Source organism: Girardinichthys multiradiatus, chromosome 5, assembly GCF_021462225.1.
Source record: "Girardinichthys multiradiatus isolate DD_20200921_A chromosome 5, DD_fGirMul_XY1, whole genome shotgun sequence".
Lineage (NCBI taxonomy): Eukaryota > Metazoa > Chordata > Actinopteri > Cyprinodontiformes > Goodeidae > Girardinichthys > Girardinichthys multiradiatus.
Genome location: NC_061798.1, coordinates 35,716,930 through 35,836,864, shown reverse-complemented (window position 1 = coordinate 35,836,864; position 119,935 = coordinate 35,716,930). Strand labels below are relative to the sequence as shown.

Genomic DNA, 119,935 nt, shown 5'->3' with positions numbered 1-119,935 from the left:
CAGAGAAAAATGTTAACCTAATGTCAACTATGGGTGTGAAGAAATTACTTAATCTGCCTTTGTTGACATGATTTGTATCAGCACAATACTCCTGCTTTGGACTTTGGGGAGCATTATTCTAAAGAGCCTAGGTTGGGTCTCTTTAATTCCCTAAGCTTTAGGGACCATTGCCAATGTTGCTTCTTCCAGTCTGGAGCATCTTTTTAACCATTTTAAGTAGTTCCTTCAATTTGGTGCCAGATAGTTATTTTCTATTCTGACGGCCCCATAATGATCTCATGAAAGTGAAACAAGAAAGTCGGACACCCACTACTGCTCATAGGTGAGCACAGGAATATGTGTTTGTAGTCCCACCAAAGCTCCTTCTACAGGTTTCCTGGGTTTTTGTAATCACTCCAGCATTTGAAAGGTGCTGTTCCATTTAGTTTCAAGCTATCGTGTCAGTTTTTGTTTGTTTCTTTTCTTATCTGTTTTTGTTGAGGTCCATCTTTTCATTTAAAGATAGAAACTGACTTTGGCCCTGCTGTTTTTGAACGTTGTACCCTACTGGGCTCAATTTAAGAGGTGTTTTAATAACTAGGTTCAGAAGGTAAACAATGTACCGCATGACGCAGCAGCAGCTTTTCACCATGTTACCTTTTATTTTATTCTCCGTGTTTACATAAAGGAAGATTTCACATTGGCCAGAATTTCAACTGTATGTGCCTGAAGGGATTTCAATACACTGAGTATTGTTGACTTGACATATGAGTTGTCATCTACAAAATGTCAGGCTAGAGCCAAGTCCATCCATTTTAGAAGACGTCCATATATATGGAGTAACCCTTAATGCTAGTGCAATGTACGGCTACTTTATTGGTAAATGTGCACAGTGAGTTGGTTCTTCTTGGTTTACAGCAAGAACCCAGGATGGCACTAGGAGGAGAGGTTACTATTTAAAACTGAAGGGGTTTAAGAATGTGTTGTAAAAGGAGTGGAGATGGTTTCTTAGTGGTGCAGAAGAGGTGAGTATATCCACAGATGCTGAGGTTGGCAGGAAATTGGTGAATAGTGGAGTTAGTGATTGTATCCTTTTGTCCCGGTTGTAGTAGTGGTTCAGTGAAATGCTGAAGGGTGGACAGACTGCTGAGTGAGCGATGAGTTACAGAGAACTTGAAACAGGAGAGCAGCTGGAAAAGAAGAGAGGAGATTCTTGAGAAGAATCCTCCACGAACAACAAGAAAGCAGTTTGAGCATCAACAAAGTAAATACGTTTCTGTTGAGTAGAAACAGCAAAGGTAAGTGCAAGAATGCCAGGAATGTTAGACACAGAGAAGAAGAGAACTTGATTAACAAGGATGTGAGCAGAACAAGCTGCCATCTACCTCAGGAAACTTGCTCTTCCTAATGAGCCCTAATGAACACAAAATATTAGCATATTGTGATAAAGTTCATTATTTTCCATAATGTCATGATGAAAATTTAACATTCATATATTTTATATTCATTGCACACTAACTGAAATATTTCAGGTCTTTTATTGTCTTAATACGGATGATTTTGGCATACAGCTCATGAAAACCCAAAATTCCTATCTCACAAAATTAGCATATTTCATCCGACCAATAAAAGAAAAGTGTTTTTAATACAAAAAACGTCAACCTTCAAATAATCATGTACAGTTATGCACTCAATACTTGGTCAGGAATCCTTTTGCAGAAATGACTGCTTCAATGCGGCATGGCATGGAGGCAATCAGCCTGTGGCACTGCTGAGGTCTTATGGAGGCCCAGGATGCTTCGATAGCGGCCTTTAGCTCATCCAGAGTGTTGGGTCTTGAGTCTCTCAACGTTCTCTTCACAATATCCCACAGATTCTCTATGGGGTTCAGGTCAGGAGAGTTGGCAGGCCAATTGAGCACAGTGATACCATGGTCAGTAAACCATTTACCAGTGGTTTTGGCACTGTGAGCAGGTGCCAGGTCGTGCTGAAAAATGAAATCTTCATCTCCATAAAGCTTTTCAGCAGATGAAAGCATGAAGTGCTCCAAAATCTCCTGATAGCTAGCTGCATTGAGCCTGCCCTTGATAAAACACAGTGGACCAACACCAGCAGCTGACACGGCACCCCAGACCATCACTGACTGTGGGTACTTGACACTGGACTTCTGGCATTTTGGCATTTCCTTCTCCCCAGTCTTCCTCCAGACTCTGGCACCTTGATTTCCGAATGACATGCAGAATTTGCTTTCATCCGAAAAAAGTACTTTGGACCACTGAGCAACAGTCCAGTGCTGCTTCTCTGTAGCCCAGGTCAGGCGCTTCTGCCGCTGTTTCTGGTTCAAAAGTGGCTTGACCTGGGGAATGCGGCACCTGTAGCCCATTTCCTGTACACACCTGTGCACGGTGGCTCTGGATGTTTCTACTCCAGACTCAGTCCACTGCTTCCGTAGGTCCCCCAAGGTCTGGAATTGGCCCTTCTCCACAACCTTCCTCAGGGTCCGGTCACCTCTTCTCGTTGTGCAGCGTTTTCTGCCACACTTTTTCCTTCCCACAGACTTCCCACTGAGGTGCCTTGATACAGCACTCTGGGAACAGCCTATTCGTTCAGAAATTTCTTTCTGTGTCTTACCCTCTTGCTTGAGGGTGTCAATAGTGGCCTTCTGGACAGCAGTCAGGTCGGCAGTCTTACCCATGATTGGGGTTTTGAGTGATGAACCAGGCTGGGAGTTTTAAAGGCCTCAGGAATCTTTTGCAGGTGTTTAGAGTTAACTCGTTGATTCAGATGATTAGGTTCATAGCTCGTTTAGAGACCCTTTTAATGATATGCTAATTTTGTGAGATAGGAATTTCGGGTTTTCATGAGCTGTATGCCAAAATCATCCGTATTAAGACAATAAAAGACCTGAAATATTTCAGTTAGTGTGCAATGAATCTAAAATATATGAATGTTAAATTTTCATCTTGACATTATGGAAAATAATGAACTTTATCACAATATGCTAATATTTTGAGAAGGACCTGTACTAGCTGTGCTGTAAGGACCTCCCCTGCTGGTAAGTACGGGAATTGCAAGGAGCCCTCCTTTGCCCACAGGTCTACGGCAGCGCTGCACACCCAAAACAGGTGCCTCACCGACTAAAGCATGTCACAACCAGGTTGGGGGCATGTATATATCTATGACATAACCCGAGTGCATGACGGAACTGACTGGTAGAAATCCATGAGCCACCATTCTGTTTGGAAAAATAGGATTATTCATGTTGCGCAAAACAATTGAGGGGTCTCCAAATGAGAGGCTGCGCACTGGAGTCACTGGTTCCCGCTCCTGCACAAAAAATCTGAGAAAGCAATGTTTGTTTTTTAAATCTTTAATTATTATCTTTCAAAATAAAATTAGCTTAAAAATCTTGTGTTCAAAGACAGGGTGAGACAGATTAAAATACACATCCAGCACTCATTAAGTGAGAGATGGGGTACACCCTGGAGAAGTTGCCAATCCACTACAAAGATAATCTACTATTATTTAGGTACTTCAGATAGACAGGTTAATGCAAGCTTTTAGCCTAGCATTGTTTTAATGAATTGCTTTGGTCCACATATTAAAGTAGGTCACTGGACACAGAACATCTAAAGTTCTGACCAACAGCAATGGTCAAAGTGATGTTTAAGAAAAAAAATAATAATTAAGAAAGCAAAAGAAAAAATGTGAGTTTAAAGCTTGCCTTGTTGCGTGGCATGCTGGGAGTTGCAGGAAGGAAGAGGTGAGACTTTGCCTCTCCCTCAGTTTTTTATGTCCTTGGCAGCCAATCACAAGCTTTATGAAGCTCATTGCTTTCTTTAGTAATCTCAGAAAGATGGTATATCATCAATCCGTCCATCCATTGTCTACATGTGCTTAACTTTAGAGGCTCATGTGGGGCTGGAGGCCATCATAGGCAGTCATTGGGTGAGAAGTGGTGTACATCCTGGCTAGCTTTTCCTAGGTACCTCAGACTGACATGTTATCATAAGCACGTTTCATTTAGCAATCTCAGAAAGATGGGTAAACATCCATCCATCCATTGTCTAGATGTGCTCATCTTTAGAGCGTCACATGGGGCTGGAGGCAATGTTAGGCAGTCATTGGGTGTGGGGTACATCCTGGAGAGGTGTTGAGTCCATCACAGAGGTAATCAGCTTTTTTTTTAAGTACCTCTGACAGAACTGAGGGTTAATGAAAATAATAATCAGAATAAACAAAACAAAAGATCAGTCCAAAGGACAGCTTGGCATGCTGGGGGTTATAGGAAGGAGGAGGTTGGATTTAGCTTGTCCTTTTTTTTTCATCCATCCATCCATCCATTGTTCACACCCATTTATCTTAAGAGGGTCACGTTGAGGCAATATCAAGCAATCATTGGGAGAGAGGTGGGGTACAACCTGGAGAGGTTGTGAGTACATCACAGAGATAAGCCTTTTTTTTGTTCAAGTACTTTTGTCAGACAGGTAATTTTAAGCTTTTAGCTTAGCACTGTGTTAAATTAATCGTGTGGTCCACATATTTAGGGGGCTCACTGGACACAGAATATATAAAGTTCTGACCAATAGCAATGGTTGTCATCAGCTTTTTATCCAATTACCTGCAACAAATAAAACAAAGAAAAATAAGAGAAGATGGGTCCAAACCAGGGCTTGGTGTGTGGAATGATGGCATCTTTGGTTTAGTTAGTGGAAACTAACTAAAGGTATACAACTGAACAGAAAGTAAGACTTTAGCTCTTGGTGATCCCAAAAACGTTTTGTTTAAACTTGACAAAGACTAGATGATGATTGGAAGGATCAACCTCCGGTGACAAGGGGGGTGAAAAATCCTCCACCTCAAAAGACCGATCTGTGGCGAAACTACCAGCGTTGCTCTGGTCACTCTCTATGTTTCAATATGTCAATAAATCAAGCTAGCTGTCACTTTCCCTTGTCCTGACTACAACCCCATATAAACCCCTTCACTTATCCACACGCTTGGCTGTGGCTCTCAGTGTCTCTTGGCACTGCCCACTTTGGTGGAATTTTTCCAAATATGCCTGGGTGCGGGATTATGCTTTTACATCGGCTTTAGTTACACTTTAAGGAGCCCCTGCATCACATGGGCACAAGGAGGTTACCAGCAATGACATTGCATCAATCACAACTACACCCACTGACCAAAAAACTCAGCACCCAATTGAAATGGTCAAAGTTAGTTTTAATTTGCTCCACAGGTAGACCATTGATGGGTGTCCAAATTAATCATATGCAAGAAGCCACTACGTCTAGATCAGACACCAGAGGGCATAAGTGATGACAACATGAGTGAAGCAGTGGTGTCACAGGTAGCCACCGGTGTCTCCGACAGTCAGTTGGAACAGTGAGGGAAGGTCAGCAGACATGGAGAATGTCTCGTAGACGCATCAGACAGCACCACCAGCAGAAGATGGAGTTTGATGGGGTTGTACTGCAGGTTTGTATGGAGCAGGTTGTACAGATCCATTAACCTGGCTTATGGGGCATACAGATGTCACAGTGACCAATGAAGGGACCAGACATCTATATGCTCCACATCCTAGGTAAAGACACAAAACGCTCACCCATGCTCACTAAATGGCATGTGGGGCATTCAGTTGTCATGGTGATCAATGTTGGAACCAGACATCTGTATGCCCCACATGCTAGCTAATGGCACGACACGCCCAGACAGTCTCATTGCCTGGCATGTGGGGCATACAGATGTCTGTTTCCAACATTGATCACCATGACAACTGTAGATACCACATGCCAGGCAATGGCACAAAACTCCCCCCTAGGTTCATTGGCTGCCATGTGGGGATTACAGATATTTGGTACCAACACTGGGCCACAATAACATCTGTATGCCCGTATATGCCAGGCAATGACACGAAACGCCAACCCAGGGTCATTGTGCCATGTGGGGCATACAGATATCTGGTTCCTATATTGGTAATCATGACAACTGTATGCCCCACATGCCAGGCAATGGTGCAAAACGCCCACCTAGGCTCATTATTGCACATGTGGGGTATACAAATATCATGGTGACCAATGTAGGAACCAGACATCTGTATGCCCTACATACCCAGCAACAGCACTAAATATCCACCCAGTATCATTGCCTGGGATGTGGGGTGTACAGATGTCTGGTTCCAACATTGGTAACCATGACAACTGTACGCCCCACATGCCAGGTAAAACCACGAAATGCCCACCCAGGTTCATTGGCCAACATGTGGGCAGCACAGGTGTAGCGTTCCAACATTGGGCGACATTAACATCTGTACACCCCACATGCCAGGCAATGGCATAAAATGCCCATCCAGTCTCATTCCCTGGGATGTAGGGTGTATAGATGTCTGGTCCCAACATTGGTAACCATGACAACTATACGCCCCACATGCCAGGTAATGCCTCAAAATGCCCACCCATGATCATTGGCCAGCAAGTGGAATGTATAGATGTGGGGTTCCAACATTTGGCCACATTAACATCTGTATACCCCACATACCAGGCAATGGCATGAAATGCCCACCCAGTGTCATTGCCTGGGATGTAAGGCGTACAGATGTCTGGTTCCAACTCAGTTCACCATGAGAGCTGTACACCCCACATGCCAGGCAATGGCATGAAACGCCCACCCAGTGTCATTGCCTGGGATGTAGGGCGCACAGATGTCTGGTTCCAACTCTGGTCACCATGAGAGCTGTACACCCCAAATGCCAGGCAATGGCATGAAATGCCCACCCTGTCTAATTGCCTGGGATGTGGGGTGTATAGATGTCAGGTTCCTACTTTGCTCACCATGACAGCTGTACACACCACATGCTAGGCATGGTACGAAATGCCCATCCAGGCTCATTGGCCAGCATGTAGGGTGCACAAATGTGAGGTTCCAACATTGGGCCACATTAACATCTGTACACCCCACATGCCAGGCAATGGCATGAAACACCCACCCAGTGTCATTTCATGGGATGTGGGGTGTACAGATGTCTGGTTCCAACTGCGGTCACAATGACAGCTGTACGTGCCATATGCCAGATAATGCCACAAAATGCCCACCCAGGCTCATTGGCCAGCATGTGGGGTGTACAGAAGTGGGGTTCCAACATTGGGCCACATTAACATCTGTACACCCCATATGCCAGGCAACAGAACGAAACGCCCACCAAGTCTCATTGCCTGGAATGTAGGGCATACAGATGTCTGGTTCCTACATGTGCTCACCAAGACAACTGCACACCCTACATGCCAGGCAATGCTGCGAAACCCCCTCCCAGGCCCCTCCTTTGCCGTGCATGTGGGGCATACAGATGTCTGGTTCCAAATGGGTCCACTGTAACATCTATATACCTCACATGTCCGTTAAATGCACAAAACTCCCAACCATCCTAAATACGTGGCATGTGGGGTGTACAGATGTCTGGTTCCAGCATCAGCCAGTATGACATCTGTATGGCCCACGAGCCAGGTTAATGGATGTGTACAACCCACCCTCACAAAAACCCACAACAAAAGCCTACCCAACTCCATCAAGTGCTGAAGATGCTGTCTAATGAGCCTGCGAGCCAGACTCTGTGTTCACTGACCTTCACCTGCTGCTCCGATTGACTGACGGACACTCCCGTAGCTGCCTGTGACACCACTGCTTCACTCGTGATGCCACCACTCACGCCCTCTGGTGCTTGTTTCTGACGTAGCGGCCTCCTGCAAGTCAACATTTATGACACCCATCACATGTATCTGCCTGTGGATAAAATGTTGTCTAATTCAGACCATTATTAATGGGTGCTGACTTGGTGATGAACTTTTGTCAGTGAGTGTAGTTGTGTATTGATTAATTTCCCAACTTCTTGCCGGTAGCCGGCAGGGTCTCTATTTTTCAGGTAGTACAGGGAATCCCGTGTTTTAACCAGATAACTTGCTCCTCAGAACTTTCCCCCTTGTTGTCCCTCAGAATTTGCCTCCTTGTTGCCCCTCAGAACTTCTCCCCTTGTTGCCCCTCAGAACTTCCCCCCTTGTTGCCCCTCAGAACGTCCCCCCTTGTTGCCCCTCAGAACTTTTTAAAGGGCTTGAGGAAGGCTTTCCCAACAGAGGAGAAGAAACTTTTGATGATGTTAGGTTCCTTGGCTGGCTTCAATATTTCCTTTTTGCACACAGAAACGATCACCTCATCCACGTTTGAGTCGTTTCAACCCAAAAATAAAAGAACATTTGTTGGTGAGCAGCCAATGTTTTTAGAGGCCATTATCAATATGTTAGTGCTGAGTTTATTCAGACGATTTTGGATGTTCTGAAAGTCTTGTTCCTCCACCTCAGCATAGATTTTCTCAGACAGCCTTTTGGTGATGGCTTGAAACAGTTTGTGGTGGCAGCTTATATTTGACTTTGTAACAGCCTGCATAACAAGTGCATTAACAAGCAGGATGATGGATGACTGCTGCTCCTCCTTCTGTGAGCCTGAACCCAGTGATAGCGGCTCAACAACCTCTGTGGTAGCCTCTTGAGCCTGCTCCTTTACTTGAGGAATCTGCTCCTCAGACACAGATTTTTCCACCTCTGAATCTTTCTCCTCATCAATGACTTTTAGCCCTGTTGAGAAGTTTTGCACCGCTGTAACTTCTGTCTCATGATCTCCCTGTTCCTCTTGAATGACAGATAACAGTATTGGCGCAACTCTGTTGCGTCGTCCCTCACTGTATTTTTGAAGGAATTTCTTAATTCTGTCTCCAACTCTTTTGTTTTTCTGTTTTGCAATGGATATTGGGGCAGCTCTATCCCCTAACCCACAATTTTCAATGGGTTGAATCATATCAACTGAAATCCCTGGGATCTCGAAACGCTGCTTTTCAGAGATCTCTTTCTCTTCTGTGACCTCTGACAGTTCCTCAGAGATAAATTCCTCCATTATAGTCAACTCTGACTCCTTTTCCTTAGAGATAAAACATTTAATTTAGCCACTTCTGAAATATTTTCATAGATCAATTAATTCACCATCTTAAAATCTAACTCCTTCTCTTTAGATATAAAAATCATTTACCTTCATTATCTCTGAAAGCTCTTCAGAGACAAATTTGTCCACCATCTTCAGCTCTGACTCCCTTTCCTTAGAGATAAAACATTTAACAGTCATTTCTGAAATCTTATCATAGATAATTAATTCACCATCTTAAGATATAAGTCCTTCTCATTAGAGATAAAATCACTTACCTTGGTCATTTTTGATATATCATCAGAGATTAATTCATCGACCATCTTAAGCACTGATTCCTGATTCACAAGAATAAAAGTCTTCTCATCTGTGCCCTCAGCTGTGGACTCCTCAAGTTCTGGTTCTTCTGGGATGACCGGTAACAGCCTGTACCGTCCATGGTGGTACTTACGAGAAGACTTCCCAAATCTGCGTTTCCTTCCTTCCTTCTGTGGATTTTGGATGGCTTTTTGCTCCACGGTCTGGCGATCTTCTTTACATTTCCAGACTAGCAATTCCTTCATCATTTTGATTGCGTGTGGAAGCATTGAATCCACTGTGTTCACCGCAACAATTTGCAGGACAAAAGAAGCTTCTTGATCATCCATGCAGCAGATTGAAGATCTCACCTTTTCTTTAATCTGTTTTACAAATAACTCGTGGAAACACTCAAAGCTCTTAGGGTGAGTCTTTCCATTAATCTCAAGGACATCCGCTAATGATTTTAGCAGCGAATCGCCCACAACAGCCGCCAGATCTCATGCGTCTTTTGCGGATGTTGTACAGAACAAAGGTGCTATATTCCTCCACGAGGTTCAACAGCAACTCCTTTAACTTGGATTTGGTGTCACCATTTGGTTGTCCTAAGGCCAAATCCATGCTCTGATCCAATGAGATGGACAACGAAAAGTTTTCGATCAATGGTTTGATCTTGTCCACAGAAATAACTGGGACTGCTTGAGCCTTTGAACTGATGGAGGCGTTCATGGCTTCTTTAGTTTGCACTACTACCTGTAGGATTTCTGATCAAGTTAATATTTCCTTTTTCTAAAACAATAATTTGTTTAATTACCATATCATACACAGGTATATCATCTCAAGTTAACTGAATTCAAAATGCTCTTCAGTGCTCACACACCATTCATCTAAGTCACCTCTGTTTTGTTTGTGTCTGTTCATAGAATTTATAAGATTAGAGCTTATTTCTATAAATTTACACATTTGTGTTAACAGAAAATGATCAAATTTCTTATGAAATTAAACGATGAATAGTAAACAGAATTCTAAGAAATAAAAATATCCGTCCAGGAGTTTTGTATTATTTAATTCATCTTACAGAGACAAGGGAATAAAACAACTGCTGCTGCTGCGTTCAACTGCCACTATTTACAACAGCTGCTGCTCTCATTTATTTTTAACATATTTAACTCTCCTTTATAGTTGTCAATAAAAGTACAATAAAGTGAATGAAATAGAAGAAAACACGTGAGGCCTGTAGTTCGACCGTCTCCAGCATTTCAACGGTTTATTCTACGGTATTAGAAAGGTCTTCGTCTGCCCTCTAGTCGTAAGATCTGAAATAACTATACATTATTCAAAGACAGTAATAAGTAATATTCAAAAGAAAAAAAAGAGATCCACAAAAAAAACAAAAAAACACTTAAAACATTTTAATTTATAACCAACACAAGTAGTCAAACATTAGTGTCATAAAAACATAAAGGCAACATATTAGTTGTTGATGCCTTTTGTTTTTATTGTAACCATGTTTAATTAACTTAGTAGAAACTCTAGTATCCCCAATTGATCATGAGCCTGTCTTGCTGTTATTTTGTGGGTTGGAAGGTGAAAATTTGGAAACCACTGTTAAAAGTTTGTGTTTCCAGTTCAGTGCAGTGAGGAAGGCCCAAACCTCTATGAATGTTCAAACAATGAAAACATGTCCCTAACCCAGAAATACCTGAATAAATAAACATATTTCTTTTGTGAAATAACAGATACAATGGTAAAAATATAATACTGATCTGTATGGTTTCAACAAAAGAAATAAAGTGTGTTCATGGCAAGGTTACATTAGTACAAGGTTATATTGAGTGAAGGAGGTTTCATAAACACTCGTTAGAAAAACCAAACAAAACCTCTGAAGATCTGCACACTCAAGCTGGTAGCTGCTTACATCTGAAAGGACGTCTCTCTGCAAATAAATACCTGCTTACTAATTAATGTCTGGTGAACAGTTAGCACACTTAGCTTATGCCAATAAAAAAGTAGGTCAAAACTGTCTTTATGTACACAGAGAAATGTGTGAACCAGAGCCATACATCATACAGAACATTACTTCCTTTTTTTTGCATGTTTTGATTAGAAACAGCCATCTGGCTGTTAGTGTGGATCCCATCAGTGATGAAGCTGCTGATGGTTTGTTATGGCATCTGAATAAAGAGAACCAGGACAACACCAACAGTCAAAGAATGAACTTTACCATCATCAGTTATATTGCACAGTCTACACCCCTGATTAATACTCTGTAAGGATTTAGTTGACTGATAATCACTCTTACATAAAATAAACACAAACACTGTCTCTTTATCTGTGTGAAAATGTATTAGACCAATAGTCTCCCTCACAATCAACTATTCTGGTCCAAAAACTTTCACCTAATAAAGCATGCACTATTCTACTAAAGGAGTAAATTAATAACCAAAAATAGGGATGTGGACTGAGGCCAGATGAAGATCAAACCAGCACTTTATGGACCGAAGTGGGAATAAAACAACACTTTTAAATTACTTTGAAAATTAACAAAATTAATAAACGGTGAAGCTTGTTTCTGTCCAGTAATGCGTTTTGATGGCAGCTATCAGCTGACAGAATGGTAGAACTGGGTCACTTCAACATTATACAGCAAGGAGAAGCTTGGTTCTGAGCTCAGTTTGCGAACTGGTCTAAAAAAATGGGGGGTAATAAACTTCCAGGCGGGAACCAGTGTGAGAACAAAGGCAATAAACCACTGAGACACTGGGATAGTTGAGGGGTGTGAGCCGAGGTACACCTCACAGCCTCGTGTTTGTTTCCAGGTGAAATGTCAATAGTCCAACTTTAAACTCCTGACTGATTTAGGATCAGCCAGTCAACACACAGTGAAACACCGACATTCAACTTTGCTATGCCCAGCCACACTTCACAGTCCACAGTATTAGAACGGCAAGCAGGACAGTTCAACCACATTCAAGTTAATACAAGTTAATACATTGGGTTAACTGGTGGTGATCATAGGCCAGTGTGGAGAACAAATGTAAACTCGCCCGCAAGCTTCTATTTCTCCAGGGATTGCCTCCTCACATAGAATCGGCCCACTACGTCTGGAAATGGCTCTTAGCGTAAGTTTAGTTCATTTACCTCATAAAATGGACGATGACCCAACAACTTAATCATTCAGTTTGCAATAATTTTAATTTGGAATAGCTGGTCTGGAGTTTTTTTACATACTGCAATTGTAAATGTGTATTAAGCTGCTAAACTGAGACTCATTTGAACCAAATGATCGACACATTTCTCCTGACTGCAGAGGATCCAGGGAAACTCTTGTGGCCAAGTTAAAAAGTAATTTTAGTTGTTTACCTTTTTGTCATTGCTCATTATTTGTTCCAATCACACCAGTTTACATGTTTATTTTTACGTTTATTTATTCATAGGTCATTTGGCCAGTTGAATGTAGTTGTATTAATCTTTTAAACAAAAGCAGACTGTTGCTTCTTATTATGAAGTGGTTTACTAAACATCATGGAAACTGTAAGAGAACAACAGAATCTGATTGGGCCAATTAGAGGTAAACACTGTGACTGACTTGGTGCAAAGCTTCATAGCAAGACATTTAAAAAAGGCCAAATAAATAAAATAAAATGTCATACCTTTTTTTAATTAGCCTGACAGAACAACTGCTGTAGAAATTTAACTTGTCCCAACAAAGTGTTAGGTTGCTCCCAGTTTTATGAGCCCTGTTTTAAATATCTTTTGAGGCTTTTTTTGAGAAAAAAAAAAACATTATTATTACAGAAAAAGTTGAGATGTACCATTCTTTCTTGGTTTGTTGATTTTGCTTTACAAAGGAGCTGAATCCTCTGCAACATCCTGGCTTTTAGACTGAGCTCTGCAGAATTGGCTTTATTGTTAAGAGAGATATTACACCGAAACAATCAGAGTAATTTAATGACTGGAATGAAAACAAAGAGGTTTTTTAGCCTTAAATATGGTGTAAAGATCGTCTCACCTTGGAGCAGCTGTGGCTCTATCGAAGTTAACAGAGGCATACTCTACCATCTCTTCCTGTCTGTTCTTCATGTGTCTCCTGGACTGAGCTGATCTGATGTTGGAGTAAAGTTGATCGTCATGTTTCTTTGTAAAGTGGACGGCAGCATAGACAACATTTCCTCTGTTGCTTTCATCTGTGGACACAAATCACAATAAATCTGTAGGGGACCCCTTTGAAAGAGCTTTAGAGTACTGTTACTAACACAGACACAACATACAGCAGAACCAGATCAGGTAAATCAGGAGCTAAAAAATAAGTGAAACAAATCATTTTTGTTTATTTCTGGTAATTATTTGGATTGATTAATTGTTCCACAAAGCAGCACCAACCACATGTTGAAAGAAGATCCAATTGCTTTAAAGTAGAAGCTTAAGGAAAATGTTCTAAGACTGCTAAAGACTCAGCGGACATCTGACATGTGTCTTGGCAAAGTAGACATTAGTAACTTTTTTTCTCTGACCTGCTCTCTGGGGACTTGTCGTGCTTCAGGTCTGGGCTGCTTCTTCCACACTTTGTTTTTCCTGCTGGGAAGAAATTAGCTTCGAAGGTGAAACTGAGGATTCAAACAAAATCATTGGCAAACAGCTCTTTGTTGTAACAGAACTGCTCACATGATCCACACAAAGATGGAGATAAGTGTCAGAGCCCGGAGAACAGTAGGAACTGCAGCAGCAGTGATTCGTTTCCATGACTCTAACAGGGACAACATGGAGAAAATAACAGTTAAGTACGGTATGCAAAAATAGACTTTAGCAATGACTATTCTTAAAGGCACATTGATCCCCAACAATGAACAACCATCAAGTATTGTTTCCTGTTCAGGCATACAGTTAGTTGATCTTTTTCTGGTTCTGGTTCTGTTTAACAAAGTGAGCTCATCTAATGAAATGTTGGTATCTCCAGCTTTCTTAACATATGTAATGTCAGTGGTTGAACATTAGCCTAAGTCAGGTCAAGTCAAGTTTATTTATATAGCGCTTTTCAGCAACAAGACACTCAAAGTGCTGTACATGAAGAAAAACATCACAATGATACAGAAAATCAAACACAGAAAATCAAATCAAATGACATTAATAATCCTTGGGGGTTTACTGGTAAGAGCTGGTTCTAATCCAATCTTTCTAATAGAAGTTATTAGCTCATTAAGTCCTCTGTGATAAGGAATTCATCCTGTGCTAGAAGAAAAATTATAATATTAATCCTTGAAGTCACTGGTATGAGGCAGTTGTGGTCCCATCATTCAGATAAGCTGGGTCACTGGTATAAAACAGTGATTTTAAATACTAATGTTTGGCTGTCACTGGTATGATATAGTTATTATACAATCCCGGGAGGGGCTCGGAGTAGAGCCGCTGCTCCTCCACGTCGAGAGGAGCCAGTTGAGGTGGCTCGGGCATCTATACCGGATGCCTCCTGGACGCCTTCCTCGGGAGGTGTTCCAGGCACGTCCCACCGGGAGGAGGCCCAGGGGACGGCCCAGGACACGCTGGAGGGACTATGTCTCTCGGCTGGCCTGGGAACGCCTTGGGCTCCCCCTGGAGGAACTGGAGGAGGTGTCTGGAGAGAGGGACGTCTGGGCGTCTCTGCTGAGTCTGCTGCCCCCGCGACCCGGTTCCGGATAAGCGGAAGACGACGAGTACGAGTACAATCCTTTTAAGAAATCTAAAATTCTCTGCTTAAGTCCAAATTTGCAAATACTAATAATATTTGGCTTTCGCTGGTAATCCTTCTGAGAAATCTGAAAATCTATGAAAAGTAATAAAATCACACATTTAGGTAGATGAGAAAAGAGACCACATTAGGTAAGAAGAGGGAAAAAAAAATCATATTTCACACTTTATGCAGTTTGAGATTGCAAAAAAAAAACTCAGCACAAAGAAGCAACACATATACGAAACAACATCATGCAGGGGATCCGGTGAAGGCGTTTGTGAAGGGGTGCATATGTTTATCTTGAGCATGTGTGTGTGTGTGAAAGCTCCACTTTCAAAAGCCAAAACTGAGATTAGCAGAACACCAACAATTTAACAACATCAGTGCTCACACTTAAAGAGCTGAAATTGTAAGATATATTGTAACAAATACCTCAACTTATTTGAATTACATGTAGTATTTAATGGTAAATGTTTAACAGAGAAAGTAGATGACTCATTCTGGGATAAGAAAAACCACATAGAGCATTAGGTTAGGACAAATTTAATAATTTTGAGATCTAAAAAAATATCTGTATAATGGTGTAGTGTAGGTGACTGAATGTATTTGTAAATATAGAGAAACATCACTGGATGTTTTGCTGGATTTGTTCACAGCCCACTGCTGCAAATAAGTTCACTGAATGAGTTAATTTACGAGTGCAACAGCTTTCACATATCTGATCATTCAGATTACATTTTAATGCCAAGTGTGAAGCTTTTTTACTTGGATTTCTTACACACTATACCCATACACTTAAGCCATGGGAGATCAGTTTAGCTTTCATTGTAGTTCAGTATTTGCATAACTATAAAGGTTTTTATAAAAATGCTCAAGCCTTACTTTGAATTAAACTGCATCTAAAAGCTCAATTTATTTGGTTTCTGATCCTGGCCAGTCGGCACTTATAAAATAAAAATAACTAGACGCCTGATCAGGGGAGATTTTAGTATTTGACCTTTAGAGATGCTCAGCCCCCGGTGAGCTGGAATAGGTTTCCTAAAGCAATCACTGCTTCATGTGGTTCCATCTCGCAGAACCCCACGAGGTTGTCACGCCCCTCGTGGAGTGGCACTGACGTCAGTAGACAGGCCAATTCTGCAAGGCATAAACCGCAGCGATCATATCAACAATACAATGTGAGAGCCACTGTTTAGAGAGTGCCAGACCTTTCTGTGAGCCGGCATAGCAAACGAACAGGGAATCTGTCCGTCGCAGGTGCTCAGACGAGGCCCTGTTGTTAAAACGGGCAAGCTGTAATGGCTTGAGTATGGCCTGCAGCCGAAGGCAAATTAGGAATAAAGGAGTCATCCTACCACAGTGTGACACCTGACCCATCCAGGATCCACCGGCAACATCTCTCACTCACAGACAAGGTGTGCAGTTCCCCCACCCATTTGGCAGAAGCCATCGCCAAAAGGATACTTAAAGCCCACCCCTGCCAAGGGCTCAAATGGGGGGGACCAAAGGGCGCCTTGCACCCTTCAGGAACAGGGAAACATCCTTATCCCATCCCATGGAACAACCATTAAGCCCATGATACCAATGAGAGATGGCAGCCACATAGACTTCCATTGTGGACCGGGACTGATCCAGATCCAACAAACGCCGAAGGAAGGCAAATATGTCAGCGACTGGACAATGTATGGGGTCCAGCGCCACCACGGAACCAATCCTCGAAGACCACCAACTAATTCGTATAGACGGCACGTGTGGATGGTGCCTACGCACTAGCCATAGTGCGGCCTACCTCCTCCCTGTATTGGGAAAAGGGATTGGCCCTGTAGGGGTAAAAAACCTTAGCTGGAGGCGACTCGGCTCTGAGTGGAGAACCCAACCCCCAAGCTGGGACAGGAGGTCCCTCCTGGAGGAAAGGCAAATCGGTGAGCCGGAGCAAAGCCTGTGCAGCAGATGAAACCAAGTCCTCGCTGGCCAGAAGGGGGCTGCCAAGAGGACCTTCCTGAATAACCTTCAGGAGAGTTTGAAAGATAAGCCCGAACGAGGGAAAAGCATAAAGGAAAGCCTGGGGCCAATGATGTGCCAGTGCATTGTGGCCTGGAGGACTGGTGCAGTCTGTCAGGTAGAACCAAAGGGGACAGTGAACTGCCTCTCTGGAAGCTAAGAGGTCAAAGGTCCGCCAGATGCAACTTACAGCCTCCAGGTGAAGCATCCATTCTGGTTCTTTCTGCGGGCCTGGAATGCATGCCACCCTCAGGCTGGCAAAGCGCAGGGCCTCCCAGGTCAGGAGCCGGTGAGTCAAGGACAACAACTTCCATGACCTTGTCCCGCCTTGATGATTGACATAACAGACAACCGAGGTGCTGTCTAACCTCACCAGGACATGCCTGCCTCACAACCAAAGAAGGAAGCTCCAAAGAGCCAGGACCGCTGCCAGGAACCCCAGGACACTGACGTGCTTCCTGCCTTGTTGGGGAGACCACATCCCCTGTCCTATTCGGTCCTGCCAGGTTGCGCCCCAGCGGATGAATCTGTGTACACGACCTCTCTCCAATACGGGAGGTGCCTGTGACGGACCCCCACCATAATATATGTCTGGTCCCTCCACAAGGGCAGGGACTGGAGGAAGTGAGGCGAAACCTGAACCCTCCTGCTTTTGGGGGCATGCTGTGTGGGGACATAAGCCGGTCAGCCACATCTGAAGGGGCCGCAGTGACACCAGTCTCAGGGGCACCACACCTGATGTAGCCGTGAGCATGCCCAGAAGGCGCATATACAGGACAAAGGGCATAGGACAGAAGGCAATGAGCCAGCAGTAATGGAGAAAAACAGAGAGAAAAGCATGCGTTAATAACTCTCACTGGTTCTGCTTGAACTGGGCCACGCAAGGGACATATGGTGAGAAAACTATTGTTTTACAATGTTTCTTAAAAGTGTCTGGGAGCAGATCTACACTAGCAGAGGTAAAATGGAGCTCCTTTATTGCACAAGATATGGACTGACGAGAGCAGAAAGTAGAATAGTTTTTGGATAATACTAAAAATGTATCATTATAAGAAGTTCAAAATTGTTTTTTGACGAGAGCAGGAGTCCAAACCTCAGAACTGTATGTGCTCATTTGTTCAGGAATGAGTCTTGGTTTGAATAGCTTTCTTCCCTCACTAAATAATCATTTCATAAATGCATTTTGTATTTACTCAGGTTATTAGTATCTGATATAAACATTTATTAGAAACATTAAAATGTAAAAAAAAAATTTTTAAGTAATAAATATGTAAGGGGAGACACTTTAACGCAGCATTGTACCTGAGTGTTGTTGCTGACCATTACAATCCCTTTACAACCACAGTGTACTCATCTTCTGATAGCTAACTCCAGCAAGATAATGGACCATGTCACGATGCTCAAGTGATTTAAACCTGATTTGTTAAACATGACAATGAACTCTGTACTCTGATGGCCTCCACACTGTTGAGTCTGAAAACAAAGAAACGGCAAAGGTATACCTAATAAAGTGGCCAGTGCAGATGAGTTTATGTAAAGCTACATTTTATTTTTAATTCGCAACGTGTTAAACACATATTTTTTTGGCGTTTTATTTAAAAATCTTTTGTTTGACATTGGGTCAACAAACTTCTGTTCCCAGAAATGATGCCGTGGAGCTTCCCTGGGATGCCTTCATAGACCGCTGGAATTCTAAAATTCAGAAGCACAGCAGGTTAGGAGAATAACGCTGTCTGTAATGCAGAAACGATTCTAACGGCGTTGATGATAATCTATAAGAATCAATCTGTAGTTGAAATCAATCATACTTAATACAGATGTCTTGTTAAAACACGCGAAGTAGCTACTCATTGCTTAATTTGTTTAGTCTTGTCGACAGCTCAACACATTTGTTTTCAATATTTCGTAAAATTTCTATATTGTCATCCTAATGTATGAATTTGTTTTATTTTTCTCTTTTCGCCGTGTTGTTATGATGTCATAGTAAATTTAGTTTTAGAGCGGAAAAAATGACCTATTTGTGAGATATACGGTTTCCAAAGGACACCTGAAGGCAACCCTGACCCGAACCAGGACAGATTGACAGTTTTGAACTCAGATCTCCACTCCGAATATCTTTGTAAACTAACGAATTTAAAACAGGTAAGCAACTTTCTTTTCCTCAGGAAATGAGATGAGAGCTTTCTGAAATAATATTAGATGTATTGTGTCTTTATTGTCTGTTGTCGAGTTTATTACGCTGCGCCACAGAGTCCCTGTTTTAGTAGCTTTTTATTAAGGCCACTTGGACGTGTTAATTTTTGTCATTGAGTTTTAATATCTAAAAACTCTAGAATGAAAGGTAATTGTTATGATTACAATGAAATGCATCTTTTTTTATTTATGTTTTTTATGGTGCTGCAGGGTGGCGCAGTTATTGCCATAAGAGACTTTGTTTTTAATTCCTGACCCACGGCTGTTTTTGCTCCTGTCCTTCCTGGTTGTTTGCACAAAACGTCCCGGGGTCCAATAAAAGCTCTTAGTCTCTGTGTTTATCAGGAGTTGGACGCACCCTGTCGAACAGCTGCCAGCAGCTTCTATGGCTCTGGAGTGTTTCCTAGTGAAGTCCGGATTGAAAAGTCTAGTCAAGATTAGTCAGGACTTTCATTTGGGTTTTGTCTTTGTATAACTTTCTGAGCGACAGTGCTTCAACTCTGCAGGCATGGTTTTATAAAATTGCAGGTTTGTTTAAAGTCCCTTTTGACTTGACTGTTTTCCTTTCAAAACTATATCTTAGACATTTTTACCGATCCGCCATCTAAATCACTTGGATTAGATATATAATCTTTTCTTGGTCAAATGTGTCAAATGTTTTCTTTGTCTCATCAGTTTTATCTTTCTACCATCCTGTCAGACAAACATTGGATTTCCTTAACATTTGGAAGGTTTAGAGAAGAAGGAAAACATCTCAGGCTAGTGGAGGACAAGTCGACTAGAAGGAAAAATGTTTGTACAGCTGAAGAAAAAAGCATCTGCTCTTTAAAAATAACATGGCAGCATGACACTTAGGCTTGCCCAGCTGCATCTAAATGAAGAACAAGGCTATTGGAATATCATCAACAGGATAGCGAGCCCACAAAAAGCAGCAAATGTAAAACAAAATGGATAAAAGAGAAAAGGACAAAGGTGTTACAATTACCCAAAGTCTGGACCTGAAATACTTTGGTGGGACCTTCTGAGAGTTGTGCAGAAACCTCAGTTAACAGAAGAAACCCTGCAAAGAACAGCTGGCCCGGTGCACCAACTCATCAATAAAGAGTCCAGATGTTTATACTTCTAAAAGGGGGAGAAATTGTGATTTGTCTCTTGGACTCCATGTCTTGTGGCTCACAAACTCTCGTTTTAGTTAATATTTTAAGCATCTTCAGGACTTTTTGTCTCCTTTGTACCTGTATATTTTCCCAGAATTTCCTCTGTGCTCCGTTGACCTTCATCATGACGTCCACGTCTGTCACCACTGTGGGTGGAGTCGTGATTGTAACACAAATTATCCCCAAGGATGACCTCTCCATTCCCCTGCAGACTCCTGCCAACCCCACAGCACAGGCTCGGCACCCAGTCCCAAAGACCCCGCCTCGCCCCTCTATGAAAGAGGGCAAGGAGGACATCTTCCTGCGGGGGGAGCCACAGGCCCTCGGGGTGAGAGTCTGACACTGAATAGACATTGGTGACTAAATTAACTTAGCAGACAGTAACTGATCCATTTGTCTTTTGCCAGGTTGTGCAGATCTTCATTGGCATGCTGTCTGTACTCTTCAGTCTGATGGTGTTATTTTCAAAGGCTCTGATCCTCTATGTTCCGTTTAGCCTTGGTGTTTTGGTACGTAATCACAAAACTGAGGAAAATCTGAAATTAAATCCAGATAACGATGTACAATCCTGTTTTAAACTTCTGATTTAGCCCTCATATATTGCAGTTTTCCTACCACATATCCTGAGGTTTCCCTTTAACCCTTTAAAATGGTCCTGGTGTATAGCTCTCCAGGCCTTCTAAAGGTCTTTTTGAGTTTTTCCTTAAACTTTGGCAAATTTTTGTATCTGGTTCCCAGGTGGCGTTTAAGGCCTATTCGGTCTCTGTTTACCTAAATCAAGAGCTGTCTGCATTGTTGAGCATGTTCCTAGTGCACAATAGACTTATTCTGTCCTTTTTGCATATGATATGGTTCCGTCTTCAAGCCATAATCTGAGAGTCACTTCCTCTAAGTCTGAGGCTATGGTTCTTAAATGGAAAATGGTTATTTGCTCCCTGTGGGTCAGGGGTCAGGCTATGCATAAAACAGAGGAGTTCAACTATCCTGAGTAATGGTAGGATGGAGCTATGGTCGAGAGATATGGATAATGACTGAGATATTCCATGGAGTGGCAGGGCTCAGCCTAAAGGTTTCTACATACCCAGAACAATCCAAAACTCTTTTCCCTCAGACAGGACTGTGAGAAAAGATTTCAAAGTTCTTTCAGTCTGTTTTCAACACACTGTCTGGACAAAACCTTCTTCTCATGATGTATTTCACAACTGATGGTGTGGACCGGTCAAAAATGTGAAGTGGGAATGGTTAATTTGGAAAAGTACCTGACATATGCTGCAATGGGACGGCACTAGAAGGACTTCCCAGAACTTTATTGTAGAGTATGAAATGTTCTGGCCAGAATGTTGTGGATGAGAAGTTGGTGTTCCTACAGATTGTGGGATTCCTGCAGATACTCCGATGTTGCTTTGCCAGAATATTAGCTTGCAGTGGAAAACTGAATTACATCTTTCTCCAGTACTTCTGAAGTCATTAAATATTTCACCACGAATGAAAAACATCAATATAAAAAAAAACCCAACTTTCATATGTTTTTGTAGATGCTGATTTGATGTCAACAGAAAGTTTGAAAAATGGCCATTTTGGCCAGATCATGATGAACCTAGGACACCTGATTGAAATGTGTTGGGTGTGAAAAGGCTATAAAATGATAGAAATTGGTGAAAAGTATTATTAGTTTTTTTTAGGATAAACTTTAAGGATCTAACCTGGACATTCTGGTGTTTTTCAGTTTGTAGTATCTGGCTGTCTGGCTCTGGCGGCAGGAAGACGCACTTCCGCCGCACTGGTGAGGTTTTTCCTTTTTAGATAATAAAAATGTAATGATTAACTAAACTCAAGCATCACAGGTGGAAGATAAACCTAAATTATTTTGTGTTTTCTGACAAAACAAATTTATGATTACAAATATTTTTTTGCTCCAGAATTTTTATTATTCGTCATTTATTTCAATACTTTTCATTTATTTGTTGGATGAAATTATAATGGTTAATGTGTCTTCTTCTTTTATTCTATGTTCATTTAGCTGTGAGGTGTGAATACAATGATCACAATATAGTTGTCTCCAGCTCAGCCACCTGCAGCACAGTGATTTCAAAGCACATCAGTAGAAAAAGCAAAGCATTTCTGGGTCAGTTTAAGTCTAAGTGGTTTCCGTCTCTGCAGGTCTGGGTGTCTCTGGTGTCCAACGGGTTCAGCGTTCTGCTCAGCCTGGCAGGGGTGATCTACAATTGCTTGCTGCTGGCCAGTGGCCCCCCCTCCAAGATTTTTTGTGACTACCAAATCTCCAACATTCAATTCAAAGCTTTGAACATCACCAGCAGAGCTGTGTCTGAATGGGAACAGAGATGCCCCGGGGAACTGTGGAGACTGGATGTAAGTCTGAGATGAACAGATGATGTGAGTGTGTAGAGCTGAACGCGTAGAGATGCCATGCTGCACAGCTGGTTCACAATTCTCAGGTTTGAATGCCTCACCTGAACTCCTCCAAACATGCTTCCTGCCCATGTGTCCAAGCAGCTCAATCTTTGTCTCGTCTGACCAACAAATCTTCCCTCAGAATAGATTTGGCTCATCCATGATGCCCACTACAAGTCTAAGTCAATCTTAAATTGTATTGGCTGTGGTGCTTTCTCAGTCCACACCCTCTCAGTTTAAGCTGATGTAATGTTTTCACTGTGGAGAGGGACGCAGGTATTCCAACAATCCATGACAGGCTTGAGAGTTGATGGTTTCTGGGTTGTTCTTGAACATCCCAACCAGTTTCTCTGGGGTACAGTTTGGGTCTTTTTCCAGAGCCCTGCAGAAAGGTGACACATCTGAATAACTTCTAATTCTGTACAATTGTTTGAACTGATAATGTTGGAAGTGGTTTTAAAAAGGCTCCTAAAGACTTGTGCAAATATCCAGTTCTCCTTAAATCTTCACTGCAATCCGTGAACTTTCCTATTGTTTTGCATATTTTTCAATCCAGAGAGTGCTTTCAAATGAGTCCTGCTTATGTTGCAAAGACAAATTACCATCTGCACTTAATCATGATCACCAACCTGAACTTAAAAAGTCTTGGTCTTGTCAAGTTATGACCTTCTGGAACCTCCAGCACCATATATTAATAGATTTAGATAACTGTATGTGTACGTTGGAGCCTGTGAGGATCAAAGAATAAATGCAAATGTCCGCATCTCGAGTGTTCATCTTTGTTTTTGTTGCATCTTTTAGGAGCTGCTTTACGGACTCCTGGGCGTCTTTCTGGTCCTGCTCGTCCTGCAAGTTTGTGTCTCAGTCACAGTGTGTGTTTTATCTGGAAGAATTATCAGAAGCTACAAGTGTTACTACCCTCTTGTGGTACGACAGCGTTATCCCTCACTGATGCACAGAAAATAACATTTCTCACACACTAACGTACAACAGTAGCGACTAGATAATTAGTTTTCATGACAACTATTATTTTCCACTAGGATTAAAGGAAATATTGACAGGCTTCCAGCTCCTGCAGAAATGGATAAAGAGAATCATAATCTTTTTAAATAAATACAGTTTTAAACTTAGCTTAATGTATTTCCTTTATATCCTTGAACTAGATTAATTAAAAATAGCTTACCAGCATCTATGAAGTCACAGAGCCTTGCAAAAGTATGTACAGGTCCTTCTCAAAATATTAGCATATTGTGATAAAGTTCATTATTTTCCATAATGTAATGATGAAAATTTAACATTCATATATTTTAGATTCATTGCACACTAACTGAAATATTTCAGGTCTTTTATTGTCTTAATACGGATGAGTTTGGCATACAGCTCATGAAAACCCAAAATTCCTATCTCACAAAATTAGCATATCATTAAAAGGGTCTCTAAACGAGCTATGAACCTAATCATCTGAATCAACGAGTTAACTCTAAACACAAGCAAAAGATTCCTGAGGCCTTTAAAACTCCCAGCCTGGTTCATCACTCAAAACCCCAATCATGGGTAAGACTGCCGACCTGACTGCTGTCCAGAAGGCCACTATAGACACCCTCAAGCAAGAGGGTAAGGCACATAAAGAAATTTCTGAACGAATAGGCTGTTCCCAGAGTGCTGTATCAAGGCACCTCAGTGGGAAGTCTGTGGGAAGGAAAAAGTGTGGCAGAAAACGCTGCACTACGAGAAGAGGTGACCGGACCTTGAGGAAGATTGTGGAGAAGGGCCGATTCCAGACCTTGGGGGACCTGCGGAAGCAGTGGACTGAGTCTGGAGTAGAAACATCCAGAGCCACCGTGCACAGGCGTGTGCAGGAAATGGGCTAAAGGTGCCGCATTCCCCAGGTCAAGCCACTTTTGAACCAGAAACAGCGGCAGAAGCGCCTGACCTGGGCTACAGAGAAGCAGCACTGGACTGTTGCTCAGTGGTCCAAAGTACTTTTTTCGGATGAAAGCAAATTCTGCATGTCATTCGGAAATCAAGGTGCCAGAGTCTGGAGGAAGACTGGGGAGAAGGAAATGCCAAAATGCCAGAAGTCCAGTGTCAAGTACCCACAGTCAGTGATGGTCTGGGGTGCCGTGTCAGCTGCTGGTGTTGGTCCACTGTGTTTTATCAAGGGCAGGGTCAATGCAGCTAGCTATCAGGAGATTTTGGAGCACTTCATGCTTCCATCTGCTGAAAAGCTTTATGGAGATGAAGATTTCATTTTTCAGCAAAACCTGGCACCTGCTCACAGTGCCAAAACCACTGGTAAATGGTTTACTGACCATGGTATCACTGTGCTCAATTGGCCTGCCAACTCTCCTGACCTGAACCCCATAGAGAATCTGTGGGATATTGTGAAGAGAACGTTGAGAGACTCAAGACCCAACACTCTGGATGAGCTAAAGGCCGCTATCGAAGCATCCTGGGCCTCCATAAGACCTCAGCAGTGCCACAGGCTGATTGCCTCCATGCCACGCCGCATTGAAGCAGTCATTTCTGCCAAAGGATTCCCGACCAAGTATTGAGTGCATAACTGTACATGATTATTTGAAGGTTGACGTTTTTTGTATTAAAAACACTTTTCTTTTATTGGTCAGATGAAATATGCTAATTTTGTGAGATAGGAATTTTGGGTTTTCATGAGCTGTATGCCAAAATCATCCGTATTAAGACAATAAAAGACCTGAAATATTTCAGTTAGTGTGCAATGAATCTAAAATATATGAATGTTAAATTTTCATAATTACATTATGGAAAATAATTAACTTTATCGCAATATGCTAATATTTTGAGAAGGACCTGTATACCCCTTAAACTCTTTCCACAATTTGTCACATTACAACCACAGGGAATTTTTGGGGATTTTATGTTTTTCACCACCTCTGCACATCTGCAAAATATTTGTCTATTCTTTATTGTAAAATCTCTGTCTAAGTCAGATTGAAAGGAGGGCAACTGTAGATGTCAATTTTCAAGTCTTGCCACTAATTCTCAGTTGGATTTGGGTCTGGACTTTGACTGAGCCATCCTAAAACATGAACATGCTTTCATGTAAAGCATAATATTGCAGCTCTGGCTGTGTGTTGCAGAAGTCAGGCTGGAAATTCAAGCGAGACGTTTTGCCCTTGTTTCTGGGCAGATGAGATGAGAATAGTTAATCACAAGAGAAAGGGAGAAGAAAAAAAAAGAAAACAGGAGAGGGATTAGAGAGAAAGAAGTATGGGAAGGAAGCTTTGGCACACCAATGCTTGGTAGATAAAGAAGCAGAAATAGAAAGAAATTGTCCTAGTCAAAGTTTTCATCATTACTATTTTTCTTTTTGTTATCAGACTTTTTTTTTCCAGCAACTTATCAATGGTCCTGTAATGTCAGAAACATTTTCATCTTTTTTTATACTTTAGACTGTTTTGTTCTGACTATGACCACTTATACAGATTAGTTTGAAAGAGGACCATGTGTGACAGTAAGTACAGGAATTACAATTGGTGTTTTGTTCCATACAGTATTTAGATCTTAAGATGTTGAATTTTGTCCTGTAGGTGAAGGCTGATGACAACAGTTCTCTGCTTCCTTCTGGAGCATTCGAACACAGCAGCGAGAACGACCTCCGATCTGAATCCCCCTGAAGAGAAAACTCTGAGTATCATTTTAAATAAAAGTATCAGACTGCAGTAAAACCACTACAAACTCTATTACACTCTAACTCTGCCTGCTTGTCTTCTGTAACCATTTTTTCTATGTTCACTGTTCTGCTAGCTCACTTTTACAACACCAGAAATATGACGCACTTTTCTCTATGTTCTAATAAATCATTTATTACTTTAGTGTTAGTCATCCTGTCCTGCATAAAATGGTTCCTGGAGCTTTAGTGCTTCAAACTGAAGTACAGGAAAGTTCCCAGACATTCCTCAAATCCACAGATGTTTGTGCAGCAGGTCAAAGAAAATACATGAATGCAATAAAATGAGGTGTGTCCTGAATTCTTTCTGACCCAGTTGTCTTCTGTAGGTCTATTGATCATTAACAACATTAAGATTGTTTTTTGTTTTTGTTTGGATTATATTACACCTTAGATAATAAACTCTCTTTACAACACAGTTTGTTGTCTGGAAATTTGGGGGGCACTGGGTAGTTTTGGGATTATCTGTGGTTTGTTATAATATGTACATACAAAGTTTAGTTTGTAAATTGACATTTAATTTTCACTCCATTTGAACTACAAACCACTGAAATAATGCTTTCGCTTTTATTACTCTTCTTTAATCAGTCGCAAACAAAGTATAAAAGCATGCACAATGTGTTAAGCACTTTGTAAAGTCATAAAAACCAATGGTGTGAAATTGAAGGTAGCTTGGACTGTTATAGCTGCTGTGTTCAAACCACAGAGGAAATGTGACAGTGGCCATAAGTACTGAAGGTAGAATCATTTGTGACAGAACCTTCTCAGGACAAGTGATGGAAGAAAAAAAACAAGCATTTGACTGCTACAGTGAGTGCATTTGTTCTCGCATTTCTTTCTCAATCAGGTACTGTATGTCCTCTTTTATCTGTCTATTAAATAAAGGATGCATACAATCTGTAGAATAAAGCAGAGTGTCATGTAAGTGGACTACTTATGTAAATAGTTTGGTTGGAGTCAGTTTGTTTAGAGTGCTGTTCATATTGTGCTGCAAAAAGGTCTCCTGAAGACACGTGGTTGTCTGTAAAATGTCACATAATTCTTTTGTGAATGCAACATGTAAACTAAATGGGAGCCTATGTGTAATTTTTATTATAAATTGATTTTTTAAAAATGCTGAAAAAGAAAAAAAACATTCTCTATAGAATCAAATTGTAATGTTCATAAATGTCACAAATTACCTTGTGAAGGGGCCAAATTAAGAGTGATGAATGTTTTGTATTTTTGTAACCAAGCAAACATTTGCTACCATTATTATATAAAATATCCCTGTACATAGATACTCAAGTCAGTTCATGTTGCCTTTTTGAGGCCTAAACATCCACTAAAGTAAATTAAATGATGCATAACAGGCAAAAATGATGAACCTTTTTTGTCTTTTTAAAAAATTCAGAAACAGCCAGCAATCTTCAAAAAGTATCTAGGGGGTATGGCTCAAACCCAACAAGAAGTCCACCATTTTGGATCATTGCCACCAGTTTTATTTTTTACTCTTTTGCAATGTCTTATAAGAAAACGGAACTGTTATTGGCTTCAAACTCAGTCCGTTTTCCATTTATAAGTTGGGCTGTGGCAAATGAAAAAATTAGGACGTTGTCATAACTGGAATATAAAACGTCTGATCAGCACTAAATTTGATATGTTTGATGACAGCTGGCACTGGGGCACTTTTGTCACTTCATTAATGTCATAAAACCAAATTACAACAGACTATGAGCAGCATAAAGGAAATTGTTTTAAATAAGCAGACTTAATTTTTAAGTTTAAAAATCTTTACTATATGTGTATGAATAAATGTTCTCACATAAAAAACAGGCTTTTACTTATGTTTCTTTTGTTTTTTTAGAATTTACAAATTTACTTTGGAGGCAAAAAAGTGTACAGCACCCCACACATTTACTTCCTTTTCTCTTTGCAGTAAAAACAGATGTGGCTTATGTCTTTATATGGTTCATCTGGCAACATCTTGATCAACACCTACGTCATCAGTCCAAGCCCACAAGAAGACAAATTCTTCTTGTACTCTCTGTGCACAGACAGGGCAACACAGGGCAGGAAAAATTAGCTTTTTATCATTTATTTAAATGAAAAACAGCCCATGTCATTAGAAAAGCACCACAGAATTAACTAGGAACTTAAGAAAATATTTTATAAACTTACAAATGGCATTCTGTTGGGGGGCTTTTAAAAGCTTTTCAGTTTATTATTTCAGTAGTGTAGAAGAGGGCATCAGTCTATTATCTGAAAGGCTGGTTTTGTTGATGGGACAGTGCTGATGAAGTCACACTTTCATAAAAGTGAGACGCATGACGAATATTCAACCTGATCTGGGTCGACCTCTTAATGTTGTTCATCAGTATTGAAGAGTGTGCCAGATGCAGCTGTGCAGCAGTTCTCTAAAACTTAAAAGACAGCATGTGAGAAAGCACTAAATGTCTAAAAAACTAAAACAGATCACACTTGAGCGAGTGTTTCAATTCATTTGGTTTCAAGCACTGATCTAGAAATACAGACACAAGTGGCTCATTTCAGCAATGGCACAAATATAGTCACCACATCTATAGATCAAGAGACTTTGGGACAAAGCAAGAATATTCTTCCTGGGTTGCATATTTCTGAGCTGAATTTTTGTTCTATTAGTTAATCCCATTCTGATTGTGTTTTCTGATGTACTGCAGGGGTTCAGGGTCAGAAGAGCTGGAGCGTGACTTACTCTCCCTCAAAGATCTGTGCTATAAAAGGCTCAACAGTGGATTTACGATGCAACTACACATATCCACCCAAAACAGAGGATACTGTTACAGAAGTTAAAAACTTAAAGTGGTTCACCAAAGGGGGAAATACTGATCCTGTGGATCTGAAAACTGACCAAGACTACGTAGGTCGTGTAGAGTATAAAGACGGCTGCACTATAGAAATTAGAGATGTAAGAGAGACTGACTCTGCTGTTTACAAGATAAAGTTCATAACAAATCACCAACATGGAAAATATACTGGCTTACCAGGGGTTCATTTGTTTGTCTCTGGTAATATTTTCAACTTTAATTTGATGATCAAACTGTGTTAAGCGATTATATGAGTTTAATTCCTGTTATGTTGTCTTGCATTCAGCCTTGGAGCTGCATGTGATCAAATCGGAGCGCCGACAGAATCATACTTGGACAGAAATGAAATGCAAAAGCAACTGTCTGCCTGATCAACATCCCTACACCTGGATCAAGAACGGGAAGGAAATTTTGCCAGGGAACTCCTCTTCTTTTTCATTCACATTTTCTGATACAGACCACATTTCATGTGCTGCACCAGGATACAAGAAGTTCCCCTCTCCATCAGTGTGTCAGTTGCCTTTAGCATATTGTTTTGTGCCACACAAATGGTTCATGCTAGTGAATTAATGTGTTGTTCAGTTAGAATGCCATAAAACATTGGTTAGCCCCTAAAAGACAGAAACAAAAAATAATTATTGAATAATTCACATTTTATTGAAATGAACCAAACAAATTGGTATAAAACCGTTCCCAAGTTGTTTTATTTGTATTATAATTGATGCGTTACCAATTATCACGAGGAAAAAGATACATTTTGTATACATTAAAAAAACACAACATTCTTAAACAGGATTTAACTCTTTTAGGAAATTGTAAATCTATATATTTGTTTTTTCATACATCCTGCATTTCTATAGAGAAATTTAGAAATTAAGTAACACAAAATTCAGTGCAGAGAAAAAAGTATTTTCCCCTTACAGGTATTTTTCTTTTTTGTCAAAATGAAATGTTTCAAATGAACATACAAATTTTAATGTTCCACAAAGATAACCTAAGAAAATTCAATACACAGTTTTCAAAGGATAATTTTGTTTATTGATAGAAAAAAGCAATAAAAAGCAACCTAGTCCAATTTGAAGAAATAAAAATGAATGTTTTCCAATCATTTTTGTTAATCACCGTAAATTAATGACTAAACAATATAGGGGGATAGGAAGGTATGGGTGGTTGTTTCTTTTACACAGATGGTCTGGTTGGTTTAGACAGCTTTTTTCTCCTTGAAATTTGCATTTTCTATTTACCTTGGAAGTTCTAACGTCTAAACACTCATGCCAAAAATAATACATTTAGCGATACATGGTGTTACCAATAAGTTCATGTTTTCTATTCCAGATATGCCAAAGCTGCCCTCTGTGTCATTGGGTTCCTCTGGTGAAATACTAGAGGGCAGTTCAATAACTCTAATTTGTACCAGTGATGCTAACCCAGCAGCTAATTACACCTGGTACAAGAGGAACGTTCCGGATCCTCTCGGCAAAGACTCCCAACTTGTCTTCAAGTCTGTTCAGTCTTTTGACGCTGGAAAATATTTCTGCAAAGCTGACAATATGCTCAAAATGATTAAATCGGAGGACATCTCAGTTGATGTAGAATGTAAGAAAAATGTTTTCTTAAAATGACCCCACTATTTTCTATTTATTTTGCTTTCTTTATTAAACCTTTAAACCTTGTAAACCCAATCTATGCATGGTAGGAACTTGTCAAAAATATTTTTAATGCCTTCATTTTACAAGGCAATTTTAATAAAAACAATTCTTGCGAACGCGTTGTGACGAAGATTGAACTTTGACATCGTCTTACTTAGTACACCTCTGTTTTATATTAGCTGACAGGAGAGAAGAAATATATCTTAAAGATAAAGAAAATAATTGCCATTAAGAAATGATTCACAAAACTGACCATTACATTAGACATAATAAAATATTAGTCTCCTCATCAACCTTCTTGTTTTATATAAATGAAGAGAGGTCCATTTCCTCACTAAGTCCCAGGAATGCTGTTGGTCTCAGCTAGAAACTAAATTCAATTCAATTCAATTCAAAGTAAACTGGAATCCATTTTCCAGAGATTTTTATATGGGAGTAACTATTTTCATGTGTCAGAGAAGCTCTAGTCTTCTTACTTACTGAAGCAGCTTCGCAGTTAGTAAGTTTTATCTCAGAGCGAACAAGTACCATGTCTCTATGCTTTTGTTATTTTAAAAAGAAAAACGAGAAAAATAAAAACTTCTGAGAATGCATGTTTGGATGAAAGGTGCGGTGTTGTGCATTACCTGGTGAGAAGGGGATCATATATATATATACATATATATATATATATATACATATATATATATATATATATATATATATATATATAAACAGAGTGGGTCTCCATATTTACATTGTCTCACAATTACTAAATCCAAAGAAATAATTTCAATGACATCTCGAGATTTTGGATCCTTAAACCATCATCTTTTTGGTCAGTTCTCTGGTTTAGCTTTATATCACAGTTCATCTTAGAAACCTTACCTGGCATGATATTTGCTGGTGACTAATTGATGCTAAAATTTCCTCTGATTAACACCAAAGACAGCCTTGGTACCATGACTCCAGGAGTCAGATATGTCTTCAGCAAACCAAAAATGAAGCATGTAAGAAATCATGTTGCTATTTGATATGAACATCCTTATCTGATCTTTATGCCTACATTTATTCTTTTATTCAGATGCTCCGAGGCTTCCCTTGGTCTCATTGACTCCTTCTGGTGAGATTGTGGAGGGCAGCTAAGTGACTCTGACCTGCAGCAGTGATGCTAACCCTGCAGCTAATTACAGCTGGTTCAAAGAAAATGACCAGTCGCTGCAACATTCAAGACAAAATTTCACCATTACAAATATAGGCCAACAACACAGTGGCCTTTATTACTGTGATGTTCAGAACAAAAGAGGAAGTCACAAATCTGCCATACATCTCACAGTTGTTGCAAGTAAGTTGGATAAGTCACCATGTTCACGCTATCTATGCTACAGTTTTACTTTTTGAAGTGGGATTTTGTGTAGAGATAGTGAGAAGTTCTTGTCTTAGCATATTACAGCGGTTTAAACCCCAAAGCTATCATCAAGCATGAGAGGAAATCACACCCAAGCATCCCACTATTTGAAAACATCTCCAATCTTAAAGATGCCACAAGTGTTTATGTTAACACCATGTATAACATTTAAACAACCAACAGATTTGTATTAGATGGTTAATCAAATAAAAGTGTCTAGTTGTTGATTAGGGGTGTACCACTACGGAAAGATAACCCATGAAGTGAAACCACAACAAACCATCATGGAGGACATCAGCAAACAAGAGCTTGCTAGTTTCTTAGTCAACAATAGTGATAATTGAGATGAAAGGTGAACTGATCCAGAGCTTTATGTTGGTAATGTACTTCATTAAATGTAGTTATTTACTTTTAACCCCACTTTAAACACACTGTAAATATAATTAGATAAGTAGAATAAAGAACCTTAACTGCAAACCCAACTGCATGTAGCATTCAAACAGCTCCTTGCTAACAATTCAGAGCCACAGTCATGAGAAACACACATCATCAATGGAGCGAACATGGGACCATACTTTGCTGTGGAAGACGATGCTTTGGACCACATGATTAAACTAATAGGCCCATTCTGACCTAGTACTATCAATCCTAATGAATGATCCTGTCTCTACAGCCCTAAGTACAGGTGTGAACACACTTAAGACACAGTCAAGAAGTTTTGATCAGACTAGGGCTGCATGGCATCAGAAAAACATGCAGCTGAGATGTTATTGGTAAATATTGCAATGATGAAATCAGTTGAGATAAATCCACTTTTTCCTCTCTGTTTTTGTACCAACTGGTTGTGATGCAGGTATTTATGCCCATTTTCCATTAAAAAAGTTGATTTATCTTAATTCTCTAAGGGATGTCACTCAAGATAAGGAATATCACAAAGCTGGCTGTAACTATTCTGCTGCTGCTGATTCTTCTCATTTTTCTCTCTCTTTGGATGAGGTAATATCAGACAAATCAGATAGTTCCACCACCCTGATCTTTGATTATATACTTTCTTTCGCTTGCTGAAATACTTAACTTACGTAATACAGGAAGAAGAAAACAATTGGCTTAGAAACTGAAAGGAAGGAACATGAAGAGAATTTAGAGGTAAGGCGTTCATTTGATTAAACACAATCCTTATTATAATATTATATTATCACAAGAGCTTAAATAGAAGACAACTGTACTTCTCTTGTTTCTTGAAAACGTATCGCCTCTCATCCAAAAGGTTTCTTCAAGTTTGAATATGGTTGAAAGTACCAAGGTAATCAGAACAATCACACTAATAGGGCCATTGAGCTCACTAATGGAGCAATCAGGCAGTCCAAAAAAGGTAACTTGTCGTCGGCATCCTTCTTCAGCAACTTGGTGTTTTTTTTCCCATTGAGTTGATGTGTTCAGTAAAGGCTTTCACTTCTGTGGCTTGGATTTTAACCTGAGTGTCATCCACATATCTGAACCAGTAGCCAGGTGTTGTTCCCTTGTGGAAGTTCACACTCAGCTTTCCACTTCCTCCATGTAGAGATTAGCCCCCATGGGTGAAACTGGGGATCCCATGGCACCTCCATGCTGCTGTCTGTAGATTTTGTCCTGGTCCTGTCTTGAAGCTGCTTCTCCTCTTGGAGTCATTTCCTGACAGTTTCCACTGTGTCCACTGAAATCTATAGTTCTGACTACAACTTCAACTTAGAAGCCTGTTACGTCCAACCATGTTTAGAACTGAAGATGCACTTTAGATGAGAGGTGAAACGTCTTTAAGAAACAGGAGAAGTCCAACTGCCTTCTACTTAAGCATGCAGTATTAAAATCTAAAACAGCACTAAAGGAGTTAAAGTAACACATTTGATAATAGTGCAAACAGCTCTAAAACAGTAATGTTTTCCATTATTTTGTTTTAGAAAAATATGTTTTAATAAACAAACGTTTTAATTCACATCATTTTATCTCCTATTCTAGCTTGGTATGGATCCTAATTATGAGAACATCTCATCTTTGAGAGCCTTTGTTGCATTACAGAAGGAGGAGGAAGAGAAGCAAAACAACCCAATGTGAAATCAGATCACACCCTGCATGGATGAACACAGCTACAAATTTATACATGACTGAAACTTAGGTGAACTTATCCAAAAAATGGCCTCAAGTTACTCATTTCTAAGTTTCTAATTTTTTTAGCCAGCTTGGGGTAATTCATTTTATCCAGGAAAATAGGCCTGAGAGATGGCAAATTATTTGTTGACCGGCACATGAATTAGTTATTTTGTCTGTCTGTTTATGTCAGCCGAAAACTTAATTCAAAAACTGGATTCAATATGACTCTTGAATTTTCACTCATTTTCACTCATTAATACGGTCCGTCCTGCTCCATCTGACAATAATCGATTCTGATTTTATCTAAATCTTCTTCCCAACAAAGGAATCCTTGATATTTAAAAGTCTTCTAATACATGTAACCTCTTTTTTTTTTGCTTTCTCTTAGTCTGCTAATTTTTCCTGAGAACATAAACATGTTTTTCAGTTAGTTAAAGAAGTTACAAATAGTACATTTTGTATTACAGGGCTTTGAATAAAAAGCATGTGATTTAACACAGTCACTACAATAATTTTATTTCAGTGGTGTTGAGCCTTTTCATCTTCTACATAAGATGTACTCGTTCCTAAATACATTACACCATCCAATGCAAGTGCTGTATTGGAATAAAAAAGTATAAAAATTATGTTTAAAACTAAATACACCTAGCATTGTGACACTCTTAGGGTGTGATCACTTATATAGATGTTCACCTGTCTAAAAAGATAAGGCGTTTATCAACTTGTAGTTCCTCTGACATGACAGCAGATGTCAGCAAAAGGTTGGAATTATACATCTGAGACTAACAATTTAAATCCCACTCCTCATTTGTGTATTGCTACTTTTTGTTAGGATCATCAGTGACCAGATTCAATGTCTTAAATACAAATACCTGCTATTTATATTTATTATATTGGATATTTCATGATTAAGGTCTACAAGTGCCATCTCACATGCACCTAAATTAACACCGCCACCACTCCCACGTTGCCGCCCACAATCAGACGTTACCACACAATGACACAGCAGCAAAGAAAACACACAACCACCAAAAACATAAGACAAGCAAAGTAAGGCACATACACGATTGTTACATCATATTTAAGGCAAAAAAAAAAAACTTTTTGCTTTCATTCCAGTCATTAAGTTACTCTGATTGTTTCTCTTTAATATCTCTGTTAACATCAAAGCCATTTCTGCGAAGCTTAGTCTAAAAGGCAGGATGTTGTAAAGGATTCTGCTCCTTTGTACAGCAAAGTCAACAACCCAGGAAAGAATGGTACATCTCAACTTTTTCTGTAATAATAATGGTGTTTTTTGACCTATGAATAAATAAAAAGTGTAAAAATAAACATGTAAACTGGTGTGATTGGAAAAACCAGTGAGCAATGACTAAAAAGGTAAACAACTAAGATTATTCTTTCACTTGATCACAAGAGTTTCACTGGATCCTCTGCAGTCAGGAGAAATGTGTCGATCATTTGGTTCAAATGAGTCTCAGTTTAGCAGCTTAATACACATTTACAATTGCAGTATGTAACAAAATCCAGACCAGTTATTCCAAATTAAAATTATTGTAAACTGAATGATTAAGTTGTTGGGTCATCGTCCATTTTATGAGGTAAATGAACTAAACTTACGCTAAGAGCCATTTCCAGACGTAGTGGGCCGATTCTATGTGAGGAGGCAATCCCTGGAGAAATAGAAGCTTGCGGGCGAGTTTACATTTGTTCTCCACACTGGCCTATGACCACCACCAGTTAACCCAATGTATTAACTTGTATTAACTTGAATGTGGTTGAACTGTCCTGCTTGCCGTTCTAATACTGTGGACTGTGAAGTGTGGCTGGGCATAGCAAAGTTGAATGTCGGTGTTTCACTGTGTGTTGATTGGCTGATCCTAAATCAGTCAGGAGTTTAAAGTTGGACTATTGACATTTCACTTGGAAACAAACACGAGGCTGTGAGGTGTACCTCGGCTCACACCCCTCAACTATCCCAGTGTCTCAGTGGTTTATTGCTTTTGTTCTCACACTGGTTCCCGCCTGGAAGTTTATTACCCCCCATTTTTTTAGACCAGTTTGCAAACTGAGCTCAGAACCAAGCTTCTCCTTGCTGTATAATGTTGAAGTGACCCAGTTCTACCATTCTGTCAGCTGATAGCTGCTATCAAGACGCATTACTGGACAGAAACAAAATTCACCGTTTATTAATTTTGTTAATTTTCAAAGTAATTTAAAAGTGTTGTTTTATTCCCACTTCTGTCCATAAAGTGCTGGTTTGATCTTCATCTGCCCTCAGTTCGCATCCCTATTTTTGGTTATTAATTTACTCCTTTAGTAGAATAGTGCATGCTTTATTAGGTGAAAGTTTTTGGACCAGAATAGTTGATTGTGAGGGAGACTATTGGTCTAATACATTTTCACACAGATAAAGAGACAGTGTTTGTGTTTATTTTATGTAAGAGTGATTATCAGTCAACTAAATCCTTACAGAGTATTAATCAGGGGTGTAGACTGTGCAATATAACTGATGATGGTAAAGTTCATTCTTTGACTGTTGGTGTTGTCCTGGTTCTCTTTATTCAGATGCCATAACAAACCATCAGCAGCTTCATCACTGATGGGATCCACACTAACAGCCAGATGGCTGTTTCTAATCAAAACATGCAAAAAAAAAGGAAATAATGTTCTGTATGATGTATGGCTCTGGTTCACACATTTCTCTGTGTACATAAAGACAGTTTTGACCTACTTTTTTAGTGGCATAAGCTAAGTGTGCTAACTGTTCACCAGACATTAATTAGTACGCAGGTATTTATTTGCAGAGAGACGTCCTTTCAGATGTAAGCAGCTACCAGCTTGAGTGTGCAGATCTTCAGAGGTTTTGTTTGGTTTTTCTAACGAGTGTTTATGAAACCTCCTTCACTCAATATAACCTTGTACTAATGTAACCTTGCCATGAACACACTTTATTTCTTTTGTTGAAACCATACAGATCAGTATTATATTTTTACCATTGTATCTGTTATTTCACAAAAGGAATGTTTAATTATTCATGTATTTCTGGGTTAGGGAAATGTTTTCATTATTTGGACATTCATAGAGGTGTGCTTCCTCACTGCACTGAACTGGAAACAAACTTGTAACTAATTAACTAAGTTAATTAAACATGGGTACAATAAAAACAAAAGGCATCAACAGCTAATATGTTGCGTTTATGTTTTTATGACACTAATGTTTGACAAGTGGTGTTGGTTATAAATCAAATATTTTAAGTTGTTTTTTTTTTTTGTGGATCTCTTTTTTTCTTTTGAATATTACTTATTACTGTCTTTGAATAATGTATAGTTATTTCAAATCCCACCACTAGAGGGCAGACGAAGACCTTTCTAATACCGTAGAATAAACCGTTGAAATGCTGGAGACGGTCGAACTACAGGCCTCGCGTGTTTTCTTCTGTTTCATTCACTTTATTTTACTTTTATTGACAACTATAAAGGAGAGTTAAATATGTTAAAAATAAATGAGAACAGCGGCTGTTGTAAATAGTGGCAGTTGAACGCAGCAGCAGCAGTTGTTTTATTCCCTTGTCTCTGTAAGATGAATTAAATAATACAAAACTCCTGGACTGATATTTTTCTTTCTTAGAATTCAGTTTACTATTTATCGTTTAATTACATAAGAAATTTGATCGTCTTTCTGTTAACACAAATATGTAAATTTATTGGAATAAGCTCTAATCTTATAAATTCTATGAACACATACAGGTCCTTCTCAAAATATTAGCATATTGTGATAAAGTTCATTATTTTCCATAATGTCATGATGAAAATTTAACATTCATATATTTTAGATTCATTGCACACTAACTGAAATATTTCAGGTCTTTTATTGTCTTAATACGGATGATTTTGGCATACAGCTCATGAAAACCCAAAATTCCTATCTCACAAAATTAGCATATCATTAAAAGGGTCTCTAAACGAGCTATGAACCTAATCATCTGAATCAACAAGTTAACTCTAAACACCTGCAAAAGATTCCTGAGGCCTTTAAAACTCCCAGCCTGGTTCATCACTCAAAACCCCAATCATGGGTAAGACTGCCGACCTGACTGCTGTCCAGAAGGCCACTATTGACACCCTCAAGCAAGAGGGTAAGACACAGAAAGAAATTTCTGAACGAATAGGCTGTTCCCAGAGTGCTGTATCAAGGCACCTCAGTGGGAAGTCTGTGGGAAGGAAAAAGTGTGGCAGAAAACGCTGCACAACGAGAAGAGGTGACCGGACCCTGAGGAAGATTGTGGAGAAGGGCCGATTCCAGACCTTGGGGGACCTGCGGAAGCAGTGGACTGAGTCTGGAGTAGAAACATCCAGAGCCACCGTGCACAGGCGTGTGCAGAAAATGGGCTACAGGTGCCGCATTCCCCAGGTCAAGCCACTTTTGAACCAGAAACAGCGACAGAAGCGCCTGACCTGGGCTACAGAGAAGCAGCACTGGACTGTTGCTCAGTGGTCCAAAGTACTTTTTTCAGATGAAAGCAAATTCTGCATGTCATTCGGAAATCAAGGTACCAGAGTCTGGAGGAAGACTGGGGAGAAGGAAATGCCAAAATGCCAGAAGTCCAGTGTCAAGTACCCACAGTCAGTGATGGTCTGGGGTGCCGTGTCAGCTGCTGGTGTTGGTCCACTGTGTTTTATCAAGGGCAGGGTCAATGCAGCTAGCTATCAGGAGATTTTGGAGCACTTCATGCTTCCATCTGCTGAAAAGCTTTATGGAGATGAAGATTTCATTTTTCAGCCACTGGTAAACCACTGGTAAATGGTTTACTGACCATGGTATCACTGTGCTCAATTGGCCTGCCAACTCTCCTGACCTGAACCCCATAGAGAATCTGTGGGATATTGTGAAGAGAACGTTGAGAGACTCAAGACCCAACACTCTGGATGAGCTAAAGGCCGCTATCGAAGCATCCTGGGCCTCCATAAGACCTCAGCAGTGCCACAGGCTGATTGCCTCCATGCCACGCCGCATTGAAGCAGTCATTTCTGCTAAAGGATTCCCGACCAAGTATTGAGTGCATAACTGTACATGATTATTTGAAGGTTGACGTTTTTTGTATTAAAAACACTTTTCTTTTATTGGTCGGATGAAATATGCTAATTTTGTGAGATAGGAATTTTGGGTTTTCATGAGCTGTATGCCAAAATCATCCGTATTAAGACAATAAAAGACCTGAAATATTTCAGTTAGGGTTCAATGAATCTAAAATATATGAATGTTAAATTTTCATCATGACATTATGGAAAATAATGAACTTTATCACAATATGCTAATATTTTGAGAAGGACCTGTACATAGAAAAACAGAGGTGACTTAGATAAATGGTGTGTGAGCACTGAAGAGAGCACTTTGAATTCAACTGACTTGATGAGATGATATACCTGTGTATGATATGGTAATTAAACAAATGATTGTTTTAGAACATCCCAAAACTGCTTCACAACATAAGAATAAATAATAGTAAATACCATGTGCTAGACATTTCAGCATACGTGGCTACTTTCACGCAGAAAACACTACTTTATCATAGCATCAAATTTTCCCACGACTTACCCTCAGCAGTGCAGATTAACACTGTGAGGTGGGAGGAAGGAGCTATGAAGGCCAGGAAGAGCTACCGGAGCTCAGGAGACACAAACAAGGCAGAGTGCACAAAGGCAGTTCAATCTGAAAAGACTCACAAAGAGAGGGATGGCAATTATAAAAGTTTTAATGATGAGAAATTACATGGTTATTTCTTTGACGCTCGGACCTGGGAGGAAAACATGAATGCTGAGAATGACATGAGCTAAGATGATCATTTGTAAGGCTTAGATTTAAATATGTCTTCCCCCTGATCTGACACTGGTGGTGGATTGGCGGCCAGGGAGCGAGGAAGCCAGGAGTAGATGTGAAGGAAGATGGTGGAGGTGGGGTGGAGGAGGAATGAGCTCAGCTGACAAGCGAAGATGAACACGGTAGAAGCTCCTTTAAAAGCAAGGCGTCGGAAGGTGATTGGATGGAGAATCAGACGGACAGGATGCTGATTGGAAGGCCGGGAGACGCACCGAAGAGTCACTGGAAGGTAGAGGCGGTGAAGGTGAGTCTTTCATTCTAAATTTTAGTCAAAACTTAGGCTTCCTTCCATAGTCCAGAAACATGACTCGTTAATTGGTCTCCCTAAATTGCCCTGAGGGTATGCATGGTTGTTTGTCTTGTGTGTTTCTGTGTACCCTGTGATGGACTGGCAACCTTTCCAGGGTGTACCCCGGCTCTGGCCCATGAGCCTATGAAAGAAGCGGGTATGGATGGATGGACGTTTGAGGCAGCAAAGAGTGACAAGAAACAGTTTGGTTTAAATATTCACTCTTTCACTACTGGTACTGTAAGTGTACGGTCACAATACATGATAACAACCATCACATTCTGTGACCGCATTTATTTAACTAATTTATTACCTAAATATGTCAGTGTAAAAAAAAAAAAAAACACATTACAGTGTTAACAAAAAAACAATGTTCTAAAATATTTTAAAGATAATAATGTGCATGTGCACTGTATTTGTTGTCCTCTTATCATTTGAGAGTTGATTTTAGGTAGAATATTTTTTTTAAGTGACATTTTTAACAGACGTTCAGCTTTTCCTTTTTTTCTTTTCTTGCGCCTGTTAATTCCATAATACTTAGGGTATCGTCCTCTGTTCCTCTAAACAAGCAGCACCTATTTAACAGCTTAATACTTTTCCATTCATCCGCGATTTGTGAGCAAAATAAAAATTTTCATCTAATGTCAGAATAAACTTGGAGTTTTCAATAGGAGACTGCTGCAGTTAAATCTATTTCTCCCGCTAAAACATGAGGACATTAGAGGCATTTAGTGACTGGAGGGTTCCTTCTCAACCTCGGGGCCACAGGGGGTCACACCTGCCACTAAAACACGGAATCTTTTTCCTTTTTTTCTTCTTTAAATTAGACATTATTTCTTTGAGCTGCACACATTTCTCCTGACTGCAGAGAGTCCAGAGAAACTCTTGGAACCAAGTTATTGTCTTGGTTGTTTTCCTTTTTCACTATAAAACCTAGATAAGTTAGTTGAACTCAGTTTGAGGAACCTGTCTTAAACCATTTAAGTCTTGTAACTTAAATAATTCAGTTTACAAAATGCTCCACCCACGAGCATTTTTCTTTAGTATGAATTGTTCCGTTGATGGTTATGACATCACAGTGTTTCTTGCCTTTTATGACCCTGTGACAGAATAATTCTTTCCTTCTGGCACTTTCCTTGTGAGAGGCAGACATACTTTATTGCGAGAAAACAAGATAGCTTGCGAAAAAACCGATATAGTTTGCGATTAGTCAATAATCCTAGAGTTTGCTTTACCAACTAGTGCAAACTAAAGAAGCCATGAACGCCTCCATCAGTTCAAAGGCTCGAGCAGTCCCAGTTATTTCTGTGGACAAGATTAAACCATTGATCGAAAACCTTTTGTTGTCCATCTCATTGGATCAGAGCATGAATTTGGCCTTAGGACAACCAGATGGTGACACCAAATCCAAGTTAAAGGAGTTGCTGTTGAACCTCGTTCAGGAATATAGCACTTTTGTTCTGTACAACATCCGCAAAAGACGCATGAGATCTGGAGATGTGGCGGCCGTTGTGGGCAATTCCCTGCTAAAATCATTTGCGGACGTCCTTGAGATTAATGGAAAGACTCACCCTAAGAGCTTTGAGTGTTTCCACGAGTTATTTGTAAAACAGATTAAAGAAAAGGTGAGATCTTCAATCTGCTGCATGGATGATCAAGAAGCTTCTTTTGTCCTGCAAATTGTTGCGGTGAACACAGTGGATTCAATGCTTCCACACGCAATCAAAATGATGAAGGAATTGCTAGTCTGGAAGTGTAAAGAAGATCGCCAGACCGTGGAGCAAAAAGCCATCCAAAATCCACAGAAGGAAGGAAGGAAACGCAGATTTGGGAAGTCTTCTCGTAAGTACCACCATGGACGGTACAGGCTGTTACCGGTCATCCCAGAAGAACCAGAACTTGAGTCCACAGCTGAGGGCACAGATAAGAATAATTGTATTTTTGAGAATCAGGAATCAGAGCTTAAGATGGTCGATGAATTCATCTCTGATGAGATATCAAAAATGACCAAGGTAAGTGATTTTATCTCTAATGAGAAGGACTTAGATCTTAAGATGGTGAATTAATTATCTATGATAAGATTTCAGAAATGACTAAGTTAAATGTTTTATCTCTAAGGAAAAGGAGTCAGAGTTGACTATAATGGAGGAATTTATCTCTGAGGCACTGTCAGAGGTCACAGAAGAGAAAGAGATCTCTGAAAAGCAACGTTTTGAGATCCCAGGGATTTCAGTTGATATTATTCAACCCATTGAAAATCGTTGGTTAGGGGATAGAGCTGCCCCACTATCCATTGCAAAACAGAAAAACAAAAGAGTTGGAGACAGAATTAAGAAAGTCCTTCAAAAATACAGTGAGGGACGACGCAACAGAGTTGCGCCAATACTGTTATCTGTCATTCAAGAGGAACAGGGAGATCATGAGACAGAAGTTACAGCGGTGCAAAACTTCTCAACAGGGCTAAAAGTCATTGATGAGGAGAAAGATTCAGAGGTGGAAAAATCTGTGTCTGAGGAGCAGATTCCTCAAGTAAAGGAGCAGGCTCAAGAGGCTACCACAGAGGTTGTTGAGCCGCTATCACTGGGTTCAGGCTCACAGAAGGAGGAGCAGCAGTCATCCATCATCCTGCTTGTTAATGCGCTTGTTATGCAGGCTGTTACAAAGTCAAATATAAGCTGCCACCACAAACTGTTTCAAGCCATCACCAAAAGGCTGTCTGAGAAAATCTATGCTGAGGTGGAGGAACAAGACTTTCAGAACATCCAAAATCGTCTGAATAAACTCAGCACTAACATATTGAGAATGGCCTCTAAAAACATTGGCTGCTCACCAACAGATGTTCTTTTATTTTTGGGTTTAAACGACTCAAACGTGGATGAGGTGATCGTTTCTGTGTGCAAAAAGGAAATATTGAAGCCAGCCAAGGAACCTAACATCATCAAAAGTTTTTTCTCCTCTGTTGGCAAAGCCTTCCTCAAGCCCTTTAAAAACTTCTGAGGGGCAACAAGGGGGGAAGTTCTGAGGGGCAACAAAGGGGGAAGTTCTGAGGGGCAACAAGGGTGAAAGTTCTGAGGGGCAACAAGGGGGGAAGTTCTGAGGGGCAACAAGGGGGGAAGTTCTGAGGGGCAACAAGGAGGGAAGTTCTGAGGGGCAACAAGGGGGGAAGTTCTGAGGGGCAACAAGGGGGGAAGTTCTGAGGGGCAACAAGGGGGGAAGTTCTGAGGGGCATCAAGGGGGGAAGTTCTGAGGGGCAACAAGGAGGGAAGTTCTGAGGGGCAACAAGGGGGGAAGTTCTGAGGGGACTTACCCTGCTACCCCACGAAGGGAGTCACAATGCTTTAAGGATAATCTGTCATATTTACAGAGGTGTGTGCAGGTTGGTGTGTAGGTATCTCCTTCCTCCTCTCATTCCACAGCAAGTTAGTTCAACTTACCTCCTCTCTTCCCAGGGTGTGACCTGCAGGTGTAACCTCACAGCTGGAGTTCATTAGGGCTTATTAGGAAGAGCAAGTTTCCTGAGGTAGATGGCAGCTTGTTCTGCTCACATCCTTGTTAATCAAGTTCTCTTCTTCTCTGTGTCTAACATTCCTGGCATTCTTGCACTTACCTTTGCTGTTTCACTTCAACAGAAACGTATTTACTTTGTTGATGCTAAAACTGCTTTCTTGTTGTTTGTGGAAGATTCTTCTCAAGAATCTCCTCACTTCTTCTCCGGCCGCCCTCCTGTTACAAGTTCTCCTTTATAACTCATCGCTCACTCAGCAGTCTGTCCACCCTCCAGCATTTCACTGAACCACTACTACAACCGGGACAAAAGGATACAATCACTAACTCCACTATTCCCCAATTTCCTGCCAACCTCAGCATCTGTGGATATACTCACCTCTTCTGCACCACTAAGAAACCATCTCCACTCCTTTTACAACGCATTCTTAACCCATTTCAGTTTTAGATAGTAACCTCTCCTCCTAGTGCCATCCTGGGTTCTTGCTGTAAACCAAGAAGAACCAACTCACTGTGCACATTTACCAATAAACCTTTCAGACTTTCTTTTGGTGTCTGTGATTGTTGACTGCATGACAGTCTGATTCCTAAACTTTCATAGAGGGTTCCTTAAGTTGTTCATAACTATTTGTTACACACAACTGAACATAAAATAATGACATTGTATTCCCTCAGACAAGTAGCACTACATTACACTAGCATTAAGTCTAACTCCATATATATGGACGTCTTCTAAAATGGATGGACTTGGCTCTAACCTGACATTTTGTAGATGACAACTCATATGTCAAGTCAACAATACTCAGTGTATTGAAATCCCTTCAGGCACATACAGTTGAAAATCTAGCCAATGTGAAATCTTCCTTTATGTAAACATAGTGGATAAAATAAAAGGTAACGTGGTAAAGAGCTGCTGCTGCGCCATGCGGTGCATTGTTTACTTTCTGAACCTAGTTATTAAAACACCTCTTAAATTGAGCCCAGTAGGGTACAACGTTCAAAACCAGCAGGGCCAAAGTCACTTTCTATCTTTAAATGAAAAGCTGGAAACAAAAATAAAACAGACACGATAGGTTGACACTAAATGGAACAGCACCTTTCAAATGCTGGAGTGATTACAAAAACCCAGGAAACCTTTAGAAGGAGCTTTGGTGGGACTCCAAACACATATTCCTGTGCTCACATATGAGCAGTAGTGGGTGTCCGACCTTCTTGTTTCACTTTCATGAGATCATTATGGGGCCGTCAGAATAGAAAAAACTATCTGGCACCAAAGTGAAGGAACTACTTAAAATGGTAAAAAAGATGCTCCAGACTGGAAGAAGCAACATTGGCAATGGTCCCTAAAGCTTAGGGAATTAAAGAGACCCAACTTAGGCTCTTTAGAATATTGCTCCACAAAGTCCAAAGCAGGAGTATTGTGCTGATACAAATCATGCCAACAAAGAATGTTGACATGATTGCTGAATGTTACAAATGCCAGAGTATTGTTGGTGAGGGCAGATATAAGGATGCCAGATCATCTCTCTTTCGGCCACTCAGCATCCAGGGCCAGCAGGTGAAGTTTTTTAGATACCTTGGGACAGAAATTGACACCCAGCTGTCTTTGAAAGAGCGCAGAGACTAATTTCTTTTAAAAAAAAGCATAACTTATTTAAGTTAAGACCAGATCTTTAATTTACTCAGCCCCCATTTTTGTGTTTTAGTGTGTTTGATATGTGCATCTTAACTTTTTTATTGTATTTTAAGTACAGGAATGTTGTTTTTTGATCCATGTCAAAGAAAGATTTGTCACCATCTGGAATAGACAAGTTTTTTCTGTTTTATTTTATTCCAGTCTCAAAGCACTTTACAATAAAAAAGTAAGTTCAATCATACAGATTCCAAGTCAAGTCGATTCATTACAATCAGGGCTTGACATTAACTTTTTTTGTTCACCAGCCACTGTGGCTAGTGGTTTTCCTAAGTTACAAGCCACTCCGCATTTTGATCAGCCACAATTTTGTTGTTGAGAATTTGTTTAATATGATTAAAGCTGACTATAGCATGCTAAAGTTTACTTTAACTAGATTTACAACATTTTAAATGTAAATGGCCCTTTTACACAATCATATCGAGACTACATAAAATGTTTACCACTTCGGGTCATTATCAAGTATTCAGCTCAGACAAGGTTCTGTGTAAAGCTCCTTTTACTGTATATGAAAATGTGCAGTGATCAATGGTGCCAGGTCTCGTGAGAGAAAAAAGCAACCAGCTCTATCAAAACAAGCCCAAAAGAAGCACAACCGGCTTTACACCACTGTGTAAAACAGAGGCTGCTTGTAAACAGCATAAATGTATACATTTATTATGGCATAATACAAAAGCAACAGCAAAATTATTATTAACACTTTTACCATAAACATTTTGAATAACTGATCAAAAGAAAAGTGGATTTTGCATACCTAACAGCAAAATGACAATAAACATAGTCAAGAACAAACTTTCTTTAAAGTCTGTTTAAAAGAAAAGGAATGGTGAGCACATATTTTACACTGCGGAATCAGAAGGGAGGCTCCCATCTCAGGTCCTATCCTGTCTTGCAGTGCGCTCTCTTTCTCCCACTCTGTATTCAAATTATTCCCATATTTTCCCCCATTTACTGCATCTCGTTCTGACGCTATCTCCTCACTCGTTTCCCTGTCACTCTGGGCTCTGGCGTGAGTGTGTTCGGGGTGTGCAGTCATCTGGTGGGAGCTATAACCAGAAAACAGCGAGGTGGAAAGGACAAACTATCTACCACTTGTGTTTTGCTTTATTGTGGGAGCTGGGAGATAATCAAGGGGTTTTACTCGGAAAGAATGCCAAGCCCAATCTTAATGTTCAAAAACAAGCCCACAAAACCGCTACCCACCAGATTTGCAATCGACTTCAGAGAAAAACAAGCCCAAAGTCGCTTCTAATAAGTGGACTTGGCAACACTGGCAGTGTACAAAGTAGAAACATTACTTCCACATTACCGCCCCCACCGCTTCACAACTGTGTTCTCTGTCTAAAAAGCGACGTCGGTCATTGAACGGAGCAGAGAGCAAACACTGTACGCAGGCAGTGCTCATGGGAGTTGTAGTGTCGTAGTGTCGCATTTCAACTTGCTTATTATTTCGGATCCCATTTGAGAAAACTACAATTAAAAACTGTATATATAATTCTACCTGCCAAAGTGGCTAGTCGGAGTGGCTGTGTTACCCACCACTGCTAAAATTCACCCGCATTTGGCGGGTCGGCGGGTGTTAATGTCAAGCCCTGATTACAATTGATCTTAGTTATCAAACAATGCAGTCAAGTTCAGCTTCTTAAGATTGCATGGAGTCAGTGACTTGAAGCCTTTACTCCTCCTTGATGAGGATTTAGCGAATGTGGACTGCCGCTTGCATTGTGTTGTTGACTTTGCAGCGTTTGTCCATACTGAGCATGCATGTAGCGACAGTGGAAAGGAAAACTCCCCTTTAATAGGAAGAAACCTCCAGCAGAACCAGGCTTATGGGGTAAGAACACTGTCAAAAACAATGTGTATGTAATGATGGAAAATGTGTGCATATTAGTCAATAGTTGTAAAATCCAAAAGAGGTATTATATATTTTCTCTATAAGAATACAAAATAAAATGTTGCAGCTTCAAGAAATTACAAACACAAAGTTCAAGTTTACAGTTGTGGTTTATTCTTTATGAATACAATATGCTATAACAGTTTGAGAATACGATTTATTTTCTTTGAGAATACGAATTTACATCAGCGACTTGGTGTCACGTGATCTCAGGAATATGGTGGGTGGAGTTATACAATGATGTACAGTAGGTGGCGGTATGCACCTCTGAATTTGTTGCGAACCGCCAGCAGAAGAAGAGAAGAAGAAGAAGAAGCAGCAGCACTACCGCCAAGATGACGGATCAAGAGCATATATTAACGACATTAAACTTTTTAACATTATCTGGCTTTGTACCATAGTTTCTTGGTTCATCAGTTTTTCTCATTTCATACAACAATTATTTTTAACATTGGTTTTTGTTCACTAAATAAATGTACTCAAGAATTTGTATTTTGTATTTGCATTACTTTTTTTTAATCAACAAATTATGCTATTTCAATAAAAGACTAATTTGTTATCAGGTATTAACTTGCTAATAAACAAGGAAGTTTCTGGATTATTGAAAGTTGAAAGGTTTTCTTTTTTTATTTGATCGGCACAGTGCACATTAATGAACAATCATATACAAATTGTACACAAATTGTAAATGTGATAGATCATAGCAAAACTGCTAACTACATCCATAGTCCCAAGACAGACGCAACATGTTAGGGCTTGCGAAATGGGACCTTAGAATGCAGACGAGCAGGCAGTGTGATGGTAAGTGAAAAAGGATTTAATGACAAAAAACAAAAACTCACTCACAGCAGGAAGTAGGAACAAAACAACAAACGGGCAGGCGAGACAGGCATGGCATGATCAGAAAACAAGACTTGAGCATGAAAAAAACCGAATAAAGATAATTGACAGACAGAACAAAACGTGGCTGGAGCAAAAACAGACTCTTGAATACCAACAAACAGAAGCATGATTCAAAAACTGTGAGAACATATAAGAAAAAAACAGAAACCAAACAACCAAAAATCATAACACAACACATACGACAAATACATACATAAAGCACAAATATAACTTTGTTGTGCAGGGATCCTGTAGATCTCCTGGAAAGATGATTCAGTGAAACAAGCTGAAAGAGGTGTGTCATCTAAGGCCTCTGTTACTATAGGGGTAAAGAAAGGAAACTATTTTAGACACTTTTTACTACGAGACCTGTGAGCACACAAAGGAGTGAAGCATATCTGTGAAAGAGGATTCCTCTGTGTCATCCCGTCTTTGGACAACATGAAATTGAGTAAACTGAGTAAGGACATATTTGATATCTAAGCAAACATTTTCATTCACGTTTGTTGATGACTGAATGTTTGTGTGTGGTTGGCTTCTTTGTTCATGTAACTGAGTTCAAAAAACATTTACCTCATAGCACCACAAGTGCTTTCATTGTTTGTTAAATCTACAAATGATTCTACTAACTTTTGGAGCTTAAAGTTTTTACACAAAGTTTTTATTGTTTATATCTATATTTATATCAGTCTTTACTAGCTAGATTAAAGTCACATGTAGCCGCGCAGAGATAGGATTTGCTGCAGCATGTCGCCTCTCCTGGATTAACCTGACAAACTGGTTTTTCGAAGGTGTCTAGGTGTGGGCTCATTGTCCATAACATGAGACCACATTGTGCACTTGAAGTCAGATAAGGAGATAGAGACAAAGAAGAATTTAACCCAAAAAATAAAAAAAATGCTATGAATGTTTGATTGGTTTGACTTAAAAATACATAGTTTCAGGTCAGTTTGGATGTTTCTTGTACAAATCTTTCAATGTGAGAGAGAAATCATTTTTATGAACATGTTGGAAAATCTAAAACCTGAAGAAAACTACAAATTGACAAATCCTCCCATGGCAAACGGTTATTTCTTGATCCTGAAATAGTACAAAATGACCAAAATGAACAGCACCTGTTTTCTGTTTCAGGATCCAAGAGTCAGTTAACGGAGGCAGCTCTGGGATTTGGCCTGGGAGCTGTGGGAGGGTGCATACTGGGTGCTACGGAGGACCCGGTGGATAGGATCCTGTCTGTGATGACTGCAAGTGGTCCACTGAAACCAGTGATAGAGGAAGCTAGGATAATGGGTCCCCTGGGACTGGGAACTCTTATGGGAGCAACAGCACTGACAACAGCGATGACATCAGTAATAGCCGGAGTTATTTTGGCAGCGGTTGTGGCTTCAGTGTTTGTAGCAATGAGGAGCTGCAGCACCTCATATGCAGACTCTGCTGGTTTGTGGGCATCAGCAGGGGTTGCTGGTATTCTTGGCACCACACTCAGTGGAGCTACATTTGGAAAAGTAATCGAATGGATAGTAAAGACCTACGACATGGTGGGACTTCTTTGGGCTTTAGTCCTATTTACTGTACTAAAACCACCACTGAGTGTTTTATTTCAGCTGGTCTGGAACAAGGGAGAGGTCTGTTGTGCTCTAGGACTAGAAGTCATGGCCAGGGATAGGGAAGACATTGAGATTACTGAGTGGCAGCAAAGACAAAGGGTGGCTCTGCAGATAGAGGAGAGGATCTTCTCAATGGAAAATGGAGGCAACACAATGGACAACAAGATGAGATGGTTCACTGAAAAAAAAGAGAGAGAGGAGATAGAGAGGAGGAAATTTGAGAACAAAGAAGCTGAAATTCAACAAAGAACCATCCATGAATGGATCAGTACTGTGTTGGTCAAACATGTCGATTTCTTGGCTTTTTCAGGAATGCCAATGGCAGTAGTTTCCATAGTTACAACAGTGTTGGGATTGTTCGGTTATGGGAGCAATCAAGCAGTGTTTATAGTGCTTCTAGCTTTAGTTGCCCTCATTGCCCTTTTTCTTCTGCAGTTCTCTGACTTTAAGTTCTGGATGTTGTTGGGGTGCATAGGAATGTTTGCAACCTTCATTATTGCCATGCTCACCCTGCATGCAGAGCAGTTGGTTGTTACAACTGCTATGAAGATGAGAAGAGCAGGGCACAATCAGTCCAAAGAACTCATTGGCGCTCAAATGAACTTCCAGTCTTCTTTGGAGGCTGTAAGCACTTCCTTTTTTGGGGCAAAACTGTGTCAGCTGGGCCTGGGGGCCACAGTGGGAGGGACATTAGTTCGCAGAGCAGCTGGGGAGGTAAAGATTATTGTAGGGGCAGCTTCAATGGCAGGAATTTTACTTGCAGGCATAGAAGGTTTAGCCACAGTTCTGGGTAATGGAGGGATGGCGGGTGCCTTGCTAGGAGTAGTTGGAGCAGCAGGGGTGTCAGTTGGTGCAACAGCAGCAGCAGCTACAAGATGGTCCTCATGGTCAGGAACTGTGGGAACAGTGGGAGGGTTGATTTTAGGAGCACTAGGGATGGGAAAATGGCATACTGTCAATATTGGACTGCAGGTTCCTGTGGCCTTTGTGTTTGCGATGTCTAATCCTTTTTAACTAGTGTTAAATGTGTTGTACACAACTAAATAACTACTGTACTACAATAGAAACCGTTACCAATTTCTAAATTGTATGCATTTTCCATGCTTTAGAGGCTTTTATTGTAATAAAGTATATTTAAATACCATTGGTGTGTTACATTTTGTTCATTCTTTATGACTCAGAGTCAATTGAATTTGTGCTTTATTTTTGTTATTTGCCATATTTTGTTATTTCTCACTTTTGAGTGCAACTCTAACCCCAATTTCAGCTGTTTAGAAACTTAGTGGGCCCTTTCAAATTTAAACTACTTAGATCAAGGCTATATAATTTAAGAGCAAATCAAAAACTGACTACAATTTAACAGAATTTCATTTTTATTGTCATTTACTTTGCTTAGTGATTTGTTCGTCCTAAATTAATTTCTGCAAAAAAAAAAAAAAAATGCAAAATCTAAATGGCACATATACAAGGAGTTAAAAAATGTATTTGATAGTTTATGTCAATAGTACCACAATTACAGTTTTGGGTTAAAAGGTTAATGTTGTACAACATTTAATGAATATGCTTGCATGGTCGGGGTGGTAACTGAAATTTGACCAGAGCTGAGTGAATTATACAACTACGGTAAAACAGAAACATTTTCCAGAAAGGTCCATCCATCCGTCCATCCATTGTCTTCTACCTATCCAAAATTTGGGTCACGCTGTCCCATAGGGGAAAGACGTCAGGCTAGAAAGGATTTACAGTTTCTCCTGCAAATTCTCAATCTGACCTGGGTCTCCTCGTAGTGTGATTTCTCTGGATAACCTCCAAGGACAGATTTCCCAGGAGCCATCCTGACCAGATGTCCAAATCAAATCAGCTGACTCCTTTTGATACCGAGGAGCAACAGCTTTTCTTTTCCCTTCAAATGATGAAGCTCCTCAATACGTCAGCGAGAGTCTGAGAGGAACCTCATCTCCACCGCTTGTATTTTGCATTTCAAGACAGTAGGTGGTGGTAGGAACATAGATGGACCACTCAAATCGAGAGGCTTGCCTCTTGGCTCAGATCATTCTTTACCACGGCAGAATTGAGCAATGCTTTGATTATCAAGACTCGACCCATGTCTTCAAATCCCAATCCACTCTGCCAGTACTTGTCAACAAGACAACATACTTGAAATTGTTTTCCAGAAGCATTAAACATTGTGTTTAAACAAACACTCTCAAGAAGATTATTAATGACTGTACATGTTGTGCCAGACTGTATGTTTACATCTATTTTCCATAACACTTGTCACTTTAATGATTACTGCATCATGTGATAAAAGAAGTTGAAGTAAGGGCTGACCGTATCCACATTATGTCTTCTGTTTAAATAAATGGCATCTATCCGAACCACATTAGCTTAAGGAGTATTGCTAAAGATTTGTTTTTAATTATCATTTTAACATTTGCCATAAATGCTGAAAAATACATGTTTTACAGTTTTAAATATCTTTGACACATTGTGAAAGCACATTTGGTGTTTTAATTTTAAGTTTATGTAGCAGATGTATTTTCCTGAGCAGAAAACACTACTGTCTGGTAAACAGATCCTTTTCACACAACCAGTGCAGCTTGTGTCCACAAGGGGCATCATTCCAGCAGGAAAGTTCTGGCCTTCCATTATTCATCTCTACGCAGTCGTCTTTTCTGTTAGCACCATCAAGGTCAGGCTGCCCGCTCAGCCAAAATCTAAAGCACGGTAAAAATTTAGGAGGTTAAATCATTAAAAATCAATTGAACTAAACAGTTTGTGTCTCTAACCGTAAAGATTACAATAGGCGTTTAAAATGACAAAATCTGTTTTTCTTTACTCAAAAAAGGACTCATTATCTATCTATCTATCTATCTATCTATCTATCTATCTATCTATCTATCTATCTATCTATCTATCTATCTATCTATCTATCTATCTATCTATCTATCTATCTATCTATCTATCTATCTATCTATCTATCTATCTATCTATCTATCTATCTATCTATCTATCTATCTATCTATCTATCTATCTATCTATCTATCTATCTATCTATCCATCCATCCATCCATCCATCCATCCATCCATCCATCCATCCATCCATCCATCCATCCATCCATCCATCCATCCATCCATCCATCCATCCATCCATCTATCTATCTATCTATCTATCTATCTATCTATCTATCTATCTATCTATCTGTTTTATTTCTATCATCTTATTTAATGCCTTGTATGTATGCATTACACAAGGTAATAATGATTTATTCCAGGGTTCAAACTTAGTTATCTTCAGTGTTGAACAAAATAAATAGCAATTTCATTTACTGTTTTAAAAGTTGATTGTGTGCAAAAGTTTCTTTTACAAATTTGATGTCTAAAGTTTCTCAAAAGGCCTTACGATTTTTCCAGTCCTGATCCATCCACCCACTGAAACGTCTCATCTCTGCCATGCAGTCCAATCCAGAACTGGAGAGGCTTACTCCCATTCAGATGATATATGGCAATCTGGCAAGAATAATCTAAGTATTAAAATGACCTGAAAAAAACTCCTGCAGTGCCAAAAACAACTTGCTTAAACACAAAGACCGAACCTGTTCCTGTATGCTGTTAATAACCACCAGGTCAGCACCCTGACTCTGGCAGTGTTTTCGGCTGTCCTCCCATGTATTAATCTCTGTGGAGAGGAAGTAACACCTGAAGTTTATCTCCCTCCACCCAGGAAGACACAGCTGAGGTGAGACGGAGCCATTCAACTCTGAAAAAACAATTAAACACAAACATATTAAGCACTGGGAGTTTGAGGTGTAAAGCTATTTGTTAGATTTACTGCTATAAATCTATTTATTAATTTGGCAGCAAATATACTAGTGCACACAACAGCAAAACATCTGCAAGAAGTAACAAAAACTAGAAAACAAGTTAAAAAAAAAAATGAGATAATTGCAAATGTATAAATGGCTGGGGCTCACTTACTCATCAGCTTTTATTTGACAAACGTCATGGTTACTAATGTTTTGAAATTTGTGATTTCATCAGAGTTGTGTCATTTTTTCTTTCTACTGAAAAAAATGACTCAACTTTACTGGAATCTTGTTAAATTTTCAGCCTAAGTTTACGCAACTGCAATAAAAGCTCAATTAGTCCAATTTTTTTCACACATCTTTAACCTTGCATGCCAGTAAATGTGATAGGTGCTGAGAAATAGATATTTTTATCTTTCATAGAGTCCATTGTCAAGAAATGTGTGGCTGTAAATAGACCACAGAAGTTGCAGAGGTGAGACAAAGAAAACCTGCTTATCTTTTGTTGACAGAATAGGTTAGAGTATTTTCTAGAAGTTGTCAACATCGCAACACAAAGCAAATGAAAGCCATGTTGTCCCGATTGGTCACAACAAGTAGCCACTGCAACACACTGAGGAAACATTTTATGTTGCTCAGCTCTAAAAGCTATTCAGTTATATTCAGAAATAATAGGCAAGTATGTGTTGTTTGTTTTTATTAATTTAATTAGTATTAAGTTAATGTATTTGTATTGTAACCAGTGACTCAGAAAGTTCTCTGGGATAACATCTTTATTATCTCACCTGTCAGTTTCATTGTCAGTCTGTCTCTCTCCTGCTCCACAAGCTTTATTTGTTCCAGGAGTTTACTGTTCATGTTTTCAAGCAGGAGTCTGTCTCTTTTCAAGGCACGGATGCTTTCCAGGAACATTTTGCACTGACCAGGCTTCATTTGCTCAAAGTCTGTTTCTTCCTCCTTCTTGGGGTTTTCGCCACCAAAGTCGGTTGTGTTGCAAATTGAGGTGACTGCAATCTTGCTTGAGTATACTGAGAAAAAAATGAATAATAATAATTTGTTATGCTTTTTTTTTTACCTACACACTAAAAAAAACAAAAGGTGACACTCACATGTAAGACGTAGCGACAAATTCAGAGTGGCTTGTATGATACATAGCACTCCGATGGTGAGGAAAAGCAAAAAATAGAATCTTCTCTCTGCAAATCAAATAACAAATATTTAAAGGGATAGGCTAAAAACAAAACATGTTCATAATAGTCTGTGTTACCTGATAAATTTGTTTCCCCATTCAGTCTATCTGTATGCCTTGGCTGCTCATTAACATAGTCACTCATCCCTGGTGCGTATATTGTCCTGACTGCATCAACAGTTAGAAGTGAACTTGTCCTCCCACCACTGATGCATACCTTCTTAAAAATTGAGGAAATACAAAATTAGAAGTTGTAAGAAAGGAGGCGAATCAACTCAAGCGAAAAAGATACATATAACCCGCATGATGTTGTTTTGTCAACTTGTTGCTTCTTTGTGCTGAGGTTTTTTGCAATCTCAAACTGTATCCTGCTAAGGATAAAGTGTGAAATATGATTTTTTTCCCCTCTACTTACCTAATGTGGCCTCTTTTCTCATCTAACAAGGGCAGCGCCTGTGAGTGGGCAGCAAAGCCTCGGTGACCCGTCTCCCTTGTCTTGTGTCATGATGTATGTTTGGATGGGTTGTACTGGAATTCTAATTTCCCCTCGGGGATCAATAAAGTATCTTTGAATTGAATTGAATTGAATAATTTGTAACATTTAAGTATGAGCATTTTAAAACGTTGCTGTGCTTTTTAATATAAAACCAAAGCTTTCAGACAGACAGATAGATTTCATGCAGTGACAGATCTCTGCATGATAAAAACGAGAGTTCAAACTGAGCATTGCAATGGGAAAGAAAGTGGATTAAAACGACCTTGAACATGAAATGGTTGTTGATGCCAGAAGAGCTGGACAGTGTATTTCAGAAACTACTGGGGTGTTCCCACACATCATTTTCTGTGGTTTCCAGATAATGGACCACACAAGAAAACATTTAGCATAAAAAAAATGTTGCATCAGTTGTGTGGATGGAAATACCCTCAGAAGGATAGAAAGTCCACCATAGGTCAAATTAATAATTCTTCCACCCAAGGTAGGCAGGATACTATATCCAAAAGTACAGCATTTTTAGCAGCACTCAGTCCTAAAGAAGAAGGGCGGCAGCAACAGAACCACACACCAGATGCCACTTCCTTCTGCAAAAAGCAGGAAACCGATGCTGCAATCTGCCCAGGCTCAACAAAACTCGACAATAACCCTTTTGAAATGTGTATACTAGACCCAGTCTTGATTTAATAAAGTCAGTCACACAATTCGGATTCATTCTTGAGATATCTTTTTTGTGAAGCAAAACTCCCCTGGCACATGCAGGCAAGCACCTTCTCTATATGGTTTGCATGAAATACCAAGACAGGACACATGGGAAAAAAAGAAACATGTTTCGTGGTCCAATGAGTCCAATGAGGAATGTCAGGTTTAAACAACCTAAAATACTTATAACATCACAAAAAGAAGAGAGAGACAAAGAATTAGTTATTTACTCGCTGCGAGGAGAACGAACAAGATGTGTTCAGTTCAAATCTCATACCGCTCTGAAAAACATCTGTCCGCACCTCTCTTTTTATTATCATTCGGGGGTCCTTAGTTACAAAGAACGTCATTCTCTAAGGATGGGAAACAACAGCTGCATCATAAACAGGTCATAAACAGCATTATCTTTTAACAACACACTTCCACAGTCTCCTCCAATCTTAGGATCAGTGCATCTTCCTTCAGCGCAATCAGCCTTCATCTTTATGACCTCCTCAACTGCGGCTGCTTCCTTCTCAGCTCCATTTATGACCTTTGCCTACAGACAACTCACACATCCTTTGCTCACACAAACATCATGAAAGGTTATAAGATCAAATAGTCAAGTTAAAGAATAGGAGAAAATATAAGATAAATCTATATTCAATTATTCCAACAAGGAATGCCCCTCCCGTTATGAACCCGAGTAGTGTTTTGTTTATAGGACTTCTGTGCTTGTCGTGGATTGTCCATAACTAACACCATGTTCAAGCATAAGGGTGTTCATATGGAGGAGATGGGGGAGAGGTACACCACCAACACTGTTTACAGTTGGGAAGGTGTGCTGTTGACCTCAACTCGGGACGTTGTGGGTTGGTAGGCGGAGTACGTCGAAGACCTGCTCTATCCCACCGGCACGTCTTCCACTGAGAAAGCGGAGCCAGGGGACCTTGGGGCGGGCTCTCCAATCTCTGGTGCTGAGGTCACTGAGGTGATTAGAAAGCTCCTCGGTTGTAAGGCCCTGGGGGTGGATGAGATGCACCTGGAGTTCCTTAAGGCTCTGGATGTTGTAGGGTTGTGTTGGTTAATGTGACTCTGCAGCATTACGTGGACATCGGGGGCAGTTCCACTGGACTGGCAGACCAGGGTGGTGGTGCCCCTATTCAAAAAGTGGGACCGTAGACTGTGTTCCAACTATAGGGGAGTCACACTCTTAAGCCTCCCTGGTAATGTCTAAACGAGTCTCTAATGGCCTCTATAGCCTCTTACTGCTACTAATGAGATGTGACTGGACAGGAGATCCACATCATGAGTGTACAGACAACAAACCCACAGAAACAATAAGATGCTAAAAGGTCAAAAAGGACCAAACTGTCTGAAGAATGTCTCTGAGGCCTTGTTGAATGCTCAGAAGAATAAACGTGGTTATATGGGAAATTGCAAGAGTCCTAAATAGGAAATTAGCCAATCGTCAAACTGTGATGTTGTCACATTAGGCATTTGCTGATGATTTAAATGTGAATTTAACGCTTCTTTGGGGCAAAAACATCTTTGCCTTAAAACCTGCTCTAATTTAAAAGCCTCTTCCTCGTTGCGATACATAGAGTTTTTATAAAATACTTCTACTCCTTCTTATCATTCTCTTATTGCGGATATATGATTTTTAGGATGTCTAAAAGAGGAAGAAAAAACAAAGAACTCTATTGCACCATGGCATAATACATAACACAGATTTCTTGCCCATTGTCATCATTGCAGTTAAAAGGTAAGATGGTGAGAGCTGTTCGTGAAGAGGTAGCTGAGATCAGCATTGATTATGTAAATCAACCCGATGCATCCACCAGAAGTCAACCCAATTTAGAAACCGGGGGAAATCATGCTGCACCGGGTAATTCAAAGGGTTCAGAATAACCTAATCAGCATTATTGTGTAAAGAATGTTTCTTTACTGGACCAATTATGATAAACCAATTTAATTTTGCTGCTGTTTACGTTTGCCCTTTATGGGTATGTCAGATTTGAATGAAAGTATTTACATTGATCAGGGGAAAACTTGCCTGTATTAAGCTGCAACGCATGAGTTTAACTGCCATTGTATCTTTCTTTAATTATCCAGGGAGGAAATCATTCCGACTGGTTGCTATTGGCTTTGGGCTCCTGTGTATCCTACAAGCTGCTCTCAACATTTCCCTGCGTCTGACACTCTGTGAGTTTCAAACCTTTTGCTGTGAGACCCTACACTAAACCTTACAATTCAGTTTTATTAGGCTCACTTCTTAGATTTAAGTACATCAAACTTAAATTTTTTAAGGGAAACCTGAACCTGAGGGAAACATTAACAAGAAGCAAAGCTATGAATATAGCTGGAAAAACCAGTTGTCAGTTGTGTTCTAGTTGATAGAAAAATTCATGGGCAAGTCATTTCCAAACTTTTGTAGTTTTGATCATTTTTACTTGACATTTTTGGGTAAAAGCCATCTCTAAAGAGACGTTTTTGTACTGCCCATTCATCAGTTCAACCCATTTTTGCAACCTATAATTCCGAATACTTTATATATTTAAATACAGTTGGTGGAAACACACATAGCTCTTTTTAAGTGTTACTTGGGTTTGATTAGGAGTCATTGCATTCATATTTCAGAATCAGGCATGATCTACTATAAATGTAAACTCTATGTCACTTGAATCTTCAGAAAATGATGTTCAATCAGATTAAACTATTGTATATGTTCTGCACAATGGAGCAGTGGTTAGCATGGTTGTCTTGCAACAAAAAGGTCCTGGGTTTAATTTGTTGCTCTAAATTGCTCTAAATTGTGTGTGTGTGTGTGTGTGTGTGTGTGTGTGTGTGTGTGTGTGTGTGTGTGTGTGTGTGTGTGTGTGTGTGTGTGTGTGTGTGTGTGGGCTTGTATAAACATAGATATATATATACCAATTAATCTTTTGCTCACATCTCCTTTACAATGTCCAAACTAGCACCAAATATATGTTAATTTTAGGTTTACCTGTGTGGTGAAATGTTTCTTCACACAAAATATTTTTCTGTTTACAATTCTCTGTTTTTTGACATACATTTCAGGATGTTAAGATTCATTAACTTGTAAAACCTTTATAATGTTAAATAACTTGCAACACAGTAGAAGAAAGAGCATGGGACTTCCTGTTAGCTCATCCTTATTTATATCCTAAAAATGAGTCACAACCCCCCACATGTGACCACACATATATTGACATTTACATGAAACCACAATGACAGGCTTGTTTTCAAAGTGTGGATGACTTTTTCTACTCTCCCAGACAAACAACCCCCAGTAGAAGAAATCATTTGCAGAAATGAGACTGATGATATGTACAACCTGAGGCAACAAATTAGTAAGTCTGAGGATGATGAGATGTGTCGTAACAAATAATGTGACAACTCTGTCTACAAAGTTTCAAAATGGTGCTACAAACACAAGCAAAGAGCACATCACTGTTACTTATTGCCACTTGCCTTCAAGTGGTCGAGGTTTTTCAAAAATGTTAAGCCTAAGAGTTTTCAGTAACAAATTAGGTTGCAAACTGTAACTTTATAAGATGTTAAAAACCTTTATTTCCACAACAGAGCAGTATCTCCAGAGAGGATGGCTGTATTTCCAGGACAGTTTGTATTATATTTCTTCCACCAAGAAAACCTGGCAAGAGAGTAGAGAGTTCTGTCTGCAACAAGATGCTAATTTAGTGATTATAAACACCAAAGAGGAACAGGTAAATGTCTTTCAACTTAAAATAAAATTATTACCAAGCAAAAAAAAAAAAAGCAGAATACAGAGAATGCCAAATAATCTCCATTTTCTGTGTAAGAACTTTACAAGACAGTTTGAGAGGTTCACCTGGATTGGACTGCGTAATCTATCTATGACAGGGGAGTGGACATGGGTGGATGGAGCCCCGCTGACCAACAGGTTTTTACTTTTCTTGTTTTAACATTGTTAAAATCTGTAAGGGTTTTGAGGGGGTGGGCACCTATCTCCAGGATAAAGAGCCATATACATGCATACAATGTAGAGAGACTAGTTTACCTAACATGCATAGTTTTAGCTGGTGGAAGGAAGCAGAAGTACGCAGAGGGAATATGCATTCAGACAGAGACCCAGGCCGGGACTCAAACCCAGGACATTCCTGATGCAAGCCAACAGTACTAACACTGTTAACAGCCCCTTAATCTGAAACCCAATGTGTTCAGATTATTCACTGTTAATTCTGTAAAAGTAAATTTGATGGAATCTGTTGATTTTCTAACATTACTGCGCCAGTCTGTTCACTTTACCTAAAAGATTTTCTTGTCTCTGATGTTGTCATGTTTTATCTTCTTTGGTTTCAGCTATTGGGGCCCTGGAGAACCAAATAATCTTGCAGGAACTAATGAAAATTGTGTGGAGGTACGGTTTTTTGAGCTTGAAAACAGCTGGAATGATATACCCTGTGACCGTGAAAATTTTTGGATCTGTGAGAAAGATGCAGCTTTTTAAATAAAACCAAGCAAAATCCCAGAAAGTGAAATGGAAATGAATGGAAAGCAGGTTTCAAAGTCTTGTGGATCTATTGCAATTTGAACTTACTCTGAGCATTGTGTAATTTGAATTATGCATCAGTCATTTTAAAATTGAAAGCGATTGCTATAATAGCACTCATTTTCTGTAAATTTGTGTAACTAAATCATGAAATAAAAATACAATAACCAGTGAAACAGAAGAAATCAATTTCTTCCTAATCAAGTAAAACTTAAATTTTTACTGAAATATAGGCAAAGTCTGTTAACTAACTGTTTGTAGAATGAGCACAAAGTTCATTTGAGTGGATACTATTCAAAAAGCAGAAATTAAGTTTTACAGTTTAAACAGCAGGGGGCGCACACAAGCAACAAGATCTCTAACCAGACAGCGAATCAACACCACATCAGTAACACATTTTTCTTTGCATACCGGTTCAACATCAATATATGCTTTTTAATTAACTACTCATCTAAATTAGTTTCTTTATGTGATCATTTCTTAATCGCACTTATGCAGTCTTTTTTGTAATCTCATTACAGTGTTTCTTTTTTGTATAAAGTCCATCGTCCTTTTTTATTCTTGCAATAAGAATCAAACAGATCTACAGTATATTAAGTGGATAACGTATACAACTTACATGAAATTGATCATTCATTAACAGGTGAGATAAACTGGAATACATTTTCAGCATCATTTAAACTGAAAATGTTTAAACCGGATTAAGATGTTCTTCCTGTAACACAGGGTACAAAGACTGTGTTTACTTCTCATGAAATGGATGAGGAGAGTACTAGGAGAGTACCCTTTTTACTACAGTAACGGCATACCTGGACACTGCCCTGACTGTCAATGCTGAAAGCACTGGGAATCAATAAAGATTTCAAAAGTTCAATTGATAGATATATGGAGGGAAATAAACCCTGTTGATAAACATTATACATGGTCTAACAAGTCTTGCACTTTAATGTCTTGTATGGATTACTGGTTAATATCTGATTCTTTAGAAGAAATGAACATTACTACCAATATATTATCAACTCCACTAACTGATAATAAAGCTTTATCTTTGACTGTCTCTTTTGGTTTTAGTAACACTCCTACATTTAAATGTTCATATTGGAAACTCAATAACTCCGCTCTTAAAAGTGAGCGAGTAATCAATAAAGTGAAATCCTTAGTAAACCACTTCTGGCCTTAAGACGATAACAGTTTCTCTAAGAATTGGAAGAATTCTTGGAGAATTCTTCCAATTCTTTAAATTTGAAGTTACAAAATTTGGATCGTAATTTTCCAAATCCAAAAAAGCTGAAGAAATAAATGTAATATCTAGAATAACCAAGATTACTAAAATTTATCTGAAGATGATTTAAAGCATTTAGCCATAAAATTCAATTCAGTTTTATTTATATATCGCAAATTCACAACACATGTCATCTCAAGGCACTTCACAAAGTCAATTCAATAGAATCATACAGATTTCAAGTCAGGTACATACATTGCAATTAATTCTAACTATCAAACAGTGCAGTCAGATTCAGTTATTTATTCAAATTAGTTAAAAGGTTTTTCTACCTAAGGAAACCCAGCAGATTGCATCCAGTCAGTGACTTGCAGCATTCCCTCCTCCCGGATGAGCATGTAGAGACAGTGGACAGTCACTGGCATTGACTTTGCAGCAATCCCTCATACTGAGCATGCATGTACCGACAGTGGAGAGGAAAACTCCCTTTTAACAGGAAGAAACCTCCAGCAGAACCAGGCTCAGTGTGAGCGGCCATCTGCCACGACCGACTGGGGGTTTGAGGGAACAGAGCAGAGACACAAAGACAACAAAGAAGCACTGATCCAGGAGTACTTTCTATGGGAAGGAAAAGTAAATGTTAATGAATGTAGCTCCTTTTGTCATTTCACCTAGAAAGAAAGAACAGATAAACTCTGAGCCAGTTTTCAAGGTTAGAGTTTTAAAGAGCGCACCTATAATTAGTTACAGTAAAAGCTCAGTCAATTTCCATGTCTAGGAGAGAGAAAGGGTTAAACACTAAAAGACAGGGCCATGTGGATCATTGGTAGAGGGTGAGAGAGACATTAAGGACATCCTTCAATCAAACGAGGTGTGAAAATTTTGACAGGTGGGGGGACTTCCGGTGGCTGGGACATCCGAGGGCGGGACTTCCGGTGGCTGGGCCTTCCTGTGACGTAACCGGATATCATCATTAATCGGATGTTGTCATTAGCCGGATATCATCATTAATCGGATGTTGTCATTAACCGGAAGTTGTCATTACAAGGAAGCGAATCTTTCTAATTGTATGTTTTTAGATGTTTTTTACATCTAAAAACAAAACATGTTGTTTCTCCACTTTAAAGGAACAGTCAATTTAATGCAGGCACATCACACAAAATTCTGATAAAAAGAGAGAACCTGACAGAATTGTAAATTAATTTTGTTTTAACACAGGGGGTTATTTAGATGCTATTTAGAAAAGAAGGATGAATTGGCTTCTGTTGTAGAGATGATCTAAAACAGAGAAACCAAAGAACTGAAAAAAATTGTTATGAGCGCTCAGTATCCTGTTTCCAAATTAAAAATGGATTCTACAGCTAAAAGACTTTGTTTGGAATCATGAGAGACTCCATTTGGTAAAATGGATGATAATTTTACTTACCTTAAGCTTTTCTTTTTTTCATCTTAGAGCAATAGTTATTGATGATTTAGAGAAAACAGTTTTCTCCTCATTCCACGTGGGAGCCAGAGGTTCTAACCAGTATGTCTATGTAAAACGTAACAAGAAACTGAAAAAATAAAAAATAAAGGTTATAAAATCCTCAGACATGTCATTGTTTATTGAATTGAAGCAGACAATGTGTGTATTGTCTCAGACAGTCTTCACACCAACTGTAGTCAAAAGTAATTAAGAGGAAAATAGCACTTTCCTGGCTATAAGTCTGGAGCATTGTCTGACAATACACATCCACTGTTTAATGAATTAACGCGTCTGCGCTGTTGCTGAGGTGTCTCGGGGGGTATGGCCAAGGGGCGTAACTAAGCGCGCTGAAGGTGGTGTAGTCAGTCATCCCTGGTTCTATCGAGAGATACAGCGCAATCTTTACTGGGAGATCGGCTTCAAATCTGGTAGCTAAAAGTTTATTTTTAACCAGTTACACTGAAATATTTTTAGAACACTTGTAAGGAGAAGCTGAAAAAAAAAATGTCGGAAAATATTTCAGGAAACGAAGAAGGTGAACATTCTGCTTCTATCGAAAGATACAACGCAATCTTCAGTAGTAAGTATTCATCTTTAAGAATTCTTTAAGTGCTTGTGAATGCTCGTTGGATAATAATAATGTTTAACTTATATTCTTTAGAACCCACGATTGATGAGCTGGATGGTATCGTTTTTACACAGTCTGACTATGGTAATTATTAACTGCAACAACAACATCTAGTTTAGTCAACTGGGGAATGCTATTTTGTGATTTAAAAAATAAATGAGATAAATTCTACTTACAGATTTAACAAGAGACGTATTCCTGAACGTTGGAGAGGTCAGCGTTTGTAACCGTCTGCCTCCGAAAAAATCAAAGTTGAGACGGAAACTTGTCTTTAAAAAAGACAATCCGATCCCAGCTAAACATGAAATAGAGGGCGAAACCATTCATGTACCACAGTCACCTGACCGTGCGCCGGAAAAATTAACAGCTCCGGAAGAGGAGAGTAAGTAAAAAAATAAATATATATATATATATATATATATATATATATATATATATATATATATTTCTAAGCATATGTTTTCACAGGTCTATGCGATATTGCAGACTTGTTTTAACCCCTGATAAAATATTTTACAGATATATCGAATGATTATATAATATAATAATCCAGAACCCAAGCCTGGATAACATTCAGCAGAACTGTAGCAATTCAGTGCAGGAAGAGTTGGAACCGCCCGGAACCGTTCAAATACCCCGTGTACGGAGTAAGTTATAGTTATATTCAAATCTTCACAGAAACAAGATTTTTTTTTTCAAAAGACCTGCATTGTAAGGTAACTTTATTTTGTTTCACAGAATATCTTAAATTGAGGAAAAGACGGCGACTCTGTGCTCTTTATACCAGGGCAAGGTTTGTTAAAGGTTTATTGAATGGTAAGTTTAATTCTTCTTATACTCATTTACCTACTGAATTAATTCGCATATTTCATTAATTTATTTTTTTCTTTATCTTTCCAGAGGCAACGTTGATGGTGGAGCAGATTTCATTGAGACCTGGACAGCAACAGCGCACACAGAGAGTTCCTCTATCCTTACGTGACTGTTGTAATAAAGCATCATGTTTAACGCTTCTGGCAGCATGTCAGACATTGTTAGTGAAACATTGCGCTGATATCAAGGTAATTTAAACTGATCCCTGGGTCTTCTTCTTCTGATACTCATGTTAATATGGAAAGCCAGATCACACATGCGCTGAATGAGATAAGGAATGTTGTTGCTCATCTTAATGAAAGTCCTATTAATGCTGATGTAGCAGATAACATCGGGTTAAATGCATCTCCTGCTAACAGTGAAAATGTAATAAATCAAAATCTGTACGGTGACTTTTTTAGCTTATTAGAACAGGCTGTTGAAGATTTAAATAGAACACCATCTCCATCCAGCATTCAGCAAAAAGAATCAGCTGACTTACAAATTCCTTCAACGTCACACGCCGCTGATTATACTGGGCAGCATGGCGGTAATTTCAATCCAGAGGTTGCAGTCAACCCTGATCAGATTGAGGGAGATCCTCCTGTGACTGTTGAACGTGAACGTTTTAATAACATTGAAATAAGGAGACCTTTTACCATCCCGCCTCCCTGCCCTGGTCATGTTCCTGATCTTGCTACAATCTATATAAACATCATGCATATTCTCACTGAATTAGCCGATACTGCAAGATCTTTAGCCAGACGTAACGATGTTGTGCAGCTAGAATTAGTCGGGGAAAATCTGAACCGTAACGTCAAGGTTACCATTAACGATGATGGGAATATGATTCTGCCTGCTTTTGAGGATTTTCTGGATGAGTTAGTACAGTCCAACGCTGAAATGCCTGCAGAAAATAACCTGGAATTTGTTCTACAGGTAGTTAATGACCCTGCAGGAGGGTCAAAACGTAAGGTTAAAGGAACGTTAGACTGTGAACTGATTAATAAGAAAAAGCGTCACCTGTATATTGTAGATAATACCGGTAATCAGTTATGCTTTGCCATAAGTCTTGCACACGTCTCTGACTCTAACCTTACTGATAATCAGGCTTTAGAGCTGGGGAGGGAGTGGCAACACAGGGCTGGTTTAGATGATCAGACAGCAGTAACTTTCAGCGACATTGGTAAATTTGAAAACATTCTAAAGAGAAAAATTGTAGTGTTTCACAGAACCGTTACAGACTCTGCAGCTCTGTGTAAATTTGAGACCAGTTTCCCTGATCGATCAAACCCTCTCTTTCTGCTGTTATTTCAAGGTCACTACTATGGGATAAAAAATCTCAAGGATTTTATAGGATCGAGATACATCTGTGCATATTGTTACGGGAGCTATGAAAAGCCACACCATTGTGAAGGCTATTGTCCGGTGTGTCACTCATACCAGTGTATGCGTGAAATTAACGAACCTCTCGCCTGTGCAGGTTGTCACAGAATCTGTAGTAACTCTTCTTGTTTCAGTAGACACAGGGAACCTCGCAAAAGACCTAGTGCTGACAGGCCCATGAGTGACTGTGAGTTGGTAAAACTGCAAGATGTGCAAAAAGATGTACGTTATTCCAATCAGCAAGCAGGATAAACCACACGTGTGTAATGTAAAATGCCGTATTTGTTGTGAGAATATACCTCCTGATTTAGATGTGACGTGCGATGGTCATCTGTGTTACATTCAAACCACCCAAGCCTGTAATCAGTTAGATGATAAACTGGTTTTTTATGATTTTGAATGCTTCATTGACGAGAACGGTGTGCACATCCCCTATCTGGTCTGTGTTAAAACGCTGAAAGGTGAGGAATGGCATGCTTATGGATTGAATTGCACCCAAAAATTACTTCTCCATTTCAGGAGACCAATGTACAGAGGCTTTACCTTAATAGCTCATAACGCACGTGGGTATGATAGCTACCTGATTCTCACAGCTATGCTGCAGTTAGGCATTAAACCTCATCTCATAATGCAGGGAAGTAAAGTTCTCTGTTTAACCGACCCTGATTACAGGTTAAAATACATTGATAGTCTGTCCTTCATGTGTATGAAGCTCAGTGCGATGCCGAAAGCATTAGGTTTTAGTGATAAGACCAAAGGTTTTTTCCCCCACCTATTCTCGTCTGAGCAACATCTCCAGTATGTGGAGTATTTTCCTCCTCCATCCTCCTACGCTGTAGAACGCATGAGCCTTCGAGAACAACAGGTGTTTAACAGCTGGTACAGAGAAGCGAGCAAAGGGGTCTTTGACTTTGAGAAGGAAGCTCTTCGTTATTGTAAAAATGATGTGGACATTCTTTATCAAGGTTGTGTTAAATTCAGGGATGAGTTCTTTAAGGAGACAAGTGTGGATCCGCTTAAATGCGTCACGATAGCCTCAGCCTGCATGAAGGTTTTTGTAACCAATTTCCTTCCTCCTAAAACCTTGGCCATCCCCTCACCTCTGGACTACAGGCGTAGTAGTAAGACGTTTTCCAGCACGTCCATTCAATGGCTTGGCTGGATTTCAGACAGCAGAAAAATTGACATCGAACATGCATTAAACATGGGGGAAAGGAAAATTGGTCCATATTCTGTGGATGGGTATGCAGAGATTAACGGTGTCAAAGTTGCGTTTGAATTTTACGGCTGTTTTTTCCACGGCTGTAAAAAGTGTTACATGCCTCATGACAAATGTCCGTTGAGAGGGGTCACATTTGAACAGTTTTACGCAGCCACTGTTGAGAGAAGCAAGGTGCTCCAAACTGTGTACGGTCTTCGTCTCGAGGTTATTTGGGAGCATGAGTGGACTGAAATGAAAAAATCAGACCCAGGGGTGATCAGCTTTCTTGAGAAAGTTAATGCACCCGAACCGCTATCACCCCAAGATGCTCTGTATGGTGGAAGCACCTGTCCTATGAGGTTGAGGTACACAGCGGGGGCAGGTGAAACTGTTCACTATGTGGATTACACATCTCTGTACCCCTATGTAAATGCTAGCTGCGTCTTTCCCCTCGGGCACCCCACCATCATTTACAAAAATTTTGATGACCCCAGCAGCTACTTTGGCCTCATCAGAGCTGTGGTCTACCCCCCACGAGGGCTCTTTTTCCCTGTTTTGCCTTACAGAACATCCCAAGGTAAACTGGTGTTTACTCTCTGCCGCACATGTGCTGAAATAAATAACCAGTCAGGTCCCTGCAGGCATAATGATGAGGACAGAGCTCTGACAGGTGTTTGGGTGAGTGTAGAGTTTTGTAAAGCGCTGCAGTGTGGTTATCGCCTAGCTAAAATCACTGAAGTTTGGCATTTTGAGAAGACCAGCGACACAATCTTTAAAGGTTACATTCACTGCTTTTTAATGGGTAAGCAGGAGGCTTCAGGCTACCCATCTGAAGCAGTGGATGAGGAGAGCAGGTCAAAGTATGTCGCAGACTACAAACTTCACCAGGGTATCCAATTAGACGCAGGCAAAATCGAGGTGAACCCTGCCAAAAGACAGGTAGCGAAACTGTGCTCAAACAGCTTTTGGGGAAAGTTTGCGCAGCGAAGTGATCTGTCTCAGACCACAGTCATCACTAAAATAGAGTCATGACAAGCGTAGATGATCAGCGTGGTGGTATGAGGCGACGGGTTTCTGAAACGCATTTCCAGTCTTAAATTCCCACTGGAAACTGGAGATAGAGCATCTGTGTCCTCACCCGGGTTAAGATTAAATGCGAATAGAGAGTATCCTTGATTAAATTCCTGACGTGTTATACTCAGCGGAAGATCTTTTAGATGTCGTCCTGTAGCCGTAAACAAGTTGTAATACTCTCTCACAGAATTACCTTGGTTAAAATTGGGCTGGAAGGCCTTAGCTGGAATTTGTCTGCCATCCTTACACAAAGCTAAATATTCCATATCAAAATGATTAAAGTCAAACGGATTGAGATTGCGTGTTCCTGTAAAAGCGTCATGATCCAGTAATGCAATCACCACATACTTGGGAAAGACGCCTAAGAAAAGATTCTCTTGGTTGCATACCCTTGAATTTTCAGGGATGGAATATGTTTTTACATTCACACGTGAAAGTGGATACAGAGCATTTGCCTTCATTAAAGCTGAAGCGTGCCCCAGTCGTACAGCTGGAGAGACGGTAACTTTTTTGATGAAAAGAGATGCTCCTAATATCCTGAGTTTGAAAGTAGTCTCTTGCGGCCATGAGACAAAAGGCATCGTTGGCTCTTGTAAGTTTAATTTTGAGGTCAACAGAGTTTAAAAGAAGTCTTTCACAGAAAAATATGTTTGCATGCAGGGGGCCTAGGAGATGTACCTCCCTGGAATTTTCCGTAAAGCCTGCTCTGTTGTTAAGACCTTGGTTAGGGCCGTTAGTTGTAACAATAGAGTTCAGAGCCCCTGCAGTGTCTTTATAAAAAAGACCAGAGCTAAACTGGCTTTTTAAAGAATCCTCAGAAAAGTTTAACAATGTCTCAATCATGGCTCTGTATGGATGTGTAGCGCTGGATTGTGAAATCAATCGATCTCCGAGAGTGACGTCACACTGACTGAAGATGGTGTTTGACGGGTAGTTGATGAGCCCTACAGGTGCATCATCCGGCAGGTTTGTTCCATCCTCGTTAGTAATTTTCACTCTGAGATGCAACAGCGTATCGTTGAGATCTAGATACTTTTCTCCATCTCCCGGAATGAAAAACTCGATCGGGCCTCCATCGGTGATTGCTGATAAAGGCTGGATCTCGGTGTAAATTTTATCTGCGTCAACTGAATAGGGACTCATAGACCTGCGACAATGAGGCGGCTGGTGAGTAGAGATCTGTAGAAGGTGGATGATATGTTGAAGCTTTTATCATCATGATCAGGAGAGAAGACGGTCTCTTCTTGCTGGCTGTAGAGGTCCCAGTATGGTGTTTTCCCGTACGCTCCATACATTCTCAAGGTCAGCCGCCCGCCGTTATGAAGAAGAAGAGTCTGTGAGCTCGCAGTTAGACCCTGATATATTGCGCAGGAAGGTGGGAGGGTCCTCAAGAAGGGGAGTTGGTCCTCAAAAGAGGGTGGGTCCTCAAAAGAGGGTGGGTCCTCAAAAGAGGGTGGGCTTTAGATCCACAACAGGGAACGTCAGGATTCTTTTCACTGACATAACATCAATCCAGCAGCGTGAGGTTTTGAAAAGGTTGGAAAGACGCTGTCCAATTTCATTCATCTTCTCAACCCAAGCATCATATGGTAGAGCCAGCACAGTCTTGAATACACCGCAGTTCTGATTGAATGCCTCCAACACAAACAGATCTGAGGGGGTTGTCTGGTTATTCTTGCGTTTGCTTGCCTGAAAAGACCAGCGGCCATTTGCTGTGGTTTTTGACCCCCACACTGCACTAAAGAGAGGTTCTCTCGCAGCTATTTCAACATCGGAAGGACACATTCTCATCCTTTTTGCTGGTCGAGGTGAGCTTTCATCTTCATCCTCCCTTTCATACACTGAGACTGATTCAGGGTTATCGTTAAGGTGTGGGATTGCCAGCCGTAACACAGCCCAGTCGTTGTGGGTGAGAGTACACAGAGCCAATGATCCATTAAATTCCTCGTCTTGATCCAATTGATACAGGCAGAGCTCTCCTATTTCGTACATGAAAATATACCCCCAGCTACCGCTCAGTCCATATGGTTCCAAAGATCACTCTTCCTGCAGAGTGTCGAACGGAGGCCTTTGTACCTTGCATAGGTAATATGTTGATTTCTTCGGGGCATCCATTTCACGGCGCGTATGCCTGTAGACGGTTACTGGGGTTTCACACAGAAGAGATGTACGTCTTAGCTGACCTGAGGCCTGTTTTTCATCCATTGTTGTTGGTGAAGTTGAATCATCATCTGCGGAGTATGTTACGATAGGAATTCCGATAGGTATCTCAGACGAGGAAATAGATGATATAGATGGTTGTTCATCATCTTGGCACATCTTGCTTTTCTCCCCGGTTTGATGAAAAACTCTCTTAACTCTAACCATTGTTCAACAAGCGTTCTTTTCCAGCGAATGCTGCAGGTAAATTGTTGCGTTTTCCACTAGTATTTAAAACAAACAATGAAGAACGCCCCTCTGTTTTTTAATTTGTTGATTCTAGATTCGCCCCCTAATGACGAAATCCTATTAGCGTGCTTAGTTACGCCCCTTGGCCATACCCCCCGAGACACCTCAGCAACAGCACAGACGCGTTAATTCATTAAACAGTGGATGTGTATTGTCAGACAATGCTCCAGACTTATAGCCAGGAAAGTGCTATTTTCCTCTTAATTACTTTGTGACTACAGTTGGTGTGAAGACTGTCTGAGACAATACACAAGTTGTCTGCTTTAATTCAATAAACAGTGACATGTCTGAGGATTTTATAACCTTTATTTTTTTATTTTTTCAGTTTCTTGTTACATTTTACATAGACATACTGGTTACAACCTCTGGCTCCCACATGGAATGAGGAGAAAACTGTTTTCTCTAAATCATCAATAACTATTGCTCTAAGATGAAAAAAAGAAAAGCTTAAGGTAAGTAAAATTATCATCCATTTTACCAAATGGAGTCTCTCATGATTCCAAACAAAGTCTTTTAGCTGTAGAATCCATTTCTAATTTGGAAACAGGATAATGAGCACTCATAACAATTATATTCAGTTCACTGGTTTCTCTGTTTTAGATCATCTCTACAACAGAAGCCAATTCATCCTTCTTTTCTAAATAGCATCTAAATAACCCCCTGTGTTAAAACAAAATGAATTTACAATCTGTCAGGTTCTCTCTTTTTATCAGAATTTCATGTGATGTGCCTGCATTAAATTGAGTGACCTTTTAAAGTGGAGAAACTACATGTTTTGTTTTTAGATGTAAAAAACATCTAAAAACATACAATTAGAAAGATTTGCTTCCTTGTAATGACAACTTCCGGTTAATGACAACATCCGATTAATGATGATATCCGGCTAATGACAACATCCGATTAATAATGATATCCGGCTAATGACAACATCCGATTAATGATGATATCCGGTTACGTCACAGGAAGCCCCAGCCACCGGAAGTCCCACCCTAGGATGTCCCAGCCACCGGAAATCCCCCCACCTGTCAAAATGTTCACACCTCGTTTGATTGAAGGATGTCCTTAATGTCTCTGGTGAGCATTAAGTTGTTGCCCGCAGAAGCTCGGACGATTCCCCTCTCCAGAAAGGTGTCACAGGTAGACACAGAGCCAGGCCAGGTGTAGCTTCTAGGAAGAGAAAAAAGAGAACAAGGTTAAAAACTGAAATAACAGCAAATAATGCAAAATTGTAGAGTAGTGTGAGAATGTAGCGAAGTGGTCATTATGTCCTCCAGCAGCCTAAGCCTACAGCAGCATAACTACAAAGATAGTTTCAGTTCAGATTATTTAATTAAACGGCGCTTATTTACAACAATGTCGTCTCAAGGCACCAAACAAAGGTTCCCACTGATGGTCATTGTTATACTAAAAACCACAAGGATTGGGATACCTCCTTCTGTCAGATTGATTATAACCATTGGAAAAGAGAAGGGGTCATACAGGTAATGGAGGGTGTGTTTGCACCTCAACCATAACTGAGCCAGTTTAGGCTAACCCTGACTGCCCCTTACTCCAACCAACAGGGAGGGAGCTAAGCCACTCTAACTATAAGCTTTATCAAAAAGGAAAGTTTTAAGCCTAGCCTTAAAAGTAGACAGGGTGTCTGCCTCACGGACTAAAACTGGGAGCTGGTTCCACAGGAGAGGAGCCTGATAACTAAAGGATCTGCCTCCCATTCTACTTCTAGAGACTCTAGGAACCACCAGTAAACCTGCAGTCTGAGAACGAAGTGCCTTGTTAGGAACATATGGAACCATCAGATCTCTGATGTATGATGGAGCTAGATCATCAAGGGCTTTATATGTGAGGAGGAGAATTTTAAATTCTATTCTGGATTTAACAGGGAGCCAATGAAGGGAAGCTAAAATAGGAGAAATATTATCTTTCTTTTTAATTTTCATCCAAACTCTTGCTGCAGCATTTTGAATCAGCTGAAGGATTTTAACTGCATTTTGTGAACATCCTGATAGTAAAGAATTACAATAATCCAGCCTTGAAGTAACAAATGCATGGACTAGTTTTTCAGTGTCACTCCTAGATAGGATATTTCTAATTTTGGCAATGTTCCGGAGGTGAAAGAAGGAAATCCTAGAAACCTGTTTAATATGGGATTTAAATGACATGTCCTGGTCAAAAATAACACCAAGGTTTTTTACTTTATTTTTAATTCATTCCTACTTAAAGTGCATATGATCACGTGATTGTATGACACTCTTGGATCCAGTTTGAAGACTTAGAGGGGGCGTTTCTATTGTTATTTTTTTATTATGTTTTTGTTTTCTTTTTTTTAAACTGGATTTTATCAGCAAGATTATTTTATCTGGACTGTCATTGGCTCATAATCAACATCAGATTACTTCGGAACAAGACCAAAGAACTCTCCACACTTTTAAGTTCAACCTGGATTTTAAACAGACCAGACTTTTCTGTTTTACTGAAACCTGGCTTTTTGAGAACACAGACATCCATTTAGATGGTTTTTATATCATTCGCTTTGACAGTGATGCAACAAAAACCCAGAAGTACAAAAGAATAGGAAATTAGCTTAAAAGGGCCCCTATATGGAATTGTCTGTACAGATTTTACTCAGGACAATTATAGGTGATACATGGGCCACCCAGTTGGGACTCAGCTGAGACATATACATCTGGTTTAGCAGTCTTATTTAGTAAACTCAAGTAGCCAGGCCTTCTTAGTACCCATTGAGCCAGAGTAAGGTCCATGTGCGGTCCACACATTGGATGGGTAAGGAAAATAATGGGTTTGCCAGTGAAACTAACAGAGTACTCTGTGAATCCCCACTAATACGTAAAGAGAATTTACTTTTAAAATTACTTTTATTTAATCTAAAAGCTTTCAAAAAGTTCTACCATGAATGGCACAAAAAATACCATTGAAGTAAAATGACAACTGCATATTTTTCCTACATACTAGCATGGGAGAAATTATTATTACTCTGTGCGGTCAGCAACTTTCTCCATTCTGAGAAACTGTAGATCCCCTTTTTATAGGCCAAATGCTGATTTTGAAAACTTGATATTTTTCAATTACAATGCGAAAAACATCCAACATGAGGCCAGTGCCAACTTGAATTTATTTATTTGTTGTCTTTGATACCAGAAAACTACCGCTTCCAACATTTTTGAGACTGTCTGTTGAAGCAGACATTTTACATATTTTTGAAAAACACTGCAAAACATACTATTTCTTAGCATGTACTTTATTTAATATTTATTCATTTTCTATTTGCAAAGCACAAATGTGTGTATGAAATATTAAATGTTTTGTAAACTGCGAAAATCAACTGTTCCAAATCAAAATGAATTTTAGTAAATTTGTTGTGACTCGAACCCTAACCCTAACCTTTCTTCTGGAACAACATTGTTTCTTTGCTTAGATAGAAGTGTGTACAATGGGATGTGCTCCAATTTTATATGCTTCCGGTGCATTTAAACAATAAGCTTTCATAGATTTTTGAAGGTCACCAGCTCATAAACCTTTGATAATAAATCAAAGTAATCTCATTCCTATTTTATAATTTCCAGATTTCCTTGTGTTAGTCTTTACATATTTTTTAAAATCTTAAACCATTTAACTGCATTGCCATTTGTTTAAAGAGGAAGGGCAAAGGATTTTGCTGCATCCAGCAAAGAATTCTTGGAATTTTTGATTACTTTTGTTTTGCGTTTGTGTGTTTTCAGATGTTTTTTTTCTGTTATTCAGTTAGGTCATGACACCCTTGGAGATGATTGTCGGTCAAAGAGAATGAACAGAGGGGAAAAAGGAGAATTCAGCCATTTCTCAATTCTCCATGTGTCTTCTCAGTGGGTGCATTGAACTCTAGGTTTCTTGAAATATAAGTTAAATGACAAATGTTAGTGTTTGTGTAAGAAAAGGTTTCAAAAACTGTAAAGGCCCAACAGAGTGATTTGAAGGGTTTGTAAAAAAATGCATAATTTCAATAAACTGTTTACTTCTTTAACTTGTTTTCAATTTGAATTGTGCGGTAATGATGAATTTTAGATTGGAAGCAGACTGGGTCTTTTTAAGAGATCTTTACAATATGTACAACTGATAATGTGATTCAAAAAAAGAATGAACTGTGAAAACATTTTGTACAACATACATTCAGTATGGAGATTTACCTAATTTGAATAATATACAAGATAAATCAGACTACATGTAAAATTAGTTTATTCCACATAAATTAAAAACTAAAATCTGTGATTCGAGCAGCCTTTTTTGGGACATTTACATAACAAAGATAGTCAATTATTTGCAGTAGAGAAATGCTCCAGCTTACTAAAATATTTTGGACATTTATGATGAATTAGAGCAGAAACTGTGAGCTAGACCTGAGCACGTCCAACATCACAAATGCAGATCTGGAAGAACGGCACAACATTCACATAAACACACTCTTAAATCATGTGGAAAGCCTTAATACAACTTATAGCGGAAAAGGGTGGGCTGACATTATATTAAACCCCATGGATTAAAGTTTTAAAGTTACTAAAGTTCATATATGTGTGAAGGCAGATGAGTGAATACTTTTAGCAACAAAATGAATGTTCTAAGCTCGACAAGTTCTCGTTTTATATGTCTGGAAAAATTGACTCCACACAAATGTATTTACAGTGAACTAATGTAATCTAATTTGAGAAATCAAGGATGATTTAAAAAAAACACTCTCACACAGGAATGTATGGAACAATATGGGCAAATGTAAAGCTGTTAATCTAAAATAAAAAAGTAATACTTTCAAGGAATGAGGAAGTTACTTTTTACACAAAAGGACAAACACTCCAGTCTCATGATTTTCTCAAATTTGAGGAACAAAGGGTCTTTAGCACGGAGACCTATAAAATGATGCTTGCATTAATGAAAACCAGTTGGAGAAATCTCTTCTCTTAAAAACTGTCCTTCTTTCTGTTGTTTAGAAACCAGAGATGGTTTTTCATAAAGAGCAATATGAATTGTCTGCAGCATATGAGGATGTCAGTAATAGTCTTTATGCCAGTGAAGATGTCTTGAAGAAATACTCAGACGAAAGCAGTAAAGTGACTTCTGCAACATTTGGTAAGAGAAAAATATCCTTATGATATGTACAAGTTACATTTACAATAGGGAAAGGAAAAATATATGTAAAATGTAAAATCCACCTCTTGATGTTTTTCAGATTTAGTCTCTTCACAGCCACAAACGTCAACAAATACAGCAGGTAACAGAGGCACTGAACATGTCAACGTTTTCTCAGGTTAAATATTTCCGATGGGGCCATTGAGCCCTTTAGAAATATTTCAACTATTCTCAGATGGCTGACAAAAACATTTTTTTTCTTTTTACAACTAATTACATAATTGAGCAATGCATTTGTTGAATAACTATGTACATATTTAATCAAAAAGGCTACCAGACAGTGAAATGCACATACTGTATACCACTGAAAGCCAGCTGATTAATGTAACATGGTGCAGTATCAAATATAATTTTATTCTAACTTAAATCTATTGATTTTGTCTTTTTCTTCAAAAAATCCAACAGGAGCATGCTTAAATTGCAGAGAAGTGCATCTCTGTTCATTGTCTCTGACAACAGTAACCTTTTAGTAATTAGCTGAATACTTCTTTAGTAAAACTAACAGACCAATCAATCTGTGTTTGCTCTTGTGCAGAAATGCTGATATTCAAAATGTTTTCATTTCACAAAGCTGTGTAGGATGAAATTGTGTCATGATAAAGGTGTTATTGTTTCAAACACCTCATTTGTCTGGAGGTAATTAATAGATTTTTCTCTGGTCATGATCATGGTATGATAAGAGAAAGCACAGAAAATCATCTCTATATTTTTAAAGACTTAATGGATTGAGCGAGAAAATAGTTTTTAGGGTTCTCATTTATAAATCTGGCATTTTGTGCATAAAACAAACTTGATGGGAGAATGTGCGGGCTCTCACACGCACTCTGACCCATGCATATGCTTGTTCCCTCTATATGTGCTCACACAGGAGTTCAAAGGTACAAAGTTGGGACTGTGACCTTAGGACTTTTGTGTCTACTACTGAGCATTCTCATCATTTATCTGGTTCTTTGTAAGTAACCTTCATAAGTTAAAGTGTGATTTTCCATTATTAGGCTTTATGTGTAAATGTTTTTATAAATCACAGACCATTAGGAGCTTTAGACCATAAATGATGTTACTTAGCCAGTTTGATATAATTCCAATGTAGATTTTGTGAGTTTATTGATAAAATAATTTCCTATAAAGTGTGCACTAAAAGAATGTGTGGTGATAGAGACTGAAAATTTACATCTTGAGTGTATTATTATTATTATTATTATTAGAAATGACTACTATACCTTCTACACCAAATAGCCACAGCTACCCATCACAACACATTGACCGGGGAGAAAAATGAACTGATGGAGGCCAACTTTGGTGAGCATGATCATTAAATTACCCTAATATGTAGATATTGAGGGATAGTCACTAGCATTATCAGAAATTATATCCAGTAGGAAATGCTTCACTACTAAGAGAGGTGCGCTAAATAGTAAGACTAAAGCACAAGAGAAAACAAAAGATCTAAGAAGTATACATAGTTAAAAGTGTATTCTAAACTCCAGGGATTTCACTATATTTATTGTGACCCAGCTACCAGAACTGTCAGAAGTCATACATGTCTCCAGCTTGTACCAAAAAGGTTTTATTGATGCTGTACAAACTTTAATTTAATTTGTCAATAGTTCCCAGCTGTTAATAAGGATCCCTTATCCCCTCAGTCTTGTTTGGTAGGCATCTATCAGCATCACAGATCTTGACTTGGTCATAATTGTTCTCTCTGCCTTGCAAAAGTTCTCCACACCTCTCAGATTTTAAAGACATCTCTTGTCCACGTTTTTCAGGTGAACTTTCAGATTTTCTGTACATTTCTGTCAGCTTGAGGTCTACTAATTTTAAATGTTTGGGTCTATTTTGCTCAGAAAAGCAGTTTGTAGGTAACCAGTAAATACAAAGAATATCTTAAAATGCCCCTGATGTGCTGGTTGGTGTAACAGTGAATGTGACCTGTAGTGTAAAACTAATTTTTAAGTCATCCTCAGGAGTTAGTCATAAAATTCAGGTTATATGAAAAAAAATGGTACACCAGTCTTGAAATGTTATTTTGGTCTTGTTTAGAAGAAATGTTCGTTGATCAGAATGCAGCTACTAATATTTTGTCTTAGACCTTCAGGTCAGTTATCAAAATATGAGTAGAGAACAAGATGAACTGAGGAGGAACCTGACTAAACTTGGTAAGCCTGAAGATGAAACTACAACAATCATTAAGTCTGCATCCAAATATTGTAAGCTACTTGTACTATAACGTCTACGTTCATTCATTTATTTACTAATGTTTATTTAACACACAATACAAGACCATGTCACACAAAGCAATGGTTAATTAATAATTGATGAATTTGCAGACTCTGTTTCTGGCTCTGTTTTTAATAAAACTAACATCTAAAAAATAAAAAAAAACCACACATCTAAAAAGAAGACATAAGCTACATTTCAATTACAAACTCACACTCACAAATCCAAAGTGGTAAAGTGGTAAAGCCAAAACAACACAACTATCAAGAAACATAGTATGAATAAAAACTTAAAATCTGCAACTTTAAAAAAAACTGTTTAAATTAGACACGGACAAGTGTGTGGCCCAGTTAAAAAGTTTTCAAATGAACATGAAACGTCTTGTGACGCTTTCCTCCTGTTACATAGAAAGCTTTCTGAACTAACTGAGCCTTTCATAATCTAAACACAGGTTGTAGATATCCCTCGGTTCAGAATCACAAGTTACATGTTTCAATCAATCAATCAATCAACAAATCAATCAGTTAGTCAATCTTTATTTGGAGAGCACTTTTCAAAGTGCTTAATAGAGGTTAAAAACAGAGAGAAGGACTAAAGTAAACAAAAAATATCCAAAAGAAAATAGATAAATGAATCAAAACGTTTGAGAAGGTGAAGGACAAGTGATGAAACAGTTAAAATAAAAATAAATAAGTATCCAGTATAACACTCACTTAAACTGTCAATAAAGTGAAATACATGAATTAGCATAACTAGACAGAAATTATAAACTTAAACTGTCCCTGGAAGTAATACATCTTAGATATTCAACTGTAATTACAGTTTCACTGCATTACTCCCTGACTGAGGAAAGAGATGGACTAGAGAAGATCAACTTTGGTAAGTATGATTATTTTCATTATTTTAAAGATCTACTAATCCTTGTGTATTGTTATGGATGTAAAAAAAACAAATATGTGATTTTTGGGAAATTTCCATCCAGGTATTGAGGCCAGTCTGAAAAATCTGACGGAGGGATTTTTTAGTAGCAAATATTTATAGAAATAACCAACTTGTGTTTCAGATATTGAAGCCAATAGTAAAAACCTGAAAGAAGAGAAAGATGAACTGAAGAGGAAGCTGAATGATTTGGGTTAGTGGTAATATTCAGACAGCTTTCAGAATGAAGATAATCAGGGGCCCAGATACGTAGAGATGAAGTCTTGAGTTTTATAAATTTTTTAATCTGCAGAACACAACAGTCCAAATTTGTCAGACTTAACAAATTTACATATTACTTCATATACTACTACTACTACATATTGTTACAACCTGTTCAATTAAATTACAGCTTCAGAAGCGAATCTCTTCACTAATGAGAGAGACACTCTGAAGAGCATGAACTCTGGTAAGTGTTACAATTAAACTCTTTAAACTGTTGTTTTATTACTTTTTCTCTCTGAAATTGTGTTTTTCTAACCTATGGCAATGCAAATCCATCATTTTACAAACAGATTTTACAGGGAAGACGGCTGCAATATATCTTTTTTAAATTATGATGTCACAACAGTATCTAAACTCCCTCTGTGAGGGGAAAATAAAATATTTATATTTTATTTTAAACTATAATATAGTTTATAGTTGGCAAAATCCTTTGCAGATTTTACAGGGAAGATGGCTGCAATATGTATGCTTAAATTTACGGTGTCACAACAGTGTTTACATTTTTTTATTTCTCCATGAAATCTCCCTTGTGAATTCATTCAGACTGAGCCAAAGTACAGAGACGTTGGAGGTATATATATTTTCATCTGAGTTGCATCTAGCTGGACTCAGGATAACATATTTAAATCAGACAGAAATAATGACTGCTGTCAACTTTTAATAACTGAACCAACAGGTCGCAGGAGTAACAGCAGTGACCTGTAATGTAAAAATGAGTCTTGTGTTATCAACAAGAAAATGTCATATTAAGGCAGGCTATTTACCAACCATCCACCCTGCACATGTCGCCAGTCTATCGCACAGCAACACAGGACAAACAACCATACACAACCAATTATGTCTAAGGACAATTTAGAGTGACAAATTAATTTAACAGTCATGTTTTTGGACTGTGGGAGGAAGCCGGAGTACCCGGTGAGAACCCACACATGCATGTGGAGAACAGCAAACTCCCTGCAGAAAGACCCCAGGCCGAAGCGAACCCAGAGCCTTCTGGATGCAAAGCGACAGTGCTACCGAAATGCTTTACCATGCAACCCACAGGCTATGTATCATTTTCATAAATCATTCATAATAGGTAATAGAATTTTGAGACTTTTTACGGTAAATTCATTTTCTTCTTTAGTTTTGTTGTTTCATCCTTACCTGGATTCAAGTTTTAGTATGATGTGCAACACTGCAGCATCGTAAGGTTATTATGGTTTTCTTTAGTTGGTACTTTAACACAGATAATTTTATAATAATTTGAAAAACAAACACAGGGAAGCAAAGGTACATTGTTCTTAATTAGCAAATAGAAATAGATGTTGATTGATATAAATGCTGTTGGTATTTTGTCTTAGGCATCCAAGTCATGAATAACAACCTGGCTAAAGAAAGAGATGAGCTGAAGAGCAACCTGAGTGAGTCTGGTAAGTCTGATAATATAATTACAACAATTGTAAAGCATGAAACCTACATTTATATGTTACCCCTACTATTGTCTATTGATTCATTCATTCCTTCATTCATTCATTGAGGTTAGCCATCAAAAACACAGAGAATAAAGAAGATCCATATTTATTTTCAGTTTAAAACTAAAAGAGTTTCAACAGAGAATCCTGGGTAAATGTGATGAATATAGTACAGTAAACAGATCTGACAGAGATAATTAATTGTAAGATAACAAGCTAAATGAGTGAGGAACATGTGGATAACAGCTATAATACTGTGTAAATAAAACCAAAGTATGTGAATACAAATATCAAAAAATTACACTAACAATTAGGTGGCAGTAACAGAAAGGATGAAAATCCCAGAGAGAAATTAGGTAGATTCTGAATAACTTGGTATTAAAATATATTTTGAGTCAAGAATAAATGAGCTTTAATCCTGATATGTGGGAATAAATATGGACTAAAGAGCTATTAGAGAAAAGGACTTTAACAGTCCCGTTCAAAGAGGCTCTGATATATCTGCTGCAGTTCTGTATTTTATTGACATAAGTATAGTGCCATGAAAAAGGATTTGTTCTGTTTTGCTTTTTTGTCACAGTTTAAATTTCAGATAATTAAGATACAACCCAGACTATGTGAAAAAGTAATTGTCCCCTAAATCACCCTTGGTAGCAAAACTGCCATCAAGTGTTAGCGATAAGTGGCGAATAGTCTTTGACATCACTGTGGAGGAATTTCGGCCCACTCTTCCTTCCAAAATTGTAAATTCTTGTTCTGAAGTGCTGTGTTAGTTTTTTGGCAGATGCTACATGCCATACAGTTTAGAAAATGCATCACTATTGTCTTGTTTGTAAGATCCACACATAAAATATCCATCTGTAATTGCAGTTTCACAACTTAACTATCTGACTGAAGAAAGAGCTAGACTGAAGAACATCATCTTGGGTAAGTATTATTATTATTATTGTTGTCATTATTAGAGTTTAATGATCTGTCTGCATTATGGTGGGTGTAAAGCAACAAAAATGCAATTATTGGGAAATTTCTATTCAGGTTTTGGGGCCGGTCTGAAAGGTCTGTCTGAACGTAGGGATGAGCTGATCAGAACACTCTGCAATAAATCTGTGAGGAAAAAATGAAATATTTAGGAGGAGTCAGGGAACATACCTCAGCAATTCAGTGAAAACTGTTGACTGAAATAACTTTGTTGGTTTAGCAAAATAAACTAAAACAATAGTATTGATTGTGAGCAATGACTCTTGACTTCAGAATGATCCTTGACTTGAGAGAGACAGATTGAAGAGGATGAACTCTGGTGTTACAGTTAAACGGCTTACTTTAAATTATAATTTAGTTTATAGTTGGCAAAATCCTTTGCAGATTTTACAGGAAAGATGAATGCAATATCTCTGCTTAAATTTACATCACCACAGTGTCCAAAACATTTTATTTTATTGATTATGTGTGATGACTCATAATCAGTACTCCTGATGATTTCCTGATTAAATCTGTTTGTTGTTGTTTCATTATTAAAACTGTGTTTCAGATATTGAAGCCAGTAATAAAAACCTGAAAGAAGAGAGAGATGAACTAAAGAAGAACCTGAATGTTTACGGTTAGTATGACAATAATGTTCAGTAACTAACAGATAAATTAATACCTGACTTGTGAAGTTTGAAGTGAAATCTTAACTGATCGTCTGAGCTGCAGAACAAAATCTTTTAAACTTAACAAATTAACATATATATATATTTTTTAAATATAATTACAGTATTAAAACAGAATTCACTGACTCAAGAGAGAGACGATTTGAAGAGGATGAACTCTGGTAAGTGTTACAATTAAACTCTTTATTTTAAACTAGAATTGAGTTTTTTTCATGTTCTCTGTAGTTGTTGTGTTTTCTGCTGATAACTGTATCAGGTTCATTTAAATGTATCCATTCATGGACATTAACTGTGAGAATGTTTTTAGCTACATGCAGATTGGCGATTAAATTTCCATTTTACCCCACTAAGAAACCCCACAGAGATTTTTCAGAGAAATTGTCTGCAATATCTCAAGGGCTGTTGAGAGTAAATGCTAGAACCATTTGCATTCTTATATTTGATCACTGCAAAGCACATCAGGAAAGTTGCATCACATGTGTAACTACGGGTCTGGAGAATATTTCCTTGTGAAGAATTGTTGATGCTGTTATTCCATCTTATTTTGATATTATTTGTTTTAAGGTTACAAAACATTTTTGCATTTGGAGTGTTGTGTGTATAATTAGCACAGAAGTTAAAGCAGCTTCTATTTTTTATAAATCTTCTTTTACACTGATCTCAAGAGATACACCTTTCAATTACTCTTTGTTTCCTAATTGTTTTAGATATATTATTGTCCTTGCCACAATAATGCACCTAATATTTCAAGTCCAAGCAACAGACAAATGATCACCGGAAGAATGAAGTAATAAATAATGTATGTTCTGTTTCAGACATTGAGGCCAAGTCCAGAACAATTACAAGGGAAAGAGATGACCTGAGGACAAGACTCAACACCTTAAGTGGGTTTAAAGCTCCAAAGAGCCATTCAATAAATCAGAACATTACTGAAAAGTTTGTTTCTGTAACTTAATTTATTAAGTGCCACACATATGAATTATTTACAGACATACTAGTGTTTTCCAAGTCATTATTTAGGTTAATTGTGATAATTTGCTGCTTACAGCTAATGAAAACATGGGATTTAAGGTTAAAATATCACATGAGACAAAAAAAACAAAAACATTTCATACAGTGATGTGAGCTTAATCAAAAGTGTGTTTGATACCTTTTTAAAATTGCTATTTTCAAAAGATAATCTTTTCAAAAGCTTTTCATCTGACTAACAAGCCTCATCGGAACACATATTCAATTCAATGAATATATGTGTGAGAGATACTGTGTATAATTTTCAGAAATTAAAAAAAAAATACAAATATGCCAGGTTAAAAAAATCCTTTCATGTCTCTAATATCTCTGGTTTGTCTCTATGTCTCTATATTTCTGTAAAGACACTTTTGCCATTTCTTTTTAGTTTACAACATTTTGTGGTAATTACAAAATTGAGCCGCACACATTTTGACATTCTGTGTTCGATTAAACAAAGTAAATTATATTTGTAACATGAATGTCTTTCTTTCCCCTAATCCAGCAAAAAACTCACGCAGTGTTGCCGCTTTAGCCAGTGATAAGGCAAATCATAGGATGTTTTAGGTATATTTTGAAAGCACAAGTACAAAGCACTGTATTTGTTTTCAACATTTACCAAGAGACATTTCTCTGCTAATGAGACAAAATGCCTGCTGTAAAAACTAACATCAAGTTGTCAAATAATAAATATCGATCCCTACAACAGATTCACAGTATCGTTCTGTAACTGAAGAGAGAGACGGGATAAAGTCCATTCTGAAAAACCCTGGTAAGTGTTTATTTTTAAACAGTATAAAAACAATAATAAGAGATGAAAAGCAAACATGGAAACATTAAACAGGTTTCTTTTTCCCGAGCACTCATTATTTTCTATATTTTGCTGACGGTTGTTTGTTTGTCTTTGAACATGTTTCCCAGACTGGCTGACTTCCTGTAGTAATAGTTTTTCTTGCTCATTAGCTCCCTCAGATCTATAACTGAGTTGAGCTTTTTGGGGGGTTTTTTATTGGTGAGGTGCACTACGGTCCTAAAGCAGATGGTGTTAGTGCATCTGTGTTTATGCACAAAATTGTGGGAAAGACAATATGTTGTGGGTTATTTCATCAGTTGTTATATTGATCTTTATGGTCTTTTCATCCTCAACTTTTTCTGGTTTCATAAAGTCATGGGGGACTTTGTAAATTTGTGTCTAGCACTGGAAAAATGTTCCTTCCTGCTTCACCAACCTATTGCCTTAATTGATCTTTTATCATAACCACAGTCAGTATGAATATGTGGTTATTAGCTGGAGGTTTCTTACTGTTAAATGGGAGTTTTCCCCTCTATTGTATGAATGCTCAGAATGAGGAATTGCTACAAAATTTACAAGCCGATGCATTTGACCGTCGCTACTAGCTTGTTCAGGATGAGGAGGCAAAGTCAGTCACTAATTCCAATTATCTGGGGTTCTTAAGATACAAAATGTTTGGCCATTGTGCCTAATAAACTGAAATTGACTACATTGTTTTTTAACTCAACTGAAATGTGCGTAATTGACTTTAAATCTGTCTACATTGAATTGACCGTATACTTTTGTATATAACCAGGATCAGTTTGTCTTGTCTAAAGTACCTTGATAGGACATCTGTTAAGAATCGGGGCTATATAAATTCACTGAACAGAACTGAACTGAACAGGATTTGGCTCTACTAATGTCTAGGGCCAACCTCTCAACTAACAAAATAGGGTATGAACTACTGAAAAGTCACATTGACATCACAGTCTTCCTTGTTTATATGAACAGCTGAATTGTGTATTGAATATGCAGAAGAAAACAATTTTTTTATTGCTGTGAGTATCCACATGCTTTTATTTGTCTTTTACCTTTACTTTGTTGCTGACACACCTGAAATGCCCCCACGGTGGGAAAATTAAACAAATTTCATTTTTGCCCTTTTCTATTCATCCTGTGCAATGTTCTTTGTTTCCAACCAGAATGGGTGATTTTTAAAGGCAGTGCATACTACGTCTCTAAGACTGAGAAGAACTGGCATGAAAGTAGAAGTTACTGCAGATCAGTAGGAGCAGACCTGATGGTTATCAACAGCAATGATAAACAGGTATGAGTGTGTGTGTCTGCATGTAACAGATACATGACAGCTGGGTTGAGAGTTCAGAGTATAATAGTGTATGATTAAAGATGTTGCAGATTAAAATAACTATTTGTTTTTATTGCTATTGTTTTCCAAGTCCTTTGCCAATGGATTCAATAAATATGTGTGGATTGGACTGACTGACTTGGAGACAGAAGGGACGTGGAAATGGGTGGATGGGACAACACTGACTTCAGGGTTTGTTTGGTTTTGGTACAACGTTTTCTTTAAAGTTTTTTTCTTTTATTGCATTGTGAAGATTGATTATGGTAACATTTAAAGTTCAAGACAAAAAATACAATTTCTGACATTTTGTTTCTGTTATAGCTACTTCAGTGATGGCGAGCCAAATGGTAATACAAAGGAAAACTGTGGGAATATAAAGAGATATGGTGACCTGAAAAGCTGGAATGATGAAACATGTTCGAAGTCCTGCAACTGGATTTGTGAAAAGAAGCTTGCTTAACTGCAACTACTATAAGTAGGACAAGAGTGCAGACCTCTTGAATGCAGAGAAGAATGAAAAAGCAATATTTATCGATTCCATTTAGTCTTATTTTTAGATTTTAGGCAAATAAAGAATTCATTTAGATGCGACTTGGCAGGTTAGCTTAAGGTCAAGTTGTTAGATGTTTGTTAGAGTTCCCCACTGCTTGTTAAATAAAACTCTAAGACTTTATAGCTGCTTTGCCAGACTTTTACAAGTACCTGTACCTTTATTTCAGACATCAAGACTGTAATTATCCATGTTAAATGTATAATGGAAAATTTTGTTGCTTGCTTACGTCTTATGACTGTGTTAATCTTTTGATTTATGTTATGTCTTTATTTAATGCTTACGGACTCTGTGTGGAATAGGTTTCACTGCTTTGCCACTCTTATGGTCATCTGCTAGAGCTGGTTTCAGCAGTTACAAAAATAGTTCTCACAGTAGCCTGGAAAATTGTTCTTACTCTCTCTGTCGTAAATATTTTTACACTTCTCCTTTCCTTGAGTATGAAAACACAAACTAAATCTGTAGGTCAGAGGTTACTCTGACTGGTCTTTCACTCTGATGTTTTGCTCTCATCTTGTACAAGATACTTTAATAAACCTAACTGAGTGTTTCTGACACCTTGATCAGTCTATGGCACAAACAATTAAGGCTGTTTAATCAGTGATTTCACTTATTTAGCATTAAACTTAATGTTTCACTTTATTGATTTTGAATCTTGTCTCTTTCCCTTTCACAAATATATTGTATATTTTGGTCAAGCAGGAAAAAGAAAATGGGGGAAGTAACTGTTCAAATTTTAGGAGATTTGTTGTAGAGACAAATATCTGAGGAACTACTTCAACAAATTGAAGGAAAAATATTTTGAGAACCTTAAAAATGAGTACTTCTTCATGACAGTTCTGCTTTCAATACAGGAAAGGAGTGCAACACAGGAAATTGTAAAATCATAAGGCGTTGTCATCACCCGAATGCATGGTTATACAGCTTTTGACTATTTTAAAGTTTTAAGAGACAAAACTTTTCATGTTGAATATGAGATTAAAAATGCTGAAAAATCCGAACTTTATTAATTATTGATAAATTAATTCATAACCAGTTTGTCCGTCTCCAGTTCTTTTTGTTCTTTTTATAAAGAAGAAAGGAGCTCCAAATCCATTGTTGTCCTTATGGTCTTATTGATTTAGTTTTCATGTAGAGTTGATTTTGTAAAGCATCTTTTAGACTTGATCTAATAAGTTAAAACAGCAACTTAGCACAAATATAGTGCGGAGAGAAAACAAACCTTATTTGTGAAAGGTTGGTACAACTTATAATCTTCCAAGTCCATATTGTTTCAATCACACACTAAATGAAGACAATAAATATGGAAAAATAGGAAGATCATCATACCATGATCGTCTTGGCACATGCATTTCCTCTGCATTATAAATCACAGGATTTTATTAAATACTGTTTTTGTTCTGATCTTTTCTTATGAGGGGATTAATAAGTTAGGTTTCCTAAAAGAGGAAGAAAAGGCATGTGCTGCTTTGTTGCAAAATGAACAAAAGGAGAAGTGTGTTGCACTTTAATGTCATACAAAAAAGATGTCTTGCCTATAGTCATTGTGGTAGTCTGAAGCTAAGATGGCGAGAGCTGTTCATAAAGAGCCAGCTGAGTTCAACATGGATTATGTGAATCTACCTGACTCTTCAGTAAGAATGCAAGCTAATAAAGGAAATCAGAAACCTGATGTACCAGGTAAGGCTAAGAATGTTGAAAACTTTTGACTTTTTGACTTGCCTTATTTCTTTTTAAAGACACATCTTTGATTATTTAACATTCACTATAATAATAACAAGTTCGAAGCACTGTTTATTTTGTTAATGTTTCTTTATTGGACCTAATAAACAACACAATAAAGCATCTGTTTACCTTTGACTTTTATGGGTGTGTCAGGCATTACCTAGAGTAGCAACACTGATAAATCAATGAAAATAAAGAAAAGCTTGTCAGAAAATGCCACAGAATGATTTACCCTGTTATCGTTTCCTTGTTTCTAGATCCAATGAGAAAGTTATTCCGACTAGTCGGTGTTGGCTTTGGACTCCTTTGCATCCTACAAGCTGCTCTCAATGTTTCTCTCCGTCTGACACTCTGTGAGTTTGATAACGTTTTCAGTGTGACAACAGAACTGTTTGTAGAGCTAAAAGGAGAGACTGTATTACAAATTTAGAAACTCCCCTAAGTGGTTAATTAGAAGGTAACTGGACTTCTTCTCTTGTATCTTGAAGATGTTGTGCCTCTTATCCAAGAGAGGCAGAACTGTGAACCATGTTCAGAGTTCTTCAGTTCTGAACTTGGTTGGAAGTATCGAGCCTATAAACTGTAGGTAGAACAATCACAATAATATTGCCATTGAATTCATCGATCTTTCAATTAGGACATGCAAGTTACGGGCCCTACCCTCCATTCAGCTAAATGTTGTTTTGGTCACATGTCCCTAGGTGTGAATTGCTGAAAAACTGCAAGAGGAGATGAGTCAGGGCTGCAGAGTATGTGTTAGAAAGATGAAACCTGAGGCCACCTTCTCTGTTTAGTGTTGATTTTTAAAATACCATACAGGAGAAACATCTTCAAGAAACAAGATAAGATCTCTTCTGTTTAAGCTCTTAGGATTGTCATGACATGAATGACTGAGAATCTACACTAGCATTTAGTAAATCTCTCAAAGTGTAATTTCTTAATGGGCACAAATAACAAGACCAATAACTATAGAATCACTGGAAAACAGCAGTTTTATTTTTACTCCAGCTTAAGATTATCAACTTTTGCAGTTTTATTAATTTTTTACCTCTTTCGGATGCAAAATAGAGCCGTCTGGCACGTTGTTTTTGTACCAACAATGTGTCGGTTGGTACTCATCTCCATGATGTTCCCACTTTAACAATCCATGATCCCCTTATTGTGCCCTGTAAGGAAATGTTGTTATGTGACTGATAGAGTCGAGGAATTCACACGGTCACTGGCATCCATTATGTTGCAGATTAAGTTCGGAGCTATTTGATGAGCAACTAGAAAGAGGCACAATGTCCAAGCAAACGCGATGATTCGTGTAGCTTTCTCAAAAGATTCAAACTCTGTTTAGGAAAAATATTTTCAGTTTTTTTTTTTTGTTACTACTTTTTCTCACAAAGATTTAATTTCCCTTGAAATCATCCACATCATAACATTACATTTGCTGTAAAATATAAGTATTAAAGACTTCAGCGTACATAAATTCTGTTATATTTCAGCAAGAGCGTTATTGCATTTATCAGGCTCCTTAAATGTGTCTTTTGGACATGTGCCAGAATAACACCAAATAAATATTGACTCATGTTTAGTAGAGTGGATGTCAAAAGGTTTTGTTCAAATTATTGTACTTGGTGAAGGGACTCATAATATCCATTTCAGGATGTTAAGATTCTCTAACTGTTGTAAAAGTTGTGAAATGTCAGTAAAACTACGCAAGAATAGAGAGGTGAAATACGTATGGGACTTTCCCGTTTGCTCATGCTTCACACTTCTCCTTTTAAATTCCTCACAAACTCTCACATATGAGCTCACCTGTATCTATTTATATGACAACATGATGAAGGACTTGTTTTCAAAGTGTGGAACAATTTTCTACTCTTTCAGTCAAAATTGATACTCAGCCGTCAACGACACACACCATTTGCAGAAATGAGACGGACAATCGGAGACCATTGATTGGTAAGTGTGAGGACAATGAAACTCATTATGGGGCACGCACACATATCTACAGAGTTCAAACATGGTAACACAAACATGTAGATAATTACTGAAGATAAATCATCATTGTATGTCCTGCTATACATCTGATAATCACTAGTATGGTTAAAGTGTTATTAACTCCTTATAAGCAATGTAAAAGTTGATCCTTTTCACCTTTTTCACTTAATGCTTTCAAACTGTTTTAATGTATAAAAACTCCTCAAGATATGACCTTTGACCCGCATTTCACTCCTCTGACCAAGGCTTTTCCAAAGGTCTTCTTTATGACTTTAAATTGAGTGAAATATCTTATCCTACAAATGGTATTCTTCAGATCTTTATTATATACAGATTTCATTGTACCCTGAAGTGGTATAATAAAAAAATATTGTTTTCAGGCTTGTTAATATATGTGCCTATTAAAATTAATAACCTTTTGAAATAATCTATAATTCAGGATCACTCAAAACGTTTAATATGTTTTAATGTGTAAAACTTCAAACTACAAAAATATTTTATCTTCATAGAAGATAAAATGTTTGAAACCTTGAGGGGGAACTCCCAGATGCAGATACGTTATCTATAGACTCTCGGATTTAAAACAAAAGCAATAAAAGCAAGTTTCGTCCTGTTTTCCTCCACAACTCAATGTATTCAATAGCTCTAAGGAGGCATACTCTTTGTACTGTTGGGATTTCAGTGCTGAACCATCAAAAGCACCACACATGTGACAGGAGAAGACAGTAAGACAGAACATCCTTATGGTCGTTGTGTTGAACAATGTTTGTACCGTTAGCTATGAGAAGAGCGTCAGAACCCCAGGTCCTGAAACTGAGCTCAATAAAAGGTGACACACTGATAAAGTAAGGTCAACTTTTAAACATAAGGAAAAATATTTTACAGTTTTGAAAAATAGCATTCAACGAAATATGCAATTTTTATTGTATATGGAGATACAATAACAAGTAAATCAGACCAAATTATTGCAGTTCCACTTTATATAGACCACAACTGAATAGATTAAGTGTGAAAAGAAAGGATTTAAAAGCATGATATGGCCCCTTTGAAAAATGTCCAAAATGTGCATGTATATTTGTGCCTAAAAACACCACCATAGTATTTGGAAAGCTAGACCTTAAATCGGTTATTCTGAATATTCAGATTCTCATATTAATTTCTTGTTAAGCTGTTTGTTGATGTTCATTGTTCTATGTTTTGTTTCCATTCCTTTGTTTAGTTAAATTATTAAATAGATTTCTGTGACAGTCTCCGAAAATTATTTAATATAAAACCAAAGTGTCAATTTTGTAATTCCTAAAATAGATATGTTTTTAAAAAATACAAATCTGACTCGCCCATAGACTGCTGGAGATAGGCACCAGCTCCCCCGTGACCCACTATGGAATAAGCGGTAGAAAATGACTGCCTGACTGACAAATCTGACTCCTTCTTTGGAATAGACCAAAGAAATAATTACTCTTTAATGAGAAGTTAACCTGAAGCAGATAAAATATTTAATTGGACTGATAAGATTTTTGATTCATTAATATGATTTAACATAGCCTTTCTTGTTGCTACACTTTAAAAGGACTTGATGAATTAAAAGCTTTAGAATGTTTCTATGAAAACGTATAATGGACGCTGTGAAAGAAACTTAAGAGCTTTTCTTCCTACAACAGGGCAGTATATCCAACTAGGATGGGTGTATTTCCATACTAGTTTGTATTATATTTCTTCCACCAAGAAAACCTGGCAAGAGAGTAGAAATTTCTGTCAGCTACAAGGCGCAGATCTGGTGATTATAAACACCAAAGAGGAACAGGTAAATGTCATCTTAAAGGAAAATTATTATTGAGCGAATATGTGCAGAATATGAAGAATGCAAGGTAATCTCTATTTGTTACATTTTAGGACTTTACAAGACAGTTTAACAGGCTCACATGGCTTGGACTTCGCAATATAACCAAGAGAAGGAGGTGGACATGGGTGGATGGGACTACGCTGACCAAAAGGTAGTTATTTAAATCTTTTCTTGTTTTAACTGAAAAAAAGTGGTGAGGCCTTTCAGTTGTTGATCAAATTATCACATTCAAGTAAAACATGGTAAATGGCTTGATAAATGTGAGGAAAACAAGTCACATTTTATTCATGTAAATAGGTTCCATATACATGTGTTGGCCTTTACTCCATACTGAAATACCTCTTCTTATTATTGATGGTATGTTTTGTTTTCTTTGGTTTCAGCTACTGGGGGCCTGGAGAACCGAACGGTTTTGAAGGCAAAATTGAAAACTGTGTGGAGATACGATTCTTTGACCTTGAAAACAGCTGGAATGATATACCTTGTGAAGAACAAAACTTTTGGCTCTGTGAGAAAGAGGCAACCCTGTGAATAAAACCAAAGCAAGAAAGCTGAAACGGACCTGAAGCTTACTGAGCTCAAAGTCATGACTTATAATCAGTAGATGTAAAGCTGGTGTAACAGTTTTATGGCTCTGGAAAAGAGTCTATGAGATTTAGACCTTAGTTTTTAGTAAAATCTTGTTGAAGTTTGTTCACCAAGAGGTTTTTAAAATGATCAGAAAGTACATTTGAACAGTTTTTACTTAAAAAGCTGAATTAACATCTCACAGTTTAAACACATGCAGACACAAACCTACACATTCCCCTGAACTGAAGAGACTAAATCAACAGTACATCTCTACATTTCTTTTATCCCATATATTGTTCAACAGCCATATATGTTTATAACTATCAATGCAAATTATTGTAATTTATTTTCTTAATCTTATAACATTTGTTTTTTTGCTCATCTTTGCATTATATTGTTTGTCTAATATCCACTGTCCTTTATGTTAGTCTTGGAATAAAAGAATCAAAACCAATGTAAATTCTACAGTTTAATTAATACACGTATGCAAAAAAAAACAAAACATGTTTTTGGGCTTTAGCTTTTGGTCTAAAGGGAACTCAGTAAATCAAAGAAGGAATAATTGTTGAAATAGTCAAGCAAAAAAACAGGAATTTTGTATAAATACACAGTCTGTCTCTGGCAGAGAAAATAAAGTTTAAAGCTCCAAACACTGGATGTCCATGAACATATTTTTATATTTAGCCCGAAAATATATTTGAGCTAAATATATATAATAAAATTTGACAGCTTTTAGCTCATACATCCTGCGCAAACTTAGTCCAAACGGAGCTTGTGATCCGGATCACCACCAAAACATTATAGATTCTTCCTTGGGCTAAGACATGCCTCTAATAAAAAATTCACAAGAATTTGTCTGTAACATTTCCTGTAAAGTTGCTAACACACACACACACACACACACACACACACACACACACACACAGAAAGAGAGAGACAAACAAACTCAGGTGAAAACATAACCACCTTGTCAGAGGTAACAACACAGAGAGCAACAATTTCTTTACTAGTCCTTTTCATTTTAATGTTGCTTCTTTTGAGCTTCTTTTTGGCATTATTACCCTATTTTTTCAGTTAAAATGCTAATCCTGAACTATTAAAAAACTAAAATCCTAAATCAATCAACAACTTGAGAGATTTGTTTGTCCCCAAAACATTTTTAAACCATTAAAGAATAACAAATCATACAAATTCTTTTTACTGTGTCAAAGTGTATTTCCAACTATTCAAAAAACAAATACAGGATATTGTGACTATAATCCATTCAACACATTTCAACATATTTCACATTTTTCATGTTACATGTTGGCATTTTATGTACTCAGTGTTGTCCATAATTGTGAAGTGGAAGGAAAATTCTATGTTATTTTTTAAATGTTTTACAAATAAAAAATAGAAAATTGTGACTGAATGTTTTGATGTACTTACAACTTTAGGTTTTTTAAGTATATCTCCACCAGTTCAGAGAGTAATCATGGTGTATTCAAACTAGCTTAAGCTCAGTCAGAATGAATGGAGATCATCTGTGACCATCAGTTTTTAGGTCTTGTCTCAGTTTTTCAATACAATTTAGTTCTGGACTGTGACTGGCCTCTTCTACCACTTTGATCTAAATCACTACAGTACTTTGGCTCAATGTTCAAAGTCATTGTCCCGCTGGAAGGTGAACATCTGCATCAGACTCAAGTCTGTTATAGCATCATATTTCCGTCCAGGATTACCTCCATTTTTTCCATTCATCCATCTTCCAGTCAGGTCTGAGCAGCTTCCCTATCGCTGTTGAGGACAAATATCACCACAGCATGATGTGTGGTGGGATGGTATGTTCAGGGCAATCTACAGTGTTAGTTTTATGCCACATATATCATTTTTAAGATAGGTTAAGGGGTTCACTTTAGATCAACATTTCTCACATGTTTGCTGGGTTCCTCACACTGCCTTAGACAAACCCCAAATGGGCATTTTATACCTTTCTTCTTGCCACTCTGCTGTAAAGGCCATGTTTGTGTAGCATAAAACTAAAAGCTGTCCTGTCCATAGATTATTCCTGAGCTATACCTGAGCTATGGAACTCTCCAGCTCCTCCTAAATTATCATAGGCCTCTTGGATACTTCTTTTATTAATGCTCTGCTTACCTAGCCTGTACATTTAGATGCACAGGTTTGCAATTTGTTGCTATGTATTTACTAATGTTCTCTAACAAACTGTCAGGTTCAAACAACCTAAAATACTTATAACATCACAAAAAGAAGAGAAAGACAAATAATTAGTTATTTTACTCGCTGCGAGGAGAACAGACAGAGATGTGCTTTCAGTTACAAATCTCCTACCGCTCTGAAAACCATCTGTCCGCACCTCTCTTTTTATTGTCTTTGGGGTGGTCCCTAGTTACAATAAACGTTGCTCTCTAAAGGATGGGAAAAACAGCTGCATCGTATACAGGTCATAAACACCATTATCTTGTAACAACACACTTCCACAGTCTCCCCCCATCTTAAGATCAGTGTGTCATCTGTTCAGCACAATCAGCCTTCATCTTTATGACCTCCTCAACTGTGACTGCTTCCTTTCCAGCTCCACCTTTGATCCTTGCCTGCAGACAAACTCATCACATCCTTACTCACACATACATCATGAAAGGTTATAAAGATCAAATAGTCAAGTTAATAGAAAATAAAGAAATATAAGATAAATCTATATACAATTATTCCAACATTTCCCCCTTGTTTATCTTATATTTGCTCATATTCTCATATCACTTAAACAGCCACTTCTTTTGGATTTTTAACTGTAAGATCAGTTTCATGAGTACAAAGATAAATATACTCAGAGGCACTTACTGACATTTAAATCACAGAATCTTATAGAGATGGATCTGGGTACAGGTCAGAAAAGTGGTCAGTCGCATCCTCATCATCTTCATCATCCTGATGTTTAAGTAACGTATAGAGTTGTGTAACTCTGCCTTCCATAGGAGAAATAGCTGTGGTGATGAGACGGTTAAGAAGAGAACGAAGGCAGGCAATACAACAACATCCACACAATGTCAAAATTGCAGCAAACACTGCAAAGGAAATTATTACTGATGATACTAAAATTTTATACTTCCCAAACATATCCAGCCAGGAGTCCCACATCGAGGTGTCTACTCCAGAATGCTCCTTCATTTTGCCATTTAGAGATCTCAAACCTTCTATGGCTTTAGTTAGGCTGCCATCAGCAGCAGTGTTGTTAGGTATGAATGTGCAGCATTTTTCTCCAAAAATAGCACAAACTCCTCCTTTTTCAACGAACAACAGGTCCAAAGCAATTCTATTCTGGAATGCCATCAGGGAAGTTGAAGCCAATTAGTCATGGACAGTTCAAACCTGCTTTGTGTCCAATTTCTTAGTTTTTGAACATTGTAGTGAATATAGTTGATCCTGTCTACGTTTTTGTTCATCGTACACCACCAACAGATACTTGATTCAAATCTTGCGGCTACTTGATCAGTTAATTTATCTTCATCTATAGCATCTATGTATGTAGAGTCTCCCTCAGTCTGCCAAGCTGCTTCTCTGCACTTTCTATTATGCCAATCATGTGGCTTTACACTAGATAGTCCATCTGTTACTTCATCTACTGACATAGAATATACTGAAACTGGTAACAATAAAGTGACTAGAGCACAGAGTCCCGTTACTTTTGAAGGTGATCGATCAAACAACCTGTCGTCATCACACCACCACAAAATGTCTCCTCTAGAGACTGGTTTAAAATACTTATTTACGTTTACAGTTGTAGTACACCATACTGCAGTGAGATTTCCCAATTTATTACCTCTCTCTGTCATATTTATACATGTGTAGTTTCCAGTGGTGACCCATTTATGGAATACTGGTTTGTTCTTATCTGCTGTATTTACAGGAAAAACAGAATCCTTGTGCTGACTCATTTCATTAGGATTAGTTTGATTCATTACTTCCATCACACAGGGTTGTGGTATCACAGCTGGAATTACTTGTAATAAAAGCCTGGGACCCATACACACAACACAATCTCTTTCAGTCATTAGTTAAATAATCCTGTCCTTTCCTTCCTGGTTTGGTCAAGCTAATGAGTGGGATCAGCACCACAGCTGTGGTTTTAGATTTCACGCACACTTGAATGCCATAAGTATAAGAAGTTTGTTTAGTGCACATAGTTAGGTTATCTTGCCTTCCTTGATTTAGCGCTACTTGTTTCATATGACTCATAGCAGGTGTTGCTACATTATCTTGACTGGTTCCCAGAGGTACCAGAAAAATAAAAAAATCAATATGAGAAAAAATATAAATACCCAGCAACGAAATGCATTGTTCATCCATGTAAGAGTCATTTTGGCTGAAATTTTGACTCCTCTAAGTGGTTCCAGTGTCTTAATTTTCTTCACTGACTTCCGGGTCTCTCCAGCCTCTAAATGTCTGGGTCCACCCTATTATCAGTCTATAAATCACTTACCCTGGCGGAGCTTTCAACCGAAATGACCTTTTTACAATGTGTAAAGTGAATCCAGGTTGATCTCTCAGCTATTTTTACTGCTGTGGGAGTGGTTAATAATACCTGATATGGGCCCTCCCACTTAGGTGAAATACCAATGCTTCTTCTTTACACTCCTTATTAGCACCCAGTCTCCTGGTTCCACTAGTTGGTTTTCTTGCTGGGAAATAGAACATTCCTCATTAATTTGATTTTGTTTCTGTTGCTTTTTTAACATACTCCTCATATAATCAGCTAGGTTAGCTTCTTCATCTAACTCCCACTGATTTTTGAACTGTGGTAATCTGTATGGTCTTCCAAATAACATTTCATAGGGTGTTAGCCCTGAGGTACTTGTAATGTTTAGTTGGAAATAGTTCTATCCATTTAGAAAATGCATCTATAATGACTAAACAGAACGTTTTTCCTTCACTGTGGTTTAACTCAATAAAATCCATATTGTTTGAAAGGGATATCTTGGTTTTGGAAATTGTCCCCTTCGTGGTCTTAAATTCCCTTGTGGATTATGTTTTGCACATGTTAAACATGTTCTACAAAACTTTTTTGAATAAGAATTAAATCCATATGTTATATAATATTTATGTATCTGTCCTACCATTCCTCCCTGTTGAGACATGTGAAACACGATGGCTCAATATTGTCGCCCATTTATAGGTTCTTTGGTAGGACAGGTTTATTATCTGGTCAAATATAGATTTCATCTTTTAATGCAGCTCCATGTTTTTTCCACATTTCTATCTCCTGTGGTTGGCTTTGTTGTTGCATTTCTTTTAACACTGTATTTTTCGTCTCCAATGCATATCCTGTTTGTGTCTTCCCTCTCTCATCTTTTCTGGAGGAATCATTCACATAAACTATTTTGCCCTGTGCCAGGGGTTGATCCTGCAAATCACTTCTAGTTTTTGCTTCTTGTTCTGCTAATTCTTGACAATCATGTTGAATTCCATCTTCATGTGTGGGTAACAATGTTGCTGAGTTTAAGGCGGTGCACCTTTCTATAGTTAAGTGTGGTTGTCACAGTAAGGTTGACATGCAGGACAAATGTCTAGCAGGTGATAGAAAGGTCATATTTGTTTGCAGTAATAATGCGGAAACTGCATGAGGAACTCTTAAAGGGTGAAACAACACTATTGTTGCACTGACTTCAACTGCCGTTGAGGCTGCAATTACAGCTCTCACACAATATGGTTGCGCACTAGATGGTGACACAGGAGTGGATTTTCTCTCCTGTCCCATCCCGCTCCCACAGAAAAATGTCTTGTCCCATCCCAATCCCAGGCCAGCATAACGAAGAAAATCTTGTCCCATCCCACTCCTGGTAAATTGACTCCCACTCCCATCCCGCTCCCATTTAGAACGTCTCCCACTCCTGTGCTACTCCCATTTTTGTTTTCTTCATTTAGTCTTTTGGCAATTTCTTTATTTGAAGGACCAGTTAGGTCCCTGTTTTTAGTTGTAGTGAAGGCCAATTAAAGTAAAAAGAATAATAATGAAGAAATAATAAAATATCAAACAAGGAAACAGACCATGCCTATCTTAGCTGAATAAACAAAATGTACATAGTTGTATTTTACTCATGTATTAAGTGATTGTTTCCTTTGAACAATGACATTACTTTTATGTTTCAAGTTGCTGAAACAAAAGACGAATGCACCTAGTAAGAGAACTGTACTTGGTGAACAAAAGGGCAAAAAGGCATTACCTTCACAATTTAGAAACTGCAGCTCAATGGTTCACAGCCCTGGTCCTCAGGGACACCTTCCCTGCATGTTTTAGATGTGTGTCTGCTCCAGCACACCTGATTTAAATTCTGACATGACCTCCTATACAGGCATCAAGAATGGAGGGTCAAACTGGCCAAATTTAATACAATAAAATCATCATTAAATAAGTAAATGTGGTGAATGTCCCATAAGTGAAGTAAACGTAACATGAAAGAAATGTAACATTAAATGTGCCATTAAATTAAAGGTACCATTTATTTATTTAATACATCATTAGAAACAATAAATGTACCATTATATCATGAAATGGACTATTATGCAATTAAATGTGCCACTGAATAATTAAGTATAATTTTAAAGATGACATAACGTAATTAGTGGTACACATAATATTTAATGATGTATTAAATAAATTGTACATTTAATGGTACATTCAATTTTTTTCTATTTCATAACATATTTATTTAATATCTTCCCTTGATGAAGCCTTTCTATACGGAGTCTGCAAGGGGACATGGGGGAATTTTTTCTCTTTTGCGTCGTAATGCAATACTTTTGCGTTCGCTCACAATACCTTTTGCGTTCCCACGCAATACTTTTTGCGTTCTCACGCAATAGTCTTTGCGTTATTTCGCAATACTTTGTGGGATAGTTTCCAAACCAGATAACTGCAAAAATGAAACAAACATTACACCCGTTTTGAGATTTGTTGAGTTTTATTTTGAAATCGGCCTTAAATAAAATGATCTTCAATCAGACTAAAAGACAGTTTTTATCCACAAGCTGTCAAACTACTGAACTCTGGACAATAATATTGCACGGAACCACATCTGTGACACTTTGTTTGCTTATTACTGCTGCATGATGTGTACTTTTTTTTGTACGCCATTAGTGTTTTTGTCTTTATCGTGATTTGAACGGTTCTTCTTATCCTAAGCATTACATCGCATTGCTGACTGCGTGTTAACATGCATATGACAAATAAACCATATCAATGACATATTAGTGTTGTTTGTTTTATGAGCAGTTTGTCATCTGTGCTGCTGTTCCAAAATGCCGAACGCAAAAGTATTGCGTGGGGACACAAAAAAAAAAAGAAATTCCCCCATGTCCCCTCGAGGGCTCCGTACCTTTCCCCTCTACTGTGGCAAAGGCTCTTAAATCTTGGCTGCATATGCAGCAATTTTGTTGGTCAGATGAGATTTGACACATGATGGTACTTTTGGTTTGACGAATGAAGAGATGCAGGGCTGATTTAATCCAGAATTTGCCTTACAAGTGTGCTTTAATCACAGGTGAACTTGATTACGACTAAACCCGTTTTACAAGCAGCGGACTGCGTGTTAACACCGCTACATTCAACTCTCCTGAAGTTCGGTAATATTTGCGACTTTCCTCTCAGCTCTATGAGTTTAATTGACAAGTCCTTACTTCTGACTTTACGTTACAAATCCAATTTTACCACGTCCAGTTCTCCACCTGCGTTTGCTCCCTCCATTCTGAACGCAGGTGGAAAACATCGAGCAGAAGCACTGTTGGCTTGTGGGTCGTGTAGTTCGTTTGACTCGCATTATAGTTTAGGCTTCTTGGAAAAAAACTACACAATGGCGGCGGCGATCCAAGTTTTTTTTTCTTAAAGTTTATAACAAAGTCTCAGTTATACATTTCCAAGGACAATTGATCCTAGTTTATTTTCCCTCCTATTGGTTAGCTCCCGCTCCCGTTCATTTCTTATCCTGTACTGTCCCAATCACGTGATCTTTACTAATGGTGTCTCCCGTCCCGCGGGATTCCCATGGGAATCCCGTGACCCATTGGACTCCCGAAAAAATGTCAGCCTCTATTGCGCACACGTAACACTGTCTAGTTTTGAAGAGAAATAGGCTATTGGTTTAATTTTATCTCCATGTTGTTGAACCAGAACTGAAGTCATAAAATGTACCTTGCAATCTACCATCTGAACAAACGGTTTACTATAGTCTGGTAATGCTAAAGCAGTACTGGAAACTAGAACTTGTTTTATGTTGGTAAATGCTTCTTCAGCTTCTACACTCCATTTCAGGTCAGACACCATTAAACATTAGTTTGTTTAATGGAGCTACTATTTCTGCATAATTTGGCACCCAGTTTCTACAATAATTAGTCCAAGGAAGGACATCATTTGCTTTTTTGTTACCGGTTTTGGAACTTGTAATATTGCAGTCTTTCTTTCTTCTACTATTGTGCATCCCCTGAGCTAAGATTGTGGCCTAGGTATTTAACCTCATTTTTACACAACTGAAGTTTCTTTTTACTGACTTTGTGTCCCTCTTCTGCTAAATGTTTTAATAATGCTAAGGATCAGGAACACACGGTGCTCTCTGAACAACTGCATTATTCGCTGCCTGTAAGTCTTGCACCATGCGCCATCCTGTTGATGGAGCTTGTTTTTTAACTGGAAAAATGGGGGTGTTACATGGTGAGTCCTCGCATTTTATTATCACCCCTGCAGTTATTAAATCCTTTATTACTGGTTTTATTCCTTCACGTGCATCATATTTCAAAGGGTATTGTTTTACACTGGGCCTGTATTCTGTTTTTGCTCTAATTTGGACAGGTACTGCTCCTTTTATTAAACCTATGTCAGTAGGGTCTTTTGACCATAACTTATCAGGGACTTCAGTCAAGAACTGTTCCTCCTGTTCAGTAAGGAATATTTCTCATTGATGCTTTGTATGCAAATGTATCCCTTCCTGCATGTCACTGTCCAGAATAATGGCTTCCTAGTTAATCCTGTGGATGCACTGATTTCTGTATTCATTGTTGTGGCAAGCCAGTCTGTGGCATCTTTTCCCCTCTGCACTATTCTTCCCATGTCCTGCCACTTGAGTTCTTTATCCTTGAATAAAGATATGTGTGGAGGTGTCCACATTTTGCAGAGCTTCTTAGTGTCTTCCGCTAACACTACTTCAGCAACTGACGTATTCTTCCCATCTGCATAAACATAAGTTACCATGACTTTGGTAGGGGTTACTTTAGTTAATGCTTTTTCATAAGTTTTGTCTGGTCCAGGAGTTTTTTTATACCACATGGTAATATGTAGATCATCTGGTGTCATCTGATCTTGTAGTCGAGTAATGACATTTCTTCCTTCTGTTAATAAAGCTGTCCCTATGTCTAGGGGTGGCTTATTTGGAACATCCAGTGAATAGTGGTAATAAAGTGGTCCCACTCCTTTTAACACAAAATAATCTCCTTGGCTGAGTTCTGCTTTTCTCTTTACTACAATATGTCCTTCTGAGGTCAGAATTAATGCTAACCCCAGATGTAGTAATCCATCTCGTCCCAATAGATTCACTGGACACTCAGGGAACATTAGAATAGATAGCTGGCATGACTGTCCATTGGGATCTCTTATCCAAACTGGTTCAGACTCACAGACTTGTGTAAATTTCCCACTAGCTGACCTTACTGTTATTTGCTGATCACTAAGTCTGGAATTTGGGACTGTTTCTCTACAGGTGGTCCTGCATGCTCCGGTATCACAAAGAAAAGTAATTGATTTTCCATTCAACAGTAAGGTAACTTCAGATTTAATGCTATCTAGGGAGAGAAGGTCCTGAAAATTTAGGAAGATATCCTGCCCCTGTGTTTTTGTTTTTTTGTTTTTATCGGTGTTTGAGGTACTAGGAACAATTTCACTTGTTTTCTGTCCAAGTCACGTTGAATCATTATTTCTCCTTTCAGGACAGTCTCTGATCAGATGTCCTTCTTTCTCACAACACCAACACCCTGAGGTGTATTGTCTGTAGTTTCCTCTGCCTACTCCTCCTCTCTGACCCCTGTGATTTTGTCCTCTGCCTCTAAATCCTCCTCTTCCTCTGTTGTTCTGTTAATAAATCTGTTCTTCTTCTTCTTGCTGAAAAAAGGTGTTGGCTATCTTTTTTTGTTTTTTATCCTTCATTACTTTTTCTGCATGGAGGGCATGATTAACATAGTCTTCTAGATTTGCTGTGGGGAACCCTATAAAAGGTCTCCTTACCCAGGTATTAATTGCATCCCTGGAACCAGCATGTAGTGCATTTTTTTAACTGCCGTCGATAAGCTCCTTGCTCGTTTTCATCTTCTTGTAGACCATTATGTATTTTAAACACTTTTGTCAGTCTAATCCTATATTCTTCAAAAGGCTCTTCCTCTTTTTGATTCACTCTGGCTATTTCTGCGTAGTCAGCTCTGCGTTTGTATCTAACTGTAAGCGTATCGATTAATCCCCTCACTCTGTTTGTTACTTCCTGGTCATTATGTGCAAATACTGCGTTATTGTGTATAGGGTTCCAATTTCCCTTAACGTGATGCCAGTCAGTTCCTGTGACTGTCATCCATACTTGTTGAACTTCCTCACCATTCAAATGATAAGATCTCCTAAGACTCTCCAAATCTTCTCCACACTGAATGGGATCCTCTCTGGGGGAGGTTACTCCCTCCACAGCCTTTTTAACATCCTCCATTGTCCATGTTCTATATACCAAAATGGCAGGAGGTTGATTATTTCCAACGTTTGGATTGGCCACCTGTATCATGGGATATGTTTCTGCTAGACTAGGGTTTTTGTCATGAGATAATTTAGGAGCTGTGGGGACTACTTTTGGGGAGTGAGTTAAAGTTGTCTAGACCATCTTAGGGAGATCTTATTTGATCTAGTCTGCAGTGGAGTGGGGTATTCAGGTGGTGGATCTTGTAGGGGCAAACCTGGATAAATAGATGAGGTTACAGCTGTTGCATGTGCCTGTGGTTGCTCATCTATCTGTGCTTCCTGCTCTTGCGCTTCTTGTGGTTGTACAGCTGCATTTCCTGGTTGTCTCCGTCGAGCCCCAACACACCCAGTCTCATTATCTTCTGCTCTAAGAAACATTAATTGTTTCCTACAATTTTCTTCTTCCTTTTCTTTCTCTTCCTCCTTACGCTTCTTTACTCCTTCCTCTCTCCTTTTAGCTACTTTTAACCAATAATCTACATCCTCATAACCTTCTTTTTCCATTTTTCTTGGGTCACATTTTGTTCTTTTAATTATTGCATCCTGTAGATTGACTAATTTTTGAGTTTAATCGACCATCATAATTATATGTGGTTATCCATTTTTCTAAATATTTTTTATTTATTTGGATCTTGTGCTTCTATGAACTTCCAATCTTTGCATTGTTATTCATTTTTGGTTTATTTTTACTCGCCCCTTTTCCCATTTTTATTTTTTTTTATTTGGTCCAGTATCTCAATACCTAGGGTATTCTAAATGCTGGATTATTCTGCTCAGTGCGGTGACAGAAAAATCTCCTTTTGTGGTAATTCTCACTTCAACTCTTTCAAGTGGAGAATTCTTGCCTTTGCATCCACAAAAGTTAATCACTTACAATCCTACTGCTTTGGTATGAGGCAAAACCTAGAGGTTTAAATCCTCCATTCATTTCTCACATGCACACATTTTTAAACGTGGAATTTTCTTAGTATTTTTGTTTAAATACTTAAACGCGGACTCCGCCGTCCTTAAAACACTGAATGTTTTTTAGTATTACTTCTTAATACTTTTCCAGGTTCTTCTTGTACCTGTTAGGGCCTAGGATTCACAGGGTTTTATTTCACGCAATGACCCCCAGTCATTCGCCACACTTTTTTAATCCAAACTCAACTCACCACTTTGTCTTCTCCTCTCTCTCAGAGTTCCGTCAGCCGTCAGACCCCAGCGTGCGGGCCGAGATCCAGTCCCGGAAAGGGTCTGTGAGTCTCCCTGATGAAGCCTGCCGTGCGCACGGTCTTTACTGGAGTCCACCAACCCACTGGAATCCTCAGGCGTAATTGGAATCCGGCTCGAAGGACAAAATTAATGTCAGGTTCAAACAACCTAAAATACTTATAACATCACAAAAAGAAGAGAAAGACAAAGAATTAGTTATTTCACTCGCTGTGAGGAGAACGGACAGAGATGTGCTTTCAGTTACAAATCTCCTACCGCTCTGAAAACCATCCGTCCGCACCTCTCTTTTTATTATCTTTGGGGGTTCCCTAGTTACAATGAATGTCGCTCTCTAAGGATGGGAAAAACAGCTGCATCGTATACAGGTCATAAACACCATTATCTTGTAACAACACACTTCCACAGTCTCCCCCATCCTTAAGATCAGTGTGTCTTCTGTTCAGCACAATCAGCCTTCATCTTTATGACCTCCTCAACTGTGACTGCTTCCTTTCCAGCTCCACCTTTGATCCTTGCCTGCAGACAAACTCATCACATCCTTACTCACACATACATCATGAAAGGTTATAAAGATCAAATAGTCAAGTTAAAGAAAAGGAAAAAATATAAGATAAGAAGAAATATAAAAGATAAAAACTATATACAATTATTCCAACACTTTTGGCTCAGCTCTCTCTTCACCACAACGGACCGGCACAGCGCCTCTGTTTAGTCTATCATTTGAAAATGCAAAGGAAATGACAACTACAAATCTATCAAGACATGGCTGTGCATCTAAACTTACAGGTTGGGCAAGGACAACATTAATGTGAGAAGCAACCAAGAGCCTATGGTTATTCTGGAAGAGCTGCAAAGTTCCATAGCTCAGGTGGAAAAATCTCACAAGAATTCATATGATTTGTTATTCTTTAAGTTTTTTAATTCTTTTTTTGGCAATTACAGTAATCGCTCCAGTTGTTGATTGATTTTGAATTTGAGCTATTTAATTTTTCAGGATTAGCACTTTAACTGAAAAATAGGGTTATTATGCCAATATAAGCTCAAAAGAAGGAACATTAAAGCAAAAAGGACTAGTAAAGACATTGTTGTTTTCTGTTTTGTTACCTCTGCCAAGGTGGTTATGTTTTCATTTAAGTAGAGATTCTTACCCCAAACCCCTTCACAGTAATTCACATATGGTGAAATCATTGAATAGTAGTAAATGCAAAGTTCTTTGTAGTTCAGAAAATATTTTGCTTTACTGAGAATTGAGATGCTTTGGGAATTAGCTATCAAATAATTATCATTTAACTACAGCACATCTTAACATAACTGAAATAACATAATTGAAATAACACTATTAATACGCATGTTTAATAGATCTCAGAGAAGGGTTTAGGGTAAGAGCTAAAACAAAATGAAAACTATAATTTGACCAAAAGGACACTTGTGGGTGTTGTGGAAAATTCTTTTCAATGATCTGAACTTCCCTTACCTCTCTCCCCTCTGACCTTTGTGTTTTGTTACCCTAGAGGAGTTGGTCTGTAAAACCATTATCAGAAGTTTAATGGTTAAAACCCATGCTTTGGGGTGATGTCTCAGGAAGAGCAGATGGGTCTGCTCGTAGATAACTTTGTTACCTATGACCCGAGGAGGGTCTAGGGCCATAAAACACAGACTCTTTGAAGTTGAGGTAACACCCACATACTCTTTAAATACTGTGTGTAAATGTTGATCGGGGCTCTGCTTAACTGACTTGCTCAGTGACAGAGTCATTCAAACGCTGAATGCCTTTGAATAAAACTTATAAAGACAAAGCCCAGTTTTGATCTGTATATGAGTAAATTTCTCTCCCACTTTGATAAGAAAATTCCACTACATGGGCAAGGAGTAAAAGAAGCAGGTCCTCAAGCCACTTCCCTATCACGTTCAAGGTGTGGGCTGCGTATTTCATGTGTACGGGCAATTTCAGGCCCAGGCTACTGGACTCGTCAAGAAAGTCATCATCAGAGATGTATTCAATGTCCTTAACATCCCCTGCCTCAGGATTCCCATCCTGGGCCCCATCCTTCACATCCTCCGCGTCTCACAGTGATTTCTTGTCATGTGTACAGGCATGGTAAGCCAATAAGATGCTTTCAGCTGGCTGCTGCTATGTTTTGTGAATGTTGCTAGCAGACTTACAGTTAGCGGAACCTAATATAGCGGAAGCTAACTGGTCTGAAGTTTCCAAAGTTAGCAAAAAATGCTAACAACGGAACTGTGCCCACCACTGCCTACATTTATATTTATTTTACCACAATTTTAAAAAAAACAATCACTACAAATCAGTTATTTTTTGTATATAATTCAAGCTAATTAAGAGGGTGGTAAATATTTTAGAATGCCTTTCCATTGTCTCATTTTTGGATGTCAGAAAAACCTGGTATTATAACAGGTTGTGTAAGCTTTCAAGACCAACTATACATCAAACTTTGTGGTTGTATTGTGACTAAATGTGAAGTGATTCCAGTGGTATGAGTACTTTTGCACAATTTATGGTGAAGACATAAAAGCCAAAAGAAATATGAGCATTATGAATTAAGAAAACTAACAGACCCAAAAAACAACAAATAAAGTATCATGAAACAGCCAACTAAGTCAAAACTGTGCATGAAACGAAAGGACCAAAAGATGTGGGAAAATTTCAGCTTCCTGTTTTTAGATTAAATTAAGCCGCTTCAGCTGGAACAACTAACTTAGTCGTAAAGTGAAACCAAACTTACTCAGTGGCCAAGAAATGAAAGCAAGAAGTCTGCTTTCTGTCTACTAACTTATAAATACTGTGTGTATGACCGGTGCTGCCCTTTTAACACAAAGTTCATACATTTTTCTAACTGGCCAAAATATTTGCTGTATGCGCAAAGATTGTTTTGAATTTCTGTCTTCCTTTTTTTGGCACTGCTAATAATTTGGTGGGAGAAAGTGATACACTCTGAGAATGAGGAAGATATTTTCAATAAAAAGGAGAATCACTTCAATTTCACTGCTTACTGCACTGACATTTAAGGAACAAACTTGGTCTTCAGGACTGAGAACCATTAAAGGAAACCAGCTGAAGAAGATATCCCTGTTACAAATCAGTTACTTGGAGCTGTTTCAAAACCAAAGATGGCTTTTTATAAAGAGCAATATGATATGTCTGCAGCAAATGATGAAATCAGTACTACTGTTAATTCCAGTAACGATATTCTGAACAGGCACTCACATGAAGACAGCAAAGCTCCTTCTGCAGCATCTGGTAAGAGATAAATCTGCTTCAGCAATAATTTGTAATGTCAGTTTCAAACATAACAATACATTTACAGCTGTGTCAGCATGTTCAGATTTTCTGATGGAAAATTATGTAAAATACAAAAATAAAAAGTCAGTACACAAATTGATGGAAAAAGTATCAGTGATAAACTTTGGATTAAACCAAAAAAGGCTGTCAGAAAGATATATGTTGAAGTGATGATTTTTAAATTCAGAAGCTCTTTCAGCTAAACTGATTTCAAATGAGAGTTTGGGGGATTTAAATTCGCTTTTTAACATCTTGCCCAAGAATATCAGTCTACATACAGGGTTAGGTCATACTAAAAGCTCAAATAAACGTGAATGTGAGCTTCATGAAATGCTCAAATAGAAATATTTCAAAAATTCATAACATTGTTCAGAGCAGTGCAGGAAGGTTAAATACGTGCGTTCATGTCTTTTCTTTTATTTGCTGAAGTCTAAAAGCTGAGTTCTGTACAATCTGAAGCCAATTAGAGGTTTATTTTGGGCAGAGTGTCATGATTCTCCTATTAGTATTAGGTGTTTGAATTGTTTCTCTGCACTTTTCTGTTTATGTTCTCTAGTTGCTGTAATTATTTGTTTATTCAAGGTAGATCAAGTTCTTGGTTCACTTTTGTGAGTTGATATTTCCGTTACTTCCCTGGACGTTTCTGTGTTCCTACTCATTTGTGTTAATTAGCCTCCCTCCTTCAGTTGCTCTGCATCTTTCTTGCCACCAACTGCTCCACATCTGATTAGCACTTCCTGTGGATCAGTCTATTCTTCATCTCCATATTTAATTTCTCTGGTTCTCATTGCTCGCCACTGGATCCTCCTGTTTGTTAAGCCTAGCCTGCTGCACACCAGTCATTCTGCCCATGTTCCATGTCTTGTTGCATATTGCTGTGAGTTTATCACTTTGTTCATTAAGCGTTTCTGCAAACCATGTGGCTCCCCTGCTCCTGCTTGCACATTGGTCCTAGAAATCCCCAGTTTTAATGACACAGAATTGGGGAATCTTTAGTTATAGTCAGTGCAAGAAGAGATAAGAGATAAGTGGGAAAAGGTTTGGTAAAAGGTGGAACAGATTATATAATCAGTGTTTTTCCAACAAAAACCATAACTGGAAAGGTTTTCTGTTGTGATGCAAAACTTTGATTAATGTCAAACCAGCTGCTAAAATTATTTGTGTCAAACATTTTCTTTGATTTATGTTTTTAGGTGTATTTACAAACATTTGTACTGCTTTCAGCTCTGTTGAGGAAATAAGTATTCTCTTTATGCTGACATGCTAACATGAGTCACAAGTCAAAATGATTAATTGCTTCATTAAGTAGAAAAATGGAAAATAAATTCAGAGCAAAGGCTGCTATTTGTTTTTTTATCTCAGTGACAAAATAAGTTAATCAATACATTCCATCTTATGCATTGATTACAAGTTTAGTATTTCATAGTTGCTTAAGTGAACACCTCTAGTGTTATTTATTTGTATTGCGTTATTTGTACATTGTTTATATGGTTATTTTAAATGTGTTTGTATTATTTGTGTAGTTTATATCACTGAGGTTCTCTGGGGTCTTTTATATCACTCCACATGTGTTTACTTACTCCACAGGAGTTCAACTGTACAGATTTGGCACAGTTACCTTCGGACTTGTAGCTCTAGTGCAGCTTGGTCTTATCACCTTTCTTGCTCTCCGTAAGTAACCCTGATAATCCATGTTGTGATTTTCACACATACTGTAGACATGTGCAAACATTTTCCTAATACATTGTAAGTTGATTCAGAGGTCACACAGCTCCTCCGTGATGATGAATTATGTTAATGTATTCAAATGCAGACAGTAACCTAACAATAAATTATGAAGAATATTGCTACATATATTAATGCCAAAAGTATTCACTCACCCATCCATATCATTGGATTCAAGTGTTTCAACCACATCCATGGCCTCAAGTTTACAAAATCCAGCACAGAGGCATTCAGACTGCCTCTACAATCAAATGTGAAAGAACAGGTCGCTCTCAGGAGCTCAGTGAATTTCAGCGTGGTACCGTAATGATATGACACCTCTGCAATAAATTGTGAAATTTTACCCACAAAGTGAAGGACTTTGTAAAATCACAGAGCAGGTGGTCAGCAAATACTGAGGGGCATAGAGCATAGAGGTCACCAATTTTCTCCAGGGTCAATACCTGCAGACCTCTAAGCTTCACATGGCTTTCAGATTAACTAAAAAAACCAGTGTGTAGAGAGCTTTATAGAAAGGGTTCATATTACCCAAGCAGCTGCATCATGCCTTACCTCACCAAGAGAATCGCACAACATGAGATGTAATGGTGTAAAGCATGCCACAACTGGACTCTAGATCAGTAGAGAAGTGTTTTCTTGAGGATTCTCTGTCAGGCAACTGATGACTGGGTTTGGCAGTTACCAGGTTAAGCCAGGTCAACTAAAAGTTTGGTGCAGGGGGGATTGTGGTTTGCAGCTGTTTTTCAGGAGTTGGATCTAGTAAAAAGAACTCTTACTGCTTCAGCATACCAAGACAGTTTTGGGAATTATCCTAATATTCCATTTTTGTCAAACAATAAAGTAGAAGTTGCTCCTGTGACATCATTTTAACTTAAGCAACAAGTGCTGATTGTCACAAAGTTTAGGCAATATGCTTAACTGAACACATTTTGTAACTCTGTAGTGCTTGGTGGATTTGGGAATTACCTATAGGTTTATGTAAAAAGACATTTGCATATATTGAATGATTTACAAAATACATACCCACTGTACATACATTAAAGTTATGTGTATAATACATGTGTTCATAAAAATTAAGTTAGTTAAGAAGATTTTAATATTTTCTATCACTAGTATTATTTTTATTATTATTGTTTGTGGTGGTAAAAATAATAATCCTTTATGGCTTCAAACAGCAGCTTCCCATAAAAAAGCCAGAATGGGGAAAAAGTGAACTGAAGAAAATGAACTTTGGTAAGCATGATTTAAAAATTACAAGAACAATAGAAGAATAATAATAAAATAAATAAGTGTGGATTTTTGGGCCAGGTTAATAGCAGGTAATCAACAGCTTATCATTATTAATACATAAACAAATACCTATTAACGGGGAAATAACAGAAACTTTATTTGAGAACAGAAATGGAAATAGACTCAAAGGGAAGCTGAAAGGATATGTGATTAAAACGTATTTCTTCTATAATTTAAAAACTGTTCTGACACAACAAGTTAACAGTCTCACTGTGAGAGTAGGTCAATAAATAATTTTTTTTAATTTCTTCCAGGCAAAACAAAAAATGTTTAAAAGTTATCTCTCAAAAAGAAACTAATCACTTCAAATGTCTTGTCAATTTTATAATTTTTACATGTTATATAACTTTGTCAGTAAGAACAGCGGAATTACATCTTTGCATATAATGCCCCCTGCTGTTTGATATGTGAAATTGTCATATGAAGGTGGTCTGTTTATGATGTTTTTGAATAAATTATTTTGTTTACTATTTAGTTTAGTTTTGTTGTTGTCTGTCATTAGAAATTAACTCCAGAGTTTTAGGTAGGAAATCTATCAGTATCTAAATTTTATTTTCTTTTGTTTAGATTGACAGTGTAGTGAACAGTGTTATTTTTATGCCCTTTCAAAATAAAAATAAAAACTCACAGTTGCTTTGCAAGATTCAGTTATTACACATATAGGTTTTGCATTCCTGATTGACTTTAAAGCTCGAAGTTGGTGTTATCTATCTGTAAACCAGCAGTGAACGAGGATGTTAAACACCATGTGGCAGACACCATCAACATCTATTAAGGGGTGTTTGTAATGTCATTATTAGACAAGTCTGAGAGAAACCTGTCTCCATAGATCAATATACAATTGATTTTTTTTTCCAGGTATTCAAGCCAGTCAGAAAAATCTAACTGAAGTGAAAGAACAGTTAATCAGAGCCATCTACAGTAAGTACAACATCCAACACCTTGATTGCACTATGAAAGGAAGGGAAATATACGTTTTAGAAACACAACATATTTGGCACTTCTATAAATCAGTAACTCAAAGAACTGCTGTTGTATGAAATACATTTATGTATTTCTTGTCTCTGCTTTAGATACTGAGGCCAATTACACAAATGTGCGTGAAAAGAAAGATGACCTGAAGAGGGCGCTGAATGACTTTAGTATGTATGATGAGATGCAGTGGATCTAATATTTAATTTTGGTTATTTAGATGATATTCTATTAAACTTAAAATTATTAAATTGATTTCCTTTAAACCAAGCAAACTCAAAAACAACAGCAAATAATAAAATATTTTTAATTGATAGGTTTTCAGCTCAACTCCCTGACTGAAGAAAGAGACAAATTGAAGATTGTTAACTATGGTAAGTGTAATAAAGTGTTGCATTTCCTGCACTTAAAGTTGGTTCCTGATGGATTTTCCTCCTGCAGCCAACCTCCTGATAACTGCTAGATGAAATCTATTTTGTTTTGTGTATCTTTTTTATATTGCAGAGTTGTTTCTGCTTGCTTGCCTATCGACCTGACGGATACAAAACTGATTATTAATTAAGGTTATCTGTGTTTCAGAAATGGAAACCAGAAGTAAAAACTTGACAGAAGAGAGAGATGAACTCCAGGGGAAGCTGAATAATTTAGGTTAGAATGAAAATACAATGAACAATAAAAAGTACTTCGATGATCACAGGCCAAGGAATGTATAGGTGATGTGCAAAGTTTCACCTTAAACGTGTATCTAAATAGATTTTCTGAGCTGCAAATAATACATACCTACAGAGCGTGTCAAGCTCAACTTTTTCATAAAATTTACAGTTTCAAAGCAGAATTCATTGACTAAGGAGAGAGACAATTTAACCAGGATAAACTCTGGTAAGTATTGGAATTAAACTCTTTTCCAGGTCCTGTTATATACAAATTATAATAATAAAATGAAAAAGGTTTCCAGTTTCTCTGCAATTGTTGTATTTTTCTACATTACCTATAAACACGTTTTCAGGAGCATAATTGTTAGCCTGTTAGCTGTGAAATTCCCACATGGGAAAAACCTACGCATCCCAAATAGGAATCTTTAATAATTTTACAGAAAATATCTGAAATATCTCCACTGCCAATCTAGAGTAAATGCCACAACCATTTGCATTCACACAATTATCCCTCCAGAATGAGTGTTACTAGTAGTTACAAGGAGTAATTTCCACATGGTTTCTGAAATTATCGTTACTGCTGCAGGGAAGCACCTAAAAATGTAGTTGACCAATTAGAAGAAAAAACAATGACCACCAGTGGGTTTTATTAATGAATAATGCTCATTATGTTTCAGACACTGAGGCCAGGTCCAGAATAATCTCACTGGAAAGAGATAAACTGAGGAAGAGGCTCACCACCTTAGGTGAGTGTGCAGCCACAGTGCTTTGAGTGCCTTGTTGCTGAAAAGCGCTAAATAAATAAACTTGACTTGACTAATCTTAGTATACTTATAAACTATTATGTTTATAACATGTTTATATCAATTAGAAAATCCTTGTATAATGTTATTAAATCATGCCACATCTGGAATTTGTATGCATCAAACTATTGTGAGTTTAGAATTTTTTTTTTCCAAGTCAATCAGATTTTGTGGTAATAAAACAAAAACTGGCTTTACAGACTTCCATTTTGTATTTTGGTATTAAATATGAGTTACATCTGTGTTGCGAGGTATTTCCTTGCCATATTGTGCAGGAAATATCTTGTTTTTTTCTTTTTCCATTTATGTTTTTATTTACTTGTTATTTTTTGCAGACAGGAAGAAACCCTTATTGTTTTTAAAGACCCAAAAATAAGGCACAGCATTGACTTAAGGAGCTTGCAGCTGATGATACAAAATGTCTGCTGTAAAACCATTAATCCAACAGTTGAACAAAGAATAGAGACCTCTTCTCTCGATAGATTCCCAGCATCGCTCAGTAACTGAAGAAAGAGATAGAAAGTTAACTAAGGAACATACTTGGGGAGCAGTTATTTTTAAACAACTAATAGAATATATATAAATTAATAAAAATACAACATATGGAAGATATGGAGGGGTTTTTTCCTGACTGCAAATCCTTCCCCTTGTTCTGCAGGAACCTGGTCGCTCTCAGTCTTCTCTACACATGTAAAACTTGCTGCTTATACCTATAAGTAGAGCTTCTAGTGAACTACCCATATATCCTCATGGGGATGGTGCTCCCACCATAAAGGTTTTCTGAGTCACCAAGTCTAGACAAATTTGCAGAACTTCTACAGCCTCAACCAAGAAATAACAGTTGGAAAAAATAACATTTTAAAAAATGAAGCTGCTTTGATGCTTTTAACAAAACAAAAAATCAAAACATAAACTGAATGTTTTGTAAACTCAGCTGGAGTTTGTTGCTAACCCTAACCCAACAACTGTCTCATCTGAGCAAAGCACACAGCAAATTCCCAATGCTTTTGTTTGGAATAGAAATAGAATGTGAGGCAGATTTTTTAGTTATCAAGCTCCTCTCCTGTGGAACCAACTCCCAGCTTATAGTTAGAGTGGTTTAGGTTATCCTGAGCTATCTCTGTAGTTATGCTACAATAGGTTTAGGCTGCTGGAAGACATAATGACCATTTTCACTCTCTCTGCTACAATCTCATACTACTCTCCAATTTTGAGTTATTTGCTGTTATTTCAGGTTTTTAACTTTGTTCTCTCTCAGGTTTTCTCTTTCTAGAAGCTACTGTGACACCTTCATGTAGGGGGGCATCAGCCAAGTTGCTGCTGCCAACAACTTAATACTCACCTTATACAGATGATGCACTTGGCCCTGTCTTTCAGTGTTTAACCCTGTCTCTCCTAGACATAGCTACTGGCTGAGCTTCTACTGTGACTAACTGTATGTGCTCTCTTTTAGACTCTAGATTTGAAAACCTGTTCAGAGTTTATCTTCTTAGCTGTCTTTCTCTCCTAGATGAAGCCACTGAAGGAGCTACTTCCATTAATATTTTGCTTTTCCTTCCCATAGAAAGTACTCCTGGATCAGTGCTTCTTTGTTCTCTTTGTGTCTCTGCTCTGTTCTCTCAAACCCCCAGTCGGTCGTGGCAGATGGCCGCTCACACTGATCCTGGTTCTGATGGAGGTTTCTTCGTGTTTAAAGGGAGTTTTTCCTCTCCACTGTCGCTACATGCATGCTCAGTATAAGGGATTGTTTCAAAGTTAATGCAAGCAACTGTCCACTGTGACTACATGCTCATCCAGGAGGAGTGAATGGTGCAGGTCACTGTCTCGATGCAATCTGCTGGGTTTCCTTGAATAGAAAAACTTTAACCAATTTGAATTTTAAACTGAATTTGACTGCACTGTTTGATAGCTAGGATTAATTGTAATTTATGTACCTGACTTAAAATCTATACGGTACTATTGAATTGACTTTGTAAAATGCCTTGAGATGACGTGTTGTGAATTGGTGCTTTATAAATACAACTGAATTCAACTGAATTGAATTGAATCGTAGGAAAGAAATGCCTTGTTTTCTGGTATCACTTGCAAACAACCGGTTGGTATTTGGGTATCATCTAATGGTTGTGACACCGAGATGCTACTCTTTTTTTCAAGATCCCTGATATTGAGTTCTGGAGATTCCTTTTACCTCCCCTAATATTCTGTTCACTGCATGTGGTGTCAAGATAAACATGGGTCCTTGTTCAGTCTAGTGGCCAGTAGGTGATAAAAGCATCTGTGTCACATCATATTTATATCCCAGAAAAACAGGAAGTGGTGGATTACTAATTAGAGAATCCCACAAAATCTGATAAATTAGAAAATGCTTCTGATACATTTATTTTAATAATTGTGACACTTTTAATTTTGATATGGACAAGTATTTCTTAACATGGTATTTTTTTCTCCACTGAGGTGAATTTCGGTGTAAGATTATACTACTACAATAAAAGATTAACTTATTTTAACATCTGAAAAATGAATCTGCATCCATATTTATGTTTTTTCTGCCTGTTTTTAGCTTGGCTGAAGAATGTTTGTTTATTCTTCTTCACCCTTTTTTTACCCCAAAAAGCTCAATCAGGATGGACACTTTTCAGAGGCAGCGCGTACTACATTTCTTCTACAACAAAGACCTGGCAAGAAAGTAGAATTTACTGTCTTTCAGCAGATGCAGACCTGATGATTATCAACAGCAAAGAAGAACAGGTTTGTGAGCGTATGTACATCCAGATTTTTGACAGATATTTGAAAGCCCTATTGAGAATTAAAAGCATAATAGCAACTAAAAGCAGATGTTAGTGAGGTGAATAGCTCAATATCAGATTCTATTTGTTGTTGTTTAATGTTAGTTTCAATCTCTGTTTCTTAGGATTTTGCAAACAGTTTCCAGATCTACATGTGGATCGGCCTGACTGACTTAAGGACAGAGGGAACGTGGGAATGGGTGGATGGGAGTCCACTGACCACAAGGTTAAGGCATTTTTAATACTATTTAAACAAATCTTTATAACCTCTTGGTTCTTTAATGACAATTTTTAACAGTCATCACTAATAATTGAATTCTTGATACTTTCTTTCTATTTTAGCTACTGGGGCACAACAGAGCCAAACGGTAAAACAGAAGAAAACTGTGGGGATATAAAGACTTTTACCACAGAGAGAAGCTGGAATGATGAAAACTGTTCTCATTCCCTTAAATGGATTTGTGAAATGAAGCTTACCCAATAACAGAGGTAGAAATCAGAAATCATTGCTTGCTTTTTGTACATATAACATGACAGGTTAGCTTTAGGTCAGGCTGCTGTTTTAGATTTCCTCATTCTGCTTACTAAATGAAAAATCAATACATTATGCGTGTTTTTTATCAACATTATCCTCGCCAAACACCACATATTTGAATAAATCAGTCCTCCTGTTCAGGTCACTTTTAGTGAAAACTAGCCGGGTCCTACAGGTTTTAACTGTTAAAATGAGCAATTTCTCATGTTTCAGTTAGTAAAGAACTCAAATGCAGAGATAAACTGAAATGAAGATGAGTACTTTAATAATGAAATAAAGAAAACTTACAAAATTGTCTTGCACAAATAGAATGGAGATGAAGCAGAGGAAATGGACCGGGCATGGAACGACAAAGTTAAACAGACGAATCCAGCACAGAACAATGAAAACTATTGAGCTTATATGCTGAGGCAGGGGTGGAAGGTGATCAATAAACCAGAGGAGCTAATCAGCAGAAATAAAGAGCAGCTGAGGAGAGTGAAGGCAGAGAAACTGAAGAAGGGAGACTAACTAATTAAATAGAACAGAGCTGAACAGACACACAAAGAAACCCAGGGAAGAATCTAACAGAAATCCAATTGGAAATAACTGTAGATGTAAAAAGACCACTGGAACAAAACACAAAATAAAGAATTAATAAGGGAAACAATAATTAGCACAGGAAAATGAGTTGAAGACCGCAAGACCTTAAAAACATAGTAAACACCTAGGACATTGTTAGAATACACACACAAAAGAAAATCAATCAAAACCCAAACACCTCAGGATCGTAACAAATCGTTAAAAATTCTCTCTCAACTAGGACCAGAAAAGTAGCAACAGCTCATCCAAACATGGTGAGAGCCATTCTGAATGTTACCTCACTGACCTGTGCATCTAAGACTTGTAAAAATAATAAGAGATAATCATATTCTAGATTGCTCTAGAATAGAATTTGGGACATTTTCAAATTGTATTCAATCTGTTGACTAAATCTGTAAAGAGCTCAGACAAAGAAGAAAGAAAAAGAGTTCATACTGTTTACCTTCATCATGGCCTCATCGAGGAAAACAATTAAAAGTCAATTAAGCCCATATGCCTTTAAGAGTTCTGTTTGTTTTATATTAAATTTCCACTTAGAGATCGGTTAATAAATAAAAATAAATGCAATCACAGACATTTTTCTACCCCTGTGTACATGCGTTTTCTGGTGTTTTGAAGTTAAACATTGCAAAATGATACCAGCAAATACAGACATGTTTTTAGGACAATTTTGTTTCATTTTTTTCACAGACAGCACAGTAGAGAAGATGTTAGCACTGAAGGTCCTGGTTTTAAAACCAAACTGTTCTCCCCATGCATGTGTAGGTTTTCTCCATGGGCTCCAATTTCTTCCTAAACTCCAAAAATATAAATTTTAAGTTTATTCATTTAAGTACATTCTAGATTGAGTTTAGAGTTGATGTTTTTTATATGTGTTGGCTCTGTAATGGGCTCCGTACCTGTCCAGGATGTACACTGCTTCTCACCCATTTACCAATGGAAACAGGCACCAGCCCTATGACTCCAAGTAGGAATGGCCAAATAAATGGATGCTACTTTTCACTCAATGCATTTCATGTTTTGTTCTTTACATTTTACAGTCTGACTCAAAAGACAGTAACATTCATATAGTCTTAATTATAGTCCCTATATTAAGGATTGAACAGTAGTTAATGTGATGTTCAAAGCTTGGAAAATTGTCGTATAACAAACAATGCTTTATGACTGTGTACAGCCTTGGTCTTAATGATGCTGCTTGTTCACTGATGTTCTGTAACGTAGCTCTCAGGTCTTCACAGAACATCACAGATACTGAGATTGAACCACATACAACTGGACCTTATAAGTAGGTGACTTCTGATGGGATGGCATTTTGTTCAAGGGAATCAGAGTAAAGGGGATTAAATGCAAATTCCTTGCTGGACATTTTATATTGTTCTCCTTTTTTTATTTAATTTCACAGTCATACTCTTTGTGTTTATCTTCGTGGTGTATATTAATGCCATTTTACATTACATCACTGCATAATTAATAACTAAACCAGTCATATATTTCAACATTATTTGAACAATGTAAATATAAATCTGACATGACTTCTGTTTCTTTGCCATTAAACAATAAATGAATATAGATTTGAAAATGTATATTCCTGGCACTGTTATTTGCTTCTATCAGAGATATGAACTCATCATCCAAGCATATTAGAAAAACCACCCGAAGTTGTAACTTTGATCAAAGTGTAAATGTATTATTAATCAGACATACCTATATTTACTGGTATTGATGATAATGATGGGTATGATGATTTAAAAAAATCAGCAATGAAAAAGATGAACAAAACCATACATCAACGAAAAAACAAACTACTTCTAGTGATAAGAAGAAAAAGGGCTTTATGAGAGTAATTACTGAACGACAGCTACTTAACATTCAACCAATTCAAGTTTTGAGACCTCCAAGTCTTCCTCAGACTGCTCCAAAACCCCCGTGTGTAATTTTATTTTGGTTTTTCTCATCCCTGGTAAGAAAGGCCTCAACAATCTCCTGGATCAAAGACTACCTGACAAACAGACCACAGTTTGTGAGACTGAAGGGTTGTGAGTCTAACCAGGTAGTCAGCAGCACAGGAGCACCACAGGGGACTGTACTCTCACCATTCATTTTCACTCTGTACACCTCAGACTTCCAGTACAAGACAGACTCCTGTCATCTGCAGAAATACTCGGATGATTCTGCAGTCGTGGGGTGGATCAGAGATGGACAAGAAGCTTAGTACAGGAAGGCGGTGGACCACTTTGTGGCATGGTGTGGAAACAATCATCTCATTTTGAACGTGACTAAAACAAAGGAGATGATTGTAGATTTGAAGAGAAACAGGAATAAGTCAAAAACTATTTCTATCATGGGAGAAGTGGTGGAGGTGGTGGAGGAGAATAAATACCTCGGTGTTCACCTGGACAACAGACTAGAGTGGAGATGCAACTGTGAAGCCATCTACAAGAAGGGACAGAGCAGACTGTACTTCCTGAGGAAGCTTTGGTCCTGCTGTGTTTGCAGCAAGATGCTGCATATCTTCTATAAGTCTGTTGAGTAAAGTGTGATCTCTTCTGCCATCATCTTCTGGGGAAGCAGCATCAGAGCCAGGGACTAAAAAAAGCTCAACAAGCTGATAAAGAAGGCTGGTTCTGTTCTGGGGACTCC

At 38.3% G+C, this 119,935-nt stretch overlaps 8 protein-coding genes, 2 long non-coding RNA genes and 1 pseudogene across 14 annotated transcripts; 10 read left to right on the top strand and 1 right to left on the bottom strand.

Moving 5' to 3' along the window:
• The first annotated feature begins 18,929 nt into the window (after positions 1-18,929).
• On the top strand, positions 18,930-26,834 carry LOC124867700 (membrane-spanning 4-domains subfamily A member 4A-like). 3 transcript variants are annotated; one of them, XM_047364272.1, is made up of 7 exons: positions 18,930-19,087; positions 20,390-20,623; positions 20,703-20,804; positions 22,022-22,078; positions 22,456-22,665; positions 23,509-23,559; positions 26,277-26,834. In XM_047364272.1, exons 2-7 carry the CDS (start codon positions 20,420-20,422, stop codon positions 26,361-26,363), a joined length of 711 nt encoding a protein of 236 aa, XP_047220228.1. In that variant the 5' UTR covers positions 18,930-19,087; positions 20,390-20,419; the 3' UTR covers positions 26,364-26,834. The 3 variants fall into 3 exon arrangements, with proteins under 3 accessions (XP_047220228.1, XP_047220226.1, XP_047220227.1); XM_047364270.1 differs by having other exon boundaries at positions 23,509-23,634; XM_047364271.1 differs by lacking the exon at positions 18,930-19,087 and adding an exon at positions 19,513-19,666 and having other exon boundaries at positions 23,509-23,634.
• Positions 26,835-28,352: 1,518 nt separating this feature from the next.
• Positions 28,353-35,371, top strand: LOC124867722 (annotated as a pseudogene).
• A 5,002-nt stretch (positions 35,372-40,373) lies between these two features.
• Positions 40,374-43,612, top strand: LOC124868899. Its single transcript, XM_047366536.1, has 2 exons — positions 40,374-42,585; positions 42,692-43,612. The coding sequence occupies exons 1-2, from the start codon at positions 41,833-41,835 to the stop codon at positions 43,568-43,570; spliced, it is 1,632 nt and encodes a 543-aa protein (XP_047222492.1). The 5' UTR covers positions 40,374-41,832; the 3' UTR covers positions 43,571-43,612.
• A 228-nt stretch (positions 43,613-43,840) lies between these two features.
• Positions 43,841-46,934, top strand: LOC124868859. The gene is made up of 2 exons (XR_007038409.1): positions 43,841-43,939; positions 44,023-46,934. It is a non-coding gene; the product is annotated as an uncharacterized LOC124868859 (long non-coding RNA).
• A 1,672-nt stretch (positions 46,935-48,606) lies between these two features.
• On the top strand, positions 48,607-51,297 carry LOC124867930. Its single transcript, XM_047364636.1, has 2 exons — positions 48,607-49,006; positions 49,678-51,297. Exons 1-2 carry the CDS (start codon positions 48,988-48,990, stop codon positions 51,165-51,167), a joined length of 1,509 nt encoding a protein of 502 aa, XP_047220592.1. The 5' UTR covers positions 48,607-48,987; the 3' UTR covers positions 51,168-51,297.
• Positions 51,298-51,433: 136 nt separating this feature from the next.
• On the bottom strand, positions 51,434-55,557 carry LOC124867931 (CD209 antigen-like protein E). Its single transcript, XM_047364637.1, has 6 exons — positions 55,227-55,557; positions 55,069-55,155; positions 54,745-54,987; positions 53,750-53,913; positions 53,557-53,663; positions 51,434-52,870 (listed from the first exon to the last, which is right to left on the bottom strand). Exons 1-6 carry the CDS (start codon positions 55,291-55,293, stop codon positions 52,711-52,713), a joined length of 828 nt encoding a protein of 275 aa, XP_047220593.1. The 5' UTR covers positions 55,294-55,557; the 3' UTR covers positions 51,434-52,710.
• Positions 55,558-58,057: 2,500 nt separating this feature from the next.
• Positions 58,058-61,050, top strand: LOC124868842 (CD209 antigen-like protein E). Its single transcript, XM_047366471.1, has 6 exons — positions 58,058-58,210; positions 58,438-58,527; positions 59,619-59,693; positions 59,926-60,068; positions 60,165-60,265; positions 60,685-61,050. Exons 1-6 carry the CDS (start codon positions 58,093-58,095, stop codon positions 60,830-60,832), a joined length of 675 nt encoding a protein of 224 aa, XP_047222427.1. The 5' UTR covers positions 58,058-58,092; the 3' UTR covers positions 60,833-61,050.
• Positions 61,051-64,950: 3,900 nt separating this feature from the next.
• LOC124868103 lies at positions 64,951-65,454 on the top strand. Its single transcript, XR_007038241.1, has 2 exons — positions 64,951-65,005; positions 65,090-65,454. It is a non-coding gene; the product is annotated as an uncharacterized LOC124868103 (long non-coding RNA).
• Positions 65,455-75,657: 10,203 nt separating this feature from the next.
• On the top strand, positions 75,658-87,192 carry LOC124868069 (CD209 antigen-like). Its single transcript, XM_047364868.1, has 17 exons — positions 75,658-76,268; positions 76,369-76,410; positions 77,197-77,280; positions 77,565-77,627; positions 78,416-78,484; positions 79,368-79,424; positions 79,609-79,677; positions 79,876-79,932; positions 81,092-81,160; positions 82,073-82,129; positions 82,731-82,799; positions 82,956-83,012; positions 83,667-83,735; positions 84,569-84,631; positions 85,837-85,961; positions 86,092-86,192; positions 86,322-87,192. Exons 1-17 carry the CDS (start codon positions 76,139-76,141, stop codon positions 86,458-86,460), a joined length of 1,320 nt encoding a protein of 439 aa, XP_047220824.1. The 5' UTR covers positions 75,658-76,138; the 3' UTR covers positions 86,461-87,192.
• Positions 87,193-88,069: 877 nt separating this feature from the next.
• On the top strand, positions 88,070-93,131 carry LOC124868627 (CD209 antigen-like protein E). The gene is made up of 6 exons (XM_047366076.1): positions 88,070-88,230; positions 88,533-88,628; positions 90,151-90,225; positions 91,926-92,068; positions 92,158-92,258; positions 92,491-93,131. The coding sequence occupies exons 1-6, from the start codon at positions 88,116-88,118 to the stop codon at positions 92,636-92,638; spliced, it is 678 nt and encodes a 225-aa protein (XP_047222032.1). The 5' UTR covers positions 88,070-88,115; the 3' UTR covers positions 92,639-93,131.
• Positions 93,132-107,600: 14,469 nt separating this feature from the next.
• LOC124867869 (CD209 antigen-like) lies at positions 107,601-118,878 on the top strand. 3 transcript variants are annotated; one of them, XM_047364542.1, is made up of 12 exons: positions 107,601-107,907; positions 109,537-109,620; positions 111,823-111,885; positions 112,038-112,106; positions 112,254-112,310; positions 112,516-112,584; positions 112,759-112,815; positions 113,267-113,335; positions 116,007-116,140; positions 116,304-116,404; positions 116,521-116,667; positions 117,023-118,878. In XM_047364542.1, exons 1-11 carry the CDS (start codon positions 107,778-107,780, stop codon positions 116,660-116,662), a joined length of 975 nt encoding a protein of 324 aa, XP_047220498.1. In that variant the 5' UTR covers positions 107,601-107,777; the 3' UTR covers positions 116,663-116,667; positions 117,023-118,878. The 3 variants fall into 3 exon arrangements, with proteins under 3 accessions (XP_047220498.1, XP_047220497.1, XP_047220499.1); XM_047364541.1 differs by having other exon boundaries at positions 116,521-118,878; XM_047364543.1 differs by lacking the exon at positions 112,759-112,815 and having other exon boundaries at positions 107,605-107,907; positions 116,521-118,878.
• Positions 118,879-119,935: the final 1,057 nt, after the last annotated feature.

Bases quoted from the DNA above. Each gene is read 5' to 3' on its own strand.
- LOC124867700 (XM_047364270.1), top strand. From the start codon at position 20,420: ATGACGTCCACGTCTGTCACCACTGTGGGTGGAGTCGTGATTGTAACA. The intron at 20,624-20,702 runs GTGAGAGTCTGA...GTCTTTTGCCAG, and splicing joins GGGAGCCACAGGCCCTCGGG to GTTGTGCAGATCTTCATTGG. The intron at 20,805-22,021 runs GTACGTAATCAC...GGTGTTTTTCAG, and splicing joins CGTTTAGCCTTGGTGTTTTG to TTTGTAGTATCTGGCTGTCT.
- LOC124868899 (XM_047366536.1), top strand. From the start codon at position 41,833: ATGAACGCCTCCATCAGTTCAAAGGCTCGAGCAGTCCCAGTTATTTCT. The intron at 42,586-42,691 runs GTAAGTGATTTT...TTTATCTCTAAG, and splicing joins AGATATCAAAAATGACCAAG to GAAAAGGAGTCAGAGTTGAC.
- LOC124867931 (XM_047364637.1), bottom strand. From the start codon at position 55,293: ATGAGTGACTATGTTAATGAGCAGCCAAGGCATACAGATAGACTGAAT. The intron at 53,914-54,744 runs GTGAGATAATAA...TTGTTTTTTCAG, and splicing joins ACTGACAATGAAACTGACAG to AGTTGAATGGCTCCGTCTCA. The intron at 53,664-53,749 runs GTTCGGTCTTTG...TATTCTTGCCAG, and splicing joins TTAACAGCATACAGGAACAG to ATTGCCATATATCATCTGAA.
- LOC124868842 (XM_047366471.1), top strand. From the start codon at position 58,093: ATGGTGAGAGCTGTTCGTGAAGAGGTAGCTGAGATCAGCATTGATTAT. The intron at 58,211-58,437 runs GTAATTCAAAGG...TTAATTATCCAG, and splicing joins GGGAAATCATGCTGCACCGG to GGAGGAAATCATTCCGACTG. The intron at 60,266-60,684 runs GTTTTTACTTTT...CTTTGGTTTCAG, and splicing joins GGAGCCCCGCTGACCAACAG to CTATTGGGGCCCTGGAGAAC.
- LOC124868069 (XM_047364868.1), top strand. From the start codon at position 76,139: ATGGTTTTTCATAAAGAGCAATATGAATTGTCTGCAGCATATGAGGAT. The intron at 81,161-82,072 runs GTAAGTCTGATA...CTGTAATTGCAG, and splicing joins GAGCAACCTGAGTGAGTCTG to TTTCACAACTTAACTATCTG. The intron at 86,193-86,321 runs GTTTGTTTGGTT...TTTCTGTTATAG, and splicing joins GGGACAACACTGACTTCAGG to CTACTTCAGTGATGGCGAGC.
- LOC124868627 (XM_047366076.1), top strand. From the start codon at position 88,116: ATGGCGAGAGCTGTTCATAAAGAGCCAGCTGAGTTCAACATGGATTAT. The intron at 88,629-90,150 runs GTGAGTTTGATA...CTACTCTTTCAG, and splicing joins TTCTCTCCGTCTGACACTCT to TCAAAATTGATACTCAGCCG. The intron at 92,069-92,157 runs GTAAATGTCATC...GTTACATTTTAG, and splicing joins TAAACACCAAAGAGGAACAG to GACTTTACAAGACAGTTTAA.
- LOC124867869 (XM_047364542.1), top strand. From the start codon at position 107,778: ATGGCTTTTTATAAAGAGCAATATGATATGTCTGCAGCAAATGATGAA. The intron at 112,311-112,515 runs GTAAGTGTAATA...TCTGTGTTTCAG, and splicing joins ATTGAAGATTGTTAACTATG to AAATGGAAACCAGAAGTAAA. The intron at 112,816-113,266 runs GTAAGTATTGGA...ATTATGTTTCAG, and splicing joins TTTAACCAGGATAAACTCTG to ACACTGAGGCCAGGTCCAGA.